Consider the following 144,179-nt stretch of genomic DNA (forward strand, 5'->3'; position numbering starts at 1 on the left):
CTAAAATCTCCGCATTTGAGGAAATCTTCGAGACAGTTTCTTGTGGAACCGACTAGGGATAAAGTTATTTTAGATCTAGTTTTGTGTAATGAAGCAGGGTTAATTAGTGATGTCATAGTAAAAGATCCACTGGGAAATAGTGATCATAATACCATTGGATTCCATATTAAGTTTGAAAGTGACATGGTCCAATAGCAAACAAGAATCTTAAACTTAAACAAAGCCAATTACATAGGTATGAGGGAAGAACTGGCTAAGGTAAATTGGGTAAATAGACTAAAATTCATGGCAGTAAATGAACAGTGGGAAACCTTTAAAGAAACAATTCAAAATGTTCAACAAGCAGACATTCATTGAAAAACAAAAATGCAGCAAGAAATATCTGTACGTGCTCACTCAGGATGTTAAGGATGGTATTAGATTAAAAGAAGAAACTTACAATGCTGCAAAATAAGTAGCAAGTCTAAGGATTCAAAGTGTATCAGAAACCAGCAAAGGGCACCAAAAAGTTGATAAAGTAGGAAAAAATAGAATGAGAGTAAACTAGCCAGTAATATCAAAACAGATTGTAAGAGCTTTGATTGGTAAATAGATAGGAAGAGAGCAGCTAAAGTAAACATTGGTCTCTTAGAAGCAGAGAAAGGAGAAACTATCATGGGGAATGAGGAAATGGCAGAGGCATTGAACAAATATTTTGTTTCTGTCTTCACAGTAGAAGACACAAGTTCCATACTAGAAATAAACAGTAATCTAGGGGCTAAAAAGAGTGAAGAAATTAAGAAAATTAATATCAGCAGAGAAAAAGTGCTGGAGAAAGTTAAGGGACTAAAATCTGACAAATCTCCAGGACCTGATGGCCTACAACCTAGGGATTTAAAAGAGGTAACTGCAGAGATAGTGGATGTGCTAGCTACAATTTTCCAAAATTCCTTAGATTCGGGAATGGTCCCATCAGATTGGAAGCTGGCAAGTGTTACATCGCTTTTCAAGAAAGTAGGAAGAGAGAAAATAGGGAACTACAGACCAGTTAGCCTAACATCAGTTGTCAGGAAAATGCTAGAAACTATTATTAAGGAAGTCTTAACAATGCATTTAGAAAAGCACAGTATGATTACAAGAAGTCATCATGGTTTTACTAAACAGAAATCCTGTTTGACAAATTTATTAAGGTTTTTTGAGGATGTAACTAGTAGGATAGATAAAGGGGAACCAGTAGATGTAGTATACCTGGATTTCCAAAAGGCATTCGAGAAGGTGCCACAAAAAAGGTTAACAGGCAAGATAAGAGCTCATGGAGTTGAGGGTAATGTATTAGCATGGATAAATGATTGGTGAACAGACTGGAAGCAAAGTGTGGACATAAAAAGGGCATTTTCAAGTTGGCAGGCAGTAAATAGTGGAGTGCCGCAAGGATCAGTGCTGGACCTCAGTTATTTACAATCTATATTAATGACTTAGATGAAGAGACAGAGAGTAATGTATCTACGTTTGCTGATGGTACAAAGGTAGGTGGAAAGGTAAGCTGCGGGGATGACACAGAGAGGCTGCAAAGAGATATCGACAGATTAAGTAAGTGGGCAACAAGATGGCGGATAGAGTATAATCTAGGGAAGGGTGAAATTATTCACTTTGATCGGAAGAATAGAAAAGCAGAATTTTATTTGAAAGGTGTGAAACTTGTAAGTGTTGATATTCAAAGAGACTTGGGTGTGCTTGCACATGGAATGCAGAAAGTTAACATGCAGGTACGTCAAGCAATTAGGAAGGCAAATGGCATGTTGGCCTTTATTGCAAGGGGATTAATGTGCAGAAATAAGGAAATCTTAGTACAATTGTACAGGGTTTTGGTGAGACCACATCTGGAGTACTGTGAGCAGTTTTAGTCTCCACATTTCAGAAAGGATATACATGTATTGGAGGCAGTACAGTGAAGGTTCACTAAATTGGTCCCTGGGATGAGGGGGTTATCCTCTGATGACAGGCTGAGTAAATTGGGCCTATATTCTCTGGAGTTTTGAAGAATGAGAGGTGATCTAATTGAAACTTACAAGATTCTGAAGGGTTTGATAGGGCAGACACTGAAAGATTGTTTCCACTGGTCGATGAATCTAAAACACGGGAGCACATTCTCAGGATAAGGGGCTGATCATTTAGGACTGAGATTAGGAGAAATTACTTCACTCAAGAGGTTGTGAATCTTTGGAATTCTCTACTCCAGTGTTTTGTGTCTGCTCCATCGTTGAATACATTTAAGGCTGGGATAGACAGATTTTTAGTCTCTCAGGGAATTAAGGGATATGGTGAGTGGGCAGAAAGGTGGAATTGAGACTTAAGATCAACCATGATCGTTTTGAATGGCAAAGCAGTTTCGATAGACTATATGGTCTCCTCCTGCTTCTATTTCTTGCATTATTGTGTTCTTGAGGCCAGTGTCTTCCCAGAACAGAGTGAAGTAACTTGGGACAGTTTAAAAGCTCTATCTGTCGAAGAGTTAAGGAGTATAATTCAGTACTTCGGGATAAATATCCATTCAAAAGCTAGGAAACCCAAAATCCTAAAGCATGTGGCCAACCATTTAAAAATTGACACTGAAGAATTGGAGACAGACGTAAAAGCTGAAAAGAATAACATTAGCCAAGATCCAGTTGGAACTGCGGAGATTAGAGCTAGAATTCAAAGAAAAAGGAGAGAGAGAGAATTCCAGGAAAGGGAAAACGAAAGAGAATTTCAGGAATGAAAGGATGAGAGGAATTTCATGTTAAGGCAGCTCGAACTGAATAGTGGATGACCCAATGTACCCAGTAAAGACACAGCTAGTGAGGGAACTACGCCAACTCACGAGTGATTGCTGAACTCTTAAAGTTCTCCCAATTGATACTAAAGTTCAATGAGAGGGATGTGGAAGCATTTTTCAACTCATTTGAAAAATTTGCAGAACAGTTGAAGTGGCCAGCAGAGGGCTGGACCTGCTACTGCAAAGCAAATTAACAGGAAAAGCCCATGAGGTTTATTTCATATTGTCTGATGAGAGTTCATCAGACTATGAGATGGCCAAGAATGATATCCTGAACTCATATTAGCTGGTACTGGAGGCTTACCGCCAAAAATTCCGAACTTGCTGAAAGCAGCCTGAACAAATCTATATTGAGTTCAAAAGGGTTAAGCAACTCGCTTTTGACCAATGGATGTGGGTGCTTAAGATAGAGTCCACCAATGAAAACCTCGGAGGGGTGATCCTCCTTGAGGAGGTCAAAATCTCACTTCCCCTTTCCATAGCAAAACAATGTGGAGGAATAAAAAGTTCCAAGAGCCAGTCAGGCAGGAATCCTGGCTGATGATTATATACCGATTCACAAGCCCTTTCCCCAAGGGAAATCCTACCCCAGACACCTCCAAAAACCTGAAAATTATAGAAGGTGGAAAGGTGAAAGGAGGATGAACAGTCATGGGCGAGAAGGGAGAGCTGAAAACATAGGGGGCCCTCCTCAGATCAAAATGGAAGGTGTTGAGAACAGGAGTGATGCCAGAAAGTCTGTATGTTTTCTTTGTAACAAGGCAGGTCATGACGGCTGTAAGTTACAGGGAAAACCCATAGGTTTAGACAGGGTACACCAGACCAGTGCAGGGAAAGGGACCCTGATGGAAAGCAGAGCAGACCAGGCTGTGGCTTTAACTGTGGCAGAAAAACTACTGTTGCGAGTGCGGGAAAACTTAACAAAATCCCTGAGAGTTACCAGGATTTTGTGTCCGGAGAAAATGTGATCCCATACCCCTCGAGTGAGGCAGATAAGCCCACAGGCATATTTAGGGATGCAGAGGCCACCCAATCCCTTCTGCTGGGAAGAGGCGTGACCTTTTCCCCAGAGAAAGTATTGAATACCTGAGTATTAGTAAACAGTATCGGGGGAAGGAATATGCCCATACCTTTATTTTGGGTGCACCTGGAGTGCAACCTTAAAGTAGGACTGGTAACTGTGGGTTTGTCCCTAGTTTACTTGTGGATGGGATCGACCTACTCCTTGGTAGTGACCTGGCAGGGGTGAAGGTGGTAGCTTCTCCTGTGGGCTTAGAGTAGGGTGGTCGAACCTTTTTGTGTGGGAGGCCACATTACAATTTATGTCTCACCAGGGGGCTGGTGAGACAATTTCAGAAAGATAAAGACTTTAAAAATTTAGCTCACTATTAATCAAAACAACAACAAAAGGTGCATTTTTGTGAAGAAACTTTAAATGAAAAGATTAATTTATTGACTTACTTTCTGGTGACTATGTTGGACACTGATTTAGTGAGATACCTGGCATTTTTTTGCTTGCACAAGTAGTTGATGTTTGCCCACACATTTGTTGTAGCGTTGCGGAGAATTCTGGATAGATGTCCATCTGCCAGGAGTGATCTTGATCACTCTTGCTCCCTCTCTCTCTCTCTGTCTCTCTCTGTCTGTCTCTCTCTTCCTCTGTGTTGATCACCCCCTTCTGTGTTGTTCCCCCCTCTCAGTGTCATCCTCACTCTCTGTGTCCACCCTTCTCGCTGACCCCCCCTTTCTCTTTCTGTCTGCCCTCTTTCTCTGTCCCCCTCTTTCTCTCTCCGTCCCCCTCACTCTCTCTGCCCCCTCTCTATTTGCCCCCTTCTCTGTCTGTTTCTGACTGTCTCTCTCTTGGCCCCTCTCTCTGTCCCCCCACCCCCCCCCTCACTCCCCCTCTGTCTTTCTGTCCTCCCTCTCTCCCTCCTCTCTCTGTTCCCCCTCACTCTCTGTTCTCCCCCTCTCTCTCTCCTCCCTCTCTCCCCCTCTCTCTGAGAGTTGTGGGAAGCAGGGGTGCTCAGCACAGCAGTTGTGCGGTTGGTCACTCTTTTTAAAAAAAAATCATGCTGTCCATTTCACAGCTGACAGTGGGAACAGCGATTTCCCAACTTCAGACAGATTCGGGGTTTTCTGGAAGGCATTTAAAAATAAAAGTCAGAACCTGCCAATTTTTTAAAAAGTTGGTGTGAAAGAAGACAATGGAAAATTTTTAATTTCTGAAATATATCCTCAGGCTGGATGGAAACCTTTGGTGGGCCAGATCCAGGCCTGCAGGCTGTATGTTGGACAACCCTGTTTTAGAGAGACTGAATAAGGTCAGGGAGACAGAGCAGTTACAGGAGAAGGTCCCTGGCATTTTCCCTGACTGTGTGGTGACCCGGTCCATGGCCAAACAAGATCAATCAGAGGAGGCCGGACTGGCAATGCAGATGCTGTCTGATTATCTGAAGCTTTCTTGGGGAATTTAGAGGAACTAAAGGAAGTGTTAAGCAGGTCTTCCTTGGTCAAGGCTGCGCAAGCTGACCCAGGGTTAAAAATGTTAGCACAGACTGCCCAAACAGAAGCTGAAGCAGAGGGAGTTCCAGAGTGTTACTATTTAAAGAATGAGGTGCTGATGAGGAAGTGGAGACCTCCTCACAGACCTGCAGACAAATAGTGGACACTAGTTCACCAGGTCGTGGTGATGCCAAGGTACCGGAGGGAAATATTGGGAATAGTCCATGAGATTCCAATGGCTGGACATGTCGGTATCTGATAAACCCAAACCCACATCAGACAGCATTTTCACTGGCCACAACTCCACAAGGAGGTGATGGAGTTTTGTAAGACTTGCTGCACATGTCAGGTTGTGGGGAAGCCCAAAGCTGCAATAAAACCTGCACTCCGAATTTCCATACCAGCTTTTGGGGAACCATTCAGCAGAATGCTGGTAGATTGTGTGAGACCCCTGCCGAAAACAAAAGGAGGCTACCAGTATCTCCTTACTATTATGGATGTGGCTACTCGATTTCCAGAGGCCATTCCCCTGAGAACTATCTCTGACAAGGTAGGTGTGGAGAGGCTAACCCAATATGAGCTGCCTGCTGAGATCCAGTCAGATCAGGGCGCAAATTTTAAGTCCCCTATTTTTTTAAAAGGTCATGGGTAATCTGGATACAACCCATCAAAAGTCCTCAACCTATCACCCACAGTCATGAGGTGCTTTGGAGTGGTACCACCAGACCCTAAAGACAATGATCAGGGAATACTGCTATGAGTACCCCCACGACTGGGATAAAGGGCTGGGATTTCTTCTGTTTGCTACCAGGGACTCACCCAATGTCATTTTGAATGAGTTTATGAACACGAGGTGAGAGGTCCTCTTAAACTAATCAAGGAGAGGTTTTTAGGAACAAAAACAAAAAGTGCTGGAAATACTCAGCAGGTCTGGCAGCATCTGTGGAAAGAGAAGCAGAGTTAATGTTTCAGGTCAGTGACCTTTCTGATGAAAGAAGTTCACAGACCTGAAAGTTAACTCTGCTTCTCTCTCCACACGTGTGGCCTGACCTGCTGAGTTTCCCCAGTACTTTCTGCTTTGCTGCCACATACTTACCCTGCTGTGTCCCAGTGTCCTGTGAAGTTGCGATCCTCTTCTCCCACTCAAGTGTAACATTCCTTCTTGTGGGCGTGCTGCACCTGGGTGAATAATCTTAATTTTGCACATACCAGGACGTGAGACTAAATTGTACCATAAAAGGCAAATACACAGGAGAAATAAAAGCATAATTTAAGCATATCGACATACCATGGACTTGTAATCATCTGACTGCGAAAAGCTGCAAACTAATATGCATTTGTAATCTGTATATATTTCTCTGCTAACTGTTGAAATATTACATCAATAATTATCATCAGTTGCTGCAGAAGCAAAGTGTACGTGAACATGTGCCGATGTGTCAGAGATGAAAAACCAGGACAACAGCACAGATTTTCTCACTAGTCCTGCATTAGTTTTTAAACATGTGCAAGAAAAACCTTGCAGCCCAGATGTTAGAGCAGTTTTTTTTTTTTTATTTCCAAAATATACTTTATTCATAAAAATCTGTAAATATTACATTGCCAAACAGTTTCCAAACAGCACGAAAAAATACAAACATTGCAAAAGAGATCAGTTTCTTTCAATAATGTCATGAGTTTCTTCCCAACCCTTCCGTTTCACAATTGTCATGTCAATTACAGTTTTACATTTACAGCAATTGAGAATATTAACGATACAGTTCGAGGGGTTTCCCATGGTTCCAGCCCCTCAGTCCAGCTTGGTGGGGGAACCTTACACTGTGGTCTTTCCCCATTGAGCCTTTGCTGCGGCTGCCCCAAGCTTTAGTGCGTCCCTCAGCACGTAGTCCTGGACCTTGGAATGTGCCAGTCTGCAACATTCGGTGGTGGACAGATGTTAGAGCAGTTACACAGTGGAGTCACCTTTGCATTTAAAGGACCAGACCAAAAACCGAGGATGGCAAAGGGGTGCTCTAGGGTTGCCCCACAGTTTGGTGATGCCTCCCTGCTCACTTTCCTCCAGGCTATGTGGGCAAGACCGGAGGTCCTTTTCCCCAGCAATGGTAAGAAGAGGCCCTCCTGCCTGACTGGAGGTGGCAGGGGAGGTGAGTAGCAGTGGGGCCATCCGGCATCAAAGGGTGCAATGCCAGAAGCGAATAAACGATCATTCCCCCAGCCAGCCGGGGCTCTTGAGGCCTCGTGCGTGCGCACAAAGTACGGCCGCCAAAGACATCCACAGTCAAAGGGCAATCTCATCAGCAGCCTTCCTCCAGTCAGGCTGCTAGTGCAGAAGTGGCAACGCAAAGGAGACCCACAAGCATTTACAAAAACCACCGTGACACAAATCAGTCTGCACAGGTGACACAACACTGTAAAACGTTCAATCTCTAACACTTCTTCACTAACATGTGTGTTGCTTTTACTGTGTTAATGAAGTGTGCCAGCAAGTACCAATTGTGTCTCCTTGCATTACATCATTGGCCTTTCAGAACTGCTGGTGTATATGGAGTAACATCATTGCCATGCCAGTATTACTCAAGTGCATCTCTACGGATGCTGCTGCCTCTAATGGCTGATATAAAGATGTTGCAGATGTGGACTGCTGCACAGCAGGTGAGTGAGGGTGCTGTGTGGCTTGCAGAGCTCATGGTGGATCCTATGGTGCAGAGTCCCTTTGTCTGATAAGCCACTGCCGTGCATCCCTAGCTCGCTGCTTTCCCTGAAAGCAGAGCCTGGTGCCCTCTGCCCTCCCATGTGCCTTTCCTGTTGTAAGTCCTCAGCATCCTCATAGTCCAAGGAGAATTCCTGCTGACATCTCTCCTCATCATACCAGGCCTGCCCCCTATTGGGTGCGTAGTTGTGCAGAGCACAGCGAGCAGCAAAGAAAGAAGCTGCCCTTTGCAGTTCGTAATACAGGGCACCACCTGATCTATCCGGGCAGTGGGAGAGCATTTTCAGCTTGCCGATTGCCTGCTCTATGGTGTTTCTTGTAGCTCCATAGCTGGCATTGTGTCTCTCCTCTACAGCAGTGGTGGGGTCTCTCACTGGTGTCAGGAGCCATGTCTGCAAGGGATAGCCTGTGTCTCCAAGAAGCCACCCCTCCATCTGAGCCAGTTCAGTGAACAGCAGTGGCAGCTGGGACTGGCGTAGGATCCAGGCGTCATGGCAGCTGCCTGAGAGGCGGGCACAGATTTGCATGAAGCATCTCCGGTGATCACATACCAGCTGCACCTAGATTGAGAGGATTCTTTTACTGGTAATGTCTGCAGGTGGTCACCTGGCGGGAGGCTTGATTGCCATCTGGGTGCAGTCTGTGACCCCTTGCACCTTTTGTTATCTGACGATGGTGCCTGGCTGTGAGGGTCCATTCTGTAGCGGCCTTCACAGCCAGGCACTCACTGGCCCTCCGGTACAGGCCATCCGTGACCTCCCTGATGCAGCAGTGCACTGCTGACTGTGTGACCCCACAAATGTCTCCGGTGGGCCCCTGAAATGATGCATAGGCCAAAAGTTTAAGAGCTGCTGTCACTAAGAGGTCCACAGGCATAGGATGGCCACCGAATACCATGGTCTGCAGGTCATTGTTGAGCAGGTCACAGAGATCTGTCACCACCTCACTCTACATCCGCAGTCGCCTCTGACATTGACGCTCTGACATCCGTTGTTATGTCATGTGAGACTTGATGATGCTCGGCGTTCTATAATGGCGAGCTCCCCTTGGGGGCTGCTGCTCACAACTGGGGACTTGTACATGTACCTGCCTATTGATTCAGCCTGCGGTGCATATGGATTCTCAGGAGAAGTGGATCAGACCATGTAGGATGAGCCATACCCATCTCCACGTGCCAAATAAAGCTGCGTCCTTCACTTTTTCAGAGGTTCCTAACAGGGCAGGTACTGTTCTTGATGGTTACATCAGGTGCTTTCATTGATCATCCATGGCGTGGCATGGCATTGCCTGTCTTAGCTCCCACTAAGAGTGGCACATCATGTCTACATTAAGGTTCTACCAGCTGCATCGATTGCCCCATCAGCCAGATAACCTTTACATGCCGACTGTTTCTGGCATCCTCTTCTCACACAGGGTGACTGGAATGCCATTGCTCCTTCACTCACACAAACAAACAATGGCGCAGAGCGGCCACCGTTTACGGTGGCGGAGGGGGTACACGATACCTCCCTTCATGCCTGCAGAGATATGCATCCTGTGACAACATCTCCCCCTCCCACCTCCCTTCCAGTATGCAGAGTTGAGACCCCGGTTTACAGAGACTTACCTGCACTGTCTGCGATTGCTCCCTTTTCTGCTGTCAACAAACAAACAAAGAACAAAGAACAGTACAGCACAGGAACAGGCCATTCAGCCCTCCAAGCCTGCGCTGATCTTGATGCCTGATTAAACTAAAGCCTTCTGCATTTCTGGGGTCCGTATCCTTCTATTCCCATCCTATTCATGTATTTGTCAAGATGCCTCTTAAACGTCTCTATGGTACCTGCTTATACCACCTCCCCCGGCAACATGTTCCAGGCACTCACCACCCTCTGAGTAAAGAACTTGCCTCGCACATCCCCTCTAAACTTTGCCCCCCTCACCTTAAACCTATGTCCCCTAGTAACTGACTCTTCCACCCTGGGAAAAAGCTTCTGACTATCCACTCTGTCCATGCCGCTCATAACTTTGTAAACCTCTATCATGTCGCCCCTCCACCTCCGTCGTTCCAGTGAAAACAATCCGAGTTTTTCCAACCTCTCCTCATAGCTAATGCCCTCCAGACCAGGCAACATCCTGGTAAACCACCTCTGTACCCTCTCCAAAGCCTCCACGTCCTTCTGGTAGTGTGGTGACCAGAATTGCACACAATATTCGAAGTGTGACCTAAATAAAGTTCTGCACAGCTGCAGCATGACTTGCCTATTTTTATACTCTGTGCCCCGACCGATGAAGGCAAGCATGCCGTATGCCTTCTTGACTACCTTATCCACCTGCGTTGCCACTTTCAGTGACCTGTGGACCTGTACGCCCAGATCTCTCTGCCTGTCAATACTCCTAAGGGTTCTGCCATTTACTGTATACTTCCCACCTGCATTAGACCTTCCAAAATGCATTATCTCACATTTGTCCGGATTAAACTCCATGTGCCATTTCTCCGCCCAAGTCTCCAACCGATCTATATCCTGCTGTACCCTCTGACAATCCTCATCACTGTCCGCAACTCCACCAACCTTTGTGTCGTCCACAAACTTACTAATCAGACCATCTACATTTTCCTCCAAATCATTCATATATACTACAAACAGCAAAGGTCCCAGCACTGATCCCTACGGAACACCACAAGTCACATCCCTCCATTCAGAAAAACACCCTTCCACTGCTACCCTCTGTCTTCCATCACCGAGCCAGTTCTGTATCCATCTTGCCAGCTCCCCTCTCATCCCATGTGACTTCACCTTTTGTATCAGTCTGCCTGAGGGACCTTGTCAAAGGCTTTACTGAAGTCCATATAGATAACAACCACTGCCCTTCCTTCATCAATCATCTTCGTCACTTCCTCAAAAATCTCAATCAAATTTGAAAGACACGACGTCCCCTTGACAAAACCATGCTGCCTCTCGCTGCTTCTCTCATGTTCAGTGAAAAATCGAGAACTGAGGAGCAACGAGCAGCAGGACATATAATCAGGCAAGGTAAGTAGCACTTAACATATTTAAATTAGAGGTCTGCTGCTGGGCAGCAGGGGGGCCGTAATGAGGTCCCGCCGCCGCCAGTAAAATGCGACAAGGTCTTGTCGGCATCGGGGGTCGTGGCGGGCCGCTCCAGAAAGTATTTCACGGGCCCCCCTGCCATGACCCCCGATGTCAAGGGGCTGGTAAAATTCAGCCCAGAGAGACAGTGACAGCCAGACAGAGAGACAAGAGACAGAGACAGAGGGAGACACAGAGAGGGACAGAGAGAGACAGAAAGAGAGAGAGACAGACAGACAGACTGCGAGAGACAGTGACAGCCAGACAGAGAGACAAGAGACAGAGACAGAGGGAGACACAGAGAGGGACAGAGACAGAGAGAGACAGAAAGACAGAGACAGACAGACTGCGAGAGACAGAGACAGCGAGACAGAGAGATACAGAGAGAGAGAGACACACACACACACAGACACAAAAAGAGAAACAGAGAGAGAGAGAAACATAGGGAGAGAGAGAGAGACAGATGGACGGATAGAGAGAGAGAAAAAGATAAAGAGAGAGAGAGACTGAGAGAGAGACACAGAGAGAGAGAGAATGAAAGAGAGACACAGAGACAGAAAGACAGAGGGAGAGAGACAGATAGACAGAGACAGATATAGAGTGAGACAGAGACAGAGAGAGATAGAGAGACAAAGAGAGAGACATACAGAGAGAGAGAGAGAGAGAGAGAGAAACGGAGATGCAGAGAGAGAAAGAGACCAGGGAGAGCGATAAAGATCATTCCTGACAGATGGACATCTATCCAGAATATTCTGCATTGCTACATCAAGCGTGTGGACAAACGTTATCTGCTTCTGTAAGCAAAAACAATGCCAGGTATCTCACTAAATCAGTGTTCAACATAGTGATGAGAAAGTACATTTAAAGCTTTTTCACAAAAACACCCATTTTTTGTTGTTTTGATTAATACTAAAAGAAATTTCTAATACCTTTATCTTTCTGAAATTTGCTCACTGAAATTTGCTTCAGTTATATAGGGCATTGGTGAGATCACATCTGGAGTACTTGTACAGTATTGGTCGCCTTATTTAAGGAAGGATGTAAATGCATTGGAAGCATTACAGAGAAGGTTTACCAGACTAATACCTGGAATGGGCGGGTTGTCTTATGAGGAAAGGTTGAACAGGCTCGGCTTGTATCTGCTGGAGTTTAGAAGAGTAAGAGGCAACTTGATAGAAACATATAAGATCCTGAGGGGTCTTGACAGGTTGGATGTGGAAAGGATGTTTCCCCTTATGGGAGAATCTAGAACTAGGGGTCACTGTTTAAAAATAAGGGGTCTCACATTTAATACAGAAATGAGGAGAAATTTTTTCTCTCATAGTGTTGTGAGTCTTTGGAACTCTCTTCCTCAAAAGGCAGTGAAAGCAAAGTCTTTGAATATTTTTAAGGCAGAGGTAGATGGATTCTTGATAAGCAAGGGGGTGAAAGGTTATCGGGGGAGGCGGGAATGGGGAGTTTAAGTTACAATCAGTGAGCCATGATCTTGTTGAATGGCGGTGCAGACTCAAGGGGCCGAGTGGCCTACTAATTCGTATGTTTGTATATATGTAAGTTTGCTCTTCCCTAATCAGTACTGCGACTCCACCTCCCCTTTCTCTTTCACTACTTGTTCTAAATACTTTGTATCGTTGTATATTAAGTGCCCAATCATCACCATTTTTAAGCCACTTTTCCATTATTGGCACTGCATCATATTCTCACATGGCTATTTGCTTGTAGCTCACGGATCTCATTCACACTCTGTGTGTTCACATACATGAATTCTAAAGCTGCCACCATCTGCCCTAATATTTCCGTACCTAGCTCAGTGTCAAATTTTGTTTGATAACACTTTTGTGAAGAACCTTCGGAAGTTTACTACATTGAATACGCTACATAAATACAAGTTGGTGTTGTTGTTGGATTGCGTAGCTCCGCATACAGTGTGCTGCTTTCCTGTTTAGCATCTATGCATTTGCTGTGCTGTAGCTTCACCAGGTCAGTTAGTCATTTTCAGGTATGCTTGGTGCTGCTCCCATCATGCTGTTTTACACTACTCAAAGAACAGGGTGGGTCACCTGACTTGTTGGTGATGGAGGAATGAGGAATATACTGAGCCATGAGTGTCCGGATTGTGGTGGTACCCAATTCTGTTTCTGCCGATGGACCGAAGCACCTCATTGATGCCCACTTTTGAGCTGCTAGATGTGTTCTTAATCTATCTCAGTTAGCACATTGGCAGTGCCACAACACTTGATGGAGGGTGTCCTCAGTGTGAAAAGGATTATGTGATGATTTATCAAGTCAACAAATACCATCGTGGACACATGTAATTGCTAAAAGTAGATTGCTGAGGATGAGGTCAAGTACACTGTTCCCTTGTGTTTGTTCTCTCACCACCTGTCTGCAAGCTATATCCTTCAGAACATGGCTAGTTCGATCAGTGGTGCTACTACCAAGCCGGTCTTGGTGATGGGCATTGAAGCCTCCCAACCACAGTACATTCTGTGCCCTTCCTACCCTCAGTGCTTCCTCCTGGTGTTCATCATGGAGCAAAACTGATTCATCATCTGAGAACGGATGGTAGGTGGTAATCAGTGGGAGGATTCCTTAATTATGTTTAACCTAATGCAATAATACTGCGAGGGGTCTGGGGTCAATGCTGATGACTCCCAGAGCCAGTAACCCCCATTGACTGTCTACTACTGTATCCCCACCTGTGGAGGGTCTGTGCTGCTGGTGTGATGAAACATATCCAGAGAGAGTCATATTGGAGTCTGGGACATTGGCTGATGGTTATGACTAAGTTAGACTCTTGCTTGCCTAGTCTAATACATCCACAAACTGATCACAAGAATGGCAGCTTGTTCACTGGGACTCTGGACAACAATTGAATGGGAAAATGGTCTTTCCAAGCGCGAAATCTTAACACCATCCAACTGAAATATCAACAGTTTATGAGACATTTGGAAATCTGTTTGTAACTGATCATTGTTCATAAATTTTTCTTTATTATATATTTAGAAATAGATTGGAGAATCTGAACAGCCACAGTCAGATTTTGTGTGAAATTTGGCCTCTATTGTAATTCAGGCACAGTTTTACTTCTCATGCTACAGAAAATAATCTTGCTTTCTCTCTGTAATGTTCACTTTGTAAGAATAAAGTGTATCACTAGTCCAATTGCCAGTACCAATGGTCCTGAAAGGAAAGCTAGGCCACGACGAATGATCAGTTGTTTTGTGGACAAGATTTCTCCAACTGTGGTAACTCCAGTGTCCAGAATGGAAGACTCATCTGTAACACGGTCTTTGTCTATGTTTTGTTCCATTTGACAAACATTGGGCATTGGAACCACTGCTCTGTTTCCTGTGTCCACTTCTGTGAAGGAAAGTCACATGGAAAAGTTGTAAGTACATGATGTTACTGGTTGATCCAATTGTTTTTAGGAGGGCTGGTGATCAGAACAATGATCTCCTCCATGACGACCAGCAACAACACATGAGCTACAGACATAGGAACATAGAGCAGGAGTAGGCCATTCGGCCCATTGAGCCTGCTCTGCTATTCAATATGATCATGGCTGATCATCCACTTCAAAGCCTTTTTCCCACACTATCCTCATATCCCCTTATGTCATTTGTATTTAGAAATCTGTCAATCTCTACTTTAAACATACTCAGTGACTGAGCTTCCACAGCCCTCTGGGGTACAGAATTCCAAAGATTCACAACCCTCTGAGTAAAGAAATTTTTCCTCATTTCTGTCCTAAGTGGCTTCCCCCTTATTTTGAAATTGTTCCCCTGGTTCTAGACTCCCCAACCAGGTGATCTGTCTTGCCAAAAGTACGGGATACTCCTGGACTCCTAGTTTTGGACTACTTTAGTACAGAGTTTCTCTACTCATTGTCAACTGAGGGTTAGCTGTGTAGCCCTCCTGACTAAGTTTGAGAGACCAGTTCAACACAACAATTAACAGGAGATTAACTGGCACAAAAATAGACATTGCCCCTTTTTACCTTTAGGATTTTTACTTACTGTTCAGAACCCTCCCTGATCCAACTTAGAGTTGGGCCACAAATGGGCTGAGAACCAGTCCACAAAGTTATGGCCAGCAATACGACCAACAACTGGCAAAGGTTCATTGACCCCATCATTGGTGGATGTGACCATGAATCACCACAGGTCAGTTGGAGTTTCACAGCTCAAGTACTAGTGTTCTATTAAAATATGAATGAAGACTTACTGAACAATCTGGTGATATCTTGGTGTTTTAATTAAAGAGGAACCAAAGTCAAAGTGAACAGGCAGGAGGAGTGTATGAAGTGCACTCCTTTTACCTCATAGATATTGGCAGCCAAGCACATGTGTTCTTTCTTTTTGTTCCAGGGGAAATGCTGGGCAAGAAGGCATTTATTGCCCATTCCTCTTGCCCTGAGAAGGTGGTGATGGACCTTCTCCTTGAACTATTGCAGTCCTTGTGGTGACAGTGCTTCCACAAGGTTCCCAGAGAGGGATTTCCAGGACATTGACTCCGCAATGATGAAGAAACGGTGGTATACATATCCAAGCCAGGATGGTGTGTGAATTGAAGAGAATTACGGGCAGTGTCCTCCCAATATATTCACCAGCAAAAGGTTTTAATGTATCTGATTGTGAATTGTGAAAATATTAAACCCCTGTGGAAATTCAATCCTATTGTGTGCTATCTGCACTGCAGATTACTTACATTAATTGCTCTCATTTTATGTTGACAAGAAGTAATCTAATAATAAATTGTCCCTGCAATCATTTAGAATCCTGACAATTATTGGTCTGGAATCTACTTCAACAACATAAGTTAGAATGTTTTGTGCCCCAAAACTCAGAAGCAGCCGACAGTCAATTCTGGGACATCGGTGGTAAAACAGAAACAGACTCTCAATCTCTGATATGATCCTACTTCCAGTTTCCTGTGTGGCACATAATGTTATTTATTTGTATGTATGTGTTAACTACAGAGTTTTGATCTCAAAATTATTGTTGCCTTTACTGATGTCCAGCAAGGGTTGAACTTTAAATTAGGTGGGAATGAAAATGGAATTCTTAGCTAGAGCAGATTCCTGAGTGTATTTGACAGTGGGAATTTCTTGCAGCATAATTGAGTTTGATAGATGAACTAAATTATACTTTGAATATCTTCTCTTCTTCTTTGGCCTCCTTATCTCGAGAGACAATGGATACGCGCCTGGAGGTGGTCAGTGGTTTGTAAAGCAGCGCCTGGAGTGGCTATAAAGGCCAATTCTAGAGTGACAGGCTCTTCCACAGGTGCTGCAGAAACATTTGTTTGTCGGGGCTGTTACACAGTTGGCTCTCCCCTTGCGCCTCTGTCTTTTTTCCAGCCAACTACTAAGTCTCTTCGAGTCGCCACACTTTAGCCCCACTTTGAAAGAAAATGTACCATAAAAGCTTTTCAATCTGCTTGTATCAGTTGATTGGTGCATGTTTTAAAGTCAGCACAAGATGCTTTTTTACCTGTTGACCTATATTGGGTTTGACCACCAGAGGCGATGTTTGAGGTGTGCCCATCTTTCATCACACCTGCATTGACCAGAGCCTTCAAACAAAACACAAAAATCATCACTAAAGGCAAAGGAAGGACACAACAGAGACAGCACTTTCTGTACAAAGCACTCTTCAATCTATTATTTTCAACCTGCTTTTAATATAATATAATATAAAAGTTGTTAGGATTTAAGATATTTGCATATGTGATCCAGTCTAGAGACCTGTCATTTCAAATCTTGCATCAAGAGATAGTCCAGTGACATATTATGCAGAGTTCTATTTATGGAGGGAGGGAATTCCATTCTTTTAATGGGAAATAACAATTCAGACCAGTCTGAGGATCAGTTTTCCTGCTGATTGAGTCAGAGCATGGAGAGAGGAACTTCTCATCCCATCAGTCTGAGCTGTGTTCAAAAGCAAGTAGTAGAGGTGGACTACACAACCAAATCTTGGTTTGATTTTACCAGAAAATCTGATGCTCAGACCCTTTCTTTAAAGGAGCATTATACATAATTCACCATCTGGAGAGAAGATACAATGAGCTGGATTTTACTTGTGCGCCACAAATCGCAAAGGCGCACTTTGAGTCAGCAGCCTTCACGTCCAGAAGTGCCACCGCTGAGCCCCCATGATAATTTGCGTGGGGGCTTATTAGCAGTACTGCATCATGCCTCCCTCTCCCCCATATTACGTGGGGAGAGGCGGGACATCCGGAGCAGTGAGGGACCTTTTGACAGCTGTGTAGCAGGTGCTGGGGCCCTATTTAAAGCTCCCTAGCACCTGCTTCCTGACAGCTGCCAAAGAAATACTCACCTGACTGCTGAAGAGTGGGGCTGCTGTCAATCTGGCAGCAAAGCAGAAAGTGCTGGAGAAACCCAGCAGGTCAGGCAGCATCTGTGAAGAGAGAAGCAGAGTTAACTTGACCAAGTTCACAGACCTGAAAGTTAACTCTGCTTCTCTCTTCACAAATGCTGCCTGATCTGCTGAGTTTGCCCAGTACTTTCTGCTTTGCTGCCACATACTTACCCTGCTGTGTCCCAGTGTCCTGTGAAGTTGCAATCCACTTCTTCCACTCAAGTAGGCGTGCTGCACCTGGGTGAATAATCTTACATTTGCACATATCAGGACATGAGACTTAAATGTACCATAAAAGGCAAATTCACAAGAGAAATAAAACCATAATTGAAGAATATTTTTATACTATGGGCTTGTAATCATCTGAGTGTGAAAAGCTGCAGACTAATATGCATTTGGAATCTGTATTCACCTGTCTGTTAACTGTTATGTGAAAAGACAGGTAAACGCAATTAAACAATCTTTGTAAAGACGGAGAAAAATATGTTCATATTCGAGCTGCTTTGCCAACTGGAAATATTCCATCAATAATTATGATCAGTTGCTTCAGAAGCAAAGTGTACGTGAGAATGTGTTAATGTGTAATAGAGGAGAAACCAGGACAACAGGACAGATTTCCTCGCTAGTCCTGCATGGCCTTTTAAACATTTGCAAGAAAAACTTGCAGCCAGAAGTTAGAGCAGTTACACTGTGGAGTCACCTTTGCATTTAAAGGTACAAACCAAAAACCGAGGATGGCAGAGGGGTACTCCAGGGAGGCCCCACAGTTCAGCAATACCTCCCTGCTCACTTTCCTCCAGGCTGTGCAGGCAAGGCGGGAGGTCCTTTTCCCCAGTGATGATAAGAAGAGGCCCTCCTGCCTGTCCAAGGCAGCTTGGCTGGAGGTGGCAGGGAAGGTAAGTAGCAGTGGGGCCATCTGGCATCAAAGGGTCCAATGTCAGAAGAGGATGAACGATCATTCCCCCAGCTGACCGGTGCCCTCCAGGCCTCGTGCGTGCAGAGAACGACTGCCAAACTCATCCACAGCCAAACGGCAATCAGATCAGCAACCTTCCTCCAGTCAGGCTGCCAGCACAGAGGTTGCACTGAGAAGGGGCACTCGCAAACATTTAAAGAGAACACACTGACATAAATGGGAATGCACGGGCGTCACAGCAATGTAAATACATCTTTCACCAAATGTTCTTCACCAACATGTGTGTCCTTTTTTTCTGTGTGAATGATGTGTGCCAGCATGTAGCGCCAATGTCATTTCCCTTTGCACCGTTGGTCCTTCAGGAAAGCTATCATATGCAATAACACCATTGCCATGCCACCATTACTCATGAGCGTCTCCATAGATGCAGTGACATGGACATTGGTTCAGTCAGCTGCTGCCTCTAATGGTTTACACAGGGATGCTGCAGATGTGGACTGGTGCACAGCAGGTGAGAAAGGGTGATGTGTGGCTTGCAGAGCTCATGTCAGTTCCTATGAAGCAGACAGCCTTTGTCTGATAAGCCACTGCCGTACATCCCTAGTTCACTGCTAGCCCTGTATGCAGAGCCTGGGTGCCATCTGCCCTCCCACGCGCCTTTCTTGTTGTAGGTCCTCAGTGTCCTCATAGTCCGAGGAGGAATCCTGTTGATGTCTTCCCTCATCATACCAGGCCTGGCCCCTATTGGGTGTGTAGTTGTGCAGAGCAGCAAAGAAAGGAGCTGGCCATTTCAGCCCATAGTACAGGGCACCACCCGATCTATCCAGGCAGTGGGAGCGCATTTTTAGCATGCCAATCAGCTGTTCAGTGATGGCTCTTGTAGCTTAGTGGCTGGTGTTGCATTTCTCCTCTACAGCAGTGGTGGGGTCTCTCACTGGTGTCAGGAACCATATCTGCAAGAGATAGCCTTTGTCTCCAAGAAGCCACCCCTCCATCTGAACCAGTTCAGTGAACAGCAGTGGCAGCTGAGACTGGTGCAAGATGAAGGCATCATGGCAGCTGCCTGAGAAGTTGGCACAGATTTGCATGAAGCATCTCTGGTGATCACATACCAGCTGCACCTAGATTGAGAGGATTCTTTTCATGGTAACATCTTCAGGTGGCAGTCTGGCGGGCGACTTGATGGTCACATGGGTGCAGTCTATGAACCCTAAAACCTTTGGTTATCCAGCAATTGTGCCAAAACCGATGGCCCATTGGGCCTGGCTGTGAGGGTCCGTCCTGAAGCAAGCATTCTCACTGGCCCTCCGGTGCAGGACATTGGTGACCTCCCGATGCAGCGATGCACTGCTGACTGTGTGACCCCACAAAGGTCTCCGATGGGCCCCTGAAATGCTGCACAGGCATCTAGCTTAAGAGTCACTACCACTATGAGTATCACAGGAGTAGGATGTCCACTGAAGCCCATGGGCTGCACGTCACCGTTGAGCAGGGCACAGAGATGTGTCACCATCCTCTCTACATATGCAATTGCCTCTGACACTGGAGCCCTGACATCCAATGGCATGTCATGTGGGGCCTGTAGATGCGTGGCAAACTGTAATGGTGAACTCCCGTTGGGGGCTGCTGCTCATGACTGGGGGCATCTATGTGGACTGCACCTGCCTGTTGATTTTGCCTCCAGTGCATACGGATTCTCAGGAGAAGAGGATCTCACAATCTAGGATGATCCATACCCATCTCCATGTGGTAAATAAAGTTGTATCCTTCATTTATTCAAAGGTTCCTAACAGGGCATGGATTGGTGTTGATGGGTACATCTGATGCTTTCATGGATCAACTATGCGTCACGGCATGGCATTGCCCATCTTGGCCAACACTCAGAGTGGCACAGCATGACCACATCAAGACCAGCTGCATTCATATCACCTTAACGATCCTACACTGTCTGGCACCCTGCCCACACACAGCGTGACTCGAGTGCTATTGCACCTTCACACACAAACAAACGCAGAGCGTACATTGTTTATGGAGGGAGGGTACACAGTACCTCCCATCAAGCCTGCACAGCTTTCCCTCCAGTAATCCCAGACCCCCTCTCACCTCCCTTCAAGTATGCAGAGTTCAGACCCCTGTACTTAGCTTTACTGTCCAGGTATTCCTGCTTCAGATGTCCTGTTGGCTTTTATGTTCGTGAACGGGACAGGATGTGATGGCCACCTGTTCAAAGTAGAATGTGGAAGTGTGGAGCGAGAGGCAGTGTGATGCATAATCAGGAGAGGTAAGTAGCCCCTTACATATGATAATTGGGTTGCCGCTGCCGAGCAGCGTGGGGGTGGCCACACCGAGGTCCCCCCACTGCCGGTAATATGCGGCGGGGCCTTCTTGACGTTGGGGGTTGAGGCGGGCCTCACCGTGCAGAATATTACGGGCCCCCCGCCATGAACCCCAACATCAAGGGGCTGGTAAAATTCAGCCCAGTGTCTCTGAAGATCCTGTGCAATGTGTCACAGAGTGACTTGTATCCGTGGTTCCCCACACTGTGAATTCCTGATCCCAGCTGTTTTGCTTGGGGACAAGGAGAACTGTAGGGAGGCCCTGAACTTTCCTATGACTGTTCCTGGGCCTGGCTAAGTTGTCAAACCACAGATCCAGGCAGCGTGCAGTAGAGGGGTCGCTCATCTTGGCTACCTGCCTCTCTTCCACAACTATGTTTGTGCCCAGGTGTAGCTGGAGAGGGAGCGCACAGTATCCCCCAGTAAGCCTGAGGCCTTCCATGGCCAGTGGGCACTGGAGCGACTGGAGTGCATCATTGACACCAGGAACCAAATTTTAATGTAATTTGTTGAGTTTTTTTATGATTTACAGTCTATTGGCTCTGCCACTTTAAAGGTGCCACTGGCGAACTCTTAAAGTTGATGACACCATCCATCCAGATTGATAATTTATATAAAAAAGTTGCACTTTCCTATTGGGTGGCAAAGTAACCATGAGACTCTCTTAACTGCCCCCTGGCAGGCAGATTAAGAATGATGTTGGCAGATGTGTGGGGATGCACTGACTGCTCATTCTGCCAGCTGGGTACAGTACATGGCACAAGGAGACAAGGAGATGGGAGAAATAGAAAAACTTACACCAAAAATATTGGTGTAATAAATAATCTCTATTCTCTGCTCTTACCTCATCGGATGCTTCACTCCAGTTGATTCTGTAAATCACTATCAGAAAGAAAACTAGTTGTCCAGCCACGCCAATGAATATTCCAGACCAGAGCCCTGCAAAATAATAATGGTGCAGTGAGTATGGAGGCAATGCTGTTGTGTTTTCCTTCCACTTCTATTCCTTTATCAGATGGCTGGTGTCAGCCTGCATGGTGTTACTTGTGCCACATTTGGTCTCAGCATCCCTGGATTCAGGACGTGAAGAATTCAGTCAGGGATCGCAGTCCTGATTCATATCTAATGACCCATGCTGGAGATGTGTGTTGATGTTGGACGAGGCCTTTGACTCAAAAGTAAGTAGCACGAAGTCCAGCTCGACTGAGTACTCCTACAACAGAGTGTGTTGTTAATGGTTAATTATGTTGTTAAAGGTAAAGAGCTGAAAGGCATTGTTCAATTAAGGATTTGAAGTGAATATAAAGAGAGCCTGCTGGATACAAGTGTGGATGGTGAACAGAAGGCAGAGATGTGTATTGCTGCATTCTGTGAAGAAACTGACTATCAAGAAAAGGATCTGTGTTGAGTTTCACTCTTCACTGTTTGGCTTGGATCCATTTAACATGGTAGCAGATGATGGTTATCTAAAGGTGAAGATTGGAAACTGGGAACTTTTTTTTCTGATGCAAGGTTGTAATCTGAATTATGTTTGAAAAGAATGGCTAAAACCAAGTGTAAAATGTCAGGGTATGATTTCCCACTGATGTTTGCTGAATCTGAACCTTATGACCAATGGAAAAGTGAAGTGGATATGTGGACATGGATTACATCCTTACCAAAGAGAAAACCAGTGCCTCGGCACCGCAACTTCTTAACAAAAGCAAGATCAGGTACAAAGTATTTTGTGAGCTTGAGGCCTGTCAGTCGGACACTGAGGAAGGTTTGGAGATTCTATTAAGCTTTATGGATAACATTTCTAAGAAAGATGAGCAAATGCATACCAGGCATGGTCAGACTTTGATAAATTTACAAAGATGAATGGTTATTCCATAGAGGGATAATATTATGGAATTTTCCACAACATATAACAGACTGCAGGAATTCTATTTGGAAATTCCTTATTCAGTGCTTCCTTTCAAATTGTTGGATTGTGCTACTGTGTTGCACATGGCTCGGCTCCTGGTCTTAACTGGAGTTAGGTTCTCAGAAACAAACACACTTTTGGATCAGGTGTCTGATGCTTTAAAAAGTTCCTGGGAAAGCTGTCATTTCCAGCAGCCTTCATGGCACGAATGGGGCATTCGGTGGTGTCACGGAGGATGGAGGACTCTTTGGTCGTGGCATTTCAAGATTGTTCAGACAGGAGGCGCAGGCATCAATACAGCAATAGAATCACTGACAAATGAAATGAAGATAGAGACAAATCTGGCAGATAACAGGAATGAAGTAACAGATGAATGAACCCTAAGAATGCCTGGGGAATTATTACAGGTGTTTCAGATGTGATTCAAAATTCATTATGCGATAAACTATCCAAAATGGAACAACAGGGTTTTTGAGACGATGCATGACATGGACGCCTCCGAAGTGCTGAGGAAATTGTACTGGTCACAAGATGCTTCAGTCTGGCAATGAGTGTACAAGGGCAGCACAGTGGCGCAGTGGTTAGCACCGCAGCCTCACCGCTCCAGCGACCTGGGTTCAGTTCTGGGTACTGCCTGTGTGGAGTTTGCAAGTTCTCCCTGTGACTGCATGGGTTTCTGCTGGGTGCTCAGGTTTCCTCCCACAGCCAAAGACTTGCAGCTTGATAGGTAAATTGGCCATTGTAAATTGCCCCTAGTGTAGGTAGGTGGTAAGAGAATGGTGGCACAGACTTGGTGGGCCGAAGGGCCTGTTTCAGTGCTGTATCTAACTATGTCTATGCAAGTTGCAGATTCATTTAATTGCACTGTATTGGACAGTGGTTGCAGAAAGCAGATAAATGAAATAACTCTGGGACCAGGAAATGATCATGTACTGGTGACAGGACCTCTGACCGTGGGAGGGAGTGATCCTGTAGCAGTAGTCCAGAAAGAAATAAGAGGGCAAGTCAAGGGTGTAGCTTGACTGGAATAAGGACGACAGACAACTAGGAACATTATTAGAAGTAGAAGCTCTTATGATTGGGAAGTTGTGGTGGCTGCAAATAAATTAGAAGAAAAATTGATGAGAGGCAAAACGAAAAGAGTTGGAAAGTTGGAAGGAATTTGGTGTCTATTCTGTAGTATAAGATAAGGGACAGCCAGCCTTATCACAGATGGATGCATCTGAAAAAAGTACTCCCAGATAGAACCTATAAGGCTAAAGTGAGACTTGTGGCTTGGGGATTTGAAGAGAGACTTGATCAAGATGTGAGAGTGAACTCCCCGACAACAGGAAAAGTAATCTTGAAAATTTTCTTTGTTCTCTTCGCCACATACTTGTGAGACTGTAGGCCGATTGATATAAAAGCCACATTTTTGAAGGGTGAAAAGTTTCAAAGAGAAGTCTTTTTGAAACCACCTATAGTAGTGAGTGATGCAGAAGGGAAGCTGTGGAAATTAAACACGTGTTTACAGATTGAATGATGTGTTGAGAGTTTGGGATTTCTGGGTTAGGTCTGTCTTGCTGAAAGTAGGTTGTATTCAGCTGAAAGCAGATCCAGCAATGTTCTACTGAAATCACAAAGAGAAACGCGCAGGCATCTTTCTGATGCATGTCGATGATTTTCTGTGGAATTTGAGCAATTGCTTATTGTTAAGTAAAAAGGGGAATTTAAGATTGGAAGTCAGGCTTCAGGGGCTTTTCAATATATAGGGTTAGACATTAATCAGAATAGGTCAGGAATAACCTTGAATGAACAATCATATCTAGAAAGTGTTAATTGGATCCCCATAAATCAGACCAGGTCATCACAGAAAGATGATCTTGCGTTCAAAGAAGAAACCGAGCAGCTAAAAAGCCTGACCTGACTGTTAAGCTGGTTATGTAACCAGACAAGACCTGATACCAGTTATGATATATTGGAACTTAGTACTGTGATGAAACACATTACAACTGAGAAAGTTTTTGAGGGCAAATAAAACAGGAAAGAAATTAAACTGGGAGATGTGCACACTCAATTTTCCAGAATTGAGTTATCTGAAAGACATAAAATTAGTCATTTTTAGTTATGCTTCTCATGCTAATCTTCCAGACGGATATTCGAGTCCAGCCGGATTTATCATATTCTTGGTGGGAAAACATGGGAAGTGTTGATCCTTTGGCTTGGGAAGCCAAGAAAATTTTAAAAATGTAGTTAACAGCACTATAGCTGCAGAAACACTGGTGTTAGTGGAAGTGATAGATATGGAATTTTACATATCTAACATTTTGAAAGAAATCCTACACAAGGGACATTCTGAGAAATGTTTTCCCATTGAATGTTATGTGGATAACCATTCACTTTGGGATGGTCAGCCTGAGAGCTCTCTGCTTCTTCCTTGAAAGGAGTCCAACCAGTCCCCATCCACCATCACCCTCCTCCGCCTGGCTGAACTTGTTCTTACTTTGAACAACTTCTCCTTCAACTCCACTCACTTCCTTCAAATAGAAGGTCTTGCTATGGGTACCCACATGGGTCCTAGTTATGCCTGTCTTTTTTCTAGGATATGTCGAACATTCCTTGTTCCAGTCCTACTCGGGCCCCTCCCTCACCTCTTTTTCCAGTACCTTGATGACTGTATCAGTGCTGCTTCCTGCTCTCGCCCTGAACTGGAAAACTTCATCGACCTTGCTTCCAATTTCCACCCTCTCTCACCTTTACACAGTCTATCTGACACTTCCCTTTCCTTCTTCGAATTCTCTGTCTCCACTTCTGGGGACAGACTGTCCGCTAAAATTCATTGAGCCCACTGTCTCCCACCGTTACCTTGACTACACTTCCTCACACCCTGTTTTCTGTAAGGACTCCATCCCATTTTCCCAGTTTCTCCATCTCTGACTCATCTGTTCTGATGATACAACCTTCCACAACAGTGCTTCTGTTTTTTCTTCCTTTTTCTTCAACCCTCACTGTGGTTGTCAGGGCCCCTAACCATGTCTGACCTATTTCCCTCAATTCTGCCCTCACCACTTCCCCTCCCTCCCAGCACTGCGACAGGTTTCCTGGGTCCTCACTTTCCAACCCACCAGCCTTCGCATCTTCAGGATCATCCTCTGCCATTTCCGCCACCTCCAGCATGATGCCACCACCAAACACATCTTCCCCTCCCCTGTCAGCATTCTGAAGGAACCGTTCCCTCCATGACACCCTGGTCCACTACCAGCACCTCGCCCCTTCCCCCAGCATCACCCCATGCAATCACAGGAGCAGTAATACTTGCCCCTTTACCTCCTCTCTCCTCACCATCCAGGATTCCAAACACTTCTTCCAGGTGAAGCAGTGATTTACTTGTACTTCCTTCAATTTAATATACTGTATTCGCTGCTCTCAATGCAATCACCTCTACATTGGTGAGACTAAACGTAGATTGGGTGACGGCTTTGCAGAAAACCTCTGCTCAGTTCGAATGCATGACCCCGAGCTTTCGGTGGCTTGCCATTTCAACACTCCCCCCTGCTCTCATACCCACATTTCTGTCGTTGGCCTGATCCAATGTTCCGTGACCATCAATACGAGCTCAAGAAGCAGCACCTTATCTTTCAATTAGGCATTCTACAGCCTTGCGGACTCAACATTGAGTTCAATAATTTCAGAGCATGACTGGCCTTTTTTCCCCTATTTTTTATGATTTGATTTTATTTTTTAACCATAAGCCTGTTTTGCATCTTGTGCTTTTGGACAGAGTTGCTCATTACTCTGCCATTAACACTCTGGACTAATGATTTGTCTTTCACCACAAACATTAAAACACTCTTTGCCTTTGTCCATTGACATCTTTGTTATTTAATCTCTCCTACTCTCTTACACACCTTTCCTTTTGTTCTCTTCTCCACCAAACCAACCCCTGCCACCTTCACTTGCTTAAAAGCTAATTCTTTTTCTAACTTTTGCCAGTTCTGATGAAAGGTCACAGACCTGAAACATTAACTCTGTTTCTCTCTCCAAGAATGCTGCCTGACCTGCTGAGTATTTCCAGCACTTTCTGTTTTTATTTCACTTTGGGATAACGTTCATTTGACAGAGTGGCGCTGAGAAAAGATTAAGGATTGACTTTACCAGTATAAGAGAAATGTTGGAGAGCCTAGAAGAGGGACACCTTGCAATATGAGTTGTATGAAAGATGGAAAATCATTTCTTCTCTTTTGCTTTATAATTATTTAAGTTTCCTTCAATGGAAGGGGAATCTGTTAATGGTTAATGTTGTTAAAGGTAAACATTTGAAGGCATTGTTCAATTTGTGATTTGAAATGAAAATAGAGACTGTTGGATACAAGTGTGGTTGGTGAATAAACTGGTTCTCAAGAAAAATGATCTGTATTAAATTTCACTCTTCACTGTTTAGCCTGGATCCGTTAAGCATCTGTAATTTGAGAAATTTGGTCAGTGAGGGAAGAGGTACTGCTGTGTGTCTTTTACAAAACAAGGAATGGCCCATGTGAGTGAGTGGGGGACAGTGTGAACCTGACAACAGCAGTGGTGGTGAATAACTCGGAGTGGGGAAAGAGTGGGCCTACTCTAGTATTTTCCAGAACAAGCAAGATCACAACATCACAGGTAGGTGATTGGCTGGTCAGCTGTTCAGGGTTTTTTCCCTCTCTAGCAATCTAGCACCAGGAAACTATAAAGTACTGTATAAAATTTATAGCTTTGATTAATAGAATTCCTGTTGGGGTAAGTAAAACTATAACTGAATTAATAACAATATTAGCACAGGGTTTATACAAGATACTAACTAGATTATAAAAGTAGGAAGAAAGATATTTTTCTTCGATCATGGATGGCCAGCTAACAATTGCTTGCAATTCTTGTGCCATGTGGGAACTTCAGGACACGTCGTGTGTCTTGGGGGACCATGTGTGCAGGAAGTGTCTCCATCTGCCTCAGTTCGAGTTCAGGATTTCCATGCTTGAGGGGCAGCTGCAGTCACTGTGGAGCATCAGACAGCATGGGAGTTTCTAGATTGTACATTCCAGGAGGGAGCCATCCCACAGGCAGTGAGTCTTCAGGATAGTAAATGGGTGGCAATCTGGAAGAGTAGGAAGAGGCAGGAAATGCAGGAGTCTTCAGGGTGTGTGCCACTCTCAAACTGGTACTCAGCTTTGTAGACACCTCAAACGATTGCAGTCAGCACCATGGCACCAATGGGCAAGTGACTGCACAGGAGGGAACAGCAAAGAGTAGCAATGCAGTCATTCTCGAAGATTCCATTGTGAGGGGGACAGAGAGGTACTTTTGTAACAATCAGAGTCCTGAATGGTGTGCTGTCCTTTACCCTGGCACCAGGGAGGCATCACAGAGGGTGCAAAATATTCTGCAGGGGGAAGGGAGTGAGCCAGATGTTGTGGCACGCATTGGTACCAATGACATAGAGACGGCAGGTATTGAGGTCCTCCGGTCGGATTTTCAGGAGCTAGGGAGTGGCAGTGGCATGTGCTAGCAAGGGTAGAAATAGGAAGACAGGGAGAATCACTGTGGCTTGAGGCATGGCACAGGAGGGAAGGCTTCAGATTCTTGTGTCATTGGGATTAATCCTGAGACAGGAGGCACCAATTCAAAAGGGACAGATTGCACCTCAACAGGACTGGGACTAATATCCTCGTGGGATGTTTGCAAGTGTGGTTGGGGAGGGTGTAAACTAAATTGGCACGAGTATATAGAGGTAGAAAAGAGGAATAAAGTGCATAAAGGAGTGAGTGCTGGATAGTATTAGAGAAGGAAGTTGTACCATACTAGACAGCAGGAGAATAAGAAGGACTATGAGGATTACAAAGAGAGGTTTAGCCAGCATGTCTGTAAATGCACAAAGTGTGGTGAATAAGATTGGGGTGCCACAATCACAAATAGCCTTGTTGATGCACTGGCAATAATAGAAACGCGGCTTAAAATGGTGAGGACTGGGCCCTTAATATTCCAGGATGCAAAGTGTTCAGAAAAGATTGGGAAGGTAAAATAGGAGATAGCATGGCAGTACTGATTAGGCAAGACATTGTTGTCTTGGAAAGAGAAGATATCCTTGAAGGTGCAAGAACAGAATCCATTTGGTTCGAGTTGAGAAGCAGAAAAGGGATGATCACACTACTGGGGATATTCGATAGGCCTCCAATTAGTGAGAGACAGAAGCAAATCTGCAGGAAAATGACAGATATCTAAGAACTATAAAGTGGTGATTTTGGGGGACTTTAATTTTGTAAATATTGATTGGGATAACGCGAGAGTAAAGAGAAAGGAGGGGGAGGAATTTCTGAAATGTGTACAAGAGAACTTCCTTGACCAGTATGTTCTCAGTCCAACGAGGAAAGAGGTATTGCTGGATCTGGTGCTGGGAAATGAGATGGGCCAAGTGGACCAAGTGTCTTTGGGGGAACATTTGTGTAAGAGTGATTATCGTATCGTAAGATTTAGATTAGTAATGAAGAACAGCAAAGAACAATCTAAAGTAGAGGGGACCTAGCCGGAGTAAAATGCAACCAAAGATTGACAGGAAAAACTGTAAATGAGCAATGGGTGATGTTTAAGGAGGAGATGTTTAAGGTGCAAGCTACATACATTCCAACAAGAGCAAAAGGTAAGGGAACCAAAAACAGGGCTCCTTGGATGACAAGGGTAATAGAGATTATGGTGAAACAGAAAAAGGTGCATGATGCATGTCAGGTGAATTCTTCAAGCGAGAACCAAGACAAATACAATGAGTTGAGAGGGGAAGTGAAGAGGAAAATTCGACTGGCAAAGAGACTGAGAATAGAATCAAAGTTAACAAAAGGGAACACAAAAATCTTCTATTGGCATGTGTTGCGACCAGGTGAAATAGGGGTCTAGGGGTTCCCTATCAGCCTTTGCCTGGTCTAAGCTTAACCGGGTTTAATTTTAAACACCATGTTTTTAGCTCCCCATCAGTGAATCCTTGTTCACTGCTCCAATTGTAAAGCAAAGAACTCCGACAAGTTTTCTTAGATTTAAACAAGAAAGGTGGAAGTTTATTCATTTTAATCTCTAATTCAGTTAGCGACTACGAGTACGCCACACGACCATGTTAGCATGCATATACACAATTAAAACACACACAGACTGAAAAAGTAGAAGAAATAAAGGGAAAAAGTTTATGGCAATATCTGTTAGTTATTTACAGTCCTTTAAATTCAATGTGCAGTCTTTGGTTGCCGGTACGTCTTGCTGTTCATTGGGACCCAGTGCATGCTTCAATTTGTTTCAATGTAGGAGTCTTTTCTCTCTCGAGGTTTAAGCGACTTCAGTGGGTCTGGAGACATGAGAGCAAGAAAGAGCCAGCCAGGAGAGAGGCTCTCTTGTTCCAGGTTCAGTTACAATCTGCAGTCTGACCCCAAACTGCCCTGTATGTAGTTCAAAAAAACCTGGACCAGCAGGTTAGTCATGTGACCAGCTTGTTTAACCACTCCTGCGTTTGTGGATTCCATCGCTCTCGGTGGCAGGGGAGGGCGGGGTGGTGGTGATGTGGATCACCATTGTCCTGCCCAGTCTCTGTTAATTGAATCAGTCTCTCCAAGCACTATCTCTTGGTATGCAAATGTCGTCCAGCCAAGTGTCTGGTGATCTCTTTTTAAACAAGTCATTTCTTCACTCCCAGCAACAGTTTAAAATTAATGTTCATATGACAAAATTAATATACCTCATTCTTGGCAGTTGGGGGTCTTCATGACGCATGTAATTAGTAAATGGGTAGTAAGAGGCAGGGTGGGGTCTGATGGGGACAAAGAGTGATATATGCTTAAAGCACAGGACAAGGCTAGAATACTTAATGAGTACTTTTTAGTTGTGTTTACTAAGAACGAGAATACTGACAAAACATCAAACGACAGAAAGAAAACAAAACTCAATTCCTACCAATTACACCAAGTTTTTGAGCAAACATCAGTGAAATTCCAATGGGAAGCCCAAATAGACAGAATCCAACTAGGTTACCGACAGCTCCCAGTTTTTGCTTCCCAGTTCCTCTTAACACTCCACCACTTACAGTCTGCAGAACAGATAAACAGAATATATTAGTGATTACACAACATTCTGCTGTAATTTTATGCAGGAAGGAAACTAAATCTACTTACTTAACATGTGCTCAAATAATTCATAATTACATTTTGAACACAGTCTTGATGTTCTGTAGGGAATAGCTCATGTGGTCAACACGCTTTCTCGTATTGTTAACATTAAAGGTAACAAGTAGAAACTCTTGCTGGATTCACTCAGCAGGTCTGGCAGCATCTGTGGAAAGAGAAGCAGAGTTAACGTTTCGGGTCAGTGACCCTTCTTCGGAACAGGGTTCTGAAGAAGGGTCACTGACCCGAAACGTTAACTCTGCTTCTCTTTCCACAGATGCTGCCAGACCTGCTGAGTGAATCCAGCATTTCTTGTTTTTGTTTCAGATTTCCAGCATCCGCAGTATTTTGCTTTTAAGTAGAAAGTCTTATCTGAATTCATTAACTCAAAGTGCACATGTTGTTCAGACCTCCCTCCAAAAAGCTATGGATGCTGAGGGACAACTGGAGCTTTAAAGACTGAGATTGCTGGATTTTTGTTGGGTCAGGAGATCAAGGGTTATGGAGCCAAGGAGGGGACAAGAAGTTCAGGTCCAGATCAGCCATTATCTGATTAAATGGTGGATCAGGCTCGAGGGGCTGAATGGCCTCCTCCTATTCCTGTGTAAAAACCTATGTGACTATCGACTCTGTGCTGCAGTCTCCACCGCAATGTGATACCCGTCATGTGATGTCAACTTTTTTCCATGAGGCTGCGTCCACTGTTGCAGGCTGCATGTTTCAAACTGCTCTCACCACTTTCAGTCAAGCTTCAGCTCGAAACCAATCAATTAAAATTAAAAGCACAGTGATCCCAAAGCAGAAACACTTCAAACCATTCAGAGATAGCAGACAATGGGGATGAATTTCCTCACGATTCTCCCCCTTTAGCTTCAGTGGTGGTTGAGGCGGAGACTCCTTTTATGGAGGTAATTACCATGTGGACGATCCCACATAAACCACATTTAGACGTCTTTCACTATCATCACTGTCGATGTCATTCTGAATTGCTTCACTCCTCCTGATATTAAGAAGCAGCTGACTGCAATGGATACAGTAAAGACAAGGGGGCTCAGATAGTTCTGAAGGCCTGTGCACCACAGCGAGCTGCTGTCATACCCAGTTGTTTCAGTACAGCTATGAGACTGGCACAGACCAGTTGGGCTGAATATCCTATTTCTCTGCTGTAAAATTCTAAGATTGGATTGCATCGGTAACTGAGTAGGAACTGCAGTATAACACTATGAAGTGTGACATGCAGAATCTAACAGAAATGTGCTTTGGGGTTATTGTAAAATATTGGTTATGTTACTGGATCAGTAATTCTGACACCTGCACTAATGATCTTAGCATCATGAGTTCAATTCTCTACCATGGCAGCTGGGGAGGTTGAAGTCAATTCATTGAATAAAAATCAGGAATAAAAAGCTAGCGTCAGTAATGGTGACTGTGAAATGACCAGATTGGCAAAGGAACCCATCTGGTTCATTGACATCCTTCGGGGGAGGAAATCTGCCGTCCTTACCAAGTCAAGCCTATATGTGACTTGAGACCCACAGCAATGTGGTTGTCTCTTCACTGCCTCTGAGATGACCCAGCAAGTCACTCAGTTGTTCTCAAGGGAAATTGGGGATGGACAACAAACGTTGGTCATGCCAGCAATGCCCACGCCCCATGACCTAATTAAAAAAGGTAAAACTACACTGATATAATACAATAAATTTAAAATAAAGGAGTTAACAATTAAAAGTAACAAACAAAAGAAATGTCACATGATAACCTGTATGAAAATCACAGATACTGAAATACTCACAGCCATGGAATTAACCCAATGAAGAGCAGCACAGAGTGGAATTACTTCTGCAACTAAATGAACAATTTCTCTGGAAAAGGAGAAGAGGAATATCAGAGAGCTTTCAGCTGATTCTAAATCCATTTTGAAAGTGCATGTTGATGAGTTTTTACACTTGTAGAATTTGTTTTTACTAACTTGTCATTGGTGAATATATAGCCCACCACATCCTTTATCGCTCCAATTATCACTGCATTAACTAAGGCAATGCACCCTGTGAAAATAAGTGTAAAATATGAAGAATTATCATCAAATTGTCCAATTGAAGAAACAGACAAACTTTTTACAGAGCATTGCAATTCACTGTTTATTTTTTCCCTCCCTTTTTCTAACACATGAACCCCCTCCTCCCCCTGTTCTGTTTGACTGGGTGTCGACTCCTTGTCTGGGAGTTTGATGGAACCTCTTCCCCCTCCTGTAACTTGCTCCACGGACCTTCTTCCTGCATAAGCCTAGACAGTGAATGTGAATCTATTGACTGCGGTGGCATCACCATTGGACCTGATCCTGTCCTCACCCATTGTCCAGACCCACACATTGAATAATGATCAGGAGCTGGAACCAGAGCTGATTTTCCCCTCCCTGATCCAGAATGTTGAGGTCATATCATAGAAATTTACAGCACAGAAGAAGGACATTCAGCCCATCATCTCCATTCATCAAGTAGGCAACCAGCCAAATCCCACTTTCCAACTCTTGGTCCACAGCCTTGTAGGTTGCAGCACTTCAAGTTTATATCCAAGAACTAGTTAAATGTTACAAGGGTTTCTGCCTTTACCACCCTTTCAGCCAGTCTGTTCCACAGCCCCACCACCCTCTAGGTGAAAATATTACCCCTCGAATACCCTCTAAACCTTCTACCGCATACCCTAAATCTATGACCCCTGGTTACAGACTCCTCAACCAAGCAGAATAGGACCTTCCTATTCATTCCTTTTAGACCTCTGATAATTGTATACACACCTATTAGGTCTCCCCTCAGCCTCCTCTGTTCCAAAGTAAACAAACCTAACCAGTATGTCCTCATAATTAAAATTCCCAGCCCAGGCAATATCCTCGTAAATGTCCTCTGTACCCTCTCCAGTGCAATCATATCTTTCCTTTAGTGTAGTGACCAGAACTGTATGCAGTATTTCAGCTGTGGCCTAACTAGTTTTTTATACAGTTCCAGCTCTTATGTTCAATGCCTCAACTAATAAAGGCAAGTATCCCACGTGCCTTCTTAACCATCTTTTCTACCTTCCAGCCACCTTCAGGGATCTGTGGTCATGCACTCAAAGGTCCCTCTGTTCCTCTACACTTCTCAGTATTCTCCCATTTATTATGCAGTTGATATTGAAGAGGATAGCTATAGACTTCAGAAGGAAATCAATGGTTTGGCTGAGTGGGCGGTAAAGCGGCAAATGGAATTCACTCTGATGAAGTTTGAGGTAATGCATTTGGGGAGGACAAACAAAGCGAGGGAATGCACAATAAATGGGAGGATATTGAGAGGAGTAGAAGAAGTGAGAGACCTTGGAGTACATGTCCTCAGGTCCCTGAAGGTGGCAGGACAGGTAGATAAAATGGTGAAGAAGGTATATGGAATGTTTTCCTTTATTGGCTGAATTATAGAATACAAAATCAGGATGTAATGCTGGAACTGTATAAAACACTGGTCAGACCACAGCTGGAGTATTGTGTACAGTTCTAATCACCACAGTAAGGAAGGACATAATTGCTCTGGAGAGAGTACAGAGGAGATTTATAAGAATGTTGCCCGGGCTTGAAAATTGCAGCTTTGAGGAAAGATTGGATTGGCTAGAGTTGTTTCAGAGGAGGCTGAGGGGTGACTTAATTGAGGTGTACAAAAATTATGTACAAAATTATGCACAAAATTATGAGGGGCCTGGATAGAGTAGACAGGAAAGACCTGTTTCCCCTAGCGGAGGATGTTGGAAAAACTCAGTCTGGATCAGTTCAGCTCCAGCAACAATCAAGAAGCTCAATGCCATCCAGGACAAAGTAATCACTTGATCGACACCCATCCACCATCTTAAACATTCACTCTCTCTGTCAATGGCGTACAGTGACTACAGTGTGTATTATCTACAAGATGCACTGTAGCAACTTGTCAAGGCACTTTCAACAGCACCTTCCAAACCCACAACCTCGACCACCCAGAAGAAGGATAGCAGGCTTGTGGGTACAACACCACCTGCAAGTTCCCCTGCAAGTCACACATCATCTTGACTTGGAACTATATCACCTTTCCTTCACTGTCGCTGGGTCAAAATCCTGGAACGCCCTTCCTAACAGCACTGTGGGTGTACCTACCCCACATGGACTGCAGCGGTTCAAGAAGGTAGCTCACCACCACCTTCTCAAGGGCAATTAGGGAATGGCAATAAATGCTGGCTTATCTGCATTCCATGAATGAATTTAGAAAACAATGAGGTAGCAGGTTTAGAGATAGAAACAGAGTTAATGGGTGGAATGTTATACAATTAGTGGATTGCCAGGACCATTTTTGATTCGGCAACCTGATTTCCGAATGGGCAGACTTTGTCAAGGCTCTTTCTCAGAGAAACAGCATCAGGATCCCACTGCTAGGCTACCCAACCAATTAGTGAGGGTGGGTGGGATGTCAAGTCCATTCTGTCAAACGAGGGATTTCAAATTAAAGGGATCACGGCATGGGTTACAAGGGATCACCAGCAGTTGGATTGCTGAAGCTGCAGCAACTACAGGAATGGAGAGGGGACTGGGGAAAGCTGCTCCTCGGGTCTTTCACTCTTACCTGGAGGTCCTGCTGTGGGATCTGAGGGACTGCAGTGAGATGAGCTCACTCAGGAATAGGAGGAAGAGGACACCCTCTCCAACCAAGCAGGTGTGGGTGGAACTGGCCGAGGAAGTAGGCAGCAGCAGTGTGCTCCCTCCAGCCTGGAGACAGTGCACCAAGAGGATCCAGTATCTCACGAGGGCGGGAAAGATTGAAGTGACTCATTGGGCACCAACTGAAGTGATTTATGACTTTAACCCCTTATAGGGACCAAACCCAATCAAGCATACTCTTACAACTGACCGCTCCTGTCAAAACCCCCAATCAAAATATACAATTCTGATTGTTGTGGGATTAACGCACTGTTAACTCAATCCCTTTGTTCCACAGATCGGCTAACATTAAAGTGAAAGCTTTCCAAATTCAAGAAAGACCCAGCCAATTTGTACCATCTATTAACCCCCGAATGAGGCTAACCAAACCAGGTGTCTTTAAATTTACAAATTAATTCTTCAATTAGAAGAACTAAATTCTTAAACACTACGAAGGTATAAACAACCATTTAAAATTAAAGAAATTAGAGTCCTTGCAAATTCACAGTCCAATGTTGCTTGAAGCCCAAACAAGGATGTTGCTCGAAGTCCTCACAGGATGTTGCTCGAAGTCCTGACAGGATGTTGCTCAAAGTCCTCATAGGATTTTGCTTGAAGTCCTCACAGGATGTTGCTTACCTTTTCCAGCGAATTTCAACAATTAACGACTTGCCAACGCTTTCAACAGAATCCATCTGACTTTGAGTTTTTGAGGGATAAAAGATTGTCACAGTCTAACTTCCCTTTCTTCAACTTAAATTACCAGAGATCTTTGTTTTTGGCCTGAATTTTCCTTAGAATTTTGAGAGATAATAGTTAAACAGACTAAAAATCCTATTCTTTCAGTTCAAATGTTTGAGAGCACTTTTTCAGGTGTGCTTGTCACAGTTGCCTATGTCTTCTGTCTCTGTGTTCAGTTAGGACAAACTGTCTTCAATTCATAAGCCTGTTCAAAACTGAATTGTAACAAATGTATCGCATCAGGCTCATTCGCAGTGGCTATCTCTATGGTTACGAGAATGAACCCTTTGAATTGCAGTCTCCTAATGGCTGTTTCTAAGGCAACGAAAATGCACCTTCCTCTAACTCCGAAGGCTTGCCGGCTCTTAAAACAATATTGATCCCTTGCCAGCCTTAAAGCCAAACCGCATATTGCAACAAAAATCTACAGGACAACAACACCTCCACCCCTTGGGGAATGAAACCCCATTCCTGAAATGGGGGAGGCGGTGGCATAGTGGTATTATCATTGGACTAGTAACCCAAAGACCCAGGGTATTGCTCTGGGGACATGGGTTTGAATCCCACCACAGCAGAAGGTGGAATTTGAATTTAATTAATAAATCTGTAATTAAAAGCCAGTCTAATGATGGCCATGAAACCATTGTCGATTGTTGTAAAAACCCATCTGGTTCACTTATGTCCTTTCAGGAAGGAAATCTGCTGTCCTTACCTGGCCTGGCCTACATGTGACTCCACACCCACAGCAATGTTGTTAACTCTTACATGCCCTCTGAAATGGACTAGCAAACCAGTCAGTTGTACCTAACCACTACGAAGTCAATAAAAAGGAATGAAACCGGACGGACCACCCGGCATCGACCTGGGCAGCGGAAATGACAACGGCAAACCCAGCCCTGTCGACCCTGCAAAGTCCTCCTTACTAGCATCTGGGTGCTTGTGCCAAAGTTGGGAGAAGTGTCCCACAGACTAGTCAAGCAACAGCCTGACATAGTCATACTCACGGAATCATACCTTACAGACAATGTCCCAGACACTGCAATCACTATCCCTGGGTATGTCCTGTCCCACCAGCAGGACAGACCTAGCAGAGGTGGCGGCACAGAGGTCTACAGTAGGGAGGGAGTTGCCCTGGGAGTCCTCAACATCGACTCCGGACTCCATGAAGTCTCATGGCATCAGGTCAAACATGGGCAAGGTAACCTCCTACTGATTACCACCTACCACCCTCCCTCAGCTGATGAGTCAGTACTCCTCCATGTTGAACACCACTTGGAGGAAGCACTGAGGGTGGCAAGGGCACAAAATGTACTCTGGGTGGGGACTTCAATGTCCATCACCAAGAGTGGCTCGGTAGCACCACTACTGACCGAGCTGGCTGAGTACTAAAGGACATAGCTGCTAGACTGGGTCTGCGGCAGGTGGTGAGGGAAACAACACGAGGGAAAAGCATACTGGACCTTGTTGTCACCACTTTGTCTGCCGCAGATGCTTCTGACCATGACTGTATTGGTAGGAGCGACCACCGCACAGTCCTTGTAGAGACGAAGACCCGCCTTCTCATTGCGGATACTATCCATCGTGTTGTGTGGCACTATCACTGTGCTAAATGGGATAGATTTCGAACCGATCTAGCAATGCAAAGCTGGGCATCCATGAGGCACTGTTGGCCATCAGCAGCAGCAGAATTGTACTCAACCACAATCTGTAACCTCATGGCCTGGCATATCCCCCCCCTACCATTGCCATCAAGCCAGGAGATCAACCCTGGTTCAATGAAGAGTGCAGGAGGACATGCCAGGAGCAGCACCAGGCATACCTCAAAATGAGGTGTCAACTCAGGACTACTTGCATGCCAAACTGCGTAAACTGCATGCAATAGACAGAGCTAAGCGATCCCATAACCAACGGATCAGATCTAAGCTCCGCAGTCCTGGCGCATCCAGCCATGAATGATGGTGGACAATTAAACAACTAACTGGATGAGATGGCTCCACAAATATCCCCATCCTCAGTGCGAAAGATAAGGCTGAAGCATTTGCAACAATCTTCAGCCAGAAGTGCCGAGTTGATGATCCATCTTGGCCCCCTCCAGAAGTCCCCAGCATTACAAATGCCAGACTTCAGCCAATTCGATTCACTCTGCGTGATATCAAGAAACGACTAAAGGCACTGGATACTGCAAAGGCTGTGTGCCCTGACAATATTCCGGCAATAGTACTGAAGACCTGTGCTCTAGAACTTGCCACACCCCTAGTCAATCTGTTCCAGTATAGTTGACACTGGCATCTACCCGGAAAATTGCCCAGGTATGTCCTGTACACAAAATGCAGGACAAGTCCAACCCAGCCAATTACCACTCCATCAGCCTACTCTCAATCATCAGTAAAGTGATGGAAGGTGTCATCAACAGTGCCATCAAGCAGCACATGCTTAGCAATAACCTGCTCAGTGACGCTCAGTTTGGGTTCCGCCTGGGCCACTCAGCTCCTGACTTGATTACAGTCTTGGTTCAAACATAGACAAAAGAGCTGAACTCAGGAGGTGAGGTGAGAGTGACTGCCCTTGACATCAAGGCAGCATTTGTCCGAGTATGGCATCAAGGAGCCCTAGCAAAGCTGGAGTCAATGGGTATCAGGGGGAAAACACTCTGCTGGTTGGAGTCATACCTAGTGCAAAGGAAGATGGATGTGGTTGTTGGAGATCAATCATCTGAGCTCCAGGACATCACTGCAGCAGTTCCTCAGGGTAGTGTCCTAGGCCCAACCATCTTCAGCTGCTTCATCAATGACCTTCCTTCAAACATAAGATCATAAGTGGGGATGTTTGCTGATGATTGCACAACATTCAGCACCATTCGCGACTGCTTGCATACTGAAGCAGTCTGTGTAAAAATGCAGCAAGACCTGGACAATATCCAGGCTTGGGCTAATAATTGGCAAGTAACATTTGCGCCACACAAGTGTCAGGCAATGACCATCTCCAACAAGAGAGAATCTAACCATCTCCCCTTGACATTCAATGGCATTACCATTGCTGAATCTCCCACTATCAACATCCTAGGGGCTACCATTGACCAGAAACTGAACTGGATTGGCCATATAAATACCGTGGCTACAAAAGCAGGTCAGAGGCTAGGAATCCTGAGGCGAATAACTCACCTCCTGACTCCCCAAAGCCTGTCCACCATCTGCAAGGCACAAATCAGGAGTGTGATGGAATACTTGCCTGGATAGGTGCAGCTCCAACAACACTCAAGAAGCTCGACACCATCCAGGACAAAGCAGCCAGCTTGATTGACATCCCATCCACAAACATTCACCCCCTCCACCACCAACGCACAGTGGCAGCAGTGTGTACCATCTACAAGATGCACTGCAGCAATGCACCAAGGCTCTTCAGACAGCAACTTCCAAACCCATGACGTCTACCACCTCCAAGGACAAGAGCAGCAGATGCATGGGAATACCTCCACCTGCAACTTCCCCTCCAAGTCACACACCATCCTGACTTGGAACTATATCGATGTTCCTTCACTGTCAGTGGATCAAAATCCTGGAACTGCCTTCCTAACAGCACTGTGGGTGTACCAACCCCACACGGACTGCAGCGTTTCAATCACCACCACCTTCTCAAGGGCAATTAGGGCTGGGCAATAAATCCTGGCCTAGCCAGCGATGCCCACATCCCATGAATGAATAATTTTTAAAAATGCATTTCATTACAATGAGTAAAAAAAATACAAATTGAAAAAACGCTAACCTTTTTGTTCATGTATTTTACAGATATACTCATTTCTAAAAAAAATGTTCAGACTACAGCAACAAGTTACCAGAACATTTCGGCTTTACATTTTCAAAAGGTGTTCCAATTAACTCATTTTAAATTTACAAGCATCGTCTTCCAGTTCTTTCATGTTTTCCTTCCAAGTGTCCCTATTGTCCATCACCTCAGCCAGGTGAGCTGCACAGCTCGGAGCACTAACCACTACTGGGTTCACTATTCTCTGAGAAGTTTCTCCAATACTCCTTAACCTATGTGGCATCACTTGACACTGGAAAACTCTGTCCGGTGTAACAGAAGCTGATTTTTTCTCACCCTGGGGTGTCAAGAGAATTTGACAGTATCCTTCCAACACATTTGTCTCTTTAAGACACATTGTTTTGCCCACTCTGCCCAAACAGTTGTTTACTTGAGAATTTGGGTAGGAGTCTGCCTTCTTTACCACAGTGACTTTTCTAATGTCTATGACAGTTTGAGCCGTCCCACCAGTTTAGACATCAAGACCATCTGTGAATTCCAGCTGTCCTGACGAGGTTCATCTAAGCTGCCCTTCAGCATGCATTGTACCTCTGCTTCCACTTGGGCCTGTCTGTCTGGACCTAAGCAACAAGGATGTTGTTTTAAAGGAACGGCTCCCCCTATACCCACATGATGTGTGGCTGAGGTTGTACATCCTGGCTTATCCCTACAAACTTTTTGAAACATTGTGAAAACCCTGGTTTGGACTTCACGCTGTTTTGGTTCTAAGTTTAAAAGCCTATTGTTTAATTTTCCTCGCCAGTCTTCATTCACTAATGGGATAGTTGAAGGTTCAATCTGAGAATTTCCTAGGCCTAATTCTGCCTCATCCTCACTATCCTTTTCCTTCTCCACTGTCCCGATTACCTGACATACCTGTACTGGTTTATCCTCCTCCCTGCGGTATTGTGGTTTGAGCAAATTAATGTAACACAAGCAGTTCTTCATCTGGCGATCAGGGGTGTCAATCAAGTAATCTACCATAACCACTCTTTTGATCACTCTATATAGGCCACTGAACCGTGCTTTTAATGGTTCTCCCTGTGATGGTAACAACACTAATACCTCATCCCCTGGTTTTATGGTAGGTTGTGGTTTTCCCACCGTTTGACAGGTGTGGCATGCCCTACAAAATTGTCTCACATCCTTTGTAAGAGCCGGCCAGTAATAATGTCTGCTTATGTGTGATTTGGTCTTCCGAATTCCCCTATGTCCTTAAAAAAGAATGTCGTGTGCTAACCTTAATAATCCTCGACGATATTTAGGTGGTGCAACAGTTTAGGACAGTTCAATAACTGTCCAGTCTTCGTCGGCTGGTCTATGAGGTGGTCTCCATTTCCTCCCCAAAACCCTGTTTGCCCTGTCATATTCTTCCAGAACTCCTTTCACCTCAGCTTCTGACAGAGCCGTCTGTGCTATTTGGTAGATCTCTGCATCAGCTTGCTGTGCTGCAATGATCGACGATCTGTTAAACATCTCATTTGGATTATTTCAATCCCCAAATAAGGTTTCAGATGCCTGATTATCTATTTGTGATGCCCCTTTTACCTCCAACAATGGATCTTGTTTAGCCATTGCTCGGGTAACTACACACGCAGGAAATATTCCCGGAAATTGCTCCGTTTCCTTAATTTCACATGGTTCCTCTGTAACCATATGAGAAACTGATATTTTTGATCCTGCCAAATCATTTCCTAGGAGTAGATCAATTCCCTTTACTGGTAAACTGTGGACAACTCCTACAGTTACTATCCCAGATATTAAGTTACTCTCTAGGCGAACTTTATACAAAGGTACGGGTATACACACCCCGGCAATTCCATTTACTAAAACGTTAGCGTTCAAGGCGCTGTCTGGCGGAAACCTCATATCTTTCCCCAGCAAGAGTGTTTGGGTCACTCCTTTATCCCTGAGTATAATGATAGATTTTCCTGCCTCACTTACAGGATATGGAGTTACTCTCCCCTTTGACAAAAATTCATTATAACTTTCAGGATTTTATTCTTAACCTCTACACCCCTCTTAGTTTTAGTATCTGGTTTCACATTCACAGCTGCCATTAAAGCTATAGCCTGGTCTTCTATACTCTCAGTCAGAGTCTTTTCCTCTGCAATAACTTTTCGTACCCCAACAAGTCCTATGGGTTTACCTCGCAATTTCCAACACTCTGAACGAAGATGATCCATTGTGTTACAATGATAACACTTAGGCTTGCGAACCTCACTTCTACCCTCAGCACCTTCCTTTCTGACCTGAGGAGGTGATCCTGGGGCTGTCCCAGCTGTTCCTTCTTGACCCCAGCTACTTTCCTTCCTTTCACTCTCCCACTTTCTATCCATCTCGGGTTTATGGGGGGTGATGGACAAAATAGGTTGGCTTATTTACAAGCTCAAAATCATCAGCAATCTCTGCTGCTTGCCTAGCTTTCAAAACTTTCAGGTTATCTATATGAGTTCTCACTACTGAAGGAATGGAGTTTTTAAACTCTTCCAAGAGAATTAATTCTCGAAGGTTTTCATATGTGGTTTCTATCTTTAATGCCCGTATCCAATGGTCAAAATTCATTTGCTTCACCCTCTCAAATTCTAAATATGTCTGCCCAGTCAATCTCCGTCAGTTCATAAACTTCTGACGGTAAGCTTCAGGGACTAACTCATCCACAGTGAGAACAGCATTTTTTCCCAGCTCATAATCTGCAGAAGCCTCTTCGGAAAGGATTGCATAAACTTCATGAACTCTGCCTACCAGCCTGCCCTACATGCACAATGTCCAGCTTTCTTTCGGCTATTTCATCTGTTTGGCTATTTTTTCAAAAGATATGAAAAATGCCTCTACATCCCTTTCCTCTTCCTAGGAAGAGCCTGTCTAACTTTAAATAACTTCTCGCTGGGTCCTGATCTAAATTCAGATTCTTCCTGATCCGAATTTTCGCTGAATTCAAGACTAGCCTTTTGTCTTAGTTCCATCTCTTTTAGCCTAAATTCTCTCTCTTCTCTTTCACTTTCTCTCTGAAGTGCAAGTTTTCTTATTGCTATTGCTTTTTCTTTTTCCTGTTGAATCCCCCTTTTTTTTTTATTTCTAACTGAATCCCAGGCAATTCCACTGCATCACTCTGGGACCTACTACCTTCATGTCTTTCATATTCGCTTTCTTGTTCCTCATATTGCCCTTCATCTGCATTATCATCATCATCATCTTCTTCTACTAATTCCAGATGTTCGGCCATTATTTCAATTATCTCGCTTTATTTGGCACCTGATTTCAATTCCAACCCCAATTTCACTGCTATTTCTTTTAATTTGTTCTTCGTTAAAGTTATCAAGTCACTCAAGGAAACATTCTGCTTTCCCAAAAACTCTGCTACAACCTCTAATGCCATAACAATGGTATAGACTGTACCTTATTAGACAAGAGACCTGGTTCTTTTAATTTCTTTGTAACTGGTGTCAGATTTAGATCCCAACAATCAGGTTTCCAATTGATAAGATCCCAGACTCGAGGGAAATTAATCTGATGCCAAATGCAAGACCCCAATTTGAATATGTTATCCCAGAGATGAGTAATTACTATGATTCCAAATATGAGTCCTCCAAATTTGTCTGATTCTGATCTCAGACGCCAGCCACTGAATTAAATATGATTCAATTGCGAGCGAGACCCCAAATTAAGATATGAATCAAATCCACAGATGAGAAACCCAATTAATATGTGATTCAAATCTTGCATGAGCCCCCAATTAATGTGTTAATCCAGTCGCGGACGAGACCCCAATAAATGTTATGACCTCCTGTCAAAGCCCCCAATCAAAATATACAATTCTGCTTGTGGCGGGACTAACGCACTGTTAATTCAATCCTGTCATTCCACAGATTGGCTAACATATCATTGAAAACTTTCCAAAGTAAAGAAAGACCCAGCCAAATTGTACCATCTATTAACCCCTGAATGAGGCTAACCAAACCAGGTGTCTTTAAATCAACAAATTAACTCTTTAATTAGAAGAACTAAATTCTTAAACACTATGAAGAGAAACCTGTCTTTCGATGCAGAAATCAACAAGCGCATGGGAAAAGCTTCCACTGCTATGTCCAGATTGGCCAAGAGAGTGTGGGAAAATGGCGCACTGACACGGAACACAAAAGTCTGAGTGTATCAAGCCTGTGTCCTCAGTACCTTGCTCTACGGCAGCGAGTTCTGGACAACGTATGTTAGCCAAGAGCGATGTCTCAATTCATTTTATCTTCGCTGCCTCAGGAGAATCCTTGGCATCAGGTGGCAGGACTGTATCTACAACACAGAAGTCCTCGAGGCGGCCAACATCCCAAACTTATAAACCCTACATTAGTCAGCGGCGCTTGAGATGGCTTGGCCATGTGAGCCGCATGGAAGATCCCCAAGGACACATTGTACAGCGAGCTCGCCACTGGTATCTGACCCATCGGCCGTCCATGCCTCCATTTTAAAGACGTCTGCAAACGCGACATGAAGCCCTGTGACATTGATCACAAGTTGTGGGAGTCAGTTTCCAGTGACCGCCAGAGCTGGCGGGCAGCCATAAAGGCGGGACTAAAGTGTGGCGAGTCGAAGAGACTTAGCAGTTGGCAGGAAAAAAGACAGAAGCGCAAGGGGAGAGCCAACTGTGTAACAGCCCCCACAACCAATTTTTTCTGCAGCACCTGTGGAACAGTCTGTCACTCTAGTATTGGCTTTTATAGCCACTCCAGGCGCTGCTTCACAAACCACTGACCACCTCCAGGCGCTTTCCCATTGTCTCCCGAGACAAGGAGGCCAAAGAAGAAGAAGAAGAAGATGAAGATATAAACAACATTTAAAATAGAAAAAATTAGAGTCCTTGCAAATTTACACTCCAATGTTGCTTGAAGTCCTCACAGGATGTTACCAGAAGTCATCACAGGATGTTGCTCGAATTCCTCACGGAATGTTGCTTGAAGTCTTTCCGGAATGTTGCTTACCTTCTCCAGTGAATTTCAACAATTAACGACTTGCCAACACTTTCAACAGAATCAATCTGACTTTAGAGTTTTTGAGGGATAAAAGATTGTCGCAGTCTAACTTCCCTTTCTTCAATTTAAATTACCAGAGATCTCTGTTTTTGGCCTGACTTTTCCTTAGAATTTTGAGAGATAACAGTTAAACAAACTAAAAATCCTATTCCTTCAGTTTAAATGGTCGAGAGCTCTTTTTCCAAGTGCTAACATCAACTGTCCTCTGTGTCTGTGTGTTCAGTTAGGACAAACTGTCTTCAACTCATAAGCCAGTTCAAAACTGAATTGTAACAAATGTATCACATCAGGCTCACTCACAGTGGCTATCTCTATCGTTACGAAAATGCACCCTTTGAATCACAGTCTCCAAATGGCTGTTCCTAAGGCAAAGAAAATGCACCTTCCTATAACTCCTAAGGCTTGCCGGCTCTTAAAGCAATACTGATCACTTGCAAGCCTGAAAGGCAAACCACACATTCTGAAAAAAAACTACAGGACCATGACAGTACATCTCTAAAAGTCACCTTTAATTAAGTTCAGACAAGACAGATTCCTACAGACATTTGTTTGGGTCCAAAAAACTGAATTCTTCCCTCAAAGAAAGAAAACAAACACAGAATATTACTATCTTTCGGATAGCCTATTTTTAAATAATTACAGCAAAATCATAAATAGCTCAGGTATTATAAAGGTCTCGGAAACTATTCAATAAATATCTCCCCACTTAAGGAGACACAGAGAGGGAGTTCCTGCAGTTGTATACAGAATGCTACATGAGATTATTTATTAACTATTATATATTTATTAAAGAGTTGATCATGCGATACATTTTAAGTGGCTGAGTATACTACAATATCAAAGATTACTAAGAGATATAAAACATAATCTTATTTCTAAAATAGAATCCAAAAGTTCAACCTTAACAATGTTGCAGCAAAATATCTTAGAATATCCATCAAAATTTAAAGTAAACTTTTACCTTAAAGTCCCTGAGTACCAAAGGTTGAGAAGCATTGATGAAGAATTCAATACTTCTGTTTTTTTGATTCAAGACTCTCATGTTTATACTGTTTATAATCTATCATCTTATCTTTTGGAATGTAGGTGTTACCTTTCTGTGTGTGTTTTTCCTGCTTTTGAGATTCATATATGGTAATATCATTAGCTACCATTCCCATTAACGTATTTGCTAGAAATCCTCTTCTTCTGAAGTGAGCTTTTATCTGGTCCAAATATTTGTAATTGTGTTTACTAGGCATCTGTCTTTGTAAGTACCATTTCATTTTGTAATTTATTGTCTGTAATTTTTTTTATGGTACCTTGTACCATCCTGTTGAGTCAGTCTGTCCATATCACTAACACTATCAATTAATTAAGTTTATAGCCATCCTGGACTGACTTCACATAGACATTTCAATGTGTGTCATATTCTAATTCCATTGTAGCAGAGACCTTGGAAGATCTTGAAATGGATTTTTTTTCCTTTCCCCTTAATGAGGAATTTCAGAGAGTCTTGAAAACTGACCATTTATTCAATCTTTAATTCTAAAAGGTATCATGTATTATGTCTAAATTCTACCTAATTAAGCCTATTATACCTATGTTTCATCACAAGGTGAGTGGTAAAACACTTTCAGGTGCCAAACCCCACACTCTGACTTGCCCAGCATTCTCCAGCACAGCACTCCTCAGGACAACACACCTTGCAGCTCCACTCACTCATCTCCCTGCAGGCACCTCGCATCCCCATCCAAACAGCCAACACTCACACTCACCCTCAGTCTATTGTGATCCTACAGCCATGTCTCACTCACACTCCTCAAATGTTGTCCTTCCCTCCTCTGCACCCAAGCCATAATGGCCACTCACACATCTTTGCTTTCTCTCCTTGCAGGAGAAGAGAGCACACAATATGGCGAGAGGCAGCAACTTGGGTCGGGGGAAGGTCTGGGTGTGGCCCTTCAGTAACAGGCACTTGTCGGCCACTGGCAATGCATGCTCATCTGCTCCGCTGGGATGGAGATCTTGTTCCAGGAGGCTTCAGATGTCAGCAATGGCCTTCATTGAGAGCTGTGCCTCCTGAGGCACTGATACCTCAGACATATCAAGAGAGCTGATCCTCTTCCTGGAAACCCTATGTTGGGGCTGTCACCTATTTTCAACTGGATCTTGGTGTCCATCCCCTCTGCTGTGGGCAGGCATGTGGTTGGGGAGAAGACTGCTGGTTCTATTGCTGATGTTGCTCCTGCTGCTGCTGCAACGATGGGCCGTGGTGTGGCTTCTGCTCCTGACCCTCAGTAGAGGTGGACAGTGGAGTTGCATAAGCTGCTCCCATGCCATGGTGAAGACTGGCAGCAGAGAAGTGCAGCTGAAGATTAGTGAAGTGCTGGACAGGTGAAGCGTGTTCAAAGCAGTTTGCCATCACCTGTCAAACAGTGAAAGCACTCTCTGAGAGAAGAAGTGCTTTGAACAGCAGACTCTCAATGGCCATGGCTGGAGCTCTTCAGTGTAACTGATCATAGTTTTTACAGCTTGTCAGTTACACTGAAGAAGCTCTTCCCGCTGTGTACTCGCCTCGGTGACCCTGGTGCCATTTGCTCTTGGGAAAGAAGCAATTCATGGTTAAAAAGGCTCATAATTGCCTTTTTAATCACCTCCATCCAGACCCAGAGAATGTCCACACAGAACTCAAAACCCATTCCCGAGAAAATCGATCGACATCTGGATCACAATCCAATATCAATTTCTGCAACTTTCCAACCAGGCACACACCAGAACCTGCCTCCTCCTGGCTGGGAAAATTTTCCCCAATGTTTCAGGGCAATGAACTTACATCAGAGCTGACAAATATTTGAGATGGAACAAGTTTTGAAGCAAGGACAGAGGCAGGGAAAGAGAGGCAGGGGGAGGATAGAAGAGAAGGGAAAGTCTATGGAAGGCTGGAAGACAGGAGTGATTAAATGACAAAAGAGATAACAGTGTTAGGGAAATGGGGTCAAAATAGGACAAGTAAAGAGACAAAAGATTGGTCGCAAGGAGCTGTAAATGGCAAAAGCAAGATCATTACCAAATCGTGCTGTCTGAAAAAATGGGAGCAATGGTTATGATCCAAGATTGTTGATCTCAGTGGTGAGTTTGCAAGGCTGTAAAATGCATAATCGAAAGATGAGGTGTCGTTCCTTGAGCTTCCATTTAGCATCATAAAGGGATCTGATGCTCAACAGAATTTCCGAATTGATGGCAGGTTCTTCGCAGGTGAAGATCAGGAGAAGGCTTGTCTCTGTGGCAGTTGGCATGATCGTGGTGACTGAAGAAACCAATCCTTGATCTGCAGGATCTTGACCAGCTGGGGCACAAGAAATCCTGGTTGGAAGGGGCTCTGGTATAAGCAGACTCCTTCCGTAGTCTGTGCCTTTCTTCAGCAACCTCGTGTCTCTTTGTTTTGAACTGATAGGCTGCTTTCCTGGTTATTGTGTGCCAGCTGTCTCTGTCAGCAGCCTCCTGTTCCCATACCCATTGGTCAATGTCAGCCACAAAGAACTGTCTTTTCAGCTGGTCTTTGAACAGTTTGTGAGGTGCACCTCGATCTTGCTTACCGGAGCATAGTTCACCATAAAGCACCGCTTTTAGCATTCTGGAATCCTCCATGTATGACACATGTCCTGCTCAGTACCATTGGCATTGTCAGAGAATGCATTCAATGGGCAGATTGGCTCTGTTAGTTGAGGATTTCATTGTTTGTGATGTAGTCCTGCCATCATGATGGATCGAAGACAGTGTTGATGGAAGTGCTCCAGCAGTCGCATTTGTTTTCTGTACAGAACCCATATTCTAACCCACACAAGAGGGTAGTTATGATAACCACTCTGGAGACATGAATTTTGGTAGAGAAGTGTAGTGAATGGTTTTATCAGACATGCTTCGAGAGGAGGACACAGGAGCTGCTGGCCTTGGACAGACAATTTTCTATGTCCTTGGTGAATGTGGCATCATTTGAGATAATGCTACCTAGATAAGTAAACTGTTCTACTGCACTGAGGTTGCTGCTGTCAATGCTGATCTGCAGTGGATTGTAATTTCCTTGAGGCCATGGTTGGTACTGCACTTGTTTTCTTTCGGCTAATAGTTGGGTCAAAGGCATTTGCAGTCTCACAGAAACAGCTTACAATGAGCTACATTGCCTCCTCCATGTTTAGTTTAGTTTAGAAATACAGCACTGAAACAGGCCCTTCGGCCCACTGAGTCTGTGCCGACCATTTATACTAGTCCTACACTAATCCCATATTCCTACCACATCCCCACCTGTCCCTATATTTTCCTACCACATACCTATACTAGGGGAAATTTATAATGGCCAATTTATCTACCAACCTGCTAGTCTTTTGGCTGTGGGAGGAAACTGGAGCACCCGGAGAAAATCCACGCAGCCACAGGGAGAACTTGCAAATTCCACACAGGCAGAACCCAGAATTGAACCCGGGTCGCTGGAGCTGTGAGGCTGCGGTGCTAACCACTGCGCCACTGGGTCGCCAGAAGGACGCAATTGTCAACAAACAGAAGCTCCACGATAAGCTGTTCTGTGATTTTGGTATGTGCCAGAAGTTGTCACCTTGAAGAGACTGCGGTCTGTTCTGAAGTGGATGTAGATGCCCTCTGTGAAGCCTGCCTTTTCCTCTTGAAGGATCATACTGAAGAAAATAGAGAAAAGGGTCAGTGCCAGAACACACCCTTGTTTAACACCTTTGGAGATAGGGAAGTTGTCTGAGAGGGCTGCATGCTGCTCGACCTGGCCTTCGTGCAATTGGCAGAGAATGATGAGCAACCTTGGTGGGCACCCCAATCTAGATAATATCTTCCAATGTCTGTCCCAGCTGACTATCAAACACATTGATCAGATCTACAAAAGTAGTGTACAGGCCCATGTTTTGTTCTCTAAATTTCTCTTGGATCTGTCTCAGCACAAAAATCATGACTGAAGTTCCCCTATTGAATCTGAATCCACATCAACTTTCAGGGAGACTTTCTTCAGCTATTGTCCAAACAAGTCTATTGAGAAGCACTCTGGACGATGGAGAGTAAGGTGATGCCTCTGCAGTGTGAACAGTCAGGCGTCTCTCCCTTGTTTTTGTGGAGGGAGACAATCACTGCATCTCGAAAGACCTGACGCACTGTCCCTTTCTCCCACCATGCTGTAAACAGATCTGGAAGCTTATCAAGGATCACATCTCATCCCTGTTTATAGACCTCGACTGGAATCCAGGGGCTTTGTGTGATCTTAATTGTGCCGTAGTGATCTTGATCTCTTTATTGGTTGGTAGTTCTTCCAGCTCAGATTTCACTTCCCCCGGGAGGTCTTTGTGTTGGACGTCTCCTGCACCATCCACTGGTTACTAAATAGGCTCTCAAAGTGTTCTGACCATCAATGCAAGATGAACTCTTTATCTATGAGCAAGGTTGTGCCATCAGAAGATTTTAGTGGTGCCTGCACCTGGTGGAAAGATCCATATACATATCTCAAGTCTTCATTGAAGGATCTCATATCTCCCATATCTGCACCCGTTTGTAACCTCTCAGTGAGTGCTGTCCACCAATTGTTTTGGATCATTTGGAGGTTGGTTTGGGCCACTTTTTCTAGGCCCGTCTCCATTTGGAGAAAGCAGTGTGGTTCCGAGAGAAGGCTGCTTGGCCAATCAGGGTTGCTGCCGGATGATTTTGTTGTCTCAGGTCAACAGTCAAACAACCCGTAGTACTGAGCCGCCTCCATGCAGGATTGAAGCTGCAGTCACCAGTGCCATCTTGCACCTGCCATATTTGCCTCTTCCCCATCACTCTAGGATAAATGACTGGTAACATTTGCACCATCTAAGTGCCAGGTTAATGACCAATTCAAACAAGAGAAAGTCCAGCCATCTCAGCTTAAACATCAACTATACCCCCATTGCTGAGCGGCCCATCACCAACCTCCTGGGGGCCAAGGGGTCACCATTGCCCAGAAACGTAACTAGATCATCCATACTGACACCTTGACTACAATAGCGAAGCACAGACTGAGAGATCTGGTCACTCAAAGCCTCTTTCCCATCTGAAAGGCTCGAGTTGGGGGTGTGATGGAAGACTCACCATTTACCTGGGACGACCAAAGCAACACTGAACACCACTCAGTGCTTGATTGGTTCCCCTGTCACTGGACCCAATCTCCAACCCCTTCATCCTGGCACATTCTGACACTATCTATTTCTTCGACAGCACCTTCCAAACCCACAACCTCTACTGCCTAGAACAACAAGGACAGCAGGTGCATGGGAACATCACCACTTGCAAGTTCCCTCCAGGTCACACACCATTCGGACTTGGATATCACTTGAATAAATAGAATTTTAGTCAATGAGTTTAAACTATTGGACTCACCAATGCAGCACAAAGCAACTTTAACAGAGTTTACAGCCTGCTCTGGATTTCTGGCACCCAGCGCATTACCCACATGAACAGTTACAGCCACACTGTATCCTAAAGCAATCTGCAGGAGAAAGAACATAAACAGTTACTTGTACGTTATTCTCTCTCTATCCCTCATTCAATTAGTTGCTGAAATTAACTGCTCCATTAATATACCTGTGGGTGGATGTAAACCAAACAGACCAGGAAGGTCAGAGTTCAGTCCCTCCTTTGTGCTGAGTTACCTGGTCTCAGGTGGAAGCAGTTGGCATTACACCTAACCTCAGCTGCCCCCACCCCCCAAACCCACTTCCTACCTTGCCCTCCGGGTTTCTGGAAGGAACAAAACCACCCAGAGTTTCTGTTCCCAATTACTCTCCATTAACACTATAACTTTATAAAGTGTCGAACATACAGGTGCTCAATGAGTGGAGAATTTCTGTTGGCTTAGATTCCCTCATTTTCATCTTCACACTTGCCATTAAGGTCCCTCCCTACCTCTGTAGCTTCCTCCAGCCCTACAACCCTCTGAAATCTCTGCATTTCTCCAATACTGGGCTCTTGTGCACTCATCCCGGATTTCGATTGCTCCGCTATTGGCGGTCGTGCCTTCTGCTGCCTCGGGTCTAAGCTCTGAAATTCCGTCCCCTAACCTCTTGGCCTTTCTCTCCTCCTTTAAGGTGCATCTTCGAACCTACCCCTTTGACCAAGCTTTTGGTCACCTCTCTCAATATCTCCTTATCAAATTTTGTTTGATAACACTCCTGTGAAGCAACATGGGACATTTTACAATGTTAAAGGCCCTATATAAATGCATTATTGTTGTTGAAGAATAGCAGCTTAGATGAGGTACCAGAAAACTCCTGGTAAATATCAAACAGATCCCAGTGCACATCATCACTTGGATCACCTGATTGAAAAGTCTTCCTAAGAGGAATGGCAAATGGAGGAAGGATACAAGAGATTTCAAGGGGTTGTAAGCAGTTTCACAGAGTGGGAAAATGCAGTTTCATGGTGAGAAATTTGGTCATCATACATCTTGGAAAAAGGTCAGTGGAAGGAAGTGTACTCTATATGATCAGATTGTTAACACAGTGGAGGACAGAGAGATATTAGGGTGCTAATCTAGTTGTTTGAGACCCATTGGGGATGAGTGACCATAATATGATAGAATTCTTCATCAAGATGGAGAGTGACAGAGTTGATCCTGAGACAAGGGTCCTGAATATGAATAAAGAAAACTACGAAGGTATGAGGTGCGAGTTGGCTATGATGGATTGGGATATGTTACTTAAAGACATGATAGGTGGATAGGCAATGGCAAACATTCAAAGAGTGCATGGATGAACTGCAATGATTGTTTATCCCTGTCTGGTGCAAAAGTAAAATGGGAAAGGTGGCCAAACCATGACTTACAAGGGAAATTAGAGATAGCATTAGATCCAAGGAAGAGGCATATAAATTCGCCAGAAAAAAACAACAGACCTGAGGATTGGGAGCAGTTTAGAATTCAGCAAAGGAAGATCAAGAGATTGATTAAGAAGGGAAAAATAGAGTATTAGAGGAAACTTGTGGGGAACATAAAAACAGACTGAAAAAGTTTCTATAGGTATGTGAAGAGAAAAAGATTGGTGAAGACAAATGTAGGTCCCCTACAGTCAGAAACAGAGAATTTATTCTGGGGAGCAAAGAAATGACTGACCAACTAAATGCATACTTTGCTTCTGTCTTCACAAAGGAGGACACAAATATCATACCAGAAATGTTGGGGAACACAGGGTTTAGTGAGAGGGAGGAACTGAAGGAAATCAGTATTAATAGAGAAATGGTGTTGGGGAAATTGATAGGATTGAAGGCCGATAAAGTGCCAGGGCCTGATAATCTACATCCCAGAGTACTTAAAGAAATGGCCCTCGAAATAGTGGATGCATTGGTGGTCATCTTTGAAGATTCTATAGACTCTGGAACAGTTCCTACAGATTGGAGGGTAGCTAATGTAACCCCACTATTTAAAAAGTGAGGTGGAGAGAAAGCAGAGAATTTTCGACCAGTCAGACTGACATTGCTGGTGGGGAAAATTCGAGAGTCCATTATCAAAGATTTTATAGCAGAGCACTTGGAGAACAGTGGTAGAATCGGGCAGAGTCAGCATGGATTTACAAAAGGGAAATCATCCTTGACAAATCTACTAGAATTCTTCAAGGATGTAACTTGTAGAGTTGTTGAGCGACAGCCAGTGGATGTGGTTTATTTGGACTTTCAGAAGGCTTTCGACAAAGTCCCACATAAGAGATTAGCTTGTAAAATTAAAGCGCATGGGATTGGGAGTAGTGTATTATGATGGATAGAAAATTGGTTGGCTGACAGCAAACAAAGAGTAGGAATAAATGGGTCTTTTTCTGAATAGCAGGCAGTGACTAGTGGGGTACCGCAGGGATCGGTGTTAGGACCCCAGCTATTCACAATATATATTAATGATTTAGATGAGGGAATTAAATGTAATGTCTCCAAATTTGCAGATGACTCAAAACTGGGTGGGAGGGTGAGTTGTGAGGAGGATGCAGAGTGGCTTCAGGGTGATTTGGACAAGTTGAGTGAGTGGGCAAATGCATGGCAGATGCAGTATAATGTGGATAAATGATTGAGGTTATCCACTTTGGTAGCGAAAACAGGAAGGCAGATTATTATCTGAACAGCTTTAAACTGAGAGAGGGGAATATGCAATGAGACCTGGGTGTTCTCGTACACAAGTCGCAGAAGGTAAGCATGCAGGTGCAACAGGTGGTAAAAAAGGCAAATGGTGTGTTGGCCTTCACAGCGAGAGGATTTGAGTACAGGAGCAGGGATGTCTTGCTGCAATTATACAGGGCCTTGGTGAGGCCACACCTGGAATATTGTATTCAGTTTTGGTCTTCTTATCTGAGGAGGGAAGTTTTTGCTATAGAGGGAATGCAGTGAAGGTTTACCAGACTGATTCCTGGGATGGCAGGACTGACATATGAAGAGAGATTGAGTCGGTTAGGATTATATTCGCTGGAGCTCAGAAGAGTGAGGGGGGATCTCATAGAAAGCTATAAAATTCTAACAGGACTTGACAGGGTAGTTGTAGGAAGAATTTTCCCGATGGTGAGGGAGTCCAGAACCAGGGGTCAGAGTCTAAGGATGCGGGGTAAACCTTTCAGGACTGAGATGAGGTGAAATTACTTCACCCAGAGAGTGGTGAGCCTGTGGAATTCATTACCACAGAAAGCAGTTGATGCCAAAACATTGCATGTTTTCAAGAAGGAGTTAGATATAGCTCTTGGGTCTAAAGGGATTAAAGGATATGGGGGGGAAAGTGGGAACAGGTTACTGAGTTGGATGATCAGCCATGATCATAATGAATTATTAGAGAGGATTCTTTGGGACAGGATTTACTCCCATTTGGAAACGAACAAACTTATTAGCGAGCGGCAGCATGGTTTTGTAAATGGGAGGTCGTGTCTCACTAATTTGATTGAGTTTTTTGAGGAAGTGACAAAGATGATTGATGAAGGAAGGGCAGTGGATGTTATCTATATGGACTTCAGTAAAGCCTTTGACAAGGTCCCTCATGGCAGACTGGTACAAAAGGTGAAGTCACACGGGATCAGAGGTGAGCTGGCAAGATGGATAGAACTGGCTCTGTCATAGGAGACAGATGGTCGCAGTGGCAGGGTGCTTTTCTGAATGGAGGGATGTGACTAGTTGTGTTCCGCAGGGATCAGTGCTGGGATCTTTGCTCTTTGTAGTATATATAAATGATTTGGAGGAAAATGTAGCTGGTCTGATTAGTAAGTTTGCGGACGGCACAAAGGTTGGTGGAGTTGCAGATAATGATGAGGTTTGTCAGAGTATACAGCAAGAGATAGATTGGTTGGAGACTTGGGCGGAGAAATGGCAGATGGAGTTTAATCCGGACAAATGTGAGGTAATGCATTTTGGAAGGTCTGATGCAGGTGGGAAGTATACAGTAAATGGCAGAACCCTTAGGAGTATTGACAGGCAGAGAGATCTGGGCGTACAGGTCCACAGGTCACTGAAAGTGGCAACGCAGGTGGATAAGGTAGTCAAGAAGGCATACGGCATGCTTGCCTTCGTCGGTCGGGGCATAGAGTATAAAAATTGGCAAGTCATGCTGCAGCTGTACAGAACTTTAGTCAGGCCACACTTAGACTATTGCGTGCAATTCTGGTCGCCACACTACCAGAAGGATGTGGAGGCTTTGGAGAGGGTACAGAAGCGGTTTACCAGGATGTTGCCTGGTCTGGAGAACATTAGCTATGAGGAGAGATTGGATAAACTCGGATTGTTTTCACTGGAACGACGGAGGTGGAGGGGCGACATGATAGAGGTTTACAAAGTTATGAGCGGCATGGAGAGAGTGGATAGTCAGAAGCTTTTTCCCAGGGTGGAAGAGTCAGTTACTGAGGGACATAGGTATAAGGTGCAAGGGGCAAAGTTTAGAGGGGATGTGCGAGACACGTTCTTTACACAGAGGGTGGTGAGTGCCTGGAACCTGCTGCCGGGGGAGGTGGTGGAAGCAGGTACGATAATGACGTTTAAGAGGCATCTTGACAAATACATGAATCGGATGGGAATAGAGGGATACGGTCCCCGGAAGTGCAGAAGGTTTTAGTTTCGGCAGGCATCAAGATCGGCGCAGGCTTGGAGGGCCGAATGGCCTGTTCCTGTGCTGTACTGTTCTTTGTTCTTTGTTCTAATGGTGGAGCAGGCATGAAGTGCTGAATGGCCTACTCGGCTCCTATTTTCTATGTTTCTATGTGTTGATATATAGATTTTGAAATGAGGAAGTACCTGTAGCAAAGGCCATTAAAAACGCAAATGAGATTCTGAATTTTATGTATAACCATATTGAATATTAAAGCAAGGGAATGATGTTGAATTTCTGAAAGAAATTGCTTATGTCACAATTGAAATATTGTATGCAGTCTAAATATATCAGATTAGAAACACAAAAAAGATATGGCAAAAGTTCACTCCTGTGATACCAGAAAAGAGAGGGTAGGAGAGAAAAGCAAAAGTAAACATTGATCCCTTCAAGGCTAAAACAGGGGTAATTATAATGAGGAATTCGGAAATGGCAGAAATGTTTATCAAATACTTTGTATCTGTCTTCACAGTAGAAGACACAAAAGGAGACCAAAAATAATGGGGTACTGAGGGGCTAATGAGAGTGAGGAACTTAAACTAATTAACCTCAATTGTGAAAATGTACAAAAGTAATGCGAGTAAAAGCCAATAAATTCCCTGGACCTGATGGCCTACATCCTCGGATTTTAATGGAAGAGACTGCGGAGATAGTAGATACATCAGTTATGATTTTGCAAAATTCCCTAGATTCAAGAATGTTCCCTGTGGATTGGAAGGTATGAATTGTAAACCCTGTCTTCAGGAAAGGAGGGAGAGAAAACACAGGGAACTACAGACCAGTTAACCTGGCATCAGTTGTTGGGAAAATGCTGGAATCTATTATTAAGGAGGTGCTAACAAAGCATTTCGAAAATCATTTTCGGATTATGCAGAGTCAATATGGTTTTCTGAAAGGAACATCATGTTTGACAAATTTATTGGAGTTTTGAGGATGTAACTTGCAGTGGAGATAAAGGGAAAACAATGGATGAGATATATTAGGATTTTCAAAAGGCATTCAATAAGATGCCACAAAAAAGGCAATTACATAAGATAAGGGCTTATAGGGTTTGGGAAAAAATATCAGCATGGATAGAGGATTGGTTACTGGATAGAAAGCAGACAGCAGGCATAAACAGGGCATTTCCAGGTTGTAACTAGTGTTTTGCCACAATGATCAGTGCCAGAATCTCAGCTATTTACTATCTATATTAATGACTTAGATAAAGTGGCCGAGAATAACGTGTCCAAGTTTGCTGACGATACAAAGTGAGGCAGGAATGTAAGCTATGAGGATGACACATAAAGGCTACAAAGAGATATAGACAAGTGAAGTGCGTGAGAAATAAGGTGACAGATGGAGTATAATGAGGGAACTATGAGGTTATTGACTGGTAGGAAGATTAGAAAATACTGTCTGGCGTTTAGAAGAATGAGAGGTAATCTGACTGAAACATTTATGATTGTGAGGGGACTTGACAGAGTATACGCTGAGAGGCCATTTCATTGGCTGGAAATTCTAGAACTAGAGGACATGTTCCTAGGATAAAAGGTCAATCATTTAAGACTGAGATGAGGAGGAATTGCTTCACTCACAGGGTTACGAATCTTTGGAAATCTCTACCCCAGAGGGCTATGGATGCTCATTCAATGACTATATTCAAGACTGAGATAGATATACCTTTGGACTGTATGGGGAATTAAGGGATATAGGGATCCATTGGGAAAGTCGAATTAAGGTCCAAGATCAGACCTGATCTAATTGAATAGCAGAACAGGTTCGAGGGGCCATATGGCCTACTCCTGCTCCGATTCCTTGTGATCTTATGCTACAGCCACAAACAACAGCTTGAAAAATTGGGCCTTCTATCACTGGAACAGAAAAGTTTGAAGGAGAATCTGATCGAGAATTTCTAAAATACAAAATGTTTTCAGAGAGTAATTGATGAAAATTGCTTTCACTCAGTAACAAGGAGGCATGGCTCAGAATTAACATTAGAAAAACAAAGGGAAGGCGTGATCAGAAATGTTTTCACAGAGAGTATCATTTGAACATGGAATAATATAGCACAAGGAGCTACTGGAGAAGAGAACATAACATCACTTAGAATACTTAGGTAAGTATTTGAAAAGGAAGAATATAAAACAATGTGATGAAAGGACAGGAAATGGGATTATAGAAGATAGCTCCAGTTGAAGAGCTAGCACCATTGCAGGCAAAACTGGGCTGAATGGTCTCCTTTAATGTTTGTGGGTATTTAAGTGTGTGGTTTGCAACTTAATAAACAGATTTAGTGGTATTATTGAAGGTGCATTGTCTCTACAGTTCAGGTGAGCTGTACTGGATCTGGTTACAAAGAGTGGAATAGTCCCAAACAAACATATGAATTAGGAGCAGGAGTAGGCCACTCGGCCCCTCAAGCATGCTCTGTCATTCAATAAGTTCATGGATGAACTGATTGCTCCACATTTCCACCTACCCCGATAACCTTCCACCCCCTTACTTATCAAGAATCTAATTACCTCTGCCTTAAAAATATTCAAAGATTCTGCTTTCACTGCCTTTTCAGGAAGAGAATTCCAAAGACTCACAACCCTCTGAGAGAAAATATTTCTCCTCATCTCTGTCTTAAATGGGCGACCCCTTATTTTTAAACAGAGACCCCTAGTTCTGGATTCTCCCACATCCAGCCTGTCAAGACCCCTCATGATCATATATGTTTCAATCAAGTCACTTCTTACTCTTCTAAATTCCAGCGGATACAAGCCTAGCCTGTTCAATCTTTCCTCGTAAGACAGCCCACTCATTCCAGGTATTAGTCTAGTAAACCTTCTCTGTACTGCCTCCAACACATTTCCATCCTTCCTTAAATAAGGAGACCAGTACTGTACACAGTATTCCAGATGTGGTCTCACCAATGCCCTGGAAAGCTGAAGCATAACCTCCCTATTTGTGTATTCAATTCTCCTCATGATAAACGATAACATTCTATTTGCTTTCCTAATTATATGCTGAACCTGCATACTAATCTTTTGCCATTCATACACTCGGACACCCAGATCCCTCTGCATCTCAGAGTGCTGCAATCTCTCACCATTTAGATAATATGCTTCTTTTTTATTCTTCCTGCCAAAGTGGACAATTTCACACTTTCCTACACTATACTCCATTTGCCAAGTCTTTGCCCACTCACTTAACCTATCTATATCCCTTTGTAGCTCCCTTATGTCCTTTTCACAAGTTACTTTCCTACCTATCTTTGTGTCATCAGCAAATGTTGTAACCATACCTTCGGTCCCTTCATCTAAGTCATTTACATAAATTGTAAAAAGTTGAGGCCCCAGCACAGATCCCTGTGGCACACCACTCATTACATCTTACCAAGCAGAAAATGACCCATTTATGCCTACGCTCTGTTTCCTGTTAGTTAACCTTCTATCCATGCCAATATGTTTCCCCCTATACCATGAGCTTTTATTTTCTGCAATAACCTTTGATGTGGCACCTTATCAAATGTCTTCTGGAAATCTAAGGACAATACATCCACCGGTTCCCCTTTATCCACAGCACATGTAACTCCCTCAAAGAACTCCAATAAATTGGTTAAGCATGATTTCCCTTTCTAAATGCCCTGCTATAACGTCTTTAATAATAGCTTCTAACATTTTTCGTGAGGCAGATGTGAAGCTAACTAGCCTGTAGTTTCCTACTTTCTGAAGAAAGAAATTACATTTGCTATATTTAAATCGAATGGAACCTTCCCCGAATCTAGGGAATTTTGGAAAATTAAAACTAATACATCAACTATCTCACTAGTCACTTCTTTTAACACCCCGGATGAAGTCCATCAGGACCTAGGGACCTATCAGCCCGCAGCTCCAACAATTTGTTCAGTGCCACTTCCCTGGTGATTGCAATTTTCTTGAGTTCCTCCCTCCCTTCCATTTCATGAGTTACAGCTAATACTGGGATGTTACTTGTATCATCAATAGTGAAGTCTCCCTTACTGTAAGTGCAATAAAAAAGATCGTTTAACATTCATTTGATGCATTCTCTCGGTATGAAGAGTAATTTTGTTTCCTTGTTCTGTTAAACATTCATTAGGCCTGTAAGAACAGAATCTTCACCTTACCATGCACATTACTGTTAAAATCTGAAAAATAATAGTCTGGGCTCCGAGTTGAACTTCATTAATAAACCCTGTGAACAGGAAGGGAACAAAGTGTAATATAAACTGCATTAAAGCAAACTAATATTGAGAGAAAAATAAATTAAGGAAAATTGTAAATTACAGACCCAAAACAAATCTCTGTGCTTCTGTTTTGGGGGAAGGGGGTCAGTGCCCCTTCTAATTACTCATCCCTCATCTTCCTCCCTTCCTGGGAGCTCCATCTGAGAGGATGGGGGGGGTGATAGGATTCCAGGATTCTGCCGATGCTGCTCAGAAGCCGCTGCCAGGATGTAATAAGAATGGTCTGATAATGGCTTCCCCTCGGATTGTCTCCTCCTCTGAAGAGCAGTGCCTGGCCTCCAAGCTGCTACTCCCCATGGCAGCCCATGTGAGATCAGTAACTCAGCAGAGTACTGAATTGACCCTCAATCTCTGGTGCCATGTGCTAAAACATTCATTTATTTAAGATTTGTTTGATTTAATATGGAATGATAGGCACAGTCTAGGATGTGCTACAGAGCAGTGATATATTGAGAGATTGAGACAATGTCGAATTATAGAATCTTACAGCACAGAATGAGACCATTCAGTCTGTTGTGCCTGTGCTAGCCATTTGAAAGAGCTGTCCAATTTAATCCCATCATAAACTGCAAGAGTGAAATGGATACAAGACAATGATATTACCTTCTAAATAATACAATTAATATTCACACTGATAGAGCAATTCCAATATAGACAGGATACTCTTCTGAATTACCTGTCAGGTCTGACTGTTCCTGTGACTTGGTTTGCAAAACATTCCCTGCTGTCCTCCCACTATCCTATTCCAGAAAGCCAATTGATGAAGGACAGCACAGCAGCCAATCATTACTCGGTCAAACCTTTATTTACAGAGTGAAATATTACAAGCATATTCCTCCTAACTAAACCACACTACAGTTTCAGTAAGTGTCTCTCTAAATGTGCTCAAGAGAAACCTCAATTAATGCCCTCTACCTGCGTAAGATTATATGCACTTGATATATAATGAACGGATTCCCTTCTTTCTCTTTAAATAAAAAGCTTAGAGTTAACTCACACAAACAAAATTTCAAAACAGATCAAAGAAAACTTCCATAATCTATACAAAGCATTACATTACGACTCACCCCCTCCTCTCGGACCCTAACAATTTTTTCGTACTGGCATTTCCTTTCATAGAGCAATCAGACAGCTGATGACTTGCATCAACCTATTGACTAAGAGATTTCCTTTCCAGCGTTAGATTGAAGCTGGCAAGGTCAATCCGTAACCTTTTCTCAATCACACTTTTTCTGGAGTGTAACTTATTCCATAATGAACAATTCTCTACATAACATTCAATGGGATACTATCTTCATTAAGCCCTGTGCTTAGAATATCACTTAAAATATTTGACAGAAAGAATCCTATATCCACTGCCTCCACGAGAACCATTGTTTCACTAGCCAAAGTACTTTTAACAATCTTTTTTTATTTTCTTAACTTCCGAAGCTAAAGGACAACATTTCCCATTTCCCCCCTGCCCCCCACCTCAGAAATGTTATGAAACCAGCTGCACTCATATTCTCATCAGGAAGATTAGCGTGTGAAGCATCACTATAAATGACTAATTTCATGTTCTTTGGAAGCTTAATCTGTGTTTCAAGCTCACAGGAAAACAGTCTTGTGTATATACTGTGTCTTTATTGAACTGCCCTCTGATGGATGCCTGCAGTTAGTGCCTCATGGTAGAGGTCACATGACTACAGCAAGCCAGGAGACACATTGTTACAGTATTGCATTGCTATCCCAAACATCCCCCTTTTCATAGAAAAAAACACCCAAAAAATGCCTACATTAACATTGGCACTGTGAGTTATCCAAGTTACCCACTTTGCACACAACTGTTCTCGTGCATTTGCAGTTCGTTATTCTCGTCAGTCTCTGCAATTGCATTGCACACATCGGGCTGAATTTTACCAGCCCTCCGATATCGGTGGTCGTGGCAGGGGGGCCCAGAAAATTCTTCCGGGAAAGGCCCGCCTTGGCCCCCAAGGCCGAGAAGGCCCTGCTGCATTTAACCGGCAGCGGCGAGGCATTGACGTGCGCACCCCTACGCCCACCACACCCCCACCCCCCACCCCCACCACCCTGCCACTCAGCAGTGGTACCTTCATTTTAATATTAACATTAATTTAAAAACATGCAAATAAACTTACCTGGTCCCAACAGCTGTCCCATGCTGATATACCGACTGCTGGCCGGAACTCCCGCACCTTCAGATTTCGGCACAGACATCCGAGGCATGATACTGGTGGGGAGGGGAGAGCAGTGAAATTCTCAGGTCGGGAGGTGGGGGGGTCAGTGGGGAAAACTGATTCAATAGGCTGAGAGGATGGTGGGAAGGTGTTGAAGGGCAAAGGGTGCAAAGTTTGGGGTTGAAAGGTTGGGACCAGCAAAAATGTCTTTTCGGAGGAGGGAGGGAAATAAATATATTGTTTTATCATTTGGGGGGTGGAGGAGGGGCTTTGATGTGTAATGAACTAATTTTATTCAAATAAAATGTGGTGGCACCTTTAACAGTTCAAATAATCTGTCCGGGCTTGACGCTCTTTAAAAATGGCGTCGGGGCCTGCGCGGTGGCGCCGGATGCCATTGATGGGGATGGAGCAGCTGCTCCCTCAACATCATCGGGGCTGGCCATCCAAGATGGTCTTCATTTAAATCAGCCCCTGTGCAAAATATTGTGGGGGCTCAGCGACGGCGGATCTGCACGGGCGGACCGCCAACTTCAAAGAGCGGCACTGCGATTTGTGGCGCGTTCAGAAAATTCAGGCCATAGTATTGAAATCGTGCTGGTCTCTTCATGGTGTGCGTGTGTGTTGTTGGTGGCTGTTCATCTGGGTGAATTTATCTTCTCCAGCGAGTGTCATTTCTATGTCACTTGTTGCCGCAGTAACTGTTGTTGTTCCATTTCCGTTGTTGAGGTGCTGTGGACCTCTGGGATTGATGGTTGGTCTGTGGTCTGTGCAGGCGGTGAATTCTCATCTTCCTGATTGACCACCTGCGGTGAAGAACAGCTTCTCCAGTTGTGTGTATGTGCCTGTGGTTGCGACAGTATATCTGGTCATTCACTTCCATCGCGTATGATCGAGGTGACAACTGCTCTGTGCAGGTCCCAAGTTGCCACTTGGGCTGATTCTTGTTGGGAGCGTTGAAAGTTTGTACTCTGACTGGCTCTCCAATGTTCAATTCCGGCAATGGTTTGGCAGTTTTGTCAAAATGAAATTTGGCTTCCTGCCGTTTCACCTTGATTTTATCACTCACACCTGTTACTACTTTTGGTTTCGGTAGCTGTTTTGCTATTGGAAGTATAGTTTGGGTGCTGCATGACATTAGTCTTTGTACCAGACTACTTTCCATGCCTTTGGTAGGTGTGTTTCTCCACTCGAGGATTGCCTTGTATACATTTGTTCTGGATTTGCTCGATTTCTTTATGATTACTTTGGCGATTTTCACTGCCGCCTCAGCCTTTCCATTGGACTGGGGATAATGTGGAGATGATGTACGGTTTTGAATTTCCCAATCCTTTATGAAGTGGCTGAATTCTTCATTCGTCAACTGAGGGCCATTGTCCGTCATCACAATGTCTGGAATCCCGTAACAACCGCAGTGTGCTTTCCGGTAGTGATTGAAGCCAGCTGGTCTATCTCCCAGTAGTCAGAATAGTAGTCTACGGTGACAAGATAATCAGTTCCTGCGAGAGTGAAGAGGACTACTCCCAGCTTCATTCACGGTCTGTCCAGGATGTCTTGTGTCATCAGCTGCTCTTTAACATGCTTAGATTGGTACTCATTACATGCACTGCACTGGCTGATGTGATCCTGGATTTCATTGCTCATGTTTGGCCAGTAGAGCACTTCTCTTGCCTTCCTCAGACTCAACTCAATTCCTTGGTGGTCTGCATGGATGCGTTTAGCATCTCTCCTCTCTACTCCTTCAGGATAATGACTTTATTTCCTTTGCACATGATGCCATCTTGGGCTGTCAATTCATCTCTGTAAGCCCAATATGCTCTTGTGACCACAGGAGTGTCCTTGATGCTTTCAGGCCATCCTTTCATCACTACTTCTTGTAACACTTGGAGAGTTGCATCTTGTTGGGTAATTCGCTTGATTTGAACAAGGCACTTGTCTGTCAGATTCAATGTCTCTGCTGGGTTGATGACTTCCAGAGCAGCTTCATGTTGGATCTGGAAGATTTCACACTCTGTTATAGCATCCTCTACTTTCTTCATAGGGAGTGCTGCTCTCGATAGCATGTCAGCAATGTACATCTGTTTCCCTTACTTGTATGTCACATCCAGATGATATCTCTGTCATGGAGTAGCATTCTTCGCAGACGCCTTGGAACAGATTGGTGTGGCTTGAGGAAAATGCTTTGGAGTGGTTTGTGGTTGGATTGACTGTCACTTTGTCTCTTCCAAGTAGGTATTGATGAAAATGTTCACAAGCAAAGACAATGGCCAGGCACTCTCGATCTGAGCGTAGAGTCAGTCCATTTGTGTTAATGCCCTGGATGCCAATGTGACTGGTTGTTCTTGCTGCATTAGTGTTGCTCCAAGTCCTGTCTCGCTGGTGTCACACTGCAGGGTGAATTCATCTTTTACATCATAGTATTTTAGCACTGGCTTTGCCGTCACTGGCTGTTTGATTTTAGTGAACACTGCTTCTTGTTCTGTTCCCCAATACCACTGCAGTGAGTTGGCATAATGGTTCACACTCCAAAGAGAAATTAGACAAGAATTTGTGAAATTATTGATGAATCCAACAAATCATCACTCTGCTTTTACATCTGTCAGTTGCCACATTGCTGCTACCACGCTCACCTGTTCAGGTTCCAGGCGAAGACCTTTTGCTGTCAGTACATGACCGAAGAATTTGACTTGGGGCATCTTTAATTGCAGTTTTTTTCTGTTCAGCTTCAGGTTCACCTCGTGAGTTCTGTCCAGCAGTCACACTAGATTTTGATCGAGGTCAGCAATGGTTTCTTACATTGAGTCTCTGCATCCATAAACTAGCAGATCATCCACTATAGCTTCCACTCTGGGAAGATCACTAACTATCTCATGCTGTCTGTGTTGATACTCCTCTGGAGCCGTGGAAATGCCAAACGGCATGCACAACCATCTGTATCTCCCGAATGGTGTCCAGAATGAGGTTAGAAAGCTGCTGCTTTCATCCAGCTTCACTTGCCAGTAACCATCGTTCGCATCTCGGGTAGTGCAGATTTCAGCCTTTGCAAGTTGTGGCAAAATTCCTTCAATGGTTGGCATCAGGTAGTGAGATCTCTTCAGAGTTTTATTTAGATCCTTTGGGCCGATGCAAAATCTCAGCTTTCCAGGTTGTTTCACTGCTCCAATGCTGCTAATCCATTCTGTCGGGGTTGTCACTTCCTTGATTACTCCCTTCTTTTCCAGCTCTTCTATCTTGTCTTTCAGGCTGGCCTTGAGAACAGCAGGAACTTTCCTCTGCAGATGCTGAATTGGTCTTATCCTCTCATCTACTTCAGGATGATATTCTCCAGAAAGACATCCTAAACCTGTAAACACATCGTTGTACGCCTCTAGGATCTGTTCCGTGGTCAATGGTTTAGTAGCTGCGACACGTTGCCAATCTCTTTTTGCACGTTGAGGGTTATCAGTCCAAGCTTTAGACTTGCTTCGGCTGAGATGAGTGGCTTTTGCTTGCCGTCTATGATCTGGAACTCCAGATCTTCATTCTTGTCATTGTATTGGGCTCTCAGAGTAACTTGTCCTCTTGGTACTAGTATGGTGCCACCATATAGCCTCAACCTAACTTTCGAGGACTTCATTTTTGGGATCGCCACATTGAGCCACTTCTTACAGGTCTGTGAAGGTCATGATATTGCATGATGCACCGGTGTCTATCTGAGACTTTATGTTGACTTGATATTCTCCCTCTGCAGTCATCATTCCAACGTCACAAACAATTGATCACCGATTGACCTCTCTGAAGCAACCTGTTATATGGTGCATAGTGATTCGTCAAGAATTTTTGGTTGATATCTCTCCAATGACTATCTGTACCTGCATGTGCTTCCTTCTAGCCAAACACTTGTCTGCAAAATTATTAGGCTTCTTGCAGTGAAAATACTGCTTTCCCCACACTGGACATGCTATTTTTAACTTTGTGTGATATTCTCCACAGTATTTGCATCCTGTCATTTGTCAGTGATCTTTCTTCCCTTTCGGTCTGGAATATCTATCAGCATAATGCAAGGCCTGGTCTGTTCTGCCATGAATATGCTCTAGCTGCTGATTTACAACCTCAGTGCTTCTGCACATGTCGATCGCTTTCCTGAGAGTAAGTTTCTCCTCTCTCAGTAGATGTGCTCTCACTTTGGGATATATTTTCCCTCATGCAATATTTTAGTTGCACAAATTCACAGGATTCTGTGAACTGTGTTAAGGCAGTAATATATTGATCAATGGAATCTTTTTCATCTTGGACCCTAATATTGAACACATACTGTTCACAAGTTATGTTCACTTAGAGTTCAAAGCATGCCTTCAAGGCTTTCAACATTTCTGCTGTCTGTTTTTGTTCTTCAGAAAGATTTAGGGTGGAATACAGTTTGTAACAGTCTCTCCCCAACAGTGATAGAAGTGCAGCTATTTGTAACTGTTCTGGTTTGCAAACATAATCTATTGCAATTTAATAACTTTGCCATTGCGATTGGAAAAACTGCCAGTTCTGCTTCACAGGGACAGTGAAGGAACAGTGATATAGTGATATATGGAGGGGAACTTGCAGGTGGTGGTGTTCCCATGCATCTGCTGCCCTTGTCCTTCTAGGTGGTAGAGGTTGGGTGGTGGGAAGGAACTGTCGAAGGAGCCTTGGTGAGTTGCTGCAATGCTTCTTGTAAATGGTACACACTGTGCATCGATGGTGGAGGGAGTGAATGTTGATGGTGTGATGGGGTGCCAATCAAGCGGGCTGCTTTGTCTTGGATGGTGTCGAACTTCTTGAGTGTTGTTGGAGCTGCGCCCATCCAAACAAGTGGAGAGTATTCCATCACATTCCTGGCTTGTGCCTTGTAGATGGTGGACAGGCATTGGGGAGTCAGGAATTGAGTTACTCTTCACAGAATTCCCAGCTTCTGACCTGTTCTTGGAACCACAGTTTATGTGGCTGGTCCAGTTTAGTTTCTGGTCAATAGTAACCCCCAGGATGTTTCTCCATGATTTTGTCCACAATCAGCCTTTTGGCCTCACTAAGTATTATTGCAGAAAGACTAAATATGGTCACCGGTCCAAAAAATGTAGAATGAAAATATTTTTGTCTCTGTTCCCTATTGTTATACCCATGACAAGAGCCTTGTTAAAGTCACATGCCAATGCAAGGCTTACAATAGGACATGGTGGCATTCTCTGATACAGATTTCACACTAATCTCTTCTTTAAGCCTTGTATACTCTTCATCAACCACACCTGCATCCTTTATCAGGGATTTCAATCTTTGACAAGTTGGGTGAGCATATTGTCGATGTAACCTTAAGACAATTTGCTTCTTTTCTCACTGATTCTTATCACCTGATGTCATTGTCTGACACTTTGATGAGAAGTGTCAGAATTTGTTCAGGCAATACAATAATGTCCTGACTGGGTAAACTGCAGGTCCACTGGCTTTCCAAAAATAATTATCATGCTCCATGTCAAGATTCATTTGTGCCTTTTTCGTAGAAAATCTACTCAACAGCAACGGTATCTCACTAGAAACTAGATGACTACATGACTACATGAGTACTGATAAAATGGCTTACACCAGCTATTTGACATGGAATTACAAATCTCTTTCGGGACCTTAATGTGGTGTTATTGCCAAACCAAAAGCAAGTAGTACTTTTCTGTCTTAACCTTGCATTGATCGTCACTACTGAATGAATCTAGATAACATTTTAACCAATCTGTTCCACATACAGTGGAAGTGCATGCACTACCTAGCACAACACAGTCAAATGAGTTTGTGACTAACACATTAATCACAGGACTAAAACTCCTTGTGACTAGTAAAATTTGTTTGCATTCATCATTACCTTCATCTTCTGTCTCAGATTTCTCTGTCTCATGTGTCATTTCAAGTGATCTGCCTCTCCACTTTGGGCGATTCATCTCATAATGATACCTGAAGGACCTATTAACTGTTCCTTGGGCATTTCTGGGATTCATTCACTGTTTTAATTCTGTCTTCTGTTGTAATAGCCAGATCTACTAATGGTGCTTATTCTACTGGTCTGTAACTCTTCCATTGAATTGATGCATGTGTCCAGCAACTGGACCATTTGTTCCACCAAAGCTGAAGGAAATGGCTGTCTCTCCAGGACTTTTTTCAAGGCAGAAGGCATCTGATCCAACAGGGAGTCTCTTTCCAATAAGCAAACATGAATTAAGACCAGGAGCCTGTCCATACGAGACACTTTAGCACACTCCAACAGTTTAAATGATAGCACTGATCTAGGGCTTCCCAGATTGAACTTCCTCAATCTTTTATACAGTCTGTTAAAGTCCATGATGTATTCTTGCATGGCATAGATCAAAATCTATTGAGGTCTGGCCATGCCTCATTGGCATTTGATAGATTATCTTCCTTGTACATTTCATTCAAGAACTCTAATTGAAGGTCCAAACCTTCATCACTATCCAGCTCACAAAATACTTCATTTCTGATTTACTTTGGGTAGGAAGCGACAATGCCAAGGCCAATACTTGTCCATATAGCCACTTCATTCATCCACTGGTCATATGGTTCGGGCTCTGAGAACATTGGAGGGTAATCATATCCCAACAATTTTCACTTGCTTTCTAACATTTCTCACAATGGCTCATAGGATTGTAATCTTATGTCTGAATGTTTTCTTTGCTTTCAAACTTTATTTTTAGGCAACCATTCTCTGCTACCACATTCTATTCCAGAAAGCCAGTTGGTGAAGGATAGAAACATATAAAAATAGGAGCAGGAGAAGGCCATTCGGCCCTTCGTGCCTGCTTTGTATTCAATAAAATCATGGCTGATCATCCAAACTCAGTAACCTGTTCCCACTTTCTCCCCGTATCGCTTGATCCCATTAGCCCGAAGAACTCTATCTAACTCTTTCTTGAATATATTTAATGATTTGGCTCAACTGCTTTTCATGGTGGAGAATTCCACAGGTTCACCACTCTCTGGGTGAAGAAATCTCTCCTCATCTCAGTCCTAAATGGCTTACCCTTTATCCTTAGACTGTGACTCCTGGTCCTGGACTCCCCCACCATCGGGAACATCCTTCCTGCATCTAGTCTGTCCAGTCATAGAGTTATACAGCACAGAAACAGGCTCCTTCGGTCTGTGTCTGTGCCAGCCATCCAGCACCCAACTATTCTAATCCCATATTCCTGGGCCATAGCCTTGTATGCTGTGGTATTTCAAGTGCTCATCTAAATACTTTTTAAATGTTTTGAGGGTTCCTGGCTCTACCACCCCTTCAGGCAGTGCGTTCCAGATTCCAACCACCCTCTGGGTGAAAAAAAATTTCCTCAAGTCCCCCCGAAACCTCCTGCCCCTTACCTTAAATCTATGTCCCCTGGTTCTTGACCCCTCCGCTAAGGGAAAAGGTTTCTTCCTATCAAACCTATCATAGTCTTGTCCACCTCAATCATGTCCCCCCTCAGCCTTCTCTGCTCCAAGGATAACAACCCGAGCCTTTTCAGTCTCTCTTCATTGCTGAAATGCTCCAGCTGAGGCAATCTCCTGGCCCATTGGAATTTTGTAGATTACTATGAGATCCCCTGTCATTCTTCTAAACTCTAGTGAATACAGGCCTAATCGACCCAATCTCTCTTCATACGTCAATCCTGCCATCGCAGGAATCAGTCTGGTGAACCTTTGCTGCACTCCCTCCATTGCAAGAACATCTTTCCTCAGATAAGGAGACCAAAACTGTACACAATACTCCAGATGTGGTCTCACCAAGGCCTTGTATAATTGCAGCAAGACATCTTTGCTCCTGTACTCGAATCCTCTTGCTATGAAGGCCAACATACCATTTGCCTTCTTAACTGCCTGCTGCACCTGCGTGCTTACTTTCAGTGACTGGTGCACAAGGACACCCAGGTCTCACTGCACATCCCCCTTTCTCAATCTATCACTGTTCAGATAACATAGAAACATAGAAAATAGGAGTAGGAGTAGGCCATTAATCTGCCTTTCTGTTTTTGCCACCAAAGTGGATAACCTCATTTATTCACATTATACTGCATCTGCCATGTATTTGCCCACTCACTAAACCTGTCCAAATCACACTGGAACTTCTCTGCATCCTCCTCACAGCTCACACTCCCACCCAGCATTGTGTCATCTGCAAACTTTGATATATTACCTTTAATTCCCTCATCTATATCATTAATACATATTGTGAATAGCTGGGGTCCTAGCACTGATCCCTGCGCTATCCCACTAGTCACTGCCTGCCACTCGGAAAAAGACTCGTTTATTCCTACTCTTTGTTTCCTATCTGTCAACCAGTTCTCTATCCATGTCAGTACCTTACCCCAACCCATGTGCTTTACTTTGCATGCTAATCTCTTATGTGGGACCTTATCGAAAGCCTTCTGAAAGTCCAAATACACCACATCCCTTATCCATTCTACTAGTTACATCATCAGAAAATTCCACTAGATTTGTCAAGCATGATTTCCCTTTCATAAATCCATGTTGACTTTGTCCGATCCTGTCATTGTTTTCCAAGTGCTCTGCTATTACATGTTTGATAATGGACTCTCGCATTTTCCCTACTACTGATGTCAGATGAACCGGTCTATAATTCCATGTTTTCTCTCTCTGTCCTTTTTTAAATATTGGGGTTACATTAGTTACCCTCCAATCCATTGGAACTGTTCCAGTGTCTATAGAATTTTGAAAAATGACCAGCAGTGCATCAACTATTTCAAGGGCCACTTCCTTAAGTACTCTGGGTGTAGATTAAGGCCCTGGAGATTTATCGGCCTTCAATCCCATCAATTTCCCTAACGCTATTTCCCTATTAATACTGATTTCAGACAGTTCCTCCTTCTCACTAGACCCTATGTTCTCCAATTTTTCTGGGAGGTAAATTGTGTCCTCCTTTGTGAAGACAGAACCAAAGTATATATTTAATTGGTCTGCCATTTCTTTGTTCCCCATTATAAATAGAAGTGGAGCCAATCTTTACTCAGTCTAACATTTATTTAGAGAGTGAAACTTTACAAGCATACTACAGTTTCCGTAAGTGTCTCTTTATATGTGTGCAAGTGAAAGCTCAATTAAAATACTCCACTTGCATATAATGAAATACAATTGATGTACAATTATTAACCATTCCCTAACTCTACTCTTCACTCTTTTCCCTTTATTTAATGTAAAAATTGGTAAAGTGGTCAACATAAAACAATAGAATTGGAAATGTAAAACCACACAAATACAATTCTTCACGACAAATGCTAAAGCTCAACTCCATTCCCTCTTCAACCCATTCTGGAGATGAATGGAACTGAATAAGACTCGCAGTGCCAAATATCCACTGTATAGATAATCTGTCCCTTCACTGGCTGACTCCAGGGGCCCTCGTTTTTCACTCAAAGACCTTCGATTTCTCAAATAAGCTTTTCAAAATAGGCCAACTTTAGGCCAATGATCCATGAAACTCCTTTCCTGCGTTTCCTACATTACAACAGTGACTTCACTTCAAAAAGTATTTCATTGGCAGTAAAATATTTTCGGACATCCTGAGATCATGACAGGAGCTGTATGAATGCAAGCCTTTCTTCCCGATTCTGACATACACTCAGGGCACAGAGTGGAACTAAGTGTATCCTCTAATCAGCAACAGAAACTAAACAGAGCAGGTTATGAAGCAGCAAATGCTGTGAATCTCTGGTTACGTTTTTGGATGATTTTGAGGAACGGCTTCATCTGGAATGTTGTTCGGTCTCAGACAAACATTCCAAGTGCTATTGCTTCTGAAAAGTTTCATAATTCTGATTCTTAGGACAACCTAGAGGTTAGTATTTGATGGAAAATGATTGCTCCTCTTCAGGAAAACTCCATTGGAACATTAACTGAATTTGGGTGATGAGGCGTGGCATCACTCTTTGCCTTTAGTCAGCTAAGCTTGAAGTTCTTATTATAGAGAGATACAACACCTAAACAGGCCTTTCAGCCCACTGAAGTCTGTGCCAACCACCAACCACCCATTTATACTAGTCCTACATTAATCCCATATTCCCTACCACATCCCCACCATTCTCCTACTACCTATCTACACTAAGGGCAATTTACAATGGCCAATTTATCTATCAACCTGCAAGTCTTTGGCTGTGGGAGGAAACCAGAGTACCCGGCAGAAACCCATGTGGTTACAAGGAGAACTTGCAAACTCCACACAGGAAGTACCCAGAATTGAACCCAGGTCACTAGAGCTGTAAGGTTGCAGTGCTAACCACTGCACCACTGTGTCACCCTGACAAGATTTCATCTCCTCAGTACTCTGTTGGGGGGTTGGGGGGGCGGTTGTGGGGGAGAAATAGAGGATGAGTCATTTTTGGCAAAACAAGTTAACCAGGCACCAAACATTGGTGAAGGAAACCAGTCAGGTCCCCGAACAGCTTGAATACGTGAATTATTGGATCAGATTGTCAACTTACATCAAACATAGATTTTAATGCCTGATGCAGGTCCAGAATTTAGAACATGATGGTATAAAATCAACTTTAATTTGGCAAAGAGTCTCCCATTGCATTGGCTTTCCTAATGAGTTTAGTGGGAGAAAACCTCCATATAGGTTTTAAGGTACTATGGGCTATTTCCTGTATCCATCACTGAAACACTTTCCTTCTATTTGTTCTTTTTAAAAATTTGTTTCATGGGTTGTGGGCATCGCTGGCAAGACCAGCATTTATTGTCCATCCCTAATTACTCTTGAGAATGTGGTGGTGAGCTGACATCTTGAACCACTGCAGTCCATCTGGTGCGGTGACACCCACACTACTGTTAGGGAGGGAGTTCCAGGATTTTGATCCAGCAACAATGACGAAAGGGAGATATATTTCCAAGTCAGGATGGTGTGTGACTTGGAGGGGAACTTGCATGTTATGGTGTTCCCACACATCTGCTGGTAGAAGAAGTCATGGGCGTGGTGAGTTGCTTCAATGCAGCTTATATATGATACACACTGCTGTCACTGTGCATCGGTGGTGGAGGGAGTGATTTTTTAAAATATTTAAAGTGGTTGCTGGGGTGCTGATCAAGCAGGCTGCTTTGTCCTGGATGGTGTCGAGCTTCCTGAGTTTTATTGGCGCTGTACTTATCCAGGCAAGCAAAGAGTATTCCAGCACGCTCCTGACTGTTGCCTTGCAGATGGCAGACTGGCTTTGGGAGTCAGGAGGTGAGTTACTCAACACAGAATTCCCATCCTCAGACATGCTCTTGTTACCACTATGTTTATGTAGCTAGACCAGTTAAGTTTGTGGTCAATGGCAACCCCCAGGATGTTGACGCGGGGTGGAGTGGGGGCGGGGGTGGAATTCAGTGATTGTTATTCCTTTGAACATTAAGGGGAAATGATTAGATTCTCTTTTGTAGGAGATGGTCATTGCCTGGTATTTGAGTGGCACATATGCTACTGGTCACTTTTCAGCCCAAGCCTGAATGTTGTCCAGGTCTTGCTGCATGTGGGCACAGATTGCTTCAGTATTCTTGCTTTTATGACACATTGTGTGATTTTATAGCTGCTATTCAATCTTCAGTTTCCTTGGTTATTTGCCTTCTGTTGATTTTGCCATCTTATGATCAGACTCTTGATCTTGCTATGATCTATCACTTTGTGTTTGCTTTCTCTAGTGCAGGGGGAACTGTGTATTGTGATTTGACTGAAGGAGAGAGTGAGATAGAAATTTGTCTTGTGATGATCGGGGTGATAGTGAATTGGAAGCTCGTTTTATACTGCACGGAATCGGGTGGATTGACTCTCACTTGTTTTACACCAGCAGCCAAGATGAATTTCTCCCCCAGTGTCTTCATATTGTGTGTGTTTGTGAACCATTGTAAACCTCACGACCACAGGGCAAAGAGTGGCCTTACTTATCTGCTTTGAGGGTATCTATTTGCATTACATTTCATTCAGCCCCAGTTAACAAAAGTGGAAGGTGTGTGTATATTTTTTTATCAGTGAGGTCGTTCATTTACCTGCCAGAAAAGTTCCAATATAATATGTCCACCAGTCAATACAGAGCATAAACATGCTAGGAATTGCCAGGCGTATAAAGTGGCCCCACTCCTGCAGGCTGTCAGTAGACCATCCTAAATAAAAAACAACGAGTTACGAGCACAGTACAGAAAGTGTCTGAAAAGCACAGAAGGAGAAAGGAAAGTAGGGCAAATTGGTTATCGTCCATTTAAACCATCGTCCAAAGTTGGAATTACCACCTGGACCCTACCTGCCCAGGTCCCAACGTACAACTTTTTCCATCGAATGTATACAAACAGAAGTATAACTTGACAGTACTGAGAAACAACATTGGCAGCAGCTGAGCCTCTGAAAAACACCAAGTACACATTTTAAAGGCAGCTTCAAACCATGTTTGTGTCATCATTCTGTGAAAGTTTATGAACTGATATTTTAACATTTTAAAAAATTTGTTTGCTACTTACGGTACTCCCAGCATCAGCACAAAGAGGAAGAGATAATTGATGATTGCATTGAAGATGTTGGCTATGAAACCAGTGAAAAGCTGAGGCAAGATGATCCCCTGAAGTGGGAACAAGACAATAAAGTCAGGCCTCGGGATTGCCGTTCAATAGACCAACAGTATGTGTGGCATGGTGCCAGTATAGCGGGAAGGTCAGATGCAACTGTTCTCCCAATGGCCATGTTTGGGGTACAATGTGCCTGATCTAAGAGGGTCCCCTTTCCTCACTTGGTTCAGGCTCATTGCTTGAACTTGCCTGCTTGTAGTTGCTGACTACTTGCCCACATTTACAGTTACATCAGCAAATTTAAATTCCCTGTTCACCGGGGAGCTCCCCCATCTATCATTGAGCTTCCCCAGAGTGCAGGAGATTTGAATCCACTGATTTTAGTCAATAAACTGCTATCTCTCTGATAAGTGTCCTACTCACTAATTCCCCCTATTCTGCTATTCCATGCTCTCACAAAGAGGTTCAAATTTACACAGACCACAATCTGCTCACATTCCTGCAAAAATTCAAAGTTAGAAAAGCCAGGCTTTTTCGATGGAGTTTACTCCTCCAACTATTCAACTGAAAAATTATACACATAGCGCAAAAAAACTATGTCCTAGTCACTGTACTGTCCAGGATGTAAAAATACACACTCTATCCACAAAAGCTTGTACTAGGTTTGGAAGGCTGAGGAGTGTATGAAATGAATGTGTGTACTGGCGTGACCGTATATCTTCTTTAATCCTTTCTGACTAAGTCATCAGAACAAACAACAAAAAATAGAATCCAAGACATTTCTTTTTTTCCTTTTTGGGGGAGTTGCCACAATCACAAGAAGTGCAGCAATGAAAATAAAAGAAATAAACTGAAGAGCTATAAAAATTAGAACAATTTTAAATGACTGGAACATTTGCTTTCAACTAGATGGAGGACACAGTCACATGACAAATACCACCTCCTGCACTAAAATACACATCCATGTCTACAGGAACTAAACAAATTAACCTCATCTACATGGAAATGAGACAGCTCATCACATATGGATGTGAGTGATGCACAAAATGAGTTAAAACAAAGACATTCACAGATTCTACGTCTCCAACTGCCCTTCAATACAATAGAGTGTAAACAGCCCTCATATTATCAAAATGGGGCCATCGTAAGCTATTCTACCAGCCCATCAAGAGCTGAGACCTAAGACTGAGATTTATAAGAATGCTGGCGAAAGCAAATGGTGTCCGGCCCCGCACGCTAAAGAGCTACCACAATTCCAAGCCTCCGATCACGTGGAGCAGTGGGCTGCCCGGCCCCAGCAGTAGCGTCAGCTGCCTGTGCGAAGGCATTGCTGCCATTTTTAAACAGCTGTTCGCCCGATCGGCAAATTTAAATATTTAAATAAAGATTAAATTAAATTAAATAAATGCATCCCTTCTACTCCTGTCCCACCTCCTCAATAACAATTAAATTAATTATTAGCCCTTCCTCCTAAAACACTTACCTTTACCATCTGACCTTCTCCACCCGCCCAACAACTGCAGATCTTACATCTGATCTATGGGTATGTGGGATCGCTTAGCTCTGTCTATCGCATGCTGCTTACACTGTCGGCATGCAAGTAGTCCTGTGTTATAGCTTCACAAGGCTCATTTTGAGGTTTGCCTTGTGCTGCTCCTGGCACGCCCTCCTGCACTCTTCATTGAACCAAGTTTGGTTCTCACTTGATGGTAATGGTAGAGTGGGGGATATGCCAGGCCATGAGGTTACAGATTGTGGTTGAGTACAATTCTACTGCTGCTGATGGCCCGCAGTGCCTCATGGGTGCTCAGTTTTGAATTGTGGATCTGTTTGAAATCTATCCCATTTAGCACGGTGGTAATGCCACATAACACAATGGTGGGTCTCCTCAATGTGAAGATGGGACTTTGTCTCCATAAGGACTGTGTGGTAATCACTTCTACCAATACTGTCATGGACAGATGCATCTTCAACAGTTAGATTGGTGAGGAAGAGGTCAAGTCGGATTTTTTCTCTTGTTAGTTTCCTCACCCCTGCCGCAGAAACAGTCCAGCAGCTATGTCTTTTAGGACACAGCCAGCTTGGTCAGTCGTGGTACTACCGAGCCAATCTTGGTGATGGACATTGAAGTCCCCCACCCAGAGTACATTCTGTTCCCTTGCTACTCTCAGTGCTTCTTCCAGTTGGTGTTCAACATGGAGAAGCACTGATTCAGCAGCCAAGGGATGGGGTGGGGTGGGAGGGCGATAGGTGGTAATCAGCAGGAGGTTTCCTTGCCCATGTTTGACTTGATGCCATGAGACGTCACAGGGTTCAGAGTCAATGTTGAAGGCTCCCAGGACAACTCCCTCCCGACTGTGTTCCACTGTGTTGGCACATCTCGTGGGTCTGTCCTGCCAGTGGGACAGGACATGCCCAGGGATAGTGATGGTGGTGTCTGGGACATTGTCTGTGAGGTATGATTTCTGAGTATGACTATGTCAGGCTGATGCTTGACTAGTCTGTGGGACAGCTCTCCCAACTTTGGCACAAGCCCTCAGATGTTAGCAAGGAGGACAGGGCTGGGTTTGCCCTTGTCATTTCCAGTGCCTGGATCAATGCTGGATGGTCTGTCCAGTATCATTTCTTTTCTTAGGCTTCGTAGCAGTTTGATACAACTGAGTGGCTTGCTAGGCCAGAGGGCATTTAGGAGCCAACCACATTGCTGTGGGTCTGGAGTCACATGTTGGCCAGACCAGGTAAGGATGGCAGATTTCCTTCCATAAAGAACATTAGTTTCATGGTCACCATCAGACTAGCATTTAATTCCAGATTGATTAATTTCACCATCTGCTGTGGTAGAATTCGAGCCCATGTCTCCAGAGCCTAGTCCAGTGACATTACCATGACTCCACTGTCGCTATAGCTAGCAGTGTGTATTTCTACTTGCAACTAAAACAGCCTACGTCTGGGGATTTCTTTCTCACAACCAGGGTTCCATTATTCAAGTGATAGTTTTGCTAAAGGGAACAGGCAGTTCCTTAAATTTCCCAGGTCTTGGTTCTTGCTGGAATGGGGCAGACACTTTGTCTCCACCTCGCAGGCCTTGGAATGTCAGATACAGTGTTGCCAATTGGTGGCCATCTTAAGCTGCTGGTAAAGTCTGTTCATTTTTCATTTCTCTCCAGTCAGTGGATTTAAATAAAAATCACTCAACACAGCACGTTGGCATGACACCTGAGTCATTGTCTGGAATTCCCAACCAAAATCATCAGGGGAGCTTGAGCACGACACGGACTGCAGCATTTCAGGAAGAAGACCCACTATCACCTTCTCACGGCAAATGAGGATGAACAATAAATGTGGCCTTTCCAGTATTGTACACATCCTGAGAATAAACTAAAAGCTTGGACATCACAGCACTGGGGGAATAGAGAATCAAAGTGTCATTATGAAGGTGCAGTTTCCTAGCATTTCACTGTTGAGAGATTTAGGGCTAAATTTTTTTGAGCGTGCTGCAAATTGTGACGACTACTTTGAAGTTGACGGTCCGTTCATGGGAATGCGTCGTCACTGAGCCCCCCGATATCACGCGCAGAGGCTCATTTAAATGGAGGGGGCAGAACGGCCGCCCCCGATGACGTAGAGGGAGCGGTCGCTCCGTCCTTGGCCAAGCCGTCAGGCATCACCGGACAGGCCGGCACCATTTTTAATGGGCTCCAAGTCCTTCACTATCATTTGCATTTTTAAAGGAAACAAATGTTCAAAATTAAAGTTGCACATGTAGTAACATTTTCACTCCCTCACTCACAACCCAAAGGAAGAATCGATTCATTAATTTCCCATTCCCCCCTCCAAAAAAAACTTCGATACAGATTCTGACGTCCCCCCCCCGCCCCACCACCAACTTTTATTAACTTCAAACCTTAACCCCTTCCCACCATCGCCCCCACCAATCAAAAGACTGTTCCATTGGCTCTCCACCATCGGCCCGACCTGAGAATTTCACTGCTCCCCCCTCCCCACCAGTGTCACACCTCGGATGTCTGTGCGAACATCCGAAGGCATGGGAGTTCTGGCCGGTGGGCGGACTATCGGTATGGGACGGTCGTCTGGTCCAGGTAGGTTTATTTGCATTTTTTAAAATTGATTTTTATATTAAAATGAAGATCCTCCGTGCTGTATCGAGGGCTCGCCGCCGCGGGCAAAATGCGACGGGGCCTTCTCAGCGTCGGGAGTCATGGTGAGCCTCTCCCAGAAGAATTTTCCGGGCCCCCCACCACGACCCCTGGTGTCGGAGGGCTGGTAAAATTCAGCCCAGACTGTCAATGAAAAAAACTGACACTCCAGTAATTTTCACATTCACAGCCTGGGTGATAAGCTGGGAAAGCAGATCACCTGCCCATTGTCGACGCCACCCGATTTTATCCCTTTGATTTTAGTGTCATGAAATTGGGTGGATTCTACATTCGGCTTTTTCAAAGTTAGTTCCTGAAATATTATGAATCTTCTGCCCGAATGCAGTTGCCCTTCGAAATCAGGGGAACAAAACTGAAGACTCTTAAATACATCTTACTGCAATAATTATTGAAGTAATTTAATGCTCATTTCAAAACACAGTGTCCACCATTGGTGGCCGTGCCTTCAGCTGTCGAGGCCCTAGGCGCTGAATCACCTCCTTAAACCTCTCTGCCTCTCTCCCTCACTTTCCTCCTTCAAGACCCTCCAATCTCTTTGACCTAATCTTTTGGTCATCTGCCTTAAAATCTCTTTATGTGGCTTGCGATGTTTTACTATGTTAAAGGCGTTATATAAAAACAAGTTGTTGTTGTTGACTATACCTGATTCTGAAGGTATCTGATCTCTAGTTCATAGAGAAATGTTGCCTGAGAAAGAATATTGAAAATAGTTAGCAGCAGATAATGTATCAATCACTATTGAAATAAAAAAGCTAGTTACATTCATAATTCCTTGAAAAGTTTATTCATTATTCAGATCTTCATTGGGGTTATGTTCAGCCTGACTGCAGATCATTTACACAGGTCCTCTATGACCCAAGCTATAGCTTGAGGAAATAGGAAGACATATCAGAAGCACTGGTCTGGAAGGTTCTATCATCAGAACAGATGCTACAGAGATGGAGAAACTGGAAGAATGGAATGGAGTCCTTACAGGAAGCAGGGTGTGAGGAAGTGTAGTCGAGGTAGCTGTGGGAGTCAGTGGGCATATAATGAATATTTGTTGATAGTCTATCCTCAGAAATGGAGACAGAGAAAGCGAGAAAGGGAAGGGAGGGAAGGGAAGTGTCGGAAATGGACCATATAAAGGTGAGAGAAGGGTGGAAATCGGAAGCAAAGTTGATGAAGTTCTCCAGTTCAGGGTGAGAACAGGAAACGGCACTGATACAGTCATCAATGTACCAGAAAAAGAGGTGAGGGAGGAGGCCTGAGTACGACTGGAACTAGGAATGGTCCACATACCCAACAAAAAGGCAGGCATAGCTGGGACCCATGCGGGTACCTATATGAACAGCTTTTACATGGAAGAAGTGAGAAGAGTTAAAGTAGAAGTTGTTTAATGTGAGAGCAAGTTCAGCTGGGCGGAGCAAGGTGGTGGTGAATGGAAACTGGCTGGAGGTGGTGGCCTAGTGGTAATGTCACTGGACTAGTAACCCGGAGACCCAGGGTATTGCTCTGGGGACGTGGGTTCAAATACCACCACAGCAGAAGGTGGAATTTGAATTCAATTATTAAATCTGGAATTAAAAATGCTGGTCTAATGATGGCCATGAAACCATTGTCGATTGTTGTAATAACCCATCTGGATCACTAATGTCCTGTCGGGAAGGAAATCTGCTGTCCTTACCTGATCTGGCCTACATGTGACTCCAGACTCACAGCAATATGGTTAACTCTTACATGCCCTCTGAAATAGCCTAGCAAGCCACTCAGTTGTATCTAACCACTACGAAGTCAATAAAAAGGAATGAAACTGGACGGACCACCCGGCATCGACCAAGGCACCGGAAACGACAACGGCAAACCCAGCCCTGTCGACCCTGCAAAGTTCTCTTCACTAACATCTGGGGGCTTGTGCCAAAGTTGGGAAAGCTGTCCCACAGACTAATCAAGCAACAGCCTGACATAGTCATACTCACGGAATCATACCTTACAGACAATGTCCTGGACACTGCCATCACCATCCCCGGGTATGTCCTGTCCCACCGGCAGGACAGACCAACCAGAGGTAGTGGTATACAGTAGGGAGGGAGTTGCCCTGGGAGTCCTCAAAATCGATTCTGGACCTCATGAAGTCTCATGGCATCAGATCAAACATGGACAAGGAAACCTCCTGCTGATTACCACCTACCGCCGTCCTTCAGCTGATGAGTCAGTATTCCTCCATGTTGAACAGCACTTGAAGGAAGCACTGAGGGTGGCGAGGGCACAAAATGTACTCTGGGTGGGGTCTTCAATGTCCATCACTAAGAGTAGCTTGGTAGCACCACTACTGACCGGACTGGCCGATCTTAAAGGACATAGCTGCTAGGCTGGGTCAGCGGCAGGTGGTGAGGGAACCAACAAGAGGGAGAAACATAATTGACCTCATCCTCACCAATCTGCCTGCTGCAGATGCTTCTGTCCATGACAGTATTGGTAGGAGTGACCACAGCACAGTCCTTGTGGACACAAAGTCCCATCTTCACATTGAGGACACCCTCCATCATGTTGTGTGGCACTACCACCGTGCTAAACGGGATAGATTTCGAACCGATCTAGCTATGCAAAACTAGGCATCCATGAGGCGCTGTGGGCCATCAGCAGCAGCAGAATTATACTCAACCACAATCTGTAACCTCATGGGCTGCCATATCCTCCACTCTACCATTACCATCAAGCCAGGAAACTAACCCTGGTTCAATGAAGAGTGCAGGAGGGCATGCCAGGAGCAGCACCAGGCATACCTCAAAATGAGGTGTCAACCTGGTGAAGCTACAACACAGGACTATCTACTTGCTAAACTGCGTAAACTGCATGCAATAGACAGAGCTAAGCGATCCCATAACCAACGGATCAGATCTAAGCTCTGCAGTCCTGCCACATCCAGCCGTGAATGGTGGTGGACAATTAAACAACTAACTGGAGGAGGTGGCTCCACAAATATCCCCATCCTCAATGATGGGGGAGCCCAGCACATCAGTGCGAAAGATAAAGTTGAAGCAATTGCAACAATCTTCAGCCAAAAGTGCCGAGTTGATGATCCATCTTGGCCTCCTCCTGAAGTCCCCAGCATCACAGATGCCAGACTTCAGCCAATTCGATTCACTCCGCATGATATCAAGAAACGATTAAAGGCACTGGATACTGCATTGGCAATCGGCCCTGACAATATTCCGGCAATAGTACTGAAGACCTGTGCTCCAGAACTTGCCGCACCCCTAGCCAAGCTGTTCCAGTACAGTTACAACACTGGCATCTACCCTGCAATGTGGAAAATTGCCCAGGTATTTCCTGTACACAAAAAGCAGGACAAGTCCAACCCAGCTAATTTCCGCTCCATCAGCCTGCTGTCAATCATCAGTAAAGTGATGGAAGGTGTCAGCAGCAATGCCATCAAGCAGCACTTGCTGAGCAATAACCTGCTCAGTGACACTCAGTTGGGGATCCAACAGGGCCACACAGCTCCTGACCTCATTCCAGCCTTGGTTCAAATTTGGGCAAAAGAGCTGAACTCAAGAGGTGAGGTGAGAGTGACTGCCCTTGACATCAAGGCAGCATTTGATTGAGTATGGCATCAAGGAGCCCTAGCAAAACTGAGGTCAATGGGAATCAGGGAGAAAACCCCCCGCTAGCTGGAGTCACACCTAGCGCAAAGGAAGATGGATGCGTTTGTTGGAGGTCAATCATCTGAGATCCAGGACGTCACTGCAGGAGTTCCTCAGGGTAGTGTCCTAGGCCCAACCATCTTCAGTTGCTTCATCAATGACCTTCCTTCAATCATAAGGTCAAACGTGTGGATGTTCGATGATGATTGCACAATGTTCAGCACCATTCGTGACTCCTCAGATACTGAAGCAGTCCGTGTAGAAATGCAGCAAGACCTGGACAATATCCAGGCTTGGGCTGATAAATGGCAAGTAATAATCGCGCCACACAAGTGCTAGGCAATGACCATCTCCAACAAGAGAGAATCTAACAATCTCTCATTGACATTCAATGGCATTACCATCGCTGAATCCCCACTATCAAAATCCGAGGGGCTACCATTGACCAGAAACTGAACTTGAGTAGCCATGGGTGGTACAGTGGCGCAGTGGTTAGCACTGCATCCTCACCACTCCAGTGACCCGGGTTTGATTCTGGGTACCGCCTGTGCAGAGTTTGCAAGTTCTCCCTGTGACCTCGTGGGTTTTCATCGGGTGCTCCGGTTTCCTCCCACAACCAAAGACTTGCAGGTAAATTGGCCGTTACAAATTGCCCCAGTATGGGTTGGGGAATTGAGGGAAGGTGGGGATGTGGTAGGAATATGGGATTAATGTAGGATTAGTGTAAATGGGTGGTTGATGTTCAGCACAGACTTGGTGGGCTGAAGGGCCTGTTTCAGTGCTGTATCTCTAAATAAACAAATATAAATACCGTGGCTACAAGAACAGGTCAGAGGCTAGGAATCCTGAGGTGAGTAACTCACATCCTGACTCCCCAAAGCCTGTCCACCATCGACAAGGCACAAGTCAGGAGTGTGATGGAATACTCTCCACTTGCCTGCATCCCTTGGATGCAGCTCCAGCAACACTCAAGAAGCTCGACACCATCCAGGACAAAGCAGCCTGCTTGATGGCACCCCATCTACAAACATTCACTCCCTCCACCACTGATGCACAGTGGCAGCAGTGTGTGCCATCTACAAGATGCAATACACCAAGGCTCCTTAGACAGCACCTTCCAAACCCACAACCTCTACCAACTGGAAGGACAAGGGCTGCAGGTTCATGGGAACACCACCACCTGCAAGTTCCCCTCCAAGTCACACACCATCCTGACTTGGAACTATATCGCCATTCCTTCACTGTCGCTGGGTCAAAATCCTGGAACTCCCTTCCTAACAGCATTGTGGGTGTACCTACCCCACATGGACTGCAGCGGTTCAAGAAGGCAGCTCACCACCACCTTCTCAAGGGCAATTAGTCATGGGCAATAAAATGCTGGCTTGGCCAGCGACACCCAAATCCCATGAATAAATATAAAAAAATCCTCTATTCAAGGAAATAATGGAGAGCCTCAGACTATCCTGGTGGGTGACAGAGGTGTAGCGAGATTGGACATCCATGGTGACAAAAAGAAGGTTTGGGTCAGGAAATTGGAAACTGTTAAAGAGCCGGGGGCATCAGAAGAGTCATGGATGTAGGTGGGGAAAAACTGGACAAAGGGTGAAAAAATAGAGTGTACATAGGAAGAAATCAGTTCAGTGGGCAGGATTTGGCTGAAATGATCAGGGCAATCCTGTTTGTGAATCTTGGGAAGGAGTTGAAGCGGGCTGTTCGGGGTTGGAGGACTATGAGGTGGAAAGCTGTGGATGGAAGATCTCCAGAGGAGATGAAGTCCGTCACAGTCCTGGAAACAATAGTTTGATTTTCAGTGATGGAGTCCTGGTCCAGTGGGAGATATGTGGACGTGTCGGAGAGTTAGCTAAGGATTGGGCAGGAACCAGGAAGCACTTGAGCTACAGTTATCGGCCTCAGCAATCCAGGGCCATGAAAGGCAAGAAATAAGTCACTCCGGATATCTAGTTAGTTATGATGGTGCTGGAATGTGTGTGTGTGTGTGTGCGTGCAGTGGATGTGTGTGTGAGTCTGTTTGTGTGAATGTGTGAGTATCAGTATGTGAATGTGTGAGTGTGTGAATAATTTTTGTGCATGAACATCTTTCTGTGAGTGTGCACATGGGGATCAGTGACAAGGTTAAGGTTCTGGAGCTCTGCTGGCATCTGTCTTTGGGTTATTTAAGATTTCTTCCAGTAACTAGCTATTTGGCACTGAGTCATTATTGTTCCCCAATTGAGAACAGCATAGTCTGGGGATCATCCTGATGGATATGGGCTTGATGGTTGGTGCATTAACCCAGTTGGTCACAAGGAGATCCACTCTGATCTTCTGGACTCTTTTGGCCTGTTCACATTTCAGGTAACTACTGATTCAGTTCTTTAACGAGCTATGTGTGCATGTGCACGACCGATAATAATTTACTTACAGGAAGACCAGGAATAAATATCATTACATAGAGTTGTGTTAACCTGCAAGAGAAATAGAAGATTCTGGTAACAATAGGGAAACCATAGAACATCACTATCTGATCATAAGAATATAATAAATAGGATCAGGAACAGACCATAAAGCCCCTCGAGACTACTCCTCCATTCAATAAAATCATGGATGATATTGACCTCAATTTCACTTTCCTGCCAATCCCCTCTCCCTTAATTCCCATAGAGTCCAAAAATCTATCGATGTCAGCCTTGATTCTACAATGATTGACATCCAAACTGAGATATCAAAGTCTTGCAGCACAGTGAAGTACCAACATCCTGTGCCCCAGCAATGAAGGCAGCAAGTTAGATCTGCCACATAGTGGACTCTCAGGCAGGTTTCACTGGGAGACACAATAGAACAAAGGAAATAATATATCATGGAGATGGTCATAAATTCCCAACTCTGATGTTTGGACTGATATCTGGTCTGGTACAACATTGATACAGGCATGAAATCAACATTCATTGTACTGCCTCATTTACATATGTAAGGGACCGGACGCCTGTTTTATTCAACTGCCCAAGACACCTGGAAAACTGCCTTTACCAATATGGCTGTGGGATGTTGCTTCCCAAAACTGGTCCTTTTTGCCCCCCATTTTCTGCCAAGAAAATTGACAAAAAGATCAATTTCTACCCCTACATTCCTACCTCCCAGTGATGTATTTCAAAGCCATATTTATGTCATTGCAGAGGAAAATTATTCACATTCAGTTTGAAATGGTAAGAAGGGCAGTATTTGGTGAGGATACAGAGAGATTTACTAGAATGGTTCCATGGATGAGGGATTACATGTATATGGATAGACTGGAGAAACTGTGATTTTTCTCCTTTGAGCAGCAAAGGCTAAGAGGTGATTTGAAAAGGATGTTTAAAATCATCAAGGGTTTAAATAAAGTAAATACAAATAAATTATTTCTAAAGGCTAAGTGTCAATAACCAGAGGGCACAGATTCAAGGTGATTAGTAAAAGAACCAGAAATGACATGAGGAAAAATGTTTTTATGCCATGAGTGATTAGGATTTGGCTTTGCCTGATAGGGTGGTGGGGACAGATTCAATAGTAGCCTTCAAACAGGAATTGGATAAATACTTGAAGAAGAAAGAATTGTAGAGACATGGGGAAAGAGCGAGGAAGTGGGACTAACTGGATTGTTCTTCGAAAGAGTTGCCACAGATTCGATGATCTGAATGGCTTCCTCCTCCCATTGTAGAATTCTATCATTCTATTTATTTTCTAAAGAATCAAACAGGCAGCTGTTCTGGGGTTTGGAGTAGTTTTGTATCTAACTCCCAATAAGACATGAGTTTGAATCACAGGATCACTCAGACTCACTTGCTCAGTTTCCAGTCAGGCTGCTCCATGTGGCTGCAAAGGATTCCGGGGGAGAAAAGAATGACCTGTTGCAGAGTGGCACTGACTAACAGTCCTTATTCTAAGGACTAAATTCCGTTTTATTTTGTTCTATTATAGGATTTATTTTGCTGAATTATTTTCCCTTTCAATTTCAGCTTAGTTTCTCACTCCCATCACACCAACTATGTGGACAGCATGAGTCTTGTTGCTATTCCCTATCAATGCTGCTCTGAATGTTGTTACCAGGTGGAATCCATTGCAAGATGGTCGACTCAGTATTTCATTGGCCCACTCTGTATTGAGGAAACCATCTAGCCTCTGCTTGACCAAAATTTGCATGTTCATGAACACACTCTGTCTTTGGGCCACAAACTCAGGATGGCTTCTTTCTTTCACACTAACGCCGTCATTTTATTCTCTTTGTCATAAAAAATAGATAAGACTCTCACTTGGCTACTGCAGGAGATTGTTTGATAGCCAATAAAATGTGCTCAATGTTTATGAAGATGGCCCAGCAGGGAAAACAGGTTATCATGAGAATGAGAATCCCTCTTTGGAGAATCACTCCAATTCGCTCCAAGTTCTTACTGCCAAACGTCTAAAAATCAGAACAAAAGTTTAGTTAAAGTGAGTTATATCGATATTGCTCATTAACATTCTGATTGATGCCATTGATTCTACATGGACCGACATTTATTTATTGATTCAAATTGGATGGCACAGTGGTGCAGTGGTTAGCACCACAGCTTCACAACTCCAGCAACCCAAGTTCAGTTCTGGGTACTGCCTATGCAGAGTTTATAAGTTCACGCTATGACTGTGTGGGTTTCCATTGGGTGCTCTGGTTTCCTCCCACAGCTTAAGACTTGTCGGTTGATAGGTAAATTGGCCACTGTAATTTGCTCCTCATGTAGGTAGGTGGGAGAGAATATGGGATTAATATAAATGGGTGGTTGTTGGTCAGCACAGACTCGGTGGGCCGAAGGGCCTGTTTCAGTGCTGTATCTCTCTATGACTGCAACAACATATAAAATATTAAAATAATTATCTCACTTAACCAAAACACTTTTGATTGGATACTATTGTTGTTCAGCATTTAATATGCCAAGTTCATTCTGACCACAACCACAGGAGTGTAAATTACCTATGAACCACTATACCTACTGTACATTGGAGAGAAAGTTTAACAGAATTTGAAGAGAAAGGATGAGAAAGGACGGAATGATCCAATACCATTTGATTCATTCTGTCCCTCCTTTCTTTCAACCATCTGCTGCTACATGGAATCTACCCAACTAACTTATCTCCTAAGGAAAGCTTCTGCAAGTTTTCTCAGTATCCCCAAAAGCAGAGTAAACAATGCTAATGAATATTTATTTAATGTTAAAGTTTCCATCCTGATTGATCTTCAGAGTAAGAGTTGGTGTTTGTAGTTGAATGCTGAGAGGCTGCTCGTACATTTGCGATTGTGTCAGCTGTGGTTCAGTTGTAGCACTCTCACCTCTGTGTCAGAAGGTTGTGAGTTCAAGATCCACTCCAGAAATTTGTGCACAGCTATCTACATTGGCACTTCAGTACAGTACTGAGGTAGTGCTGCACTGTTCAAGCTGCCACCTTTAGGAAGCGATGTTAAACTCTGTCTGCCCTTTCCGATGGATGTAAAAAGATCCTAGGGTACTATTTCAAAGAAGGGCAGGGGAGTTATCCTGACCAGTACTTATACATAAGAACTAGGAGCAGGAGTAGGAAATTCAGCCCCTTGAGCCTGCCCTGCCATTCATGCACGAGGACACCCAGACCCCTCTGCACCAAAGAACTCTGAAGTTTTTCACAATTTAGATAATAATTTGCCCTTCTGTTCTTCCGACCAAAATGGATAACCTCATACTTATCCACATTAAACTCCATCTGCAAAATTTTGGCCCATTCACCTAACCTAACCATATCCATTTGCAAATTTCTTATTTCTTTCTTGCAATTTGCAAATTTGGCTATAGTACCTTCTATCCCTGCATCCAAGTCATGAATATATATTGTAAATAGTTGGGGCCCAAGGACCGAACCCCGTGGCACCCCACTAGTTACATCTTGCCAACCACAAAAAGACCCATTTATCCCGAGTCTCTGTTCTCTGTTGGTTAACCAATCCTCTATCCAAACTAATAAATTGCCCGTAACCCCATGTGATCATACCTTGTGTATTAACCTTTTGTGTGGCACCTTATCAAATGCCTTCTGGAAGTCCAGATATACTACATCTACAGGATCCCCATTATCCACTTTGCTTGTCACAGCTTCGAAGAACTCTTACAAATTAGTCAAACACAATTTACCCTTCATAAAACCATGCTGACTCTGATGGATTGCGTTTTGACTTTCTAAACGTCCTGTTATTACTTCCTTAATAATGGAGTCTAACAATTTTCCAACAATAAATATTAAACTAACTGGTCTATAGTTTCCTACTTTCTGCCTCCCTCCCTTTTTGAAAAAGGACGAGATATTAGCTTTTTTCCAATCCACTGGAACCTTTCACACATCCAGGGAAATTTGGAATATTATAAACAATGGATCCACTATCTCTGCTGCCACTTCCTTTAAGACCCTCGGATGTAGGCCATCAGGCCCTGGGAACTTGTCTGCCTTCAATCCCAATAGATTGCTCAGTATTTTCTCCCTAGTGTTGATGATTGTTCTTAGTTCCTCTCTTTCTATAACCTCTGCATTACCTGTTACTATTGGGAGGTACTCATGTCCTCCACTGTGAAAACTGAGGCAAAATACTGATTTAGTGTCTCCGCCATTTCCGTATTCCTTTCTATTAACTCCCCATTCTCAACCTCCAAGGGGCCAACATTTACTTTAGCTACTCTCTTACCTTTTATATACTAATAGAAGCTTTTGCTATCCATTTTTATATTTTGTGATAGTTTTCTTTCAGAATTTACCTTTGCTCTTTTTATTACTTTTTTAGTAACCCTTTGTTGATCTTTATAAGTTTCACAGTCTTCCAGCCTGCCACTGGCCTTTGCAATATGATATGCCTTAGTTTTTGTCTTTATGTTATCCTTAACTTCCTTGCTTAGCCATAGATGTTTTACCCCCTCTTAGGATCTTTCTTCCTCTCTGGAATATTTTAGTTGGGATGAATTGAATATCTCCTTAAACATCTGTCACTGTTCATCAACTGTCCTACCTTTTAGTCTTCCTGCCCGGTCCACGAAGGCCAAATCTATCCTCATGCCTATGTAATTACCTTTGTTTAACTCCAGAATGCTGGAATGGGACTCCAGTTTCTCGCCCGGAAACTGAATTTGAAATTCTAGCATGCTCTGATCACTCTTCCCTCGAGGATCCTTAACTATGAGATCATTAATTCATCCCACCTCATGACACAATACCAAATCTAGAATAGCCTGCTCCCTGGTTGGTTCCACAACATATTGCTCCAAAAAGCAATCTCTAATACATTCAATGAACTCTCCCTCGAGGCTACCTTTGCAAATTTGATTAATCCAGTCTATATGCATATTAAAATCACCCATGATTATTGCCGTACCTTTCTTACAAGCCCACAGTATTTCCTGGGTTATACTGTGTCCCACTGCGGAACTTCTGTTTGGGGACCTATGGATTACTCCCACCAAGGACTTCTTTCCCTTGCTATTTCTTATTTCTACCCAGACTGATTCTACGTCTTGATCTCCAGTGCCTATATCGTTTCTCACTACAGCATTGATCACTTCCTTTACTAACAAAGTCACACCTCCTCCTTTTCCTTCCTGCCTATCCTTCCAAAATACTGAGTACCTTTGGATATTCAATTCCCAAACCTGGTTTCCCTGCAACCACCTCTCAGTAATCACCACTAAAGCACAACCATTCATCTCTATTTGTGATGTTAACTCATGTATTTTATTCTGAATGCTTCGTGCATTCAGATACAAAGCCTTTAAGTTTGTTTTATCTTCAAATTTCCCTACTCTTGTCTGATTCCTTGGTGTAATATGACATTCACACGTTCTGTCCATTCCTTTTATTTTCTGGTAACAATCAGCCTCATCACTAACCTGCACTCCTACCTTCTCCTTTAACTTCCTGTTTTTCCATGCAACTGAACCCTCCCCGCACCCCCCCACTATTTAGTTTAAAGCCCTATCTACAGCCCTAGTTTTGCGATTCACCAGGAATCTGATTTAGGCAGAGCCCATCCCATCGGAACAGCTCCCTTCTTCCCCAGTACTGGTGCCAATGTCCCATGAATTCGAACCCATTTCTCCCACACCAACACATTCCCACACATTCCTCAATCAGCATCAATATGAAACAGAATATCTGGTCATTATCACATTGCTGTTTATGGAAGCTGCCTTCTTGAACCGCTGCAGTCCATATGGTGTAGATGCAGCCACAATGCTGTTCGGAAGGGGGTTCCAGGATTTTGACCCAATGACAGTGAAGGAACAGCGATATAGTTCCCACATCAGGATGGTGTGTGATTGGAGGGATTAGGGTTAGGGTTAATCATTAGTGATGGAGATGGACAGGATGGCACACACCATTGTTCTGTCGAGGGTCAGGAGATCCTCAAGGACAACCCTCAAGGGAGTGACAGCAGGTGTCTAGGGAGGTCAATTTCCAGACTCTGGCGCCAAGGATCTGGCAGCATTTCCACAGGAAGTCCAATGACCTCACACAAGTGGTCATGGTCATTGACTGCAGCTTAACATTAACATCTGCAACCCACCACACCATCAGTATCTGTTCAATACACCACACCCCCATCGATCACCCAGCAGCAGTCCCCAGCACTGAGGGCACACATCGAACATCCAGATAATCCACCTCACCCTCACACACCTACCAATGCTGCCAGCCTCACACTCACCACTTGCTGCCTCCACATACCTAAAGCTATTCAGCTATGGCAGGCAGATCACCCGAACACAGTGCGACACAATCACTGATATTCTCTCTCTCTCGCAGGACAAGGTGGCAAACAATAGAAAGGAGCAGAGCAGAACTGGTGGGAGACAAGACACCTCCATTTCCTGAACCCTACGGTGCAGATGATTCTCTGCATTATGGGATTGGCTGCACTAGAGCCCGTGTCATCCAGTGTCGCCAAGAGCATTCAGGATGACGGTATGTTACTGCCTTATGCCCGTTCTCAACTGTCACTCACCCTCATCCTGGGATCTCCCATGAAGAGCAAGCTGCTGATGGTGTCCATGGTCCTCTTTCTTCCCACTCCACACCCCTTCCCTCACACCAACCTTCCCCTTCTCAGTTTCTGCTTTTAGAGGGCAAAACTGCCACCTGCCCAGCCACAGCAGCTGAAGGAGGAAGAGAGAGAGCAACACCATACCACTGATAAAGAGACCCTGTCAATTGATCAGGCACTTGCAGCTACCAGCTCAGATACTGGATCTGCACGTACCTTGGAGGCTATCATAGAGTTGGGGTCAGCATGTGGAGAGTCATCTGGGCACAAGTGGGCTGCAGCCAGGCCAGGGTTCATTTGCCAGCTCCCTGAAGGGCACAGTCACAGAGGAGTTCTGCTGCAGAAGAATCAGATGAGAACCTGGATGGGATGACATTCAGGTGAGCGCTGATGGGAATGCACACTGAGATTCTGGGTGCATTATTGGCCTGCCTGTCATTGTCAAGGGGCATGGAGAAGTCTGCCTCCAAGTTGGGAGAAGGCATTGAGCAGAGCTTGACCTCTCAACAGCCTCTGCTTCATTCTGACGTGCTGAGGATCCAGTGGTACTGCCACTGCTATGCCCATACCTGTTGTAGCCTTTGTGTGGACAGGTCACCTAATCCTCTACCCTTCCTGGGAGGATACAGCAAGACTCTCCAGGAACTCACCACAATACCTCCAGAGCACTTCCAGACACTTTACAATAGCAGAAGTTCTTCAAAATTACCTTACCTGCAAGTTGGTGCCTGGTCCTTTAAATAACACTGGTGTCAGACCTGTCTTGCAGCTCAATGCTTGCTGTTTGCAGAGTGACAAGAAAACTTGTTCCCTGGACCTGCTTGGTCCAAATTAGGAAGTCTGACATCACAACAGCTGGTAGGGTGTGTGCTGTCAGGATAGCGCTACTTCACATTCTTCTGGCACACACAGGGACGCCCGCATGGGCACCCTTCTCAACACAGCCTGCCATGCGGGCCATGGTGGAAGAAGCTGATGGCACAGCCTGTATCTCCAGGAGGGCATAGGCTTACATTTCACCACTTGCAGCAGCGCTATGGAAACCAAATTCACACCCCTATTGTTCTCTGATATAATGAATTAATTTTTACTGCATAAGAGGTTCATCACTGCCCACTGTACAGCCTGGAGTTAACGGCACCTACCTGGGATATCAGTGTGTCACATGCTATGGACAATCCCATACCTATAGTGATCCCTGATACAGATATTACCTGTACAAAAGAAATAAAGAAGAGAAAAAGAACATTTAAGCACCATCATCATAGATGCCAGCAACATGCTACAAAATACAAAATCCTATTTTTATGCAAATAAATAAAATACCATTGTGATTTTGTTTTGTTCCTCATTCTTTCCCTTTTCTCTCTGCCTTCCCATCTGGTACTAACTCTTAATTATCTTCTTACCTCTAGACTCGACTATTCCATTATTCTCCTGGCCGGTCTCTAATTTTTCACCCCCTGATAAACAGGAATTCTTCCAAAACTCAGCCTCGCTGACCTCAAACTCACACCAAGTCCTGTTCACCCATGACCCCGTGTTCAATTCCAGAAAGCCAATTGGTGAAGGATAGCACTGGAGTCAATCCTTAAAGACCTTTATATTTATTTACAGGCTTACACATTACAAGCATAGACCTCCCAACCCAACACCCATAGTTTTAGTCTGTGTCTATTTTTAAAAGGGCTCAAATGAATCCCCAGTAAATGTCCAGCCCTGCACACAATTAAACAGAATTCATAGATATTTAATAGATTCCCTTATCTCGCCTTATATAAAAAATTGAATTTTTATCAACAACCAAAGTTTCAAAACACCCATTGCATAGAATCTCATTTAATTATTTGACAAATAGAATCCCATCTCCATGGCAGTATTTCGACAGCCAAAGAACTTTTAACACCGTCTTAGTTTCACAAACTAAAGGACAACATTTCTCAATTTCACCCATAAGAAATATTTTGAAACCAGCTGCACTAGAATACCAATCAGGAAGATTAACATGTGAAGTGTCACTAAAAATGACTGGTTTCATGTTTTTTGGGTCACCTAAGAATAGGAAATTAAGTCCACTTTTCTCCAGATTTAATTTTTCTAATGTTTTATTTGCCCTTAAAACATTCTGTACTTACTCTATTTTGTGTGTTGGAACTCTTACTGTGAGATTGCCCTCTTGCACGATCAGACGGTCGTCTCTGGAAGGTGATGGTTTTCTGATGCGAGAGTTACTTCTGAGCCCACTGTCAGTACTTTCATTGAGCTTTCTTACTCTCTACTTTTTCATCCCATTCTGTCAGTCTATGGAGCTTGGTTCTTCACCATCATCATGAACATTCAACCAATATTTAACTTGCCAGGACCTTTTACTGCATATCCCACAAGTGTCACATCCCTCCATTCACTGAGCCCTCTGGAATATATGCCACCCGTGTACCCATTCTGGGCAATTGGATTTTGGATGTGATAGCTCTGTCCTGTGTGTCATGATCACTCACATCACCACTATCCAGCCTTGATCTACCGTATTCTGTTGCGCAGGAACTTCATCACAAAACACGAGTACTTGAGGTACAAGGAACCTCACTTATTTCTATCAGCTGCTCAGAGTCTGAGATTTTGTAATTAATTCAAGTAATCATGAGGGTTGAACCTTAATAGTTTGATAAATACTGTCTTACCATCACAACCTATAATCTTACGAGGGACTTTCCATTCCCTAAGACCTCTCTTTTATAACACATCAAATCTCCTGAATTAAATTCTCTCTCTTTGTAAAACAGTAATGGTTTTACCAAAACTTAACCTCATGGTGAAGTTTGACCAAATTACCGTCATGCCTTTAGTGCTGAGGACAGTTCGGTTTCTGTTGAACCAGAAGCTGGGATTTTATGTGGCCCCCCTGAGACAAGGTCAGAGGCGGGAGGGCATGGAGTATCGCGATCAATGATTGGGGGGAGTGCGGGGGGGGGGGAGTGCGCGGAGTGCCCATCACCAAGCAATCTTCCTGGGAGCGGTAAAGGCCAACAACAGCCTTCCCACCCAGAGGTCAATTCAGACCCTTATTTGGCCGATTAGCAGCCATTAAGGACCTCTTCCCCGCCACTGGGATCTTACCAGTGGCAGGGAGGTGCTCTGCCACGTGGAGAGGCACCTTTTAACATGAGGCGCACACTCTGTGGGCTTGGGGAGTGTCCCTCCACCCTGGGCAATCTGTGGCCCATGGAAGAACCCCGCTGGGAACTACAGTGCCATTCCCCCACTCCCTGGGCCCCCACCCCCCCATTGGACGTCAAACCCACCCCCACCACCGGGACCTTCCGGACTGACCCCGGAGATCCCGCCTCACTTACCTGATGTCTGGGGTCCAAGTGCTGGGCTTGGCTCCAAGGCCTCTGCAGTACCAGCAGTGGCCACTGCTCCTGGTGGCACTGCCAATACTGCTGAGCTGCCAACCCTCTGATTGGCCAGCAACTCTTCAAGACAGGATCCCCATCATTAAAGGGACAGTGATCCCGGCTCCTGAAACTTCGATTTAAAAAGACCGGAGGATCGCTCTAGCGGGGGCACAAAAAGGCAGAGGTGGGCATTCCCCCGCCTTTTCAGCCTGGCACTGGGAGCCCCGCCTCCAACACAAAATCCTGCCCATAGTGTTCTGTAGTAATTGTGTTTACCCAGACAGCGCTGTCCAATTAAACAAAGCCAATGTGTTCAAGATGAAACATCTGTGTTTGAAATGAGGGAACAAGCCTTGAGCCTTAAAAAGTTTAGATAAAGCCCTAATAACTAACAATAGCTGCCAGAATAAAGGCACAAACTCATCTGGAAGAATATCAATGCAGCCGAGTCCATCTGAACATCGAAGGGTAAGGAACTTCCCCCAAGCACCTCTGATGGAAAATTACTGAAAGTAGTTTAAAGAAGATTGACACAGCAAGGGTGGGTTTTCTCAAACAAAGAGCTCAGCATGTGACAGGGTATTTTGGCATCGGACAAATATACTGTGGTCTTAAGTTTATAGGCCCCCCTGAGACAGGTTCGGAGGTTGGAGGGCCCACAGAATTACGATGGGAGACGATGAGACAGTTCTCGATATTTGACATACTTGTAAAACATGTCCTTTAATCTGATTTGCAGCATCAAAAAATTTAATGACTGTTTCCAACATGGTCATTGAAACATAATAAATGGTTACAATGTCTTCCTCGACAGGTTTGAAAACGGTAAATGCAGCATGGATTTTGTCAAGGAGTTGTCGATAGTTTCTCATAGATTAAGCCATCTGTTACATCGTATTTACTAACTACTAAGCAGAATTTCTCACCCACAGCTGTTACAAAAATTTCTAAATTCACTTGTAACAGCCCTTCAAAACACTCCCACAGGGGATGCTGAGACCAAGTGGGCCCACATCAGAGACGCCATCTATGAGTCAGCTTTGACCACCTACGGCAAAAGTGCGAAGAGAAATGCAGACTGGTTTCAATCTCATAATGAAGAGCTGGAACCTGTCATAGCCGCTAAGCGCATTGCACTTTTGAACTACAAGAAAGCCCCCAGCGATTTAACATCCGCAGCACTTAAAGCAGCCAGAAGTACTGCACAAAGAACAGCTAGGCGTTGCGCAAACGACTACTGGCAACACCTATGCAGTCATATTCAGCTGGCCTCAGACACCGGAAACATCAGAGGAATGTATGATGGCATGAAGAGAGCTCTTGGGCCAACCATCAAGAAGATCACCCCCCTCAAATCTAAATCGGGGGACATAATCACTGACCAACGCAAACAGATGGACCGCTGGGTTGAGCACTACCTAGAACTGTACTCCAGGGAGAATGCTGTCACTGAGACTGCCCTCAATGCAGCCCAGCCTCTACCAGTCATGGATGAGCTGGACATACAGCCAACCAAATCGGAACTCAGTGATGCCATTGATTCCCTAGCCAGCGGAAAAGCCCCTGGGAAGGACAGCATTACCCCTGAAATAATCAAGAGTGCCAAGCCTGCTATACTCTCAGCACTACATGAACTGCTATGCCTGTGCTGGGACGAGGGAGCAGTACCCCAGGACATGCGCGATGCCAACATCATCACCCTCGATAAAAACAAAGGTGACCGCGGTGACTGCAACAACTACCGTGGAATCTCCCTGCTCAGCATAGTGGGGAAAGTCTTTGCTCGAGTCGCTTTGAACAGGCTCCAGAAGCTGGCCGAGCGCGTCTACCCTGAGGCACAGTGTGGCTTTCGTGCAGAGAGATCGACTATTGACATGCTGTTCTCCCTTCGTCAGATACAGGAGAAATGCCGTGAACAACAGATGCCCCTCTACATTGCTTTCATTGATCTCACCAAAGCCTTTGACCTCGTCAGCAGACGTGGTCTCTTCAGACTACTAGAAAAGATCGGATGTCCACCAAAGCTACTAAGTATCATCACCTCATTCCATGACAATATGAAAGGCACAATTCAACATGGTGGCTCCTCATCAGAGCCCTTTCCTATCCTGAGTGGTGTGAAACAGGGCTGTGTTCTCGCACCCACACTTTTTGGGATTTTCTTCTCCCTGCTGCTTTCACATGCGTTCAAATCCTCTGAAGAAGGAATTTTCCTCCACACAAGATCAGGGGGCAGGTTGTTCAACCTTGCCCGTCTAAGAGCGAAGTCCAAAGTACGGAAAGTCCTCATCAGAGAACTCCTCTTTGCTGACGATGCTGCTTTAACATCTCACACTGAAGAATGCCTGCAGAGTCTCATCGACAGGTTTGCGTCTGCCTGCAATGAATTTGGCCTAACCATCAGCCTCAAGAAAACGAACATCATGGGGCAGGATGTCAGAAATGCTCCATCCATCAATATTGGCGACCACGCTCTGGAAGTGGTTCAAGAGTTCACCTACCTAGGCTCAACTATCACCAGTAACCTGTCTCTAGATGCAGAAATCAACAAGCGCATGGGTAAGGCTTCCACTGCTATGTCCAGACTGGCCAAGAGAGTGTGGGAAAATGGCGCACTGACACGGAACACAAAAGTCCGAGTGTATCAGGCCTGTGTCCTCAGTACCTTGCTCTACGGCAGCGAGGCCTGGACAACGTATGCCAGCCAAGAGCGACGTCTCAATTCATTCCATCTTCGCTGCCTTCGGAGAATACTTGGCATCAGGTGGCAGGACTATATCTCCAACACAGAAGTCCTTGAAGCGGCCAACACCCCCAGCTTATACACACTACTGAGTCAGCGGCGCTTGAGATGGCTTGGCCATGTGAGCCGCATGGAAGATGGCAGGATCCCCAAAGACACATTGTACAGCGAGCTCGCCACTGGTATCAGACCCACCGGCCGTCCATGTCTCCGTTATAAAGACGTCTGCAAACGCGACATGAAATCGTGTGACATTGATCACAAGTCGTGGGAGTCAGTTGCCAGCATTCGCCAGAGCTGGCGGGCAGCCACAAAGACAGGGCTAAATTGTGGCGAGTCGAAGAGACTTAGTAGTTGGCAGGAAAAAAGACAGAGGCGCAAGGGGAGAGCCAACTGTGCAACAGCCCCAACAAACAAATTTCTCTGCAGCACCTGTGGAAGAGCCTGTCACTCCAGAATTGGCCTTTATAGCCACTCCAGGCGCTGCTTCACAAACCACTGACCACCTCCAGGCGCGTATCCATTGTCTCTCGAGATAAGGAGGCCCAAAAGAAGATCTATCGGTCAGACTTCTGGAGACTCCTTGGATTTCCTTCCTTGTTTTCTCCCCATTACTTGTTCTGGAACAATGTGATTCCAAATGGGGAGCAGCAGAATTGTGACATTTATATAGAAGTAAAAGTCCAGCAACTTTCAACATGTCACTGAGCTTGTGTCTCAAGTGAAAATAATACCTGCCAGAGCACAGAAATCGAGACATTCCCAAAATGCCTTTTGCCATTTTAAAATGAGTTTACACAATATAAGCCTTTAAACTGGCATTTTAAAATAACTCAGCTGCTAGGAAGTGGGGGAGAGACACATCGAGATAAGGGGACAGAGAGAGAGAAGGAGAGAGAGAGAGAGGTGTGGGGGAGCAGAGAAACAGGTGAGCAAGAGGGGGGCAAGAGATGTGGGTGGGGGGACAGAGAGGGGTGTCCAAACTGTTCGCATGGGGGGGCCACATTACAATTTTTGTCTTACATAGGGAGTCGCTGAGACAATTTTTGAAAGATAAAGGCATTAAAAATGTTTCTTACTATTAATCAAAGCAACAATGAGTATGCATTTTTGTGAAGAAGCTTTGAATGAGAAGACTGATTTATTGATTTACTTTCTCGTCACTATGTTGGACACTGATTTAGTGCGATACCTAGCATTTTTTTTTGCTTGCACAAGTTGTCAATGTCTGCCCGTACACTTGCTGTAGTGATGCAGAGTATTCCGGATAGATGTCCATCTGTCAGAAGTGATCCTGATTGCTCTCTGTCCCTCCTCTCTCTCTTTCTCTGTGTCCCCTCTTTGTATTCCCCCTCTTTGTGTTCCCCCTCTATATGTTATCCCCCCTCTCTGTATTGTTCCTCCCTTCCCTGTGTTGCCCCCTCTCTCTCTGTCCCCCACTCTCTCTCTGTCCCTTCTGTCTCTCTCTCTGTGCCCCTCTCTCTGTAACCCCTCTCCCTCTCTTTGTTCCCACTCCATCTCTCTGTCCCTCCCTCCATCTCTCTCTGTCTCTCTCCTCCTCTCTCTCTCTCCCGCCCCTTCTCTCTATCTCCAATACCCCTCCTTGTTCCTCTCTCTCTCTCATGGTGTACCCTCTCCCTCTCTTTCGCTCCCCTCCCTCTCCCACCCCCACCTTTTGCTCTTTCTCCCCCACTATCTCTCTCTCTGACTATTGCTGGGAGTGGGAATGGCAGTTTCTGCACTTCAGACAGATTCAGACTTTTCAAAAGGAAATTGGAACCCTCCAGAAAACCCCAAATCTGTCCAAAGTTCAGAAAGTGCCATTCCCACTCTGAGCACCTGTCAGCTGTCAGCTGTGAAACAGACTTATGATTTTTTTTTCAAGTCAGTCTGATCATAAAGAAGAAGCCAATGGGAAACTTTGCATTCCCGAAATTACCAGTCACAACCTAAAAATCTTTTACCACGGACACTGCTGTCTATATACGGACACATTGTCGACCCCTGGATGGAACATCACATGTTTTGGTCTCTCATACAGCCTTGAGGAAGATGTGCCAGAGCAGTAAGATGTGATTCAATAAAGCTTCTGTTTCATACACCTCTGCAGATTCATTAAGTATTCTGTATTCGTCTAACAATACCAAGAATATTATACAGTGGCAGCGGGTGGAAAATAATGATGGAGAAGTCTCTACTATTGCCTGAAAGCTTTGAGAAAGTCGCAGGCCTCAATCAAGCAGAAACCTGGCCGAAGTGGTATTGGAGATTTGCCAGATATTGCACGGCATCAGACCTCACTGCAAAGGTGAGCAGTGAGCAGGTCAATACGCTGTTATATACGATGTGTGACTGTGCAGATGATATTCTCATCACGCAGAGTATCAATGGGGAAAAGGTCACGGATGATGAAGAAATCAAAGCACTTGATACATATTTTCATCTCAGAAAGAACGCCATTGTTGAGCAGGCAAAACATACCCAACATCAAGGGGAAAGTGTTGATGCATTTATAAACAACCTGTATAAACTTGTCGAGAACTGTGAATATGGAACTTTGAAAGATCAGAGACAGAATTGTCATGGGAGTGTTGGATGATGCTTTGTCTGACAACTTACAATCAAGAGATGATCTAACCTGAGTAAAAGCAATCCAACTGAGCAGACAAGCTGATGTTGGGAAACAGAATCAATCCATGGGTCGAGGTGAGAGGGGGCGAGCCCCATTTCAAAAGCAGCTGACTCAGTAGAGTGTATCAAATAGAAAAAAGTGAAAACTGTTGTAAAAAAGCAAGGGAGACAGGAAGAGCATCCATCAACAGCCCAAGCTAACTGTAATTGGTGTAGCAGAGAAAAACACAGGCGGGAAACAGCCCTGCCAAAGAGGGCAAATGCCATTTATGTGGAAAGATGGGCCACTTCCAAGCTGTCTGTCATAGTAAGGAGCTGGTACAGAATACGCACAAAGCCTTTGAAATGTGGCAACTCCATGAAGTAGATGATATCCGTGACATTGAGGTGCCTTTCCTTGGAGAGATCCAGGAACCAAGCGGAAGTTGCTGGAGTGCTGAGATCCTAGTAGAGGGAAACAAGACACACTGTAACTTAGACACTGGTGCAGCAGTTCTGGTTCGTTCTGATGCTGAACAGTCTTCAGCCATCATCCGAAAAACTATATGAACCAGGAGTGATAGAACTCAAAGACATTGAAGAACTGAAGGAAACTCTCCAATATCGAGCAAAGGAAAGCACAGAAACATTGTGTGTGATTCAAAACCAGAGTTGCTCACTTTTGAGCAGGAAGGTCTGTACCGACTTGCATCTGATTTGCAGACTAGAGGAACTGGAAAGCTGAGATATCAGCCGAACAAATGTCAGAGCTGAATTCCCACATCTGTTTGCAGGACTAGGAACACTGAAGACAGCAAACCAAATAACTCTATGTCCAGAAACAAAGACTGTGTACCTGTTTACATCCAGAAAAGTTCCTCACCCACTCTTGCCAAAAGTAAAGAAGGAAATTGACTCTTTGGATTGGATTTTACCAGAGCCTCGACCTCATGCTCTGTGGTGGGGGAGGCCGGAAGATGGTTCCAGCAGCGGTCCGCCACAGAAACCGACGCGGGAAGGCCTGGCCTGATTCTTCTGGCGGCAGCAAGGCTCCGTGGCAGCCCCCCCGCACTGTTGGGCGACGGGACCTGGATTAAAATGTTGAAATTAATGGCAGGCATAAATTTAAACACACGAACCTTGAATCCTCCGGACCTCGCTGTGATCTTCGGTGTAGCAGCCGGCACACTCACACCTTCAATTCCCCATCCATGGAAAGCCGGCCTGACACTGGTGGGAATGGTGGAGGAGTTAAGATTTTCCATTGGGGGAGGGGGGTGGGGGATGGAATCAAATTAACGTATTGGGTGGAGGGGATGGAGGGAAGGGGTGAACTTTAAACTTTGTGCATTCTGGAGGGGGGGGTGCGGTGCGGTGGTGGAAAGGTCAGATTTAAAAGTCAAGTGTTTTGGGGGGTGGGAAGGACAATTAGTTAATATAATTGATATTGTGGGGTGGGAAAGGGGCATGGGAAATGTTTTTGATACATTTTGGGGGCTCTAACTTTAAAAATTTAACTATGTTGGCAGGGCTGGCTGCCCTTTCTAAATAGCACCAGTGCCTGCGCACAGACAGCTGATGCTATTGCCGGGGACGGACAGCCTGCCCCCTCCACATGATTGGGGGTCGGGCCGCCCTGGCTATTTAAATGAGCTGCCATGCGGGAGATCGCGGCAGCTCTTTCATGTGCGCAGGCCGCCATTTCTTGAGCTTGCCACCGGGTTCTTAAAATCCAGCCCTGTGCTGAAGCAGTGGTTTATTTAACCTGTGACACAACCAACAAGCTACTGCTCGGGGATGGTACTAGTACCAAAACCCAATGGATCTATCAGAATTCTCACAGCTGCCTGTTATGTTCCTTGGACATGTGGTGGATGTTTCTGGTGTCAGAGTTGATCCACAGAAAACAACAGCCATCAAGGAGTTTCCAGCTCCTCGACACATGACTGGCTCCAGAGATTCATGGGTATGGTTAAACCAAGTTGGAAAGTTCCTGCTCAACCGTGATGTTGTCAGTGAGCCATTAAATTAGCTGTTGTGACAGGACAAAACATGGTGCTGGGAGGAAGCACAACAGAGATCATTGGAGAAAATCAAAGCAATGCTGACATCACCTGATATTTTCGCTCACTACACCCCAGAGCTACCCTCTATCTGTTGTATCTTTGAAGAGTGATGTCCCTTTAAGAGCTAAGTACAAGTCATGTGATGACAAGCCAGATTCACTCTGCAACTGTAACACCGAGAGGAAGGTTCTGTAAATAGTTTGCTCCATACTGTTTCTAAAGCCATTTTAAAGGGCTTTGATCCCCACCATTATATTTAAACATTTTAAGTGCAAGGAAATAAAAATAAAGAAAGACATTTTTTCTGCTCCTCTCCCACCCTTCAATAACAATTAAATTAATTATTTGCCCTCACCCAAAACTCTTACCTTGTCCAGCTGACCTTACCCCCACCAAAATGCATAAACATTTCTCTCAAACCCTTCCCCCCATTCCCTCCGCCAATGATGTTACTTTGACACCACTCTCCCACCCTGCTCTGAGAAACATACTTCCTCCCCACTCCACACAAGTGTTCCGCCTCATTCCCCTAAATGGGGATACGAAGGCATGGGAGTGCCGGCCACCGGGCCGACAACCAGAAAGGGAACTCAGGTGGGGTTGGAAGTATAATTCATGCATTCATTTACATTTATTTGGATATGCAAGTGAGGGTCCCATCGCCGAGATGCAGGGGAGCTGCTAGGAGGCCTCACCGTCACCAGCAATATCAGGCTGGGACTTCCCATCATTGGGGTCAATGGCGGCCCTTTCCCGGAGGCGTTTTCTGGCCACCCCCGCCATGTAACCCAATGTCGGGGGTCTGCAAAATCCAGCCCAGTGAACTGTGAGGAGGATAGTGATAGACTTCAAAAGGACATAGCCAGGGTGTGGAATGGGCAGGCACATTGGCAGTTGAAATTTATTGCAGAGAAGCGTGAAGTGGTACATTTTGCTCGAGAGAACAAGGAAATGCAAATAAAATAAAGAGTACAATTCTAAAGCAGGTACAAGAGCAGAGCAAATCATTGAAGGTGGCAGAGCAGGTTGAGAAAGTGATTCATAAGGCATATAGCATTCTGGACTTTATAAATAAAGCAAGTTATGATAAACCTTTATAAAATATTGGTTCAGCCTCAACTGGAGTGTTGTGCCCAATTCTGGGAATGTGAGACTTCAGTTATATGGATAGACTGGTGAAGCTGGGGTTGTTGTCCTTAGAGTAGAGAAGGTTGAGAGGAGAATTGATAGAGGTGTTCAAAATCAATAGGGGTCTGGATAGAGTTGATCGGGTGCCATGCTGGGCTCCCACCTGCCCCAAGAATGAGGTACATTAATTTTGTCATGAACATTGATTTTAAATTGTCACTGGAGTGAAGAAAGGACTTGTTAAACAGATCAGTCGTGGCTGGAAAAGACATTTGCATATTAACAGACAGTGATTGGAAGGACAAAGGACCACTCCCTGGCACATTCAACCCACAATGGACCTTGATCACCAGGTATTGTGTGTAAGAGGAGCATTCCAGGCCCTGCTAAGATGATACAATCCACAGAGCCAAGACATGGTCAGACCAGTTAGTCACATGAGTAACCTGCTTGGCAACCTGGGGTTTTCTGAATTGTACAAACAGTTTGAACTGAGAGTGTATTTTTGCTTCTGGACTGAGAAGATCTCTCCTGTGTGCTCCCATCTCTTTCTCACAAGCCTCTGAATCCACTGAAGACACCAAGAGAGAAAAGTCCCCGACAGCAAACAAGGTTTAAGAAGAATACTGGGCCCCAATGAAAAGAAAGAACTATTTACAATCAAGGACTCTACAGTGAGCTTGAAAAACTGTAACAAAAACTCTTTAGATATTGCCCAAACTTTTCCACTTTATTTTTCTTCTGCTCTTTTCTGTTTCTATTTGCATGTGTGTATTGCGTATGGAAGCTTGTGTGGGCGCATCATGTATCCGTAGACGTCAACCAAATTAGAGTTTAAGTTTAAGTTTAATAAATTTCAACTGTTCTTCTTTAAACCTAAGAAAGCCTTTTTGTGCTGGTTTCTTTGCCTTATGACTGGAAAGCGGTGAACAAGGATTCACCAAAGGGGAGCTAAAAAAATTAAACCCTGTTACAGTAAGACCAGGTGAAGGCTGAAAGGGAACGCGAGACCACTTTCTCACCTGGTTGTAACATTCCCATTTTAGTTTCCATTAGTCTGTATCTATTTAAAGGAGCTCAAGTGAATCCCCACCGACATATAATTAAACACAGTTAATAATTTACACCCTGTGCTCTAATACCTACCTTTGTTCTCAGTGCACTACTGTCTGGAATTTAGAATTCCTATCCTTGTGTTCTAATCCCTCCATGGCCTCGCACTTCCCTATCCCTGTAACCTTTTGCAGACATTGAACCCTCCGAGGTCTCTTTGTTCCTCAATTCTGGCCTCTACTACAGCTCTCACCTCCTTCACCCCACTATTGGCAGCTGTGCATTCAGCTGGCTGGGCCCTAACCTCTGGGCTTCCTACTCCAAACCTCCCTCTCCTCCTTTAGGGACAATCTCTAAAACTTACCTTTTTGACTAAGCTTTTGCTCAACGATCATAATGCCTCCTTCTTTGGCTTAGTGTCGATATTTTTGTCTGATAACATTCCTATGACGTGCCTGGGGAATTTTACTATGTAAAAGGTGCTATATAAATGCAAGCTGTTGTTGTTGCTGACACAGTTCCATGGGCCACAACAACCCTTGAAAGCTTTGCACAAGTGAGCAGTCTTCATGTGTGAGTCAAGTGACAGTCAGAAGATTAGCTGCATGTGAACAGCATGACGACTGAGTCCAGTCTCATTCTCACCCTAACATCCACCCATTTCAGACTCCAGGTTGGGTCACTGACAATGGTAATGAGCTGGAATTCTGAGCTGATTTTTCTGTTCTTAAATCTCGGGCCACTGAAGCCATTTGCTACACTCTAGTTTCTCTTCCATTGAGACCAGCAGGTAAATCCCAGGCTTTATTACAAGGAGCTGATTTCATCATCTATCATCAGTTATAAACAGCTTATAAAGACACTGAATCTGAAACTGATAGAAGCAATGCAATTCCATCACAATTTTATAGAGGATACATTATGATGAAATAAATGTGCTCATTCTGAATGTAAACTTACCGCTGAGGCAAGACTAACAGCGTCCAATTCAACCTTTCCTAAATGTCCACAGAATGCGGAGCTGACAACATTTATGAGAAATATCATCAGCTGTGTTAAAAACTGCAAAAGGAAAATGAATTATAAATATTACACACTATTAGTTAATCTTGATCATACTGTTTTAAACTTGCAAATTAAGCTTGTAATTTAATTAAACCAATCATATAATTTCTTAATGAAAACTATTATCATTTTATCTTCAAAAAGGAGATGCAATTTTGAGGTGATTTCACTGAGGTTTTCCGGATTCTGAATGGAAATGGCAAAATTGATCCAGGGAAATCATTCACTGTGATGAAAGGTTCAAATATCAGGCACCAAATGAGCAATTATGGTCTTTGAAGTTAAAAAAAACAAGGTCAAGCGGAGCATTATCACTTTTTAAGCAGGGAGTTGTGGAATAAGTCAGCAGATGAGGTCATTGAAGTGTTTTTTTATATGGGTTCATTAAAATGGATTGTGTAAATAGAATCAGTGAAGGGAATTTTATAAATAGGCTCAGTGATGATGATTGTGTAAATGGATTAATTGAAGAGGATTATATAAAAGGGTACGGTGAGCTGAATTATATAAATGTGTTAATTGAAGGATATTGATTATGTAATAGGTTTGGTGGAGAATTAGATACGTTTCTGGAAAGAGCAGAGTATGAAAGATATGACGAGATGTTCAGTGGATGTAAACTCACTATTGGCCCAGCCAGTCTGGAAACACATTTCACTTCCTGCCAGAAGTTGATGGGTATCAATCTCCTTATTTTCCTCAGTAACAGGTTACAACAGGTTCCACGTGTCTGGGTAGCATTGTCAGAGCTAAGTTGCATTGAATTCTCCATTTTTCCAATCCTTCCTTGCAAAATGAAAATAAAGCAGTTATTATATTTCTCTTATTTAGAAACTACTTTTGAAGTGTAGACATTGTTGCAATGTTGGAAATGTGGCTGAGAATTTACTCATAACAAGCTCCCACAAACAGCAATGTAATAATGAGCAGAGAATCTGTTTTAGTGATTTTGATTGAATGATAAATATTGACCAGGACAGTGGGAAGAGCTCCCCTGCTCTTCTTTCAAATAGTGCCCTGGGATCTTTTACATCCACCTGAGGGAGTAGACAGGCTCGATTAACATCACATCCAAAAGACGGCACCTCTGACAATGCAACTGTCCCTCAGTTCTGTGTTGGAGTGTCAGCCTAGATTTTTGTCCTCGAGTTCCATGGTGAGACTTGAACCCACAACCTTCTGGCTCGGGAATAGCAAGAACCCAAAGCATCGCGGCCTGCTGACGTTATTAGCAGTCTAATAGTAGGTCACCTGATACGTCTCTTCAACAAGTAAATGGTCTGTAGATGGACATTGGTTGAGCACAGGATCAAGTGCAACTGTGATGCACTCACACAACCAAACAATCTATCAACAGGATTGGCACTTGCCCAATCTGTACAGATTAGTAACAGTGCAGACAATGCATTTACCCCTGGATCAACAGGATATTGATTGTTCTCCAATCTACAGACTATTTACCAGTAAAAGAGACATATCAGGTGACCTAATATCAGACTGCTAATAACGTCAGCAGCCTGCGATACAATTGGTTCCTGCTACTTCCAAGCCAGGTTTTTAATTGGTGACCCAATGTCAAAAACAGACAACCATAATTTCAATGTCCCATTGGTACAATGCAGTATATGTAACTGTCCATGTCATTTACAAGAGTGGAGATCATGAGCTGCACTGAGATTTCCACAGCTCTGGATAATTATAAAACAAAGACAGTGACAGAGAGCCAAAACACACCGTGAATTGTCTGGAGTGTTCCTTTTTAAATTTTGGAAACAATTCCCAGCAACATGTCAATGAGTACTCTTTTTCTTTTTCTTTCTTTCTTTTGGGCCTCCTTATCTCGAGAGACAATGGATATGCGCCTGGAGGTGGTCAGTGGTTTGTGAAGCAGCGCCTGGAGTGGCTATAAAGGCCAATTCTGGAGTGACAAGCTCTTCCACCGGTGCTGCAGAGACATTTGTTTGTCGGGGCTGTTGCACAGTTGGCTCTCCCCTTGCGCCTCTGTCTTTTTTCCTGCCAACTACTAAGTCTCTTCGACTCGTCACAATTTATCCCTGTCTTTATGGCTGCCCGCCAGCTCTGGCGAATGCTGGCAACTGACTCCCACGACTTGTGATCAATGTCACACGATTTCATGTCGCGTTTGCAGACGTCTTTATAGCGGAGACATGGACGGCCGGTGGGTCTGATACCAGTGGCGAGCTCGCTGTACAATGTGTCTTTGGGGATCCTGCCATCTTCCATGCGGCTCACATGGCCAAGCCATCTCAAGCGCCGCTGACTCAGTAGTGTGTATAAGCTGGGGGTGTTGGCCGCTTCAAGGACTTCTGTGTTGGAGATATAGTCCTGCCACCTGATGCCAAGTATTCTCCGAAGGCAGCGAAGATGGAATGAATTGAGACGTCGCTCTTGGCTGGCATACGTTGTCCAGGCCACGCTGCTGCAGAGCAAGGTACTGAGGACACAGGCCTGATACACTCGGACTTTTGTGTTCCGTGTCAGTGAGTACTAAAAGCACATAATAGGAACAAGTTTTCCAAATATTATTCCTTGTAATCTTTCCTGTTGTGACATGCGTTTCTGTATGTGCAAACTAAAGTTCACATTTTGTCTGCAATGGTTCTCTGCTTCTTATGGGTTCTGGGAGTTGTGGAGGGGGGGGTGTTGGTGACAGAAGGGTGAATGGGGGAAGGGAACGATGTTCACTTTAGAACTTTATCTGGTTTATTGACCTCACAACACAGCACAGACCAACAGCTCAGACTGCATTGCGTTAGCATGTAAAAGAAGGTTTTGCATTTTTCCAGCATTTGTCACAACCTCATGCCAGCCCAAAGTGTTTCAAAGTCAAATATGTACTAGATGTTCCTAAGTAGTATGATGTCATTTAAGATGACACAAAAAGTAAGACAAAAAACTTTTTAAAATTTAAAATATTATGTTTTAAGGCTCTGTACTAAGAACGAAAAATGGCAGGAAATTAAACAGTTGTAATTAATGCTGATCTTCCACCTCAACTCTACATTCCTGCACCATCCCCGTTTCCCTTAATTGTCTTATTGCCCAAAAACCTCTCACTCTCTGCCTGAATATACTCAATGTCTGAGCATTCACAGCTCTCTGGGTTAGAGAATTCCAATGGTTCACAATCCTTAGAACGAAGACGTTTCTCCTCATTTCAGTTCTAAACGACCGACCCCTTATTCTGAGACTGTGACCCCGTGTTCTAGATTCCTGAGCCAGGGCTAAACATCCTCCCAGCATGCACCCTGTCAAACCCCTTAACAATTTGATGGATGAAAAATTGTTTTGCGTAACGCCGCTACCGAGGCCTTGAGCTGCTTACTGAGTGTGAGTCGCACTGCTGGCTGCTTCCTGCACGGCCCACACAGTTTTAATACAGAGGAAGGGCACACACAGGTACGTCCCCTGTGTGCTCCATAATGCTGTGGATGGACATTATCCTCATGTTACACTGCCTAACTGAGTGATGCGATGCCAGGGTTGCAAACTTGGACCACACAGGTCCTGTCTACACAGGTGTTAATCAGTCATGAATAAACAAGTGCAGAAAGGCAAGATGGGCCCTGAACTAGGCCTATTTAAAGGGTCAGTCAGCATGTTGCAGGTGAGGTGTTTTTCACTTCCATGTGTTCAGAAAGAGTTGGTGGAAGCTGTGTGGAGTGTTGTTTTTGGAGGTGTTTTGTGGCAGCTGGTGATTACAGTCAGGGAGGAAAGAGGAGGACTGGACCCAGGAATGAGGGCACTTGTTGCTGTCCCACTTAGTCTGCAACATGACCATCAGATGGAACAGGGGAGGCAGAGGGAGCTGGAGGAGGGTTCTCAATCAAAGGCCCAACCCATCACTGGTCTTCCAGGAGAAAACTGCTCCATTCCTATGAGCCAATACCTGAGGAGGCTCAGATTTCCCAAGGAGTTGGTCACAGAGCCGTGACACCTCCTTCAGCCCAACCTGCAATCTCACTCCAGGGTGAGGACAACCCTCCCAGTGGCTGTGAAGCTCACCGTTGCCCTCACATTTTACACCTCTGGATCTGTCCAGGTGGTAGTGGAAGATGTGATGAATATTTCACAATATGGAGTACATCACAGTATCCGGGAGGTGATGGAGGCTAAATACACAATGCGAGGGGACTTTATCCTCTTCTCCCTCAGGAGGGAGTACAGGGTGAAGGGGCACATGGCTTCACTAGGATATCAGGATTCCTGATCATGCAGGGCACCACTGACTGAAAGCATGTGGCTCTGTGAGCCTCCCGTGTCAATGGGGAGAAGTATAGGAACAGCAAGGGATACAACTCCATAATCGTGAAGTTGGTGTGTGATCCACCAAGAAGTTCATCTCGGTGAATGCCTGGCAGCAGCCACGATGTTGTCATCCTACGACACCCTTCCCTATCCACCATTTTCAGGTCTCTGAGAAGATCCAGAGTTTGCTGCACAGGGACGAGGGCCACCCCTCTGCAAATGGCTGATGAGCCCCTTCCGCAATCCCACCATGTAAGCAGAGTGGGTGTTTACCTAAAGCCAGGGAGCCACGCATAACATCATGGAGCAGGCAATCGGCCTTCAGAACAACACTTCCCCTGCCTGGGCTGCTCGGCGGGAATCTCTGCAGTACGAGACAGAGAGGGTCTCCCAGTTTGTGGTGGTGTGCCGTGTTCTCCACTTTCTGAACATTATGAGGGCACAGCCACTACCTACAGCAATCCAGAGGCCACCTCAGGGGAAAGAACAGGAGGAACGGGAGGAGGGGAAGGAAGAGGTGGAAGAAATGGAAAAGTAGAAGGAGGAAGAGAATTACATTGCTACGGTCAAGTGAGGAGGGGACAAAAGGCTTCTCTTTTTTCCCTCTCCTTGTTTGACCACAACAGGTTTAATTCTTTCTTAAAGTGGGTGTACTGGCCAATTCAGTAGGTGTTTGATTACTTACTTGTTATGATCAAAACCAGAACCAATTGGTCAGGTTTTCAAAGAAAGAGGTTAACTTTATTGTAGTTAAATCGAACTAATTAAAATCATAAACTACGCGCCAACTTTCACACACACACACACACACACAAGGGCTGGATTTTAAGAGCCTGTCACCGATCTCGGTGGCAAGCTTAAAAAATGATGTGCCGCACACACGGTCCACACGCCAAAGATCCGCTGCAATCATCTGTCCAGCGGTTCATTAGCTTGCCCGAGTCAGCCCACCACCACCTCCCCCAATCACATTGAAGGGGCAGTCTGTTCGACATTGGCTATGATGCAGCTGAAAAGCCAGAAGATGCTGGCACCATATTTAAACCTTTGCTGATGGAGCTGACCAGCCAGCAGTGACATCTGAAGAGCCCAGTCTGCCAAGGAACTACACCTGCAAGGCACCGCAGATGGCAGAGGCGTGAGGAAGGATGGCCACAGGTTCAACGATGCCTCCGTGCTCACTCTCCTCCTGGCTGCAAGGGAAAGGCAGGAGGTCCTTTACCCCAGCAATGGTAAGAAGAGGTCCTCTCGCCTGATCAAGCAAGCCTGGAAAGAGATCGCAGAGGAAGTCAGCAACCATGGGGTCATCCGCCAAGCCTGAGTGCAGTGTGCAAGAAGGCAAACGACCTCATGCGCTTGGCAAAGGTAAGTGGCACTTTGCTGTATGGCTCTGTTTGACCTGGGTGTTCCCATACAGAGCGGCACATGGGTGCCACTGCAATGTCAAAGACAGGGAGGTGGGGCAGGGAGGATTGATGCCATGAGTGAAAGAACTCACCCTCGTTTGCTGCTTGGAGCATGGCACCGACATGACAGGCTGAGTCTGTATTACAGACTGAGCTTTCCCCACCTTTGGTTTTAGTGCTCCTGTTGTGACTGGCATCATGTTGTTGTTTGGCAATGTTCAATATCTGCATCCTTGCTCTTCCCGGCAAAGGGGGCCCACAATGTGAGGGAGGGGTCCAGGACTGGTGGAGGAGTGCCAAAGATTAGACTGCTGACACAGGCTGAGAAGGAGGCCTTCGAGCTAGCTGGCAGCCAGGTTGATGATGGTCCTCTGGTGTCGACAGCACAGGGCATTCTGGAGTTGCAGAGAGAGTTAAGGCAACACATCTGGTGGAGATGTCACAGGAGCGGACAGTGGGGGAGTCCATCCAGGCCATGATAGCTGCTATGTCCCAGGCATTTGAGCGCATAGCTTCCTCCATCGCGATGTTGGTGACTCTCATGGACAGCCAGATTCCAATGATCCGCGCTGTCCTGCAAACCCTCACCTCGGCCATGAGCTGGACACAGCAGTGGGAAGGTGAGAGAGAGACCAGGGCCTGGAGAGTATCTCTGCTCCTTGTCCTTTGGGGGAGAGCAGCGAAGTTCATACAAGCCCTGAGATGGAGGAGGTGAACCTCCTCGCCACATCAGGGTGATACTAATGTGGACACTGGCCCCTCAACTTCTGATGAAAGGTCACTGACCTGAAACATTAACTTTGCTTCTCTCTCCACAGATACTGCAAGATCTGCTGAGTATTTCCAGCACTTTGTGATTATAAAAAAATCACATGGTTTGAAATGTTGAATTCTTTCACATTATTTAAAAAGCTGAGCAGTAAATTCCATTTAAGGGCTTCAGTAGATTTCCCAGTGTGGTACTGAACTGTACAGACCAGGCAGGTCCCTGCGTTCTGCTCAGTCTTTCCATCTCAGTCACGGTGACAGTCGGGATTTTACAATTGTCCTCAGTGTCTCTGTGCTGGGGGAGGATGAGGATGTGGAATAAACCAGCTGTCAAGGCCACTTGTTCATGCTTACCCTCTGTGCCTCTCAACATTTTCCGATGGACATATTGCTGCCTCCTGAAAAGCAGTAATCTCAACTGCTCCATCTGGATTCGAACAGTAAATACAGTCACTGCATTTCTCTGCAATTCTCCCAGAACAGCTGCTCACTCACACCCTCCATAAACTTGAGCTCATCCAAAGCTCTGCATCCCGTAACTTAACTTGCACCAAATCCCGTTCACCCATCACCCTGTGCCCACTGACCTACACTGTGGGCCAGTTTTTATATGATCATGTTCCTGTGAAACCTTCAGATGTTTCAATACATTAAAGGCGCTATACAAATGCAAATTGTTGTTGTACATTGCCACTCAGTACTGACAGTCTCGGTCAGTCTTTCTACAATAACTTTGTGCTGCTTGTACTGTTAATGCTTCCTGTTGCAGGATGGTTTGATTTGTGTCACTGAGTTACATTATAACATAAACTCTTCCAAATGTTTCTCAATAGTTGTTTGTTAGAACCTTACCTGAAGCTCTTTGATCCACGATTGTCACGGAAAAGGAGTTCGAAAGATATGCTGTGGTTTGACGGATAAAACACACTGAGAATGTTGAAACAATGATTGTCAGGTGAACATGATCTAATTTCAACAAACCCTCAGGACTGCTGCTTTTGCAAATTACATTTGCACAGTGCTTTACATAACGACAGCTCCCCTTTTTAAAATTGTTCTTTTTAAGTGTTTTTATTAAAGGACATTGTCTAACCTGTGTGTGTCTTTTGATGGATTGGTGAGAATTGGCTTGTCTGTCATAGAGTCATGGATTTATTTACAGCACAGAAGGAGCCCATTCAGTCCATCGAGTTAATGCTGGCGCTCTGCCGTGTACTAGTCAGTCCCATTCCCCTGCTCGATCCTCCATTGCAATATAAGTCTATTTCCTTTCAGTGCCCATCCAATATCCTTTTGAAATCATTGATTGTTTCTGCTTCCACCACCCTCTTTCCAGGTCATTACCACTCGCTGCATAAAAATGTTCTTCTGCAATTTTCCCCTTTCATCTCTTTCCCAAAATCTTCAATCTGTGTCCCATAATCTTTGACCATCAGTTAATGGGTACAGTTTTTTCTTGTCTACCTTATCTAATCCTGCCATGATCTTGTAGATCTCTATCACATTTCCCCTCAATCTCCTTTGCTCCAAGGAGAACAACCCCAGCTTCTCCAAACTAACCTTGGACCAATATCTCCCAAACCCTGGAACCATTCTGGTAAATCTCTGCACCCTCTGAAGGGTCCTCACATCCTTCCTAAAATGCGGCGAACAGAAGTGGACACAAAACTCCAGTTGGGGCCTAACCAGAGCTTTATAAAGGTTCAGCATAACTTCCCTGCTTTTGTACTCTGTTAGAGTGGAATGACTAAGACAAATCTCTCAACACTCAGGGTCCATTCCAATCGTCAAATGGTTTATTGAATTTTACTCCGGTGGGGAGTAAGACGCTGGGCTTACCATGCACTTCTCCACTGAACAAAGGAGAATCCACAGCGGATATACAGTTACTCAGCCCATCCTGGCTGGACACAATCCAATCATAACAGTTATTGATTACATACATTACATTCATTACCAATAAAATTACTGATTAGGTATCATGTGGTTGTGGGGATAGTTTGTGGTCGCCCCTGACCATCTCTGTATGTTTACCAGGCCCCCTTATCAACTATCCTTGAGTCTTCACAATGAATCTTTCTACCTCTGTCAGGCCTGCTTTCCTAGCTGCTTTGTGCAGTCTGCAATTAGACAGAGCAGCGGCCTTATGCACTGATATGAGGGGCCCTCATGGGTCAGCCTATTTGCCTGTGCTAAGCAGTACCATGCTCAAGGCTGCAAGCTAACTAACTTGTCCCACAATGCCTTGGGTAAATACTCCATTTTGTAACTATATGTGGCTACACTTTCATCTTGTATCTATGTGTTTATTTATTGAGCTGTATCGGCCGCAATTTTCCCCCAACAATCCCACCTTTCGGTAAAGGACTGCCCCTAGTCCTATTAACTGACATACCTACTTTATCATTCCCATTTTAACCCTGTCCGGTATTCCCTGCCTCTAAATGCTGGTCAATCACGTGATTTCAGGAATCCCGGTCACTTAAATCAATATGTCCCAAATTATCGTGACCCTTTGCGGTTAACCTCCTGTGTTGTTCCTTTACCAAAGCCTTTGCTTTCTTTCACATAGTATATCGTCTGCATGATCTACAAGCTAATACTCAGGTGAGAGCCAGTATCAATTGCACCCTCACCAACACATGTGTTATTATCCTAATCCAAGGGTGGATGTTGACATTCATCCCCCAATCCCATACTTTCTCCCACCAGTTTGGGCTTTGAAATTCCCATTCAGTATCTTCTTTGAGAACCTTTATTTTACTCCGTAGCTGGTGGTAGAGCTTCACTGACTGACCTACTCTGTCCCTTAACTCACTCAGCTCATCCACTAGCTGTGGGATTGGGGCCTGCTCCAGCTCTTTATAGACTTGAAGATGATCATGGAGATGATCAGTTGCATTCATGGTTTCCAGCCCCCGCTGTTGGATATAAACTATCCAATGGGTCAATACTCCATTTTGTAACAATATGTGGCTACACTTTCATCTTGTATATATTAAGCAATAACTTAATCTAACAAACAAAAGTAAACATGGTGGATGTTGTTTAGTCTACTCTCGCACAATTTTACATGTCACATTGAAACTGGAGTGAAATATGTTTCTGCTCATTATACCGGAACACGTTAATTGCAGGCAGAATTCAGCAGATTGCACTGTGACAAAATGTTTCGTCTGTCAAAAGCCACTGTATAAGTATTCTAAAGTTACACTGAATAATTTCATACGTATTTGTGTCACCAATCCACAGGCTTTTTAAGAGTGCCTGCAAGAGCTTCGGAAACACATGTGCAGACACTAAATCCAATTGAATAAAACAATGTCTATTTAATGCTGAGATTGTCATTTAATTAAGCTTTCCTTGACATTGTGTTAGAATTTGTTTGGCTGTGAGACAAAGGGCTGTAAAATGCAGTTCCGTCGCACTCATATTGTCGGTGCTACAGATGCCATTTTGAGTGCAAAATGGTGCCAGCAAAATGACACCAGTGCTGCACACACACACACTTCTAGTGTGGCCCACTGCTGGATACCATTTTGACCAAGACATTAGGGTGGGTCAGGAATTGTACAGCAGAAGCTTGCAGAGTAGGCAGATTGCCAAGTCAGCCAACATGTAACACTGATTTGACTACAGCGGTGCCATTTTCAAACTCAACACCAGCTAATACTCTCATATAACCTTGCACAGCTGAACATGCGCTCAGCAGCAGGAGTAACACCTCGACCCCACCATCACCTTATTTAAAAAGATCATCAACTACTTTCAGTTAAGTTGCTGATTGATTTTGACTGACTTTTGTTGGGTTAGTAGAAGTGTTTGGTGGCTGGAGCCAGGATCCAGGCGAAGTGAGGTGGGGTCACCAGGGCCAGACCAGCAGGTCCAGGCGAGGGGAATGGGGAAGAGGGGGATGTTCAGTGCGGGAGGGGGGAGGGCGGGTTACAGAGATAAAGTTTTTCCCAGCGGGGCCCTCCATGGGCCACAGATTGCAAAAGGAGGAGGCCCTCCCAAGCATCGAGAGAGGATGCTTCGTTTTATTGGGCAACCTCCCCTTGTGCTGGAGGCCTCCCCGCCATTGGTTAAATCCTCGCAGTGGCAGGAAGGGGCCCTTAATAGACCACGTAAGGGCCTCAATTGGCCTCCGGGCAGGAAGGCCGTGGTCAGCCTATCCCAATTGCATTGTGACGAGGAGATGACAGACCCTCCACCCCCTGCCTCCTGACACAATTCTCTGGTCCCCGTCACCTCCAAACCTGTTTCTGAGTCAAAGTATCATGTTTACGTTCCTATCGTCGCACCTGTGTATAGGACCATTTTTCATAGATTAAGTGAATTTTTAAAAAGTAAATATTAATCAACTCAGTGACTCTTTGCATATTTTATTTCTCTCACTTCCTGATAAAATGATGATGAGAGAGACTGGATATTTCAGCAGTGACTGCTTGCTTGCCTTTTCTTCAATGTATCGGGGATGAGACCCAAGTCTGGTAATCTCCTTTTGTCAAGTGCAAAACTGGATCAGAGTTGGTGATTGGGGGGGGCGTGGGCTTACTAACTGTATTTTTATACATAAAACTGTGTAAAATAAGGCTGTTATAATAAGCTGACTTGTGGGGATAAAGCTCTGCAACTTAAATGAAAGTCATTTGAAAATTGCTGCTTTTAAGGGGAATGGAATACAACCTTACACTGACAAAGTTAGATAAGAAAGAGGAGGCTCGAGTAGAACAGAACACTGGCATGGATGGGTTGGGCCGAATGGCCTGTTTGTGTGCTGTATATTTCATGTAATTCTATGTAAATCCACAATTAAGTCCTTACGCAATTCCGTTTTAAATATTCTTATTATCTTTGTCTCAACAGCAACCTGTAATCGAGCAGAATGTGGGCAGAATCAGAGATGGGGCCACGATGGGACTCAGGAACAGGAGTAGGTTATTCAGCTCCTGCAGCCGATTTCACCATTCCATTAGATCATGGCTGATCTGTACCTCAACATCATTTACCTGTCTTTCTCCACATCCTTTGATACCATTACCTAACAAAAATCTATTGATTTCAGTCACGCAACTTCCAGTTGACCCAGCATTCATAACCTGTTGAAGGAAAGAGTTTCAGATTTCCAATACTCTTTGTGTGAAAAACTGGGGGGAGTTTTATGGGCCCTACAGAAATGGCTTTGGTGGCGGGCGGGGTGACTTAATTAGGCGTGATTTAATATTTCGCTTTTCTAACGGTAAGTTTTTTATTTTGCAATTAAGTCAGCGGCGTATTTGTGGTGATCTGGGGTTCAGCCTGCAGGGTGGCGGGTTGCAGCTTTCCATATCGTGAATACTCATTACCCTACAATTATTTCAGATTAAGTCCTACCTGCCAGATTAAGTTAGCAGCAAATGGTATTCCCGTGACACCCGGTTCACATTTATTTAAACGTGGCATACACAAGTCAGCTTTGTGCAGTTGTGTCTGATGTTAGTGGTTTCATGTCTGGAACTCATCAGCACAAGGAAGACCAACATCGGAATCAATGTTTGGCTCCGGACTCGGCACCAACAAGGGCGAATCTTCTCAGGGAATGGTGGGGAAGACATGGGGGCGGGGGGTGAAGGACAGGGTGGGGTCTCGGTTGGGTTGAGGAACAGAGGACGGAGGGGTGCAATGTCCAGGGTGTGAAGTCATTGTTATTGAAGCTGACGCTGGCTGAGGACAGGGGGCTGTGGAGGGGCAAGGTGGAGGGAGGGGTGGTGGTGGGGGTTGATCTGAACAGAGCAGTAAACTATAGTCTTGAGGACCCTGAAGGGAGGGATGAGTGCTGTCCATGTCGAGGTCCCATGGAGCGAAATCAGGATATTGGCTGGCAGAGAGAATGGTCACAGTCGAGGGGCAATTCGATTTCGTATAGGGGTGGTCAAGACTTAGAGCTGGGTATTCAATTATATCAAAGGGAGGGGAATGGGACTCGGCAATGACATCAAGTTGGATTTGGGGAGGATCAAGCGTGAGAGTCAGCACTTGGATGGTGATGGAGCAGGAGCACGAGGGAGGGATGGCATGAATAAATTGATAATGATCTGGTCCAAGGTAATGGGATCACAGCAGGAAGGTGTAAGGTAATGTTGGGTGTGTTAAGGGTGATGGGTACAGGCTGGAAAGTGGCAGAAGGAGGTTAGAAGGTGGGGAAACCAGCCAAGCATGACACACGCACCATTTCTTCGAAAGATAGCACAAACCACATGTTCAGACAAGGATCGAAACATAGAAACATAGAAAATAGGAGCAGGAGTAGGCCATTTGGCCCTTCGAGCCTGCTCTGCCATTCATTATGATCATGGCTGATCATCCAAATCAGTAGCCTGTTCCCGCTTTCACCCCATACCCTTTGATCCCTTTCGATCCAAGAGCTATATCTAACTCCTTCTTGTAAACATTCAATGTTTTGGCCTCAACTGCTTTCTGTGGGTGCAAATTCCACAGGCTCACCAGTCTCTGGGTGAAGAAATCCCTCCTCATCTCCGTCCTGAAAGGTTTACCCCGTATCCTTAGACTATGACCCCTGGTTCTGAACTCCCCCACCATCGGGAACATCCTTCCTGCATCGACCCTGTCAAGTCCTGTTAGAATTTTAAAGGTTTCTGTGAGATTCCCCCCTCACTCTTCCGAACTCCAGCGAGTATAATCCGAACCGACTCAATCTCTCCTCATACGTCAGTCCTGCCATCCCAGGAATCAGTCTGGTAAACCTTCGTTGCACTCTCTCTATAGTAAGAACATCCTCAGATAAGGAGACCAAAACTGCACACAATATTCCAGGTGTGGCCTCACCAAGGCCCTGTATAATTGCAGCAAGACATCCCTGCTCCTGTACTCGAATCCTCTCGCTGTGAAGTCCAACATACCATTTGACCTTTTTACCGCCTGTTGCACCTGCATGCTTACCTTCAGCGACTACCTTCAAATGTCAGAGAGGCAGTGGCAGAGATACTTGAGGATGTTATGTGAAATGGTCACAGATATTTGCAGGACCCTTCAGCATTACCTGGGTTTTGGTCAGAATCCCATGTCAGTTGCCCTCAAGGTTGTTGCTGCATTCAATTTCTTGGTGCTTTCCAGGGCTCAACGGGCAACATATGTGTCATATCACAGTCTGCTCCCATAGCTGCATCAAAGAGGTGACCAATGCCTATTCCATCGTGCAAATAATTTCATCCATTTGCCCATCGATGAGGATGACCAGGCAGCAAGGTCAAGGGCCTTCGGTGCCATCGGTCATTTCCCTAGAGTGTAAGGGGTGATCAAATGCACTCATGTGGCCATTAGAGTTCCCTAGGACCAGACTGTTGTATTTTTCAATCGCAAAGGAATTCCACTCATTGAGTGTACAACTAGCTTGTGACCAGAAGAGAAAAATCATGCCGGTGTGTGCTCCTTTCCCAGAGAGATGTCACAAATCATACATTTTGTAGATATCACAGCTGCCAAGATTTGTTGAAGTCCAGCCCAAGTTGATGGCTGGATTCTGGGTGACATGGACTATCCCCTTTGGACATGGGTAATTACACCAGTGCTTCTCAATGGAAATAGGAGGTGTATGAGGTGGAAGGCAGCAATGCAAATGAGATTGAGATGGATGTCAGAGTCATGGAGAGAAGTGCAAGGGACATCAGAGAGAACCTCATTTTTGCACGTTTCAGCTAAGATTGGGGCATTTGATAAATTAAAGCTACAAGGGAAAAGAGAAAACCTCAAAAAATGTTCACACATCCCTGTGAGCTGATTCAATGCTGGAATCTAGAAGTAGGCCGCTTTTAACAGCAACACTTGAACCTGTAGTGGAGTTGTGTTTACCGCCCTGTCTGCTATCACCTTCACTGAAAACGACTTGCGTCTCAATGGAAATAGTGTCCTCCATCCAGCCATTGCCCCTCAAACAGAGGAGACTGCAACATTGCAGCACTTTGTTGTGATCAGCACATGAAATTGGATCTGGGTTATAATGGAGTCGCAACAGTTCCTATGCAAAGTATGTAAGTGAGGGGCCACATATCTTACATAGAAAGGCGTGTTGCTAAGGAATAAACTGCAAATTCTTCAAATGACAAACAGCTGTCACTGAAGACTGAAAATTCAGGTGTCAAGGAGAAAAACAGACTGGACAGTTTCAGAAAAGCTTTGCAAGCATTAATGTATGTCAGCCAGGGGGCTCCAAGAATCATTTCCCTTTTCAGCTGGGACATTTTGAATGATGTAAGAGAGTGTATCAAAAATGGAAGTCAGTAGATGTATTCGGAAAGATTATACATCTATTTACATTATTTATCAGCCGTGCCACCTTTGTGCTCATAACTGCTTAATTTTTTGTTTTCTACAACTACAACATGGTGCTACTCCGACATTAGCAGCTGAAGTGGAGACAGTCTGCTCAGGGCGCTGCCCCATTGCTGTGGATGACCGTGGCGGGCGTCCTCTGGCTCCATCCTACTGCGGGTCTGCAGCATTGGTACTTGAGCATCTCCCTTGTGCTCACCTCCTGGAGGTAAGGGGGTCAATGTTGGGGGCGGGGAGAGGACAAGATGCTGCTACCATAGGAGTGTCCTGAGAGGAAGTCACCTGTCAGCTGGCAGGCACTCCTCCTCCATATGTGTGCACAATGGCACCTGCCTGTCTCCCTGAGGGGAAGGAGCACCTGGAGGGTGGTCCAGGTTCCCTGTCCTCTCGCTTAGACTCTACTGCATGGAGCCCATGGCAACAGCGATGGAGAGCAGGTCAGATTACATATGGCTCGAGTGATCAACCAAACTCACCACGGAGCTCACCAGACTCTCAACTGGAGAAGCCACACACTCAAATGCTTGGGACATGGCAGACATCATGGCTTGCATGGACTCCTCCACGGAACGAGTGAAGCCAGGCATGACCTCAGGCATCTCTGACATATTTTCCACATGGCTTTGCTGCACATCCAGCAGACGTTTCACAGCAACAAACAGAGGATCAACATGAGTGTGGGGCTGAGCAGGGGCCTGGTCCCCAGCAGTCATCCGATTGTCAGGTGACCTGGCTGGCACATGCTCCCTCAGCTGCTGGGACGTGTCTGTATTGTACACACCAGCTGGTGACCCAGATTCTAATCTTAAACCCCCTGTGGAACGTGTGGATGTGTCTGCACTGGCGAAGGTGGAAGAAGAGGCAGGTGACAGTGCACCCTCTGGGGCGTTGGCTTCATCTTCCTCCCCAGGGATGGAGTCTTGGGCTTTGCGATGTTCTGAGACTCCAGTGTGGGCACCTGCAGTGGAGACACAAACAGAGGCACAGAGAAAATGAGTTCACACCCTTTCCTTTGGTTTTCACATATGGCTGCCTGACTGAAGATGACAGTCCATTCTTACGCCTTGAGGATCCGGCCTCACTATCTGCGATGATTCTGCTTCCCTCCTCTCTTGCTATTTCCACAACCTCCTCTTCAGCCAGTGTCAGGACACTGATGTCTGGGACACCTTCACCTGTTTTTTTCCTGCTCCCGCTGGTTGCAGGAGCATTTATCCTGCAGGGAACAGTCCAGACTCAATGACATCTCAAGAGATGCATCACACCCATTGTATAAATGCATCAACGTCACTCATTCAGGACTGGCTTTCACACGACAGATCCAAGCACATAAAAAGTGCCAATCTTCAACTTTCAGCAATCATTTAGTGCATGGCACCAAGGATGCTCATGCATTACACTGCATTCCTTGTCTGCCCTCTATCTTAAAACATACGGAGCCAAGGAGAAAAAACAATGGAACAGCATCGGCAAGACCATTAACCTTGCCAATCTGAGCAAGTCATTGATACGTTTCCGACACTGAACCCAGGTTTGTTGAGTAACCTCCTTGAGACCTCCTTCACTATCTCCATCTAGGCTGCCTTGGTCAGGTGGGAGGGTCTTCTGACTCCATCTACAGGGAAGAGGACCTCCTGCATTTCCCTGACAGCCTGGAGGAGAACCCGCAGGGAGGCATCACTGAACCATGGGGTAGGGCGTTGCCTGCTGGCTGACTTACTTTTAGCTCTTGCTGTCGTCAAAAGAAAATATGGGGAGTTGGTGCTGGGTTTAAAAAATTAACAATGAAAAAAGCAATTAAAACTAAGTAAAAGATTTAATGGCGGTAAATTTGAAGACACTTACATAACACAAAGACTGCTAATCCTTGAGGCTTGGAACACAGAAAGATTTATAACCGTGGTGCTCATGGTGCTGGATTGAGTGACGGTGCATTCCACCAATGAAAGTCTGTCCCTGCCGCATGTTCACACGTGTCTCCTGTGCCCGTCGTGACTCCATTGATTTGCATGTAAAATTGCGTGCAAAACGGGTAAAACAGCAGAAGCAGAAGTTCCACCAACATCCGGTCCTGCCATCGGGAATGCCACGGGACTCAGCCATGGTTCCTGTATCTTAGTTCTTTATCTTTGGTCCATACCTTATCTTAGTCTATATTTATGGATATGTAATTACCTTTTGTCTGTTTAAGGTTTTTTGAAGTGAACTGTCCAGTTCCCTCTCCCCCTCCATTATATATTGGAATGTCTCCAACCCACAGTCCAGTTCAATGATTCTGAGCCTGAGAGATTTGAGATGGAGACATCTACTGCAGATGTGTTTGCTCAGGACTGTCTCACTGGCCACAAACTCCCACATTCTGCAGTCCAGACACACAATCTGCTCTGAGATATCCGAGTAGACATTATTTATATCTAATTTAGTTTGTTGTAAGTTTTTTTTCTTTTTCTACACACTGACCTGCACTAAAACATTAAACTTACTTACTACCTCAAGCTGATATAAACTACCACAATTGTTCAAGTCAAAATGAAGCCCCTCCTTCCCCCTCTGCACCAAATTCCTCCTCTCACCAAATTCTCAGCTTCCCACTGAATTAACATTGCACTCTGCACGACAGCAGAAATCTTCCACTTTTATTTACCTTTGAAGACACACCCATGTTACAATTGCTCAGCCAGCTTGCAGCACCCAGTAATTACCCCATGTTCAGGCAAACACTTACAGCTGTTACAGCTGATTGACTGTTAGCTGCTTAACTGCTAACTGCCTGTTGCTATTAAATTTCAAAGTTAAATTCTAAATGTTGAGACTCAATTTCAGTCTGACCCACTCACCGACTGCTTAGTAAATTATAAACTTTTCACTCAGTTCACAATGTGTTGTGATGGAGCTGTATAAAATGATAGTTAGGCCACAGCTGGAGTACTGTCTACAGTTCTGGTCGCCACACTATCGGAAGGATGTGATTGCACTGGAGAGGGCACAGAGGATATTCACCAGGATGTTGCCTGGGCTGGAGCATTTCAGCTATGAAGAGAGACTGGATAGGTTAGGGCTGTTTTCCTTCGAGAAGAGAAGGCTGAGGGGGCACCTGATTGAGGTATACAAATTTATGAGGGGCATAGATAGGGTTGATAGGAAGAAACTTTTTCCCTTTGCAGAGGTGTCAATAATCTGGGGGTATAGATAGAAGGTAAGGGGAAGGAGGTTTCGAGGGGATTTGAGGAAAAATTCTTTCACCCAGAGGTTGGTTGGAATCTGGAACACACTGCTTGAAGGGGTGGTAGAGGCAGCAACCCTCACTACATTTAAGTAGTATTTAGATGAGCAATTGAAAGGCCATAGCATACAAGGCTGCGGGACAAATTCTGGGAAATGGGATTAGAATAGATAGGTGCTTGATGGCCAGCGCGGACTCGATGGGCTGAAGGGCCTGTTTCTGTGCTGTATAACTCTATGACTCTGTGCACTCAGTTAATGTTGCAATCTGTGGTTACGCTGTGTGCTACAGTTCTCCATAGGGAGGATGAAAGACAGGAAGGTGGGGGACGGGGAGGCAGCAGTATTGATCAAGGATAATATTACAGATCCAGAGAGGGATGATTTGGCAGAGGTTCAGACTGAATCTTTTTGGTTAGACTTTAGAAACAGAAAGAGCTGTAAAATTGCTGGATGTTTACTGTGGACCCCGAAATAGTGGGAAAGAGATAGAGATGTTTAAAAGCGTTTCAAATGTGTCTATCTATTCATGTCCATGTTACCTTAAAAAAGCTTATTTTAAGAGCCTCCTCCAACAACTGCAAATGAGCACAATTAGCGGAAAATCGCCATGGTGATTAATTCAACCGTGGTCGTGACCAGTTTTGTCACAGGGCCGGCTCCGAGTGAGATCCTTTTTAAACCAGGGAACTGTATTTGCACATCAGATTCCTTGATCTTTTATGTTGCTTTGGCTCATTTCAGGTGGAATGTGGTGAAGAAGCAGCTCAACCGAGCGGAAACTCCAGGCCAGAAAGTCATATCAAAGTTTGCTGATGATAGAAAACTTATCGATGTTGTCAATAGTGAGCAGGATAATAGCAGACTTCAGGAGGACAGAGATTGGTGAAATGGGCAGGGATATGGCAACAACACAGCATCTTGTATTGATAGAGCACCTTTAACATTATTAAACATCCCAAGCAGCTTCACAGGAGCATTATAAAGTGAAATTTCACACCCAGCCACACAAGGAGATATGAGGGCAGATGGCCAAAAGCTTGGTCAAAGACAGAGGTTTGAATAAACATCTTAAAGGAGGGAGAGAGGTGGAGAGGTTTAAAAAAAGAACAAAGAACAGGACAGCACAGGAACAGGCCATTCGGCCCTCCAAGCCTGCGCTGATCTTGATGCCTGTCTAAACTAAAACCTTCTGCACTTCCAGGGTCCATATCCCTCTATTCCCATTCTATTGATATATTTGTCAAGATGCCTCTTAAACGTTTCTATTGTACCTGCTTCCACCACCTCCCCAGGTAGCAGTTTCCAGGCACTCACCACCCTCTGTGTAAAAAACTTGCCTCGCACATCCCCTCGAAACTTTGCCCTTCGCTCCTTAAGCCTATGTCCCCTAGTAACTGACTCTGCCACCCTAGGAAAAAGCTTCTGACTATCCACTCTGTCCACGCCACTCATAACTTTGTAAACCTCTATCATGTCGCCCCTCCACCTCCGTCGTTCCAGTGAAAACAATCCAAGTTTACCCAACCTCTCCTCATAGCTAATACCCTCCAGACCAGGCAACATCCTGGTAAACCTCTTCTGCACCCTCTTCAAAGCCTCCACATCCTTCTGGTAGTGTGGCGATCAGAACTGTACGCAATATTCCAAGTGTGGCCTAACTAAGGTTCTGTACAGCTGCAGCATGACTTGACAATTTTTATACTCTGTGCCCCAACTGATGACGGCAAGCATGCCGGATGCCTTCTTGACTACTTTATCCACCTGCATTGCTACTTTCAGTGATCGGTGGACCTGTATGCCCAGATCTCTCAGCCTGTCAATACTCCTAATGGTTCTGCCATTTACTGTATACTTCCCACCTGTATTAGACCTTCCAAAATGCATTACCATCATTATTATTATTATAATTACATTAGGGAGGGAATTCCAGAGCTTAGGGCCCAAGGAGTTGAAAGCACAGCTATTAGTGGTGGAAAAATTAAATCAGGGATGCCTAGGAGGCCAGAATTCAATGAAAACCCTGAAGGTGGCAGGACAGGTAGACAGAGTGGTGAAGAAGGCATACGGAATGCTTTCCTTTATTGGCCGAGGTAGAGAATACAAAAGCAGGGATGTAATGCTGGAACTGTATAAAACTGGAGTATTGTGTACAGTTCTGGTCACCACATTACAGGAAGGACATAATTGCTCTGGAGAGAGTACAGAGGAGATTTACAAGAATGTTGCCAGGGCTTGAAAGTCGCAGCTATGAGGAAAGATTGGATCAGCTAGGGTTATTTCCCTTAGAACAGAGGAAACTGAGGGGTGGCTTAATTGAGGTGTACAAAACTATGAGGGGCCTAGATAGAGTAGACAGGAATGACCTGTTTCCCCTAGCAGAGAGGTCAATTACCTGGGGGCACAGATTTAAGGTGATTGGGGGAAGGATTAGAGGGGACATGAGGAAAAACATTTTCACCCAGAGGGTGGTGAGTGTCTGGAATTCACTGCCTGATGGAGGCAGAAGCCCCCAATTCTTTTAAAAGGTACCTGGACATGCACCTGAAGTACTGTAACCTGTAAGGCTATGGACCAGGTGCTGGAAGGTGGGATTAGATTGGGCAGCTAATTTTTTCATCCGGCACAGACACGACAGGCTGAATGGCCTCCTTCTGTGCTGTAATTTTTCTATGGTTCTATGGTTCTAACAGATCTCTTGGAGGGTTGTGCGGCTGAAGGAGATTGGATGTAGGGAAGGGTGAGGCCATGGAGGGATCTGAAAACAAGAATGAGAATTTTAAAAGTTGAGGCATTGCTGAACTAGGTGTCAATGTAAGTTGGCGAGCATAGAGCTGATAGGTGAATGGGACTTGGTGTAAGTCAGGACACAGCCAGAGCTTTGGAGGATCTCAGGTTTACAGAGGGCAGAGAGTGGGAGGCAGGCCAGGAGTGTATTGGAATAGTCAAGTCCAGAAGTAACAAAAGCCAGAATGAGGGTTTCAGCAGAAGAGCTGGGGCAGGAGTGGAGTCAGGCAACGTTAGGGAGGTGGAAATAAGCGGTCTTAGCGATGGCGTGTAATTGTGGTCAGATGCTGATCTCAGGTCAAGTATGACTCCAAGGTTGCAAACAGTCCAATTCATCCTCAGACAGTTGCCAAGGAGAGGGATGGAGTTGATAACTGGGGAACGGAGCTTGTGGCAGGACTGAAGAACAAAATGACCTCGATCTTGCAGACCAACACTAAGGTGTTCGCCACGATTGAGGGCTGCAATGGCACCAATAACAGCATTCAATAAGGTGCCACATAAAAGATTAACAGGCAAGATAAGGGCTCATGGTGTTAGGGGGTAAAATATTAGCATGGATAGAGGATTGGTTAACACACAGGAAGCAGAGAGTGGGCATAAATGGGCATTTTCAAGTTGGCAAACAGTGAATAGTGTGGTGCTGTCAGGATCAGTGTTGGGGCCTTAGCTATTTACACTCTATATTAATGACATGGATGAAGAGACAGACAGTAATGTATCTAAGTTTGCTGATGATGCAAAGCTTGGTGGAAAGGTAAGCTGCAGGGAGGATGTAGAGAGGCTGCAAAGAGATATAGACAGGTTAAGATGGCAAATGGAGTCTAATGTCGGTAAGTGTGAAGCAGTTCATTTGGTCGTAAAAATAGAAAAGCAGAATATTTTTAAAAAGGTGTGAAACTGGTCTGTGTTGATGTTCAGAGAGACTTGGGGGCACTCGTACAAGGAACGTAGAACGTTAACATGCAGGTGCAGCAGGCTATCAGGAAGGCAGTTGGCATGTTGGCCTTTATTGCAATGGGACTGGAGTGAGTACAAGAATAAAGAAGTCTTACTAAAATTGTATAGGGATTTGGTGAGACTGCACCTGGAATACTGAGTGCAGTTTTGGTCTCCACATTTAAGATAAGATACACTTGCACTGGAGGTGGTGCAGCAAAGATTTACTAAATTGATCCCTGGGATGAGGGGATTGTCCTATGATGAGAGGTGAATTAAATTGGGCACACATTCTCTGGAGTTTAGAAGACTGAGAGGTGATCTAATTGAGACATACAAGATTCTGAAGGGGCTGGATAGGGTAGAAGCTGAGAGATTGTTTCTGCTGGTAGGGGAATCTAGAATGTGGGGGCACAGTCTCAGGATATGGGGCCAATCATGTAGGACTATGATGAGAAGAAATTACTTCACTCAAAGGGTTGTGAATCTTTGGAATTCTCTGCCCCAGAGGGTTGTGGATGCTCTAACATTGAATGCAGTTAAGTTTGGGATAGACAGATGTTTGGTCTCACAGGGAATCAAGAGATATGGGGAGTGGGCAGGAAAGTGGAATTGAAGCCCATGATCAGCCATGATCGTATTGAATGGCGCAGCAGGCTCGATTGGTCAAATGGACTACTTCTGATCCTTGTTCTTGTGTTCTCGTGACCACAACCTCCAGTGATCGCACTTGCATCGAAAACCAGAAGTTGCACTGTGCCTCAATGTGCTCCAGCAGAGCGAACACTGATGGTTCATCCGGGCCGATTTCTAAAGGGGCAGGTATTTTGATTGTCCAGAGGGAGTTGCAGGGCTGATACTAGCAGGTGCAAAGCCTGCTTAGGTGCACATCCCTTCAAACTAATGGGAGTGTTAAAACACTCCAGCACCCCAGCTCTTCTCCACAGCCCCTCCCCCCCTCCCCCACACATAAGCCCCCAGCTCCTTGTATTTTGTTTTGGTAGTGTAATCCACAGCTTCGGCGCCGACAGGAAGATCTGGGCGAATGTCTTTGGTCTTCCCAACATTTTATTGGAACAAATTTCTGCTCAAGCAGTGCCGGATGTCAGACAAGCAGTCTGATAATTTAACAGTGGTGCAGGAGTGAAGAGAGAGGTGGAGATGAGGTAAAGCTGGGTGTTGTCAGTGTACACGTGGAAACTAATCTGGATGAGTGTGTAGTGATACACTTTGGGAGAAACAGCATGGAGAGGCTGTATAATCACAATGGTACGATTTGGAGCAGTTGGAAGAGCAGAGGAACCTGGGAATCCATATTCACAAATCCTTGAAGGTGGCAGGACAAGTTGAAAAGGCAGTTTAGAAAGTGTATGGGATACTTAGTTTTATAAATTGGGACATTGAATACAAAAAATAAGGAAGTCATGCTGAACATTTACAATTCACCGGTTAAACCTCAGCTGGAGTATTGTGCACAATTCTGGACACCACATTTCAGAAGGATGTCAATGCCTTGGAGATGGTACAGCGGTTGTTCAACAGGATGGCAACAGAGATGAAGGGCTTCAGTTACATGAAGAGATCAGAGAAGTTGGGTGGCGGAACCCAAACTGAGCCTCAGTGAGCAGGTTACTGTTGACCAAGTGCCGATTGGTAGCACTGTCGACAACCCCTTCCACCACTTTGCTGATGATCGGGAGGAGACTGTAGAGCAGTAATTGGCCGGGTTCGATTTGTCATGACCTTTGTGCAAAGGACTTACCTGGGCACTTTTCCGCATTGCCGGGTAGATGCTATTGTTGTAGCTGTACAGGAACAGCTTGGCAAGGGGGGCAGCTAGTTTTGGAGCACAATTCTTCAGTACTATTGCTGGAATGAATGGTTGATTGCACTGGATACTGCAAAGGCTATGGGGCCTGACAACAGTGTCATTCAGCTCCTGACCTCATTACAACCTTGGTCCAAATATAGTGTTACAACCAAGGGGGGAGTAATGCACTGTTAATTCAGTCCCACTGCTCCACAGGTCACACCATATTAGTAACGTTTCCTACCTACTGGAGAATAACCAAGTTAAACACTCTATTTGTCCCCCAGAATAAAGCACATCAAACCAGGTTTCTTTAAACAACAACAAAATTAACTATTTATTAATAAACTAAATCTTAAACAATAATGAGATAAATCTATATGAAAAGATTTTATAACTCCGTATTCTTTCTAACCTTCATGCACATGCACACACATTCAAAATCTGGTTAACAAGGGAAAAAGGCCGTTTTTGTTTACAACTCTTTCTTAGGAATAATAAAATAATTGGGTTGTTACGGTCTGGTAGGGTATTTCTGGATTGGTTAGGTGTCCCAGAGTCGAATAGTCGGATGCCACTCAAAATCTCTCCAAGCAAGGTTGATGAACAGTCTGTGATGAGTAGGCATTCAGAGCAATTCAGCTGCAGCAATCGTCACAGAGGTCTTTCGGCAAAGGGTGTAGCAATGGGTCTACTTGTGTTTTGAAGTAGCAGTCTAGCAATAGAAGCTTTCCTGAGAGTTCAGGATCTCTTAAAACACCAGAGGCAACAGGAATCACTCTTGAGGTAGAGATGTTTCAGAGACTGAAGGCAATAGGAATCTGCTACCTTTAAAAATGCAAGCATCCACTCTGTAAAGCAATCTTCTTCCACAGAGTGTAGCAACTCCTCTTTTCCTGGGTCTTTTCTCTCTCCGGGGTCGTTTCTTCTCCCCAGGAAGATCACAGCCACACCTCAAATGTAGGATTCCTTTTTCCAAGAGATGCAAGTCTTATTTCAGAGAGTAAGCTTTTTCCCTGGTCTGTGAAAATAGGTCCCAGCCAGCTGTCACCGGATGCTGCTGGTCCAGCCCACTGGTCTTTCAAAATACAAAGTGAAATGAAAACCCACAATCAAGTCATGTGACAGTCATAAATGTCATTTCCCTGTTGAGCTGCTTGGAAACAGGTGCCTTGCAGTCTGTGCACACTTCACTCAGTCCACAATTCAAATATCAGTTCCCAAAGCATTTTTTTGCAAAGAAAAAATAGAAGCACTCACATAACACCTCCATCCTTGAAGAAATGTAACAGCACTTTTGAATGTGTTTCATTACAACGAAAAAAAATCAAGTTGAAAACATTTTAAACATATTTTCGCAGTCATGCTCCCATTCACTCTACTGGTAGTTAACACAATTTTGCTTTGTACCATTGTTACTCATGCAACTTAATAAGGTTAAATTCATGACAAAGCATTGGCGATAACATTGTTTTTTCCCAAAATATGTACAACCTTCAAGTGATAACGTTGTAATAATAAACTCCATCAGAATATTATGGCATTTCAGTTTAATGGGTTATGATCAGTGCATGTCAGTGTTTCTTTGTAGTCATGGCAGACTTCAAAAGATTAAGGTTAGAATAACTGGCCTGTAATTATTCAGTCTATCCCTAATAATTAAGCTGAGACCAGAGCTACCAATCCAATGAGTGGAGAGGATTCCGTCACACTCCTGAGTAGTGCCTTATAGGTGATGGAAATACTTTGGGGAGTCAGGAGGTGAGCCAATTGCCACAGAAGACCCAACCTCTGACCTACTGATGTACCTATGGCTTTTCTGTGGCTGGTTCAATTGAGGTTCTGGTCAATAGTGACCCCAGGATGTTGATGGTGGGTGAGTCGACTACCGTAATGCCTTTGAATGTCAAAACAAGTTGGTTAGACTTTTTCTTCTTGGAGATAATCATTGCCTGACACTTGTATAGTATAAATGTTGCTTGTCACTTATCAACCCTGTAGTCAGGATATTTCCCAGGACTTGCTGCATGTGGGCACCAATTGTTTTACGATCTGCAGAGTTGTGAATGGGACTGAACACTGTTCAATCATCAATGAACATCCGCACTCCTGAGCATATGATGGAAGGAAAGTCATTGATGAGGCAGCGGAAGATGGTTGGGCTGAGGACACAATCCTGAAGAACTCTTGCAGCAATGTACTGGGGCTGAGTTGGTTGGTTCCCAAAAATCACAACCATCATTCTTTCTGCTATATAAAACTCCAGTCAATGGAGACATTTCACTCTGATCACTATTGACGTCAATTTTGCTCGGGTTTCTTGATGCCACAATGAGTAAAGTGTTGCCTTGATGTCAAGGGAAATCACTCACACCTCACCTCTGGAATTTTGTACCAAGCTTGTAATAAGTTTTGGAGCTGATTGGCCTTGGTGGAACCCAAACTGAGCATGGGTTAATGGTAACTGAGTGCTGCTTGATAGCACTGTTGACAACACCTTCCATCACTTTGCTGATGATTGAGAGTAGGCTGATAGGATAATAATTGGCTGGAATGGATATGTTCTGCTTTTTGTGCACATGACATTGCTGGGCAATTTTACAGAATGTCAGCTTGCTTCCAGTGTTGTAGTTGCAGCAGAACAACTTGCACGAGGTGCAACTAGGTCTAGAATGGTTGTCCAGTTTGCTCTGAATTGGAGTGCATCATAAACAGAGTGTAAATGTGAGGAATTGAGTGAGAATGAGATTTCAGTGCAGAGGGGGACGGAGATGCTGCTTTTTGCCTCCACTACTTGTAGTGGTTCCTGTGAGATTAAGGCAGTAAGTATTTAATAATTTTGTCCAGTATTTTAGTATTTCCTGCAAATCAGTGTTGTCGACAAAGAAATAAAAAAAACTGACAACAAACTCAAATGTAGATATAAAAATATAAACTAAGATATGGCAGAGCAGGTTGTGTGCCTGCAGTATATGGGAGTTTGTGGACAGCAAAACTATTCTGAGCAAACATGAGATTCTATTTGTCAAATATTTTAAGTACAAAGAGGTGTAGTGAAGATAGTATAACCGCTAAATGTTATGTAGATAATGGCTCACTGTGGGATAATGTAGACTCTCCGAAAAGTGTGAGTGAGAAATGCTTTGACCTTGCTGGTTTGAAACAAATGCTGGTGAGAAAGGAAATCTCCAAAATTAAATGGCTGGATGCAAGTTATCAATTGTCTGATTGTTCTACAAAAAGAAGGCATGTATGAAGAAATTGTTAGGTGGCCGAGAGGAGGGGTGTCTCTCAATGTAATGCTTTGTACAGAATATGGAGGTTTTTGATTTAATTTGGTCTGAAATTTTGGTTGTTTATATTTACAGGTCAGGATCAGTTAGCCCATGTTCCTCTCATAAAACTTTCTAACATTCAAAGAATGGGCACTTGTGCATGGGTCCGGAGAGCTGTTGACATCCAGAGGAGTGAAACTGAGCGAGATTCAGGAGAGGGAGGTAGAAAAGTGCAAAGCAAATAATTAAGAGACTTTTGAAGAAACAAAAATTACTCACACAGATAGACTGTACATTCCCCGCCCAGGTTCCACATCCAACTTTCTCCATTGACTGTATGGAAACAGAAGTGTAGTTTGAGAGTACTGAGAAAAGTTTGGATGAAGGGTCATCCACCTGAAACGTTAACTCTGTTTATCTCCCCACAGATGCTGCCTGACCTGCTGAGTATTTCCAGTATTTTATGTCTTTCTTTCAGATACCTTACAAGATTAAATCTGCTAGTTATTGGGAGTGATTCACTCACGTGGAGTGAATCGAATTGATTGAAGACTGGCATCTGTGATGCTGGGGACTTCAGAAGGAGGCCGAGATGGATCATCAACTCAGCACTTCTGGCTTTTGGTAATGCTGTGCTTTTAGTAATCATTGACATGTTGCTGGGAATTGTTTCCAAAATTTGAAAGGAAACACTCCAAACAATTCAGAGTGTGATTTGGCTCTCTGTCACTGTCTTTGTTTTATAATTATCCAGAGCTGTGGAAATCTCAGTGCAGCTCATGATCTCCACTCTTGCAAATGACCTGTACAGTTACATATACTGCATTGTACCAATGGTACAATCAAATTATGGTTGTCTGTTGTTGGCAATGGGTAATTAATTGATAATTAATGCCACATTGGATTTGGTACTGGGTAATGAACCCGGCCAGGTGTTAGATTTAGATGTAGGTGAGCACTTTGGTGATAGTGATCACAATTCGGTTAGGTTTACCTTAGCGATGGGCAGGGACAGGTATATACCGCAGGGCAAGAATTATAGCTGGGGGAAAGGAAATTATGATGCGATTAGGCAAGATTTAGGATGCGTAGGATGGGGAAGGAAACTGCAGGGGATGGGAACAATCGAAATGTGGAGCTTATTCAAGGAGCAGCTACTGCGTGTCCTTGATAAGTATGTACCTGTGAGGCAGGGAGGAAGTTGTCGAGCGAGGGAGCCGTGGTTTACTAAAGAAGTTGAAGCGCTTGTCAAGAGGAAGAAGAAGGCTTATGTTAGGATGAGACATGAAGGCTCAGTTAGGGCGCTTGAGAGTTACAAGCTAGCCAGGAAGGATCTAAAGGGAGAGCTAAGAAGAGCAAGGAGAGGACACGAGAAGTCATTGGCGGATAGGATCAAGGAAAACCCTAAGGCTTTCTATAGGTATATCAGGAATAAAAGAATGACTAGAGTTAGATTTGGGCCAATCAAGGATCGTAGTGGGAAGTTGTGTGTGGAATCAGAGGAGATAGGGGAAGCGTTAAATGAATATTTTTCGTCAGTATTTACAGTAGAGAAAGAAAATGTTGTCGAGGAGAATACTGAGATACAGGCTACTAGGCTAGATGGGATTGAGGTTCACAAGGAGGAGGTGTTAGCAATTTTGGAAAGTGTGAAAATAGATAAGTCCCCTGGGCCAGATGGGATTTATCCTAGGATTCTCTGGGAAGCCAGGGAGGAGATTGCAGAGCCTTTGTCCTTGATCTTTATGTCGTCATTGTCGACAGGAATAGTGCCGGAAGACTGGAGGATAGCAAATGTTGTCCCCTTGTTCAAGAAGGGGAGTAGAGACAGCCCTGGTAATTATAGACCTGTGAGCCTTACTTCATTTGTGGGTAAAATGTTGGAAAAGGTTATAAGAGATAGGATTTATAATCATCTTGAAAAGAATAAGTTCATTAGCGATAGTCAGCACTGTTTCGTGAAGGGTCGGTCGTGCCTCACAAACCTTATTGAGTTTTTTGAGAAGGTGACCAAACAGGTGGATGAGGGTAAAGACATGGATGTGGTGTATATGCATTTCAGTAAGGCGTTTGATAAGGTTCCCCACGGTAGGCTATTGCAGAAAATACGGAAGTATGGGATTGAAGGTGATTTAGTGCTTTGGATCAGAAATTGGCTAGCTGAAAGAAGACAGAGAGTGGTGGTTGATGGCAAATGTTCATCCTGGAGTTTAGTTACTAGTGGTGTCCCGCAAGGATCTGTTTTGGGGCCACTGCTGTTTGTCATTTTTATAAATGACCTGGATGAGGGTGTAGAAGGGTGGGTTAGTAAATTTGCGGATGACACGAAGGTCGGTGGAGTTGTGGATAGTGCCGAAGGATGTTGTAGGTTACAGAGGGACATAGATAGGCTGCAGAGCTGGGCTGAGAGATGGCAAATGGAGTTTAATGCGGAAAAGTGTGAGGTGATTCACTTTGGAAGGAGTAACAGGAATGCAGAGTACTGGGCTAATGGGAAGATTCTTGGTAGTGGAGATGAGCAGAGAGATCTTGGTGTCCAGGTACATAAATTCCTGAAAGTTGCCACCCAGGTTAATAGGGCTGTTAAGAAGGCATATGGTGTGTTAGCTTTTATTAGTAGGGGGATCGAGTTTCGGAGCCACGAGGTCATGCTGCAGTTGTACAAAACTCTGGTGCGGCCGCACCTGGAGTATTGCGTGCAGTTCTGGTCACCGCATTATAGGAAGGATGTGGAAGCTTTGGAAAGGGTGCAGAGGAGATTTACTGGGATGTTGCCTGGTATGGAGGGAAGGTCTTACGAGGAAAGGCTGAGGGACTTGAGGTTGTTTTCGTTGGAGTGAAGGAGGAGGAGAGGTGACTTAATAGAGACATATAAGATAATCAGAGGGTTAGATAGGGTGGATAGTGAGAGTCTTTTTCCTCGGATAGTGATGGCAAACACGAGGGGACATAGCTTTAAGTTGAGGGGTGATAGATATAGGACAGATGTCAGAGGTAGTTACTTTACTCAGAGAGTAGTAGGGGCGTGGAACGCCCTGCCTGCAACAGTAGTAGACTCGCCAACCTTAAGGGCATTTAAGTGGTCATTGGATAGACACATGGATGAAAATGGAATAGTGTAGGTCAGATGGTTTCACAGGTCGGCGCAACATCGGGGGCCGAAGAGCCTGTACTGCGCTGTAATGTTCTATGTTCTAAAAACACTCATGTCTTGATTCATAATTATATTACCTATAAGTGGTCACAAAGCCCCTTTTTCACTCACTCTCTGATATTATTTTCTCTTTTTAATAAGAAAATCTGCCCCTGTTTCCTGCTCTTTTCCTCCTGAGGATGTTGACCTCATGTTGGGGTAGGTACCACAGTGATCAGGTGCACTCTGGTGCCTGTCTGGAGTCGTCATTCCTCCTGTGTTGAAACGTAAACGGTGAATGTTGGGAGGTTGTTTGGTTGTGTGAGTGCATTGCAGCTGGATTTGATCCTGTTCTCAATCAATGTCCATGGGTCACTGGATAATGACCTGGAGTGGGAGCCTTGGCAGATCTTTCCACTCCTTCCTTAACCCAGTGCTACTCAGACCAATTGTAGCAGCCCAACCAACAGCCCCACTTTGAGAATGCTAATACCACAGAGATTAGGATTGGCACTTGCCCAATCTGTACAGACTAGTAACAGGCCAGACAATACATTTACCCCTGGATCAGCAGGATCTCTTTAATAGACCACTATATTGATTGTTCTCCAATCTACAGACCATTTACCAGTTAAAGAGATAGACAGCTGACCTACTATTGGACTGCTTACAGTGTCAGCAACCATGATTCAAAGGGTAACACTTGCGTTACCTCTGAGCCAGAAGGGTGTGGGTTCAAGTCCCATGAATAAGATTGGAGGACAAAAATCTAGGCTGACACTCCAGCACAGAACTGCCGGAGAGCTGCACTGTCAGAGGTGCCACCTTTTGGATGTGATGTTAACCGAGGCCCTCAGGTAGATGTGAAAGATCCCATGGCACTATTTGAAAGAAGAGCAGGGGAGCTCTCCCCACTATCCTGGTCAATATTTATCATTCAATCAAAATCACTAAAACAGATTCTCTGGTCATTATTACATTGCTGTTTGTGGGAGCTTGTTATGAGTAAATTCTCTGCCACATTTCCAACATTACAACAATGTCGACACTTCAAAAGTAGTTTCTAAATAAGAGAAATATAATCACTGGCTTATTTTCATTTTGCAAGGAAGGATTGGAAAAATGGAGAATTCAAATCAACTCAGCTCTGACAATGCTACCCAGACACGTGGAACCTGTTGTAACCTGTTACTGAGGAAAATTAGGAGATTGATACCCATCAACTTCTGGCAGGAAGTGAAATGTGTTTCCAGACTGGCTGTGCCAATAGTGAGTTTACACCCACTGAACATCTCGTCATATCTTTCATACTCTGCTCTTTCCAGAAACGTATCTAATTCTCCACCAAACCGATTGTATAATCTCCTGTCCATCAGCTGAAAGTAGTTGGTTCAACAGGTGTTAATTACTGTCGCCAGAAGCTAAGCTGGCTCGTGACTCATCAGAGACTCTAGACAAGCAGTCAGGGTTTTCAAACCGCAAAGAGCAAGGGCCACATGGAGGGGAGACTTTGTCTGAGTGAGCCGTCGACAGAGTGTGAAGGGAGCAAATTGCTTCTTGTGGGAATTTGGTGCAGAGGGGAAAGAGGTGCTCATTTTGCAGCCTCGTCATTGTTGAAGAAATTCCCAGAAATAAAGGGTATTCCAGAGACAGTGGCGAGAGTTTGAAGAGCTGGGGCGGTAACGGCACTTGAGCTGCATATCCAGAGATCTGATAAATGAGTTGAGAATTTCTGCCTCTACTGTCTTTACAGGCAATGAGTTCCAGACCCCCATCACCCTCTGGATGAAAAACCTTTCCTCATCTCCCTTCTAATCTTTCTACCAATCACTTTCAATCTATGCCCCCTAGTCACTGACCTCTCTGCTGAGGTAAATAAGCCCTTCCCATCCACTCTATCCAGGCCCTTCAAAATTTTGTAGATTTTAATCAGATCTCCCCTCAGCTTTCTCTGTTCTTAGGAGAACCCCAGCCTATCCAATCTTTCCTCATAGCTGCATTTTTCCAGTCCTGGCAACATCCTCGTAAATCTCCTCTGTATCCTCTCTAATGCAATTACATCCTTTCTGTAATGAGGTGACCAGAACTGCACACAGTACTCAAGTTGCAGCCTAACTAATGATTTATACAGTTCCAGCATAACCTCCCTGCTCTTATATTCTATACCTTGGCTCATAAAGGAAAGGATTCAATATGCCTTCTTAGCCGCCTTATCGACCTGTCCTGCAACCTTTAAGGATCTATGGACTTCACTCCAAGATCCCTCACTTTCTCTACACCTCTCAGTATTCTCTCATTGATCATGTATTCCTTTGCCTTGTTTGACCTCCCCAATTGCATCACCTCACACTTCCATTTGCCATTTTTCTGCCCACCGAACCAATCCATTGATATCTTCCTGCAGCCGACAGCTATCCTTTTCGCTATCAACCAGGATGCAGGAAAGGGAAATCATGCTTATCCAATTTCTTGGAGTTCTTTGAGGGAGTTACATGTGCTTTGGATAAAGGGGAACCGGTGGATGTATTGTACTTTGATTTCCAGAAGACATTTGATAAGGTGCCACATCAAAGGTTATTGCAGAAAATAAAAGCTCATGGTATGGGGGTAACATATTGGCATGGATAGAAGATTGGTTAACTAACAGGAAACAGAGCTTAGGCATAAATGGGTCATTTTCTGCTTGGTAAGATGTAATGAGTGGTGTGCCACAGGGATCTGTGCTGGGGCCTCAACTTTTTACAATTTATATAAATGACTTAGATGAAGGGACCGAAGGTATGGTTGCTATATTTGCTGATGACACAAAGATAGGTAGGGAAGTAACTTGTGAAAAGGACATAAGGGACCTACAAAGGGATATAGATAGGTTAAGTGAGTGGGCAAAGACTTGGCAAATGGAGTATAGTGTAGGAAAGTGTGAAATTGTCCACTTTGGCAGGAAGAATAAAAAAGAAGCATATTATCTAAATGGTGAGAGATTGCAGCACTCTGAGATGCAGAGGGATCTGGGTGTCCGAGTGTATGAATGGCAAAAGGTTAGTATGCAGGTTCAGCATATAATTAGGAAAGCAAATAGAATGTTATCGTTTATCATGAGGAGAATTGAATACAGAAGTAGGGAGGTTATGCTTCAGCTATACAGGGCATTGGTGAGACCACATCTGGAATACTGTGTACAGTACTGTTCTCCTTATTTAAGGAAGGATGTAAATGTGTTGGAGGCAGTACAGAGAAGGTTTACTAGACTAATACCTGGAATGGGTGGGCTGTCTTACGAGGAAAGATTGAACAGGCTAGGCTTGTATCCGCTGGAATTTAGAAGAGTAAGAAGTGACTTGATTGAAACATATATGATCATGAGGGGTCTTGACAGGCTGGATGTGGAAAGGATGTTTCCCCTTGTGGGAGAATCCAGAACGAGGGGTCTCTGTTTAAAAATAAGGGGTCGCCCATTTAAGACAGAGATGAGGAGAAATATTTTCTCTCAAAGGGTTGTGAGTCTTTGGAATTCTCTTCCTGAAAAGGCAGTGGAAGCAGAATCTTTGAATATTTTTAAGGCAGAGGTAGTTAGATTCTTGATAAGTAAGGGGGGTGGAAGGTTATCAGGGTAGGTGGAAATGTGGAGCAATCAGTTCATCCATGAACTTATTGAATGGCAGAGCAGGCTTGAGGGGCCGAGTGGCCTACTCTTGCTCCTAATTCATATCTTTGTATGGGACTATTCCACTCTTTGTAACCAGATCCAGTACAGCTCACCTGAACTGGAGAGACAATGCACCTTCAATAATACCACTAAATCCGTTTGTGAAGTTGCAAACCACACATTTAAATAGCCATAAAATTCAAGGAGGCCATTCAGTCCAGTTTTGACTGCAATGGTGCTAGCTTTTCAACTGGAGCTATCTTCTATCATCCCATTTCCTGTCCTTTCATCACATTGTTTTATACTCGTCCTTTTCAAGTACTAATTCCCTTCTAAGTGATGTTATGTTCTCTTCTCCAGTAGCTCCTTGTGCTATAGTATTCCATGTTCGAATGACGCTTTCTGTGAAAACATTTCTGATAACGCCTTCCCTTTGTTTTTCTAATGTTAATTCTGAGCCATGCCTCCTTGTTACTGAGTGAAAGCAATTTTCATCAATTACTCTCTGAAAACATTTTGTATTTTAGAAATTCTCGATCAGATTCTCCTTCAAACTTTTCTGTTCAGTGATGGAAGGCCCAATTTTTCAAGCTGTTGTTTGTGGCTGTAGCATGAGATCACAAGGAATCAGAGCAGGAGTAGGCCATATGGCCCCTCGAACCTCCTTGATTCCACTTTCCCAATGGATCCCTATATCCCTTAATTCCCCATACAGTCCAAAGGTATATCTATCTCAGTCTTGAATATAGTCACTGAATGAGCATCCATAGCCCTCTGGGGTAGAGATTTCCAAAGATTCGTAACCCTGTGAGTGAAGAAATTCCTCCTCATCTCAGTCTTAAATGATTGACCTTTTATCCTGGGAACATGTCCTCTAGTTCTAGAATTTCCAGCCAATGAAATGGCCTCTCAGCGTATACTCTGTCAAGCCCCCTCACAATCATAAATGTTTCAGTCAGATTACCTCTCATTCTTCTAAACTCCAGACAGTATTTTCTATTCTTCCTACCAGTCAATAACCTCATAGTTCCCACATTATTCTCCATCTGTCACCTTATTTCTCACTCACTTCACTTGTCTATATCTCTTTGTAGCCTTTATGTGTCATCCTCATAGCTTACATTCCTGCCTCACTTTGTATCGTCAGCAAACTTGGACACGTTACTCTCGGCTTCTTTATCTAAGTCATTAATATAAAGAGTAAATAGCTGAGATTCTGGCACTGATCATTGTGGCAAAACATTAATTACAACCTGGAAATGCCCTGTTTATGCCTGCTGTCTGCTTTCTATCCAGTAACCAATCCTCTATCCATGCTGATATTTTTTGCCAAACCCCATGAGCCCTTATCTTATGTAATTGCCTTTGTTGTGGCATCTTATTGACTGCCTTTTGAAAATCCAAATATTCCACATCCACTGGTTTCACTTTATCTACACTGCAAGTTACATCCTCAAAACTCCAATAAATTTGTCAAACATGATGTTCCTTTCAGAAAACCATATTGACTCTGCATAATCCTATTATGATTTTTGAAATGCTTTGTTAGCACCTCCTTAATAATAGATTCCAGCATTTTCCCAACAACTGATGCCAGGTTAACTGGTCTGTAGTTCCCTGTGTTTTCTCTCCCTCCTTTCTTGAAGACAGGGTTTACAATTCATACCTTCCAATCCACAGGGAACGTTCTTAAATCTAGGGAATTTTCCAAAATCATAACTAATGCATCTACTATCTCCGCAGTCTCTTCCATTAAAACCCGAGAATTAGAATTAGAATTAGAATATTACATGGCAGTATAGGCCCTTCGGCCCTCGATGTTGCGCCGACCTGTGAAACCATCTGACCTACACTATTCCATTTTCATCCATATGTCTATCCAATGACCACTTAAATGCCCTTAAAGTTGGCGAGTCTACTACTGCTGCAGGCAGGGCGTTCCACGCCCCTACTACTCTCTGAGTAAAGAAACTACCTCTGACATCTGTCCTATATCGATCACCCCTCCACTTAAAGCTATGTCCCCTCGTGTTTGCCATCACCATCCGGGGAAAAAGACTCTCACTATCCACCCTATCTAACCCTTTGATTATCTTATATGTTTCAATTAAGTCACCTCTCCTCCTCCTTCTCTCCAACGAAAACAACCTCAAGTCCCTCAGCCTTTCCTCGTAAGACCTTCCCTCCATACCAGGCAACATCCTAGTAAATCTCCTCTGCACCCTTTCCAAAGCTTCCACATCCTTCCTATAATGCGGTGACCAGAACTGCACGCAATACTCCAGGTGCGGTCTCACCAGAGTTTTGTACAGCTGCAGCATGACCTCGTGGCTCCGAAACTCGATCCCCCTACTAATAAAAGCTAACACACCATATGCCTTCTTAACAGCCCTATTAACCTGGGTAGCAACCTTCAGGGATTTATGCACCTGGACACCAAGATCTCTCTGTTCATCTACACTACCAAGAATCTTCCCATTAGCCCAGTATTCTGCATTCCTGTTACTCCTTCCAAAGTGAATCACCTCACACTTTTCCGCATTAAACTCCATTTGCCATCTCTCAGCCCAGCTCTGCAGCCTATCTATGTCCCTCTGTACCCTACAACATCCTTCGGCACTATCCACAACTCCACCGACCTTCGTGTCATCCGCAAATTTACTAACCCACCCTTCTACACCCTCTTCCAGGTCATTTATAAAAATGACAAACAGCAGTGGCCCCAAAACAGATCCTTGCAGTACACCACCAGTAACTAAACTCCAGGATGAACATTTGCCATCAACCATCACCCTCTGTCTTCTTTCAGCGAGCCAATTTCTGATCCAAAGCTCTAAATCACCTTCAACCCCATACTTCCATATTTTCTGCAATAGCCTACCGTGGGGAACCTTATCAAACGCCTTACTGAAATCCATATACACCACATCCACTGCTTTACCCTCATCCACCTGTTTGGTCACCTTCTCGAAAAACTCAATAAGGTTTGTGAGGCACGACCTACCCTTCACAAAACCGTGCTGACTATCGCTAATTAACTTATTCTTTTCAAGATGATTATAAATCCTATCTCTTATAACCTTTTCCAACATTTTACCCACAAATGAAGTAAGGCTCACAGGTCTATAATTACCAGGGCTATCTCTACTCCCCTTCTTGAACAAGGGGACAACATTTGCTATCCTCCAGTCTTCCGGCACTATTCCTGTCGACAATGACGACATAAAGATCAAGGACAACGGCTCTGCAATCTCCTCCCTGGCTTCCCAGAGAATCCTAGGATAAATCCCATCTGGCCCAGGGGACTTATCTATTTTCACACTTTCCAAACTTGCTAACACCTCCTCCTTGTGAACCTCAATCCCATCTAGCCTAGTAGTCTGAATCTCAGTATTCTCGACAACATTTTCTTTCTCTACTGTAAATACTGACGCAAAATATTCATTTAACACTTCCCCTACCTCCTCTGATTCCACACACAACTTCCTGATATAACTTCCTGATATTCCTGATATACCTATAGAAAGCCTTAGGGTTTTCCTTGATCCTATCCGCCAATGACTTCTCGTGTCCTCTCCTTGCTCGTCTTAGCTCTCCCTTTAGATCCTTCCTGGCTAGCTTGTAACTCTCAAGCGCCCTAACTGAGCCTTCATGTCTCATCCTAACATAAGCCTTCTTCTTCCTCTTGACAAGCGCTTCAACTTCTTTGGTAAACCACGGCTCCCTCGCTCGACAACTTCCTCCCTGCCTGACAGGTACATACTTATCAAGGACACGCAGTAGCTGCTCCTTGAATAAGCTCCACATTTCGATTGTTCCCATCCCCTGCAGTTTCCTTCCCCATCCTACACATCCTAAATCTTGCCTAATCGCATCATAATTTCCTTTCCCCCAGCTATAATTTTTGCCCTGCGGTAGATACCTGTCCCTGCCCATCGCTAAGGTAAACCTAACCGAATTGTGATCACTATCACCAAAGTGCTCACCTACATCTAAATCTAACACCTGGCCGGGTTCATTACCCAGTACCAAATCCAATGTGGCATCGCCCCTGGTTGGCCTGTTTACATACTGTGTCAGAAAACCCTCCTGCACACACTGGACAAAAACTGACCCATCTAACGTACTCGAACTATAGTATTTCCAGTCGATATTTGGAAAGTTAAAGTCCCCCATAACAACTACCCTGTTACCCTCACCCCTGTCGAGAATCATCTTCGCTATCCTTTCCTCTACATCTCTGGAACTATTCGGAGGTCTATGAAAGACTCCCAACAGGGTGACCTCACCTCTCCTGTTTCTAACCTCGGCCCATACTACCTCAGTAGATGAGTCCTCAAATGTCCTTTCTGTCGCTGTAATACTCTCCTTGATTAACAATGCCACACCTCCCCCTCTTTTACCATCTTCTCTGTTCTTACTGAAACATCTAAATCCTGGAACCTGCAACATCCATTCCTGCCCCTGCTCTACCCATGTCTCCGAAATGGCCACTACATCGAGATCCCAGGTACCAACCCATGCTGCAAGCTCACCCACCTTATTCCGGATGCTCCTGGCGTTGAAGTAGACACACTTTAAACCAGGTTCTTGCTTGCCAGTGCCCT

At 44.4% G+C, this 144,179-nt stretch overlaps 1 protein-coding gene across 1 annotated transcript; it reads right to left on the reverse strand.

Annotated features, from left to right (window-relative positions):
• Positions 1 to 14,207: 14,207 nt before the first annotated feature.
• Positions 14,208 to 106,764, reverse strand: LOC137346463 (multidrug and toxin extrusion protein 1-like). Its single transcript, XM_068009914.1, has 17 exons — positions 106,615 to 106,764; positions 105,885 to 105,986; positions 93,072 to 93,140; positions 87,152 to 87,300; positions 85,288 to 85,330; positions 79,882 to 79,926; positions 75,017 to 75,114; positions 74,803 to 74,900; positions 74,552 to 74,665; positions 60,234 to 60,301; positions 51,403 to 51,511; positions 32,732 to 32,807; positions 32,555 to 32,624; positions 30,554 to 30,686; positions 21,557 to 21,651; positions 16,573 to 16,654; positions 14,208 to 14,440 (listed from the first exon to the last, which is right to left on the reverse strand). Exons 1-17 carry the CDS (start codon positions 106,759 to 106,761, stop codon positions 14,208 to 14,210), a joined length of 1,731 nt encoding a protein of 576 aa, XP_067866015.1. The 5' UTR covers positions 106,762 to 106,764.
• Between the last annotated feature and the right edge of the window lie 37,415 nt (positions 106,765 to 144,179).

Source organism: Heterodontus francisci, chromosome 30 (assembly GCF_036365525.1).
Source record: "Heterodontus francisci isolate sHetFra1 chromosome 30, sHetFra1.hap1, whole genome shotgun sequence".
Lineage (NCBI taxonomy): Eukaryota > Metazoa > Chordata > Chondrichthyes > Heterodontiformes > Heterodontidae > Heterodontus > Heterodontus francisci.

What these genes read in the sequence shown, in the direction of transcription:
- LOC137346463 (XM_068009914.1), bottom strand. Translation starts at nt 106,761, where the DNA reads ATGGAGAATTCAATGCAACTTAGCTCTGACAATGCTACCCAGACACGT. An exon ending in TATTTATTCCTGGTCTTCCT is followed by an intron (nt 79,927 to 85,287) that starts GTAAGTAAATTA and finishes ATTCTTTCTCAG; the next exon opens with GCAACATTTCTCTATGAACT. An exon ending in TTTTAACAGTAATGTGCATG is followed by an intron (nt 51,512 to 60,233) that starts GTAAGGTGAAGA and finishes TTTCTCCTGCAG; the next exon opens with ATTGCTTTAGGATACAGTGT.